Source organism: Pseudopipra pipra, chromosome 15, assembly GCF_036250125.1.
Source record: "Pseudopipra pipra isolate bDixPip1 chromosome 15, bDixPip1.hap1, whole genome shotgun sequence".
NCBI classification, from domain to species: domain Eukaryota; kingdom Metazoa; phylum Chordata; class Aves; order Passeriformes; family Pipridae; genus Pseudopipra; species Pseudopipra pipra.
In genome coordinates this window covers 2,504,401-2,620,028 of record NC_087563.1, presented here as the reverse complement: position 1 = coordinate 2,620,028, position 115,628 = coordinate 2,504,401, and the positions used below count along the sequence as shown (strand labels likewise).

The window sequence follows — 115,628 nt, the reverse complement described above, 5'->3', positions numbered from 1 at the left end:
GCACAGGCTGGGGATGGATGGACAGATGGATGGATGGATGGATGGACAGATGGATGGATGGATGGATGGATGGATGGAGAGCAGCCCTGCACAGCACTGGGGGATGCTGGTGGGTGACAAAAGGGACATGATCAGTCCCTGTGTGCTGGCAGCCTGGAACACTGAGTGCCTCCTGGGCTCATCCCCAGCTCTGGGCAGCAGGGTGGGAGAGGGGATTCTCCCTCTCTGCTCTGACCCCTCCTGGAGTGCCACATCTGGGATCCCTGGCACAAGACAGACATGGACCTGTTGGAGCAGATCCAGAGGAGGCCACAGGAATTCTCCACGGGCTGGGACAGCTCTGCTGTGGAGACAGGCTGGGAGAGCTGGGGATGTTCAGCCTGAGGAAAAGAAGGCTCCAGGGAGACCTCACTGCAGCCTTTCCATACATGAAAGTGTTTATAAAAGAGGTGGAGAGAGACTTTTTACCAGGGTCTGCTGTGAGAGAAGGGATGAGTGTTTTAAACTGGAAGAAGGTCAGTTTTAGAATGGACATAAGAAATGTTGTATGATGAGGGTGGTGGGGCTAATGCTGAGCTCAGTTAATTAAGGCTGTGATTGTAAATGAAGGGAGGTTTTAACAGGCAGAGGCAGCAACAGGAGCTAATGATGGGTGTTAAGGCAGGGGCTTGTAGGGAAGGTGGAGAGACACCTTGTACCAGGGTCTGTCCTGGCAGGACAAGGGGCCAGGGAAGGGATTCCCACTTCCATAGGGCAGGGTTAGATGGGATATTGGGATGAAATTCCTCCCTGTGAGGGTGGTGAGGCCCTGGCACAGGTTGCCCAGAGAAGCTGTGGCTGCCCCTGAATCCCTGGAAGTGTTCAAGGCCAGGTTGGATGGGGCTTGGAGCAACCTGGGCTAGTGGGAGGTGTCCCTGCCCAGGGCAGGGGGTTGTGTAGATGATTTTGAAGATCCCTCTAACCACAACCATTCCTGGTCACTCAGTATCACTACCTCCTGCCTCTCTAGATTACACCCACCAGAAAATAAAAGAAATAAATACAGTCAGAACTTTTCCACAGCCTGTTCCACATGGAGACAATGCTGTGGGGCTCCTGAGTGAGGTGTTTGCAGCAGCCACCTGAGGCTGAGGCTCCTGAGTTGCCCTGTGGGACCAACACAGCCAGGGCAGGCCCTGCCCCAGGGCACAGCTCAGCTCTTCTGGGTGCAGCATGGACAGAGCCAAATAAAACAGGAATAAAAATGTGTTTTATGTGATTCTTTACAAGCAATGAAGACAGAAACTTCCTTGCTCCCCAGGAGGGAATACCCCGAGTGTGAGGGCTGCTCTGCCATGGGAGTGAGAGTGCAGAAAGGGCAGTGCCAGCCTGGCCACGCTCCTGGTGCCAAGGGCTTTGCTGGGCCAGTGCAGAAGCTCACACAGGGGAGCCACAGATGTGCAGCAGGAGCAAACTCTGCTCCTCTGCAGCTGGTGACAGTCAGGCCACAGACATACCTCTGAGGGGCTCTGTAGAGGCTGGAGCACCCCAGCACCCCCAGAGCTCTCTGAGAGCACAGCCAGGACCCTGAGCCCCCAAAAAACCCACTCCCAGGAGTGCAGTTGGCCCTGCCAGGCTCTGCAGCAGGGCTGCACACAGGGACTGCAGCAGGGAATGGAGCCTCCATTGGATCCCAGAGATCCAGGTGCCACCTGGTGTCCAAACACAGCTCTGCACCAGGACCCCCAGCGCACAGAAACAGGGAATTTGGCCTGTTTGAAATGGAAATAATATCCCCATCAGGGACTTCCAGGCATGGGGTAACTACAGCTTCTCGCAAAACCTGTGCCAGGGCCTCACCACCCTCACAGGAAGGAATTTCTTCAGTGTATCCAACCTAACCCTGCTCTCTGTCAGTGTGAAGCCATTCCCACTTGTCTGTCACTGCAGCTCCTGCTGCAGAGTCCCTCTTCAGCTCTCCTGTGGGCCCCTTCAGACACTGGAACTTTCTCTTCTCTGGGCTGAACAGCCCCAGCTTTCTCAGCCTGAAGGACCTTCCAGCCCACAGAGCCTTCAGAGGTGGCAGAGGAGGGCAGGTGCCAGGCCTGCCCATGGATTCTGGAGAACTGCAGGTCCCTCAGTGCTCTGTCCTGTCCTCTCTGCTCACTGAGGCAAAGAGGGAATCACCCACTTCTACCAACCTTGTGTTTTCTGTAGAGTACAGAAAGCAGGGCCTTGACAGCCCTCAGCCAGGGTGACGTGAGGGGAGACACGAGGGTGAGCTTTGCTGGGCTGACAGATCAAGGTGTGAGGTGGCCCTTAAAAGGTAGGTCCTACCTTAGTCCCGTGTGTGGTCCAGCTGGCGGAGAACTTTCTTTGGAGACAATCCCCGTGGAAGCAGTCGAGGTGCACAGGCTCCCTCTGATCCAAAGCCGAGGGCAGGAGAACATTCCTCATTCCAGAACAACCAAGGAGTGGAAAAGGTGGTGGGAAGGAGCTGCTGCAGGTGGCTGGACATTCACTGAAGTGCTTGGAGTGAAGCTGCAGGCAGGGAACAGGAGCATGAAGCCTTTTCTCTCAGTGCCTTCAAGGCCTCCTCTCAACCTCTCCCCTGAAGCATTAACTGCAGTCTTTGCCAGCCCACCCCGTGTTTTAGGGGGCAGCCAAGCAGTTTGGTGCCAGTGATGTGGAGTTTCAGGTGTGCCACCTTACCTGGGGTATCAAGGAGTGTGAGGGTGTCAGGTTCACCCTGCTCTCACCCTGGAGCCCATGACAGGGTGATGTCAGGGATAAATGTGGCTCCAGCAGCCCTGAAACACCGGAGAACAAGATCTCTGCAGCCCAAACTTCTGTCCCAGCCATTTCCAAAAACAGGGAAAACAAATCCACCTTTAAAAACCCAGGTAAGATGATGCTCCAGAACACAGGAGTCAGTGGAACTCTGAAAGGACAAAGCCTGGGCAGTGCTGGGGGAAGAGGTGGCTGGGGGGTCTGCAAGGTGAAGTCGTGTCCATCTTCATGGCTAAGAGAATTACAGGGGGAAATTCCCTTTTTATTCCAGACACAAGGTGGGAGCCTGGATTCCTGCTGTGAATCAGTTTTGCCATAAGGGTGGTGACAGCAGCAGAGGGAACACACCAGCTCTGTGACATCAGGGGAGATGGCAAGCTAGGAAGAAACCAATTTATATTCTATTGTTTTCTATTATGCTCCAAGTCTGGCCAGTGAGTGGAGCAGCATTTTGTGTCTCCTGAGCTGCCAAGAACATTTTCTCAGGTGCAGAACACTGGGAACAAATACAGCTGATCAAACAGGGGTCAGAGTAAGGTCTGTGGAGCCCAGTGGCCAAATAAATGCAGGAATGGCACAAGCCCAGGGTCAGCACACAGCAAGGCTTCTCCAGAGTACTCACCCACAATCTGTGCCCAGAAGTGTCTTTGTATTTACAACCTCGAGTCTTCTTTCCCCTGAGACCCTTTTTGGAACCATATCCCCAATACCTGGTGGCAAAACCTTCTGTGGCTCAATTTGGTGTGTGCAAAACCACTTCTGAACTGGCCCTTGGTAGTTAAATCACATGGAATCATGGAATCACAGAATGGTTTGGGCTGGAAGGGAACTTAAGGATCACCTCATTCCAACCCCCTGCCATGGGCAGGGACACCTGCCACTATCCCAGATTTTAGTTACATGAACCACAAACCAGCCACCACCAAGGGATTTGGGACAGTGAGAGTGCAAAAAGAGCAGGCTCTTATGGGCACTGCAACACAAAGAAATAATATTTAAAATAACAGCAGGAAAGATTTCCTGCATCAGCTCTGCAGCTTCCTGCAAAGCTTTTACTGGATTCAGAGGCATAGCCAGGAGTGTCCACTACACTTGGCCTCTTGTAAGGGAGTTCAGGGTGCTCTCCTCATGTGCAGTGAAGCTGAAAACTCACCAGCATTTACTCTGAGGAGAATTCCCTCCATTCATTCAGACAGTGGATGACACTACCCTGCCAGGGATGTGCTTGATCCTTGGGAAAACAGGAGCCAGAAAGGTGTGAGGATTAAACAGACAAACAACAGGTCAGGTAAGAAAAATACTGCCTCTTATTTAATGTTTAAAGACATCAGTAAACAAACAGAACCGTACAGACAGAGGCTAAACCCTCCCAGCTCCCCAAACAGCACTTCCAAACCACCACAGGTACCAGGTGACAGCTCGGGAGAGGGAGCAGCAAAGTCTGGGATTTGAGGGATGGCTGAGACAAATCTCTGCTGTGTGAGGGCAAAAAGACACAGGACTTGGAGGAAGCAGCTTCCCTCACCCATGTCTGCTGGGTGCAGTCAAGAGGGAATGGTTTCCCCTTGGAGCAAGCAGCCCAAATCTCTTGCTAACACACAGAAGGGCCATGTGTGAACGTGGAAAAGACAGCAGGGAGCTGTGTTAGAGGTGTGAGACACACCATGTACTGACCTTGTTCCACAGGGATTTTAGCCTCTTGGAGAATAAACACACCAGGGAAGTTGGGTCTCCCAACTCAGCAGAGTGTTGCAGAACTCGTTTGTGAATGCAAGTCTGGGTGTGGGGGGAAGGAACAAGCCTACGCTCTGCAAACACCCTTCCATCCCTTGCTCCCTGCTCCAGGGACACTCCCCACCCTGACCTCACAACTGGCCTGGTCTCCCATAGTTTTCCTCGAGCTGTGGAGCATCAGAGGGTTGGAAGGGCCATCAGGAAGCAACTCAGTGCAGGCTGCAGAGCACAGTCGAGTGGTACCTGAGTGGAGGGCTGGGGAGGGCAGGAGGGATCCGGTGGTGCTGAACAGAGGCAGAGATGGCAGGCACAGCTGCTCCAGCTCCTGGCTGGCAGGAGCCTGCAGGGGAGTCACAGAGCACAGGTAAGTCTCTGAAGGCAGTGCCAAGGCTGCCAGCCAGCACACAGCATGGATCCCTTTTCCCAGAGCAGTGACAGCTGGAACCGTGACACGTGGTGGAAACTCAGGAACACGTTTCACTGTTCTCTGCCTCTCCGGGTGGCAGAATCCTGCAGTGGTGCTGTTCCTGCTGCCACCATGTGCAGTCTAAGATGAAGGGAGGGCTCCTACACAGCCCAGTTAAGTGCTCCAAGCATCCCTGTCCAACGTGGGATGCCCAGCAGTCCAGAGCCTCAGATCTCCACGTCACTCTCTTTGTCGTTGTCGTGGTCACCGTCGTAAAACTCGTTGGCAGCCTCGGGCCTGGGCAAAGAGAAACCCCTGTCAGGGAGGAGAGGGAGCCCTGGCACCCCTGGGGCCCAAGGTCAGAGGATGCCCTGCACCCAATCACCCTGTGGAATGTCATATAAGGACACCACATGTTCCTAGAGAAGCTCTCTAAGTGAAACTTGAGACCTGGAGGTGTCTGCCGAACTATTTGCACATGACAGATTTCTAGACACTTTTTGCTGCTAGTTTTGTGTAATATTTATTGAACATTTTTGACAAATAATTTATTGTTGTAAGCCTAAAAGTGCTTCTTTGAAAGTTTAAAGAAACTTGACCAAAAGACAGTACAAAACCACTGGCACTCGAATGTTGAATGTCACCGTGTGAAATTATATTTTCTGGGGTACTGAGAGCTTTTAATGTTTAAGTCATATTAAAGCCTTCAGTCAAACTAAGCAGACCTAGCATTGGCAGTATAGCCATAACTTTCTGATAGGAAAACAAAAGTTGGCAACTTAAAATTAAACATGCCAAGGTTTTGATACACTTAAGATGATCTCTGAGGTCCCTTCCAAACCAAACCGTTCTCAGATTCTATGACTTGTTAGCTGTTCTAGGAAACACAGTCTCCAGTCTATCACCCACCCATCCCAGCAGGGACAGAAAGGGAAGCCCATTTCTCCAGAACAAGCTCTGGTACCTGCTGTAGTTTTCCTCAGAGCCTCTCTCCTCAGGATCGGGCTCATCCGTGCGATCGTAGCTGAGCAGGTCCGAGGGCACGTCGTGGATCTGCACACTGGGAGCGTGGTTCAGCATCTTCAGGTTCTCAAATATGGTCTGCCTGATCTGATCCAAGTACTGCATGGAAAAAACAGACAGGGATCACCCCAGTGGGGCCGTCAGTCAGCACTGTTACCTGCCTGCACCACCTAAGTGGAGAAAAATCTGTGCGAAAAGCCATTTATCAGAGCAGAGGAGGTGGGAGAGTTACTTCAATCATTGATGCTCAAGCACACAGGAAACAGTGAGACAACCCAGCAAGGGTCTCAAATGCTTTGGGATTTCCTGACATTCCAGAAAGGGATGGTTCTTGGTTTATGTCCGTTTTCTGCCCTTACCTGGGCTCCACCTGGTTTCACAGGACAGAGCATCAACCCCAGGGTTCTGGAAGTTCATAGCTGAGATTACAACACAATTTTAAGCACTCACCTGCCTGGAGTTCTGGTTTTCAATCCTTGTGCTGACATCAGGGTGGAGGGTGAAGTCTGGAGCGAAGTATTCAAAGTACTCTGTGGTGGGAGGAGGCAGAGTTAGAGCCCAGAGGGACAGGAGCTCTGCAGGGAGCACAGCTCAGCCTCCCCCTGCCCACCAGAGACAGGGCCTGGACAGCACAGAGAGGTACAGCCCTGACTGCAAGGGACTGCACAGCAAAACAGAGCAAACAACAGCAACACTGGGCTCACTGAGTAGGAAATGATCCAAGTTAAATGATCCAGGATGTGTCTGCCCAGCAAAGTCTACAGAGGGTGGTAGATCCCAGAATGGTTTGGGTAGGAAGGGGCCTTAAAGCTCATCTCATTCCACACCCCTGCCATGGGCAGGGACACCTTCCACTAGCCCAGGTTGCTCCAAGCCCCATCCAGCCTGGCCTTGGACACTTCCAGGGGTGGGGCAGCCACAGCTTCTCTGGGCAACCTGTGCCAGGGCCTCACCACTCTCACAGGGAAAGATTTCTCCCCAGTATCCCATCTAACCCTGCCCTCTGTTAGTGGGAAGCCATTCCACGCTTCCAGGGATCACTAAGGCCATTTCCAAGATCAGAAGGTGCTGTCACTTTGGCCCTGGTCAATGCAGATAGAACAAATTCTTTAGCTCAGCTAACGAGGTAAAAAGGGAACTCCAACTTACCACTGTATGGCAGCTCTTCACTAATCGCTTCATCTACGAGCAATGACGTTTCATAAGTCCTGAAAACGTGGAAAAAGGTGATCTTAGTCCAGAGGAAGGGACATGGTAAATGCAGGGACACATCCCACAGCAGCTGCTCCCCCAGTGCTCTTCACCAGGCAGAGAAGAGACTCACCAGCACCGTGCCACGTTCCGGACTGTGTAACCACCTCCTCCCAGGACCAGCAGGGGGATGTTGAAGCTCTTCACGTACTCCACACACTCCCTACAACCCCCAAAAACCAGAATGTCAGAGCTGGGAACTGCAGCACAGATTCCTGGGGCAGAAATGCCCCCGTGCAATCAAACACCACCACGGCTGGTGAGACCCACCCCGAGCTCAGGGCTTCACCCAGGGGGCCTGAACCACAGAATCATCATCACAATGGTTTGGGAGGGAAGGGACCTCAAAGCCCATCTTGTTGCACCCCCCTGCCATGGGCAGGGACACCTTCCACCAGCCCAGGTTGCTCCAAGCCCCGTCCAACCTGGCCTTGGACACTCCCAGGGATCCAGGGGCAGCCACAGCTTCTCTGGGCAACCTGTGCCAGGGCCTCCCCACCCTCCCAGGGAGGAATTTCTTCCCAATATCCCATCTAACCCTGCCTTCTGGCAGTGGGAAGCCATTCCCCTTATCCTGTCTCTCCATGTCCCTCTCCATCTCTCTTGGAGCCCCTTTAGGCCTTGCAAGGGGCTCTCAGGTCTCCCTGGAGCCTTCTCTTCTCCAGGTGAACCCCCCCCAGCTCTCCCAGCCTGGCTCCAGAGCAGAGGGGCTCCGGCCCTTGGAGCATCTCCATGTGCTGCCCTGAACCATTTGTACAAAGTCTCATTCTCAGACCTACTCCTGTCACACAAACATTAAACCCTCCCAAAAAAACTGCTGGAAGGCCAAAGCCAAAGCTCAAACCTCACAGCAGAGACTCACTAGAGCCCTTCAGATGGTCTTTCTCTGCCCAGCCCCCTGCACTTACCCATGGCCTCTGATACTGAGGTTAAAACAGCCCAAACGGTCACAACCCAGAGAATCAGCACCACACTGGGGAACAGAAAAACAAGAGAATTTTGGCACTGCTTTCCAGATACACACCAAGCCTGCTACCCCAGGAACAGCAGGGAACACTGGGATAGCCCTCTCCAACCTACAGGCTCCAAGAGGGATGGCTGTGTGCAGAGCTTGGCCTCCTTACCTGCAGTACTATGCAGGTGGGCTGGTAGTAATCTACCACCTGGTTAATGACTGGCTGGAAGAGGTGTTTGTAACCTTTGGAGAGAAAGGTAGATCTGTCATGGCTTTGGAACAGAGGACCAGGAAACACCTGGGCAGGGGGAAAGGGCAGGAACACCTACTCTGGTCATCGATGCCGTCCCGCAGGGGCACGTTCAGACAGTAGTAACGGCCACTCTCTGCACCCACCTCGTACATGTCACCTGCAAAACAGGGCAGTCACAACAGCTCTGACACTTCACAGGGATGGAAAGGCCAGATCAGGCCTGGGCTGAGTCTCTTAACTTAGTTAGGACCCCTCCTTCTTACAAATAACTACAGTTCTGTTCCTCTCTAATCGCTTCCTCCCACCGTTTCTCCCTGCGGCTCTAATTCTGTGATTTACCCTCTTCTACTCCAGCAAAGCTTCCAAAGGATTCTGAAGCAAGCCCACACTAAAAAGGAAAACACATACCTGTACCAGGAAAGAAATAGTTGCCATATTTGTGAAATGACACTGTCATGACACGGTCTGTCAAGTAAAAAGCCTCCTGCACCCCATCCCCGTGATGGATATCGATGTCGATGTACAGGACACGTGGGTGATACCTGTGGAACACAGGAGGGAAAACAGCACCCACCTGAGCATATCATGCTTTGCATATGAGGCATTTGTCTACAGTCAAAACACACTAAATCATTTCCTTCTGATGTGCTTGGAAATCGATGTTTAAAACATTTCCTTCTGATGTGCTTGGCAATCGATATTTGAAACGTTTTCTTCTCATGTGCTTGGAAATAGATATTAAAAAAAAAGGGTTTTCAGATGAGGCCTTGGAAAGCACATGATGAAAATAACTTGTTTTAACCACCTGGGGGTTAAAAAGTTGCAGGTTTTTGTTTCCAACATGCCCTTGGTTAATCTTTGAGAGCTGCAATGATTTTTATCATACCAGCAAATGAAAGGCAAGGAGGAGGTGGGAACACTCATTTCCTCCACATGCCAGAGTACTGGAGCACTCTGTCCCAGCTGGTGAGCACCAAAAATTCCAGGCTGGATTAAATATGCTGTAGAAGCAGCCAGAGACACAGAAAGAGGGTGAAGAAGGGGAGTTCATCACCAGTAAATGCTCCAGAGTGATGGTCAAACTGCTGCTGTGGAGCACTGAGACACAGCCCTGAGCCAGCCCCAGCTCCAGAGCTGCCTGCTCAGCTGGAGAGAACTTCTCCAGCTTTTCCCAAGGAAATGCTGCACCTGGTCAACCCCCAAAAAACAGGGGATCCACGCCAAAACCCTCAGGGAGTGTGGAGGGCCCTGGAAAAACAAGACAACACCAAGACAGAGAGAAGGAGTGTGTGGTTCGTGCCTTGGAACCAGGGCTTTAAAGTGCCCGCAGGGATCTGAGCAATCTGGCTGATGGTCTTCCAAGAGAGACACAAACTACTTAAATTTCCAAGATTATTCATCCCACAGACAAATGGCAGCAAGGAGAGAATGGGGATGCAGGGACACAGCCCTTCCACACTGGGAAAAGGAGAAAGGGACCTTTCTGTACTCCCACGGTGGGAAGCAAACTCAAAATACAGTCCCCTGCTGCAGAAATGGTTCCTGGAAACAAGGAGTAAAAGGATAGGGACATATTATCATCTCCCATGAGGAGAAACTGGGCTGCATTTGAGGCCTCTGGTGTATGGGACTCGTGTGAGACTAGAAAATGGGTGTGCAGAGATACACAGGGAAATCCTGAGGTTCCAAACGTGGGGCAGGGATGACAGGCAGAGAGGAAGGAGGCACAAGAAATCCAGTACATCCCATAGATCTGACTTTGAGAGCAAGCAAACTTGCCACCAGCCATGTAACTGCTGTCTGGTCAACTCCAAATCCTTTACAGTTCCAAAACAATTTCTCTCAGATTCAGTGACAATTGAGAGTACAAAAAAACCCCCAAAACCACTAAACCAGATTAATTTAAGAAATTGAAGGTATTTCTGTAACTCTTCCTCCCATTCTGAATTTAATTTTCATTTTTTGAAAACCAAAATAACTTGACTCTTTTCTACTGAGAGCAAGTGTCCTTTGATCATCCATGTGTAGCTCAAGTCCTGTTCTCCACCCAATCGAGCAAGTCAAGAAAGGTTTGAGTCGTTCCTCTGTCTCCAGTGAGCCCTAACATGCATTTCCCTACAAAAGGCTCACTGTGGAAAAAGGCTGAGGCCCAGGAGACTCTGAAATGAGTCTTTTACAGCTGGATGAGAAATGGGGTGGAAGAACTCCTCTGTGTCCCTAAAGCTTCATGCAACAACACTGAGGCAGATACTCCAATTCTCCAACACTTTCTTGTGTCTAATGAAACCAGGGGAAAAAAAGAATAATAATAATCAAGTTTTGGGGCTTCCTGGATGCCAGAAAGTCAAATGAGGTGTAGAAGCAGAGAGAGAACAGTGAAGCAGCAGAGGAAAAGCACAACCAGGCAGGACAGGTCAGTCCTTGCCCGTGTCCTTACTTGAGCAGCTCCAGGATGCCGATAACGATGTCATTAACATAACAAAAACCAGAAGCCTGCGAGAGAGAGAGAAACCCAAACAGGGTTAGAACGGGATCAACACAGAGCCCGGGCCCCAAAGACAGAGGAATCCACAGATTTGCCTCATTACCTCGAACTTCTTGGCATGATGGAGGCCCCCTGCCCAGTTTATGGCGATGTCACAGATCTGAGAAAGGAAAGAGAAGTGAGTTGAAGGTGATAACAACGACCCTGTACCCTCTTCCTCTCTGCACCACTTCCACCTGTGGCCCCCAAACACCCTTCTGGCCCTTCCTCCCATCCAGAGCTCCATCTGTGTTCTGAAAGCTCAGCCCCTCAGCCCCTTACCTTGTTGTTCAGTTGTGTTGCTCCCTGCAGGGAGGCCCCAGTATAACGAGAGCAAAACTCAAAGAGGCCTGGAAACACTGGGCTGGAAAAGAAACCACGATTCAAACACCCAACATCTCATCCCTGCCCACTTCTCCAGAGCAAAGCCAGCAATAAAACTGTCCAGGGATATTACCTGAGCAAGAGCAACACCCAGTTCTCTGTGAAAGAGTTAATTTGGGATCACTGTGACCCTGCAGGTGAGAGAGCTGGCTGCAAACACAATGGGAAACTCAGGGAATGTGATAACGATTCCCTAAGCTTCAAAGCCAGTCCTGAAAAGGCTCCCCTGCTCCCAAAACGTGCCAGAGTCTGTCCTGCAGCCCTGCTGGGATGTGCCCAGAGCTGGGACATGATGAGAGACCTGCCTCAGGAGAGGGGAGGATTGCTGTGGTCCTGCACTGGCTCCTCTCTGGCTGTGTCTGGAACATCGTGGAATCACAGACTGGTTTGGGTTGGAAGGGACCTTAAAGCTCATCTCACTCCACCCCCTGCCATGGGCAGGGACACCTTCCACTATCCCAGGTTGCTCCAAGCCCTGTCCAACCTGGCCTTGGACACTTCCAGGGATGGGGCAGCCACAGCTTCTCTGGGCAACCTGTGCCAGGGCCTCAGCACCCTCACTGAGAAAAAATTCTTTCTAATATCTCATCTAAACCCACTCTCTGTCACTTTGAAGCCATCCCTCCTTGTCCTGTCACTCCAGGCCCTTGGAAATGGTCTCTCTCCATCTGTCTTACAGCTTCTTCAGGTACTAGAAGGCCACAATTAGGTCACCCCAAAGCTTCTCCTCTCCAGGCTGAACAATCCCAATTCTCCAGCCTTTCCTCCCAGCAGAGCTGCTCCATCCCTCTGATCATCATCTTGGTGCCTCCTCTGGACTCTCTCCAGCAGCTCCATGTCCTTCTTGTACTGGGATCCCAGAGCTGGAGGCAGCACTCAAATTATTAACAAAGATAATTGAACTGGAGGCTCTTCCAGAACAAGTAGAGTCAGAATCTGTAACCCAACAAGCCAAAATCTAGATTTAAAAAGCAGGACTGAGCCATCTAAAGGAAAGGAATCGAGGATGTTCCGTGATCTGACACACCCAGGAAGGACACGCTCCTCATTCTGGTTAAAAACAAGCAAGAAAAGGGACATTCTAAAAGAGCTTTTGGGACATGAGCAGAGCAGGGCCCCCCTTGGTGACTGCAGGGGGCTCAGGGCACTCACCAGTCGTCGCCCACGTTGAAGGCGTTGAGGCTCTTGGTGAAGCCCTGCATGTTGTTGGGACTCACTCTCTGCAGGAAGTCGATGTAATCCTCGGAGTGGAAGCGGCACATGTCGTGCTGGGACGCCTGGTATGGCTTGAAAACCTTCCAGAGACAAAGACAACACTTATTTCCCAGCTAAAGTCGTGTTTGTTTGGGCTGGAAGAAACCTCCAGCCCAGTGACCTGCATGAGGTACATTAAAAACATTCCAACATTGGCTTCCTGGTATTTGTGTTCTTTTAAATTCATCAGTTGTTCCATGAAACTTTTTCCTGCCCTCTTTCAGCCCCAAACCCATCTCCAGCCTCTCCTGACTGCAGCTGTTGCTACGAACTCTCCAATGCCCCCCCTCCTTGGGAAGGAGCAGAACAAATGGGCCAAGTCCAAACCACAGCTCTTCCTTCACTGGGGGGATTATTCCCTCCTCAGTCACCAGCTTTCCACTATTTTAAGACCTTGATCTAGGGGGTGGTTTCAGTCCCTCTGACAGATCTGCCTGGAATGGGTTGATAGGTCCAAAATTGTTTGGTGAAAGCTCCCAAACAGATGGAAGAATTGTGTAAGTCCTGTTTCCTTTGGAAAGGAAAATGGTGAAAAATGGTCATGGAGCCGGATGGACTCAAATTCAGGATCTTGTGACAACTCAGCCTCGCCAGTTTGGCACTGAGGGCACATACCTCAGTAGAGGGGAGGTTAAAAATTAACACCGTGAACTTGGGAGAGCAAATTAAATCGATAAGAGATCTTTTTGGTGTCTCCCAAATTCTCTTATTTAAAGTAACCACTTTACAGGAAAAATGGGACATGGAAATAAAAGCAAGATGCACAAGCTGGTCTCCAAAGGGAATTTATCACTGCACCAATGATCCTGTTTCCTGTTCGTTTTTGGAGCCACAATACACCCAGACAAGCCCATCCCCTCCTCTCCTGGTGTTTTCCACAAGGATGTGGAGTTTGGTGTTTCCATTCCCCAGGAGGGCTCCAGGAATCCAGAAAGTCCATGAAATCAAACAAGATCAAACCCAAAGCTAAAGAGTCGCCACAGAGAAGAAATGGCTCTCACTGGATATCCAGAGGTTCTCTTGGACAACAAAAAGTAGTGAGAGGTGATTCAAACAGAAAGGCAGGGAAAAAAAATAGGCCAAAATCTACCAAAAAATAGACCAAAACCTGCCTCCTTCCACCTTTCACCCAGTCCCAGCAATCCCACCCACCTTCCCAAGCTGGGAAAGGTGGGAAGAGGCAAACCCAGCCTGACAGGATAGCAGCCTTTTATTTGGGGGAGGCAGAGAGAGCAGATGGTGCATCCACAACACAAAGTTAACAGGGCTTTTTATAGTCCCAGCTGACCACAATTCCTGCTTTTATGTGTTCCCAACTTTGCCAGTCACTGACTGTTCAGGATGAAGCTGCCTCTGAGGTTTTCAGGTGGAAAATGTAAATCCCAGAAAAAGAGTTTCAAGACTAAAAATGTGGCAAAATGTAGAGCTCTGCCCACTGCCTCCCTCAGACATGGACTTGACCTTTAAAAGTGTTAGGTCTGAACATGGATTTGTTTTTTTTTTTTGCTGTTCCTGCAAGGAAAAGCCCAACTCCAGGGAAGCTCTTTGTGGAAGTTCACACATTGACAGGAAAAATCTGAAAGGGAAAATCTGCAAAGGTTCCCCAAGTGCTGCAACTCCATCCAGGGCAGTGGTCACCACAATGGATGTGATTTCACCAGGGAATTATATTAATTAGGAAAGGTTTTCTCATGTTTAAACATCCCCCATTCATTTCATACATTGCATCCCTACAGCTCCCTGACAGGAGGGTGGAACCAGGTGGGGGTAGTGACAGGGTGAAACGGCCTCAAGTTGCACCAGGGGAGGTTTAGCTTGGATATTGGGAAAATTTCTTCCCTGAAAGGGTGCTCAGGCCCTGGCACAGCTGCCCAGGGAGGTGGTAGAGTCATCCTGGAGGGATTTAAAGCCATGTGGATGTGGCACTTGGGGACATGGGTTAGTGGTGGCCTTGGCAGTGCTGGGACAATGGCTGGACTTGATCTTAGAGGGCTTTTCCAATCTTACTGATCCTCTGATCAAGAAACTGGTCCATTTTAGCACCTTCCTTTAAAACTTGACACTGGGCTTTGGCTTTGGGACAGCTGATTTTTTGTCTCCTTTCACTGAGCCCACAACTCTCAGCACAGAGCAGGTCCAGCAGTGGAAGAGCTTGAACTTGAGCCCATTCCAAACTCCAGGCACTTGTACAGAGCTGGAGACAACAACCAAGTTCTGCAGCTGCAGGTTCAGAGCAGCTCAGACCCAGCTTTTCCCTCTGCCCCTCTTGTACTGGTTTGGCTGAACAGACTTTGGCCTAAAAAATAAAAAGCAGGAAGATTATACTGCACACACACACCTACAGGATTTGGGCACCTTGTCCTGCCCAGACACTGTCCACATGGAGTCATGGAATCACAGAATGCTCTGGGTTGGAAAAGTTTAGGATCATCTCATTCCACCCCCTGCCATGGGCAGGGACACCTTCCACCATCCCAGGTTGCTCCAGGCCCTGTCCAACCTGGCCTTGGACACTTCCAGGGATGGGACACAGAGGGGAAGGAGGGGGAATGTCCTACATCCCTGACAGATCAGAGCACTGCTGGTTTGAGCCCTTCCTCTTCCTCCCCTCCCTGTGTGCCAGCTCTGCACAGTGATGGCTCTGACAGGGGCTCCTCAGCTCTTTGACAGGGCAATTCCCATGGAAACACACTGCACATGTGCATCCCATACAGGGACAGCCAGACAAGGAAAATCCAGAGGTGTCTGGAGCTGTAGCCTCCTACATTTACACCACCATTCCAGGCACAGGTCCTTCCCCAGGGCAAAGGGATCACAGGCTGTGGATCAGATAAGCTGACCTGGGACCGTGCCAGGCAGGAATTAAATCAGTTCAAAGCTCTGATCTCAGCCCACTGAAAACAGGAATCAGGAACAGAAGACAAAACAAGTTGCCCCTAACCCATCAGCAGCTGCTGGTGGCACGTTCTGCACCTCAGAATGGGAAAACCCCACCTCAGAATGGGAAAAACCCACCTCAGAATGGGAAAAACCCACCTCAGAACGGGAAAAACCCACCTCAGAATGGGCAGAATGGTAGAAGACTTTTACTATTCTCTGCCCAGAGAAGCTGTGGCTGCCCCATCCCTGGAAGTGTCCAAGGCCAGGTTGGACAGGGCTTGGAGCAACCTGGGACAGTGGAAGGTGTCCCTGCCCATGGCAGGGGGTGGGACTGGATGGGCTTTAAGGTCCCTTCCAACCCCAACCATTCCAGGAGTCTATGATGATCCCATTCCTGCCCTGATTGTGTATCCTGAGGCATTAATCACCTGCCCCACCTTTCCTGAGAGCTTTTCATTTGCTCTGTGCTGTGAGAACGGGCAGAAAAGTACACAAGGATTCCTGAGAAAGGAGCATGGCTCATCCCACTGCCAGCAAGAGAAGGAAAACACTTCACAATAAAACACTGCACCTCCACAGTGATATTCCCTTATCCCAAAACCAGCTCATTTCCCAAAAGATGGAGGATTAAGTTTTCCTTTTGACTTTCACTCTGTGCTGATCATGGTTTTTTAGCAGGATTAACACGTCAGGTTAGGAAGGGAAAATCTTTCCAAGAGCCAGGAGTGCCCTGGGCTGGGAGAGCTGGGTGGGCTCTGAAGGGCAGGTGGGACAAACACTGCTCAGGAAGGAGAGGGAGGAGGGAACCCCTGTGGGGCAACAAGGGGAATTAGGAAGTTTCTGGAGGATTTGTTTGCAGCTTTACTATTCCATGATCACAGCAGTCATGGAATGGTTTGGGCTGGAAAAAGGAACTTAAGGATCATCTCGTTCCAACACCTTCCACTAGCCCAGGTTGCTCCAAGCCCAGTCCAACCTGGCCTTGGACACTTCCAGGGATGGGGCAGCCACAGCTTCTCTGGGCAACCTGTGCCAGGGCCTCCTCACCCTCACAGGGAAGAATTCCTTCTCATTATCCCATCTAACCCTGCCCTCTGGCAGTGGGAAGCCATTCCCCCCTGTCCTGTCCCTCCAGACCCTTGTCCAAAATCCATCTCCAGCTCTCCTGGAGCCCCTTTAGGCACTGGAAGGGGCTCTCAGGTCTCCTTGGAGCCTTCTCTTCTCCAGGTGAACAATCCCAATCCCAGAGGTCCCTCCCAGCAGGTGCTGCAGACAGAGAAATGCCACACTCAGAGCCAGGGCACTGTCCCAGCCCCAGGGATGGCACTGTCACCCAGGTGTGACCAGGGCACTGTCCCAGCCCCAGGGATGGCACTGCCACCCAGGTGTGACCAGGGCACTGATAACCAACAGTGGGACCCTTCAACCCAGCCCTGGATGCTCCAGGGGGGGCTCAGGACAATGGGAATGCCTGAGGCTGCTCCAAGCCTGGTCCTGCTGGGGCAGGAGTGGAGCTGGAGATGGGGCAGGGACACTGCAGAGCTGTGACCAGCCCCTGACAGGGGGGGTGTTCATGTGGGGCCCACAAGTGCAGCGAGCAGCTCAGTGCTCAGCTCTGCACCTCTCACATGTGCTGGAGCCCCAACCAACCACCACAGACCCCAGCCCCAAAACCTCCTGTCCCAAACCCTCAAGCCCCTTGTCCCAAATACTTTGTCCCAAACATCGTCCCAAGCACTCAAACCTCCTGTCCCAACACTCCTGCCCCAAGCCCCCTGTCCCAAAAACCTTGTCCCAACACCCCTGTCCCAAAAACTCATAACTCTCTGCCCTAAAACCCCCTGTCCCAACACTCCTGCCCCAAACTGCCCTGTCCCAAACCCTGAAGCCCTGTCTTAAACCCCTGTCCCAAACGCCTTGTCCCAATCCCCCATGCACACACCCCTGTCCCAAACCCCCTGTCCCAACACCCCTGTCCCAAACCCCCTGTCCCAACACCCCTGTCCCAACACCCCTGTCCCAACACCCCTGTCCCAACACCCAGTCCCCAATCCCCTGCCCCAAATCCTCTGGCTCCAACAGCCCCGTCCCAAATTCCCATCCCAACACTCCATGCAAGCACCCGTCTCAACACCCCTTGCCCCAAACCTCATCCCAAGCACCCAAGCCCCCTGCCCTAAACACCTTGTCCCAAACTCCCTGTCCCAAATGCCTTATCCCAACACCCTGTGCAGACATCCCTGTCCAAAAACCCCTTGCCTCAAACCCCCTCCCAAGCACCCAAATATCCAGTCCCAACCCTCCCGCCTCAAACACCCTGATCGAACACTCCTGTCCCAAAGCCCCTGCCCCAAACCCCCACCTCAACACCCACTCCCCAACCCCCTGGCCTCAAGTCCCCCGCCCCAAACACCTTGTCCCAACACTCCGTGCAGACACCCCTGTCCCAAAACCCCTGTCCCAAACCTTCAAGCCCCCGTCCTAACCCCCTGTCCCAAAGGCCTTGCCCCAAAGGCCTTGCCCCAAAGGCCTTGCCCCAAACCTTCATCCCAACACCCCGTGCAAGCACCCCTGTCCCAGACCCCCTTAATTCCCTGCCCCAACCCCCCGGCTTACGATCATCTTCTTGTAGAGCCCGTAGTGCAGCACCAGGCTGTGGGTGAGCGCCAGGCGATGCGGCTTCATGGGGTGCCCCGCGCCTGCAACGGAACCGCGCGGGGATCAGCGGGGGGGCGAGACCAAACGGCCGCACCCGCCGGGCAGGGCCGGGACCCGCGGGCACCGCGGGACGGGACAGGTCGGGAACGGGGACAGAGGGACGGGGAGAGGGGCAGTGGGGAATGTGGGGAGAGGGAAGGCGGGGGGGGTCTAGAGGGGAACACCGCTGGGCTGGGGCACACCCTCGCCCCCCGAGCCGGCCCCAGCCGTTCCGCCGCGCGGCCCCGGCGCTGTCCCGGCCCCGGTGGGCCCAGCCCGCACCGTAGTGGAAGTTCCCCACGTCCGGGTCGTAGAAATAAGCCACGGTCTTCGCCATGGCGGACAGGCCGCGCTCCTGCTTACGTCATCACCGCGCGACACCCGCGCTAAGGGAGGGGCTGGCGGAGGGGGTGGGGCTAAGGTGGGTAAGGGGCGGGACTAACGGGATAGGGGCGGGGTTATGGGGAAGGGGCGGGGCTAAGGCCCCCGCGGCCCTAGTGCCCGCCTCCGGCACATCCCAGTTCCCTCCCGGCTCATCCCAGTACCCTCCCAGTCCACACATCGGCCTCGCAGCTGCCCCTTGTCCTGTCCCTCTAGGCCCTTGTCCAAAATCCCTTTCCAGCTCTATTGGAGCCCTTTTAGGCACTGGAAGGGGCTCTAAGGTCTCCCCGCAGCCTTCCCTTCTCCAGACTGAACAATCCTGATCCCCCAGCTGCTCACCTGATACCTGCCTCCCAGTCACCCCAAATGCCCACAGTGTCACCTCGCTGCCCACTACCCACCCACCCACAGCTGCCTCCAGGCAGCCACAGCTGTCCCCAGTTTCTCCCAGCTGCTCCCAGTTACCCCCACTTGTCTCCCAGTCAATCACAGCTGCCCCCCAGTCACCCCCAGCTTCCCCTAGTTACCCCCAGTTGTCTTCCAGTCACCCCCAACTGGACCCCAGTCACCCCCAGCTTCCCCCAGTTACTCCCACGTGTCTCCCAGTGCCACCCCAGCAGGGTGCAGGTCCTCCCACCCCCGAGGTTGGCAGGGAGAGGGGACAGGGAGGCACCGAGGGCAGGGGGAGGACAAAAGCCAGGTGGGAAATTGCCGACTGGGAAGAGGCTCCATGTGGAATGGGGGAAACCTGAACCTCAGCTGGATGCAGGCAGTGACTGGGAATGAGCAGGTGCCGACTGGGAACGGTGGTAAAGGTCTGTCCCCTGGGGGCTGGAAAGAACGAAGTGTGAATGGAGCACCCAAACGCTTGGGAAGGGAACGAGCTGAAATCTGGGCTTGGTCCTGCACAGCATCCTGCCCGACCCACTGGAGTCTCAGAGAGGAGCAGGACCCCCAAGGGGCACCCCAAGAGCTGGCTGGGAATGGAGGCCGTGGCAGATGGGCACTGGGATGTTCCCTGGCTTCTCAGAGGATCCCGGGTAATGAATGTGCAGGAGGAAAACACCTGGATGTGCAGCAAGGGGGGCTTCCCACATGTGTGGTGGGGCAGCAAGGTGACAGTGGGATGATGTGGAATTTTGGGTGTTGTGCTGGCTGCAGATGGATGAGAGAATGTGCCAAGGTGTGAGTAAATGGTGGGATTATTAAATGAAACTTCTGGCTGGCTCTGCCAGTTCCTGCAGGAATGCTACTCCCCCTGTGTGGGTTTCCATTCAGAATACCAGTTCCTGAGCATGGAGCAAGGATCATAGGACGGTTTGGTTGGAAGGGACCTTAAAGCTCATCTTGTTCCAACCTTCAGAGGAGACCCAGGGCCCTGCTGGGGTCACTCAGAGCAGCCACCCGGCACAGTGGGCACCGAGTCCAGCACCCACCACCGGAAAAAAATTTAAAGGACTTAAATTTAAAGGATTTAAGTTGAAAGGATATAATTTTAAGGGATTTGAACGTGCTGCACAACACGGATGTGCTGGGAACTCATGGAACACGGTGACGTCTCGGTGTGACAGTTGTCCTGTCACTGCCCCTCAAGCTGCTGCCACCAGATAACGCCCAGCCGGGGACACAGAACCACCCGGGGAAGCACGTCCCAACACCCATCTGGGGGAACTGGGTGAGGGAGGGAGAAACACATCCCTGCTTCCAGCCAGGATCCCTCTGCTGGCTGACCTCCCTTCTGGAGGCTGGTTGCTGCTCCGGGCATCTTCACGGCTCTCGGAGCAGAGCAAGGGAAGCATCAGAGCAGGATATTTTTAGATGCACTTTGTGCTCAGAGAGCAAAACCACACTGTGGTTTAACGGCCATCAGCTGCTGGGCATGTTGGGAAAGCTGAAATAAGGGCTCAGGATTCAGGGAGATGTTGGACACCATGGGATGGAGCAGCTTTGCAGACACGACGGTGATTTTTGGGCTGAGCGTCGCAGCGGAGACCCCCGGAGGAGCCTGCCTGTGGGATTCCAGGATCCGGGCAATCCAGCCTGTTTAGCTGCCACGTGGACAGTCAGCGGGGCTGGGGTGGCCCATCCCCTGAGCGGGTGCATTCCCATTGTTTGTGGGGTGACATTGGCTCCCATGGCTGTGGAGGAGGTGTGGGAAGAGAGCAGACGAGAGGTAACGTGGCACCACGGTGGGATCAAGGCTGGGTGAGGGATGAGGGGACAGGGACAGAGTTGTCCCTCCACTCTCTCCTTGGTCACTCTGTCCCTCCCTCCCCAGCCACCTTTTGACGTGGAAGCTTAAAATTTAAGGGCTTCCAGTCAATGCCATGAGAGGGACCAGAGCCTCCAAGGGCCCTCAGGATTCAGGCCCAGGAAGGCCCAAGTGGGTGACACGGGGAGGAAGGGCGGGGGATGGTGGTGCTGGATGCAGTGGGCAGGCAGGAAGCAGGCAGCTGCCTGTCCCAGACATCTGGATGGATTGTCCTGTGTGTCAGCTCACGCTGCCTTTTTGGGGTCACACAGGGTGGGGACAGGAGCTGGGATGGGGTCAGGAGGGGACAGAGGATGCAGAGCCCACACTCTGGAGATATCACGAGCATCCAGCCCGTGGCCACGTCCACACCAACCTAACTTGGTTTGGGGCTTCATCCCATGTGGAGACCATCCCCACTGGCCAGGATGGACACGGCAGCCTGCTCGGGAGGGAGAGCTCAGCTGTGTGGATTCATGGCTGCCAGGCTGGCTGCTCTTGGGGCAGAGAGGAGCCCTGGTGTCCTTTTCGGGTCACCTGTGAGGGGCTGCGTGGGACAAGGCTCATGTCTGACCACTGAAGTGCTAATGGGATTCCCAGTGGGATGAGGACTGGGAAGCTCTGGAGGGATGCTGAGACTGAGGTGGTGGAAGCAGAATGGAGACTGGGAGCACACGACCCCTGCTGGGAAATTAGGAAGAGAAACACTAAGAGAAACTGGGATAACCTGGCTGCAGAGCCAGGAGAGACCCCTCCTCATCCTGGTTCACCCTGTGGAGGCCAGGATCTGTCTACAGGTCATGGCTGCTGTGCCATTCTGTGCCCCTGAGCTTGTGGAAATGCTTCAACTCCAGAGGCTGTGGGAAAATGAGAATCTTCCCTCGAAGTGGGGAGTGCTGAGCAGCTCGGGCTCGTTATGCCCTGCACGGCTGGAGTCTGGAAAGGGGGTGGGGTGCTGGGAGGGGGGTGGGGTGCAGCAATGCATCGGGTGGGCGGGAACAACGATTTATTGTGCAGGACAGCGTGCGTGGGCACGAGGAAAAAAGCTCCCCATGACTGCACCCCCTCAGGGCTCTGCAGAAACCCAGACCTGCCAGTTCCCCCCCTCCGAAGAAACAAGGGCAAGGAGTAAACTGCCTTTGAGGTTTGCTTTTTGAGGTCTTCAGCAGCGGAGACTCCCGTGATGTGGCAGCTTGTTGGTCCAGCATTTGGAGATCTCTCCTCTTCTCTCCTGTGGCCCAGCAATCCATGGCAGGAGGAATAAGTGTTGCTGCCTGTGGTGTTTTCCTGCTGTGGATGGTCTCTCTTAGGACCTGTCTCCCTGCCAGGACAGCAGACAGATGGGTGGCACCTATGGTGTGGTGACCTCATGAAGTCCCAGTGATGGAGGAGGCCCCTGAGAGGTGACTTTGTCACCTGTGCAGAGGGACAGGAGCCCTCAGCATGGCACAGTGGCAGCCTGGAGGGGTTGTGGGTTGTCTCAGGGCAATGCAGAGTGTAGTGGGATAATTCCCACGAAGGAATGTGTGTTTGGATCGGTGCTCAGCTCAGCAGAGACGGGGTGGGAGGGATTTCAAGGGTTGCGTGTGCTCCTCAAGGTCTGGGAGGAGAACTGGCAGGTGGGTGAAGGACAGAGAGGAGCAAACCTAATGTGCAGCAGGAAAACAGGGCTGGGTGAAGCCTCCCAGACTGAGGATAATGTGGTGGAGATGAAGGTTGTGGGACCATCACAGCTGGAGTTTTCAAATGGCTTAACCACCCCTTTTTTAGGAAGGAGGGAGAGAGAGGGATCTCCCTGAGCTCTTTTCCCACCATCTACTCAGTGCTGTGATCCCAGTGTGGGTGTCTGCACCCCTCTCCCCCTGCTCATGCTGGTGTGGGGTCGGTCCTGGTCTTACTGAACCCCATTCCACCCTTCTCCCTCCCATCGCCAGGGCTCAGTGCGCTAAAAATCACGGAAAGGAAGGTGGCAGGGGAATTCGGGGCTGGCACGCGTGCGGGTGAGGTTTATTCACCCCGGGGCGGGCAGCAGCTTGGCAGCGCCGGCTTCCCTGAGCAGCGCTCCTGCTCGTCCTGCTGCAGCCGCCGGCATTTCCCTGAGCTCCTCTCCGCACCTTCATCCGCCAAAACCGCTTCGGAGAGGTTTTTTTCCTGGGATCGGGACGGGCTGGTGCTCTTGTGGCAGAGAGCGGCAGAGAGCGGCAGGCAGAAGCAGCTGGCTCCTTCCCGGGGAAGGCAGGCAGGGAGCCGGGAGCCGGGGGCCGGAGGATGCTCGCCGCGGTGCCCGTCCGCGGGGATGCGGGGTTGCTAGGAGGCAGGTGAAGGTGAAGGTGAAGAGGAGAGCGCTGCGGAGGACCGCAGGCCCAGGTACCGCCGCAGTGGGGCTGGGGGACAGCGGGGGGGACCCTCTGTGTGCCGGGAAGCGGAGCCGGCGAGCGGGAAGGCGAGCCCTGAGCCCTCGGGAAGGGAGCCGGGAGCGCCGGGGGGAGCCGGGGCGGAGGGAGCCGGCTCTGTCCTGCGGGAGGACGATGCGGGAGATGCCGGCGGCTCGGCCCTCCGCCAGCCCGGCTGCCGCGGCTCCATCCCCGCCTCTGCCAGTGCCGGCGGAGGCCCTCGGCCGTGAGTACCGAGGGCTGCGGGGGGAGCGGGGCGGCGCGGGAGGATGCTCAGCCATCCTCAGGCAAGGGCGAGCGGGGGATCGCCGCCCGCCGCAGAGCCCCGGGCAGGCCGGGGCACCGGTGCCCTTGGGAAGCCGCCTGCAAGGGCCAGGGGAGCGCCGCAGCCCGGGGCCGGCGGGCCTGCGGGGACGCTGCCGCTGCCGCTGCCCTTGGGATGCCTCTTGCCGGGTGCGTGCGGGGCAGCAGTGTCCTTGGGACACCGCGCCCAGACACCTCCGGCTTGTCCTCGCCTTCCCGGACCTTGCGGGGCAAGAGATGAGCCCCGGGCAGCCCGCCCCGAACTGGGAGCTGGCTCTTGCCCGGCAGGAGGGAGAGGAGGATGGGCACAGGGACCCTGCTGGGGGGGAGCGCCGGGAGCTCTGAGCTGCCTTCCCCCTTCTCCTAGATCCGCATGTCAGACCAGAACAGCACCGACGATGGGGAGTCAGACCCCCAGCACAGCCTGTCTATGGTCTTCCTCCTCGTCCTGGTCTTCTTCATCATGGGGCTGGTGGGTTTCCTGATCTGCCATGTCCTGAAGAAGAAGGGTTACCGGTGCCGGACCTTCCGGGACGATCTTGACCCAGATAACAAAGATGTGCTGGCAGAGCTCCAGGACAGTGAGTGCTGGGGCCACGGGGGCTCGGGGGGGCTGCCTTTTGTCCAGCATGGACTGGTGCTCCTTATACACACTTCTGGGATGTGGGATGGGACTGGGAGAGTTACCTGTGACGTGTGGCTGGGTTGGGAAAAAGTGATGGAGAGAGTGTTCCCTGGGGATGGGGAGTGTGTGGCCCGGGGATCCCTCTGATCTGCTGGCTCCACAAGCTGGTGGTGACAGGGAGGTGGAAGCCAGTGTCTGGCTCTTTCCAAAGGAACATTACCACCAAAAGGTAATTCTGATGGACCTGCTGAATTCCCAGTGCCTGATTTATAATCCATGCTCCCCAGGCAGGGATACAAGGTGTCACCTCTGCCCCTTCAGCATTAGGAGGTCTGGCATGGGGCCAGCATGGTGCTGGTTTTGTCTTCTTCCAGTCCCTGCTGTGCAGGCCAGAGGAATAGGGATATTTCCTTGATCACTGTGCTAGAACGGGACCTTTAGGGATTTTTTCCCATTGCTTCAGGCCACAGTAAGTTACTCTTGGGTGGTTGGGTTGGGAAGTCACTGCAGCATCGAGCGTGGGTGCAAAGTAGAGCCCGGCCCAAGTTGGTTTCATGAGTCTCTGCTGAAATGGGGAAGGCACATTCCTTCAGCTGCTTCCTTAGCTGGAAACAGCCACATGGTGCTGCATAACTCCTCCAGCTTCCATGTGCCTGGGAGGATCAGCACCTCCTGCTGCCGTTTCTCGTGCACGGGGGGGAATGTGACTCCTCCAGCTCACCCACGGATGCAGCAAGAGCTTCCAGGTGTCCATGGATCTGCTTCTGTGGCTCTAATGACCTGGCTGTACACGACGTGGAGACAGTGAGCCTTCCAGGATTGGCTTTGCCCTCTGGAGATACCACAGCCCAGGGAAACATCTCCATGGACTTCCAGGACCATGGTGGCAGCCCTTGACCGTGTTCTTTGAGGCAGCTGCCTGCCAGACCACAGCTCCAAAGAGCTTACAGGAACAGCTAACACAGCAGACTGTGCTGGAAGTCCATCCTTCCAGGCCTCCTGTCTCCAGCAGTGTTCAAAAGCAGGTTGTAATAAACGTTGGAGAAGAATTCCACAAGCAGAGCAAGCATCAGTCAAGTTTCCCCTCTTTTAAGCTTCTAACAGTGTGCAGCTCTGGGGCTTTCTCCATCAGAGGTGTTTTTTCTGTGTTTAACAGGCCCCAGTGGGTTTATTTTCTGTGAACATGTCCTGTTTACCCTTGGAGACTCGAACACTCTCAGCATCCTGCATCCAGGTGCTCCTGGGCTGGACTGTCCCTACAAGGAGCCTCCTCTTTCAACTTTTTGGGACCTGCTTCCCACTCATTTCTCCAGATGTCCCCCAGTTCTGAAGGAGCAACACAACCCCCCTCTCCCTGCACACACAGCAGCTGGCTCAGCCATTTCCTTTCCAGGGTGAGGGATCTGGTGTTCCCCAGCGTCTTCCCAGCATAACGAGGAATATGAGGCTTCTCCAACCTCTCTGTGGTCGTGGCTGCTCCTGGGGAGAGAACTCTGAGTAGAGTCTCCAAACCCCAGCCCTCAGTGCCCCGTTGTCTCTTTTCAGATGAAGAGGAGGAGCTGAACGAGGACACCGTGGAGAAGATCGTGAGGTGCATCATACAAAACGAAGGTGAGCACGTCCATGGGCCGGCCTGGAGCCGTGCTGACCACTTTGGCTGACACATCCCTGTTTTCCTCTCTCTTCAGCAAATGCAGAGGCTCTCAAGGAGATGCTGGGGGAAAATGAAGGGGACCTCCCAGTGCCAGTGAGGTGAGGGAAGCCAATAGCAGCTTGTGGCTGATGCAGAGTGGGGGAGAAGCAGCCTTTGGGTATCCCTTTGGTCTGGAGACTGCAGCCAGTCCCCTTCCAGCTGTTACAAAGCATCTTCCCCATGAGAAGTCTTGCTCTCCTGAGGGTTTTCAGGAGTGCTTCACCCCACTGGCAAGGGGAATAGCTCTTTCTCATTCCGATCCTCAGTGGAGGTCCCTTCCAGAGCTGCTGCTCCCAGTGCTTGCTGCAGTGGGGCTGCACCAAGGTTGGGATGACTCCTATGGATAACACGACCTGTCATGTCCTTTCCCTGTTGCAGCCTTTGTCCCCACAGCCAGGATGGGGGCCCACCACACCACCACACGGTGCACCTGGGCTCCACACAGGCCCCCTGCATCCACTGCAGCCGCAGGAAGAGGCCCCCGCTGCAGCGCCAGGGACGGTCCAAGGAGGGCAAAGGCCGGATGCATCCCGGAGAGACCACTGTCTTCTCAGTGGGCAGGTACTGAAACCAGCTTTGCCAGCCATGGCCCTGATGGAACAAGCACCATGGGCTCTCCTCAGTCCCCTGATTCCTTTCCCCTTCCTCCCCTGCCCCAGGCTGGGCTCCCTCTTGCTCTTCCCTGCTGAGATGCTTCAGCAGCAGCTCTGGAGCTGGAAGTCCCAAGGACCCAGGTGGCTCTTGCACCTGGAAATGCCTGTGGTGTGTGGAGGGCTGGGATGCACCCGTGGCTTCCCTCCTTCTCTGGGAAGGTGACTCAAGCCTGGCTTTTCCTGCTGAGTCAGTGCTGGGCACAGCCCCAGGTCCGTGTCCTTTCAGTCTGCTGTCCCAGCTCCATTCAAGCAGGGCTCCTGCTGCCCAACTGGGGGCTTTAGGAACCTCCTCAGGAGGAGAAGGAGGGGGCAGCGTGCCCCAGGTGCAAGTTACCTCCTACCACCACCAGAATGAAAGAGTGGCTGTGCTGCCCCAGGTCGTTGCCTCCAATGGTGTCTGTAATTAGATGACACAGCAGGAATATAAGAATAGGGGAGTGCTCCTGATACTTCCCACAAATACTTCTCCAGTCCCCACCTGGTCTCACCTCAAGGGACTTCCTGAGCTTCCTGTGGTCTCTGTGTAATCAATAATCTGCAGGACAGTCTCTAGGCTCGCCCAGGTTGCCCCATTCCCGAGCAGAAAGGCTTAGGAAAGTCTCCCAGGGCTCGGCTCCCCACAGCAATGGTGACTCGGACAGGGTGACAGGCAACTGCCAGTCCCTGGAGGGCCATGCTGGTGAGGCACAAAGCTCTGTCATGCTCAAATCCTGCAGCAGGACTTCATTCAGAGACTGAGCCTTGATAAAGCTGCATGTTGGGATCCAGAGAGACAGTCCTTCCATGGGAATGCTGAGCTGGAGTGGACATGGAATCATGGAGTTGTTTGGGTTTGACGGGACCTCAAAACTCATCTTATTCCAAACCCCTGCCATGGGCAGGGACACCTTCCACTAGCCCAGGTTGCTCAAGCCCAGTCCAACCTGGCCTTGGACACATCCAGGGATGGGGCAGCCACAGCTTCTCTGGGCAACCTGTGCCAGGGCCTCCCCACCCTCCCAGGGAAGAATTCCTTCCCAATATCCCATCTAACCCTGCCCTCTGGCAGTTTGAAGCCATTCCCCCTTGTCCTGTCATGGGGGTTTTTCCACTGTCAGAGCCAGGAGCTTCAGTAGGGAGGTCCTGGGGCTTTATGGGGAGCTAGAGAAGGGGGAGACATGGTGGATCTCCCCATGCTGAATTCCAGCTCAGATCACATCTGGGGACTGACAGCTCCTGGTGTTCTGTAAGCCAGGTCTCTGCACAGTTGCGTATTCATGGCTAATTCATTCCCTGGCTGGTGTCCAGCTCCATCCACTCCTCCATGCCCTTTGTCCAGGCCCTTCCCAGTCTCCTGTCACTCACCTCTGAGTGCCAGAGAAGATGGTCTCCTTTCCTAAAGGCACCTTCCCTCAAATCTTGGTTTCTCCCCTTATCCCTGTTCATATCCCATGTCCCACCAACCTTCTCCTCAGGACAGTCATCCCATTTCTCCAAGGCTGTATTTTTAAATCCCCAGTCTCCTCGGTACAAGGACCTATGTGCCCACGAGGTACAAAACCACCTCCAGATTCTGCTTCTTGTTTCCAAACTGACCCCGTCTCTTCCAGATCTTTGGTGACTTTTCCAGGACTGTCTTTGCTGTGTCTTATTTATGACAAATATCTTGATTGCACGAAGTACCTTGACTCAAGACTGACCCTACATAAACCAGCTTCTTTAACCCACCTCTTGGATTAAAGGCCCAGCCTGAGGTCTTTTTCTCTTTTATTTTTTTTTTTTTCCCTTGGACACTGGTTGAGAGTCCAGCCCCCTCCTACATGGACTGAGTCCTGGTCCTGGTAGACACAGGTCGTGGCTGAAGGACTGGAAAGGATGAGAACTGTGGAGGTCCACCAAGATCACCTGGGGCTGGAGAATGTGGCATGTGAGGAGGCTTTTTTAGCCTGAAGAATTATAAAGGGAGTATCTAATTGTTCTCTAACACTACCCAAAGGGTGGGCAGAGTTTAAATGAAGATGGAACAAGACTCTTCTCAGACATGCACAGGGAAGGGCAAGAGGCAAAGGCCATAAATTTCAAGAAAAGAAAACCAGAAAAGACAAAGTGAAAAGCTATTTCACCATGAAGTGCAGACCTGGGACAGGGTCCTCAGGGGTGGAGAGATCTCCATTCTTGGAGGTTTCCAAATCCTGACTGGATGGGGCTCTGGGCAAATTGATTGAGGGTGGAAGGTAGCCCAGCTTTGAGCAGGGGATGTGACTGGAGACTTCCTGAGGGCTTTTTGCCCCTAAATTATTCTGCACTTCTGCAGCAATCTGGAGTGCTGCTGATCTGCACTTTCATATCACAGGATGATTTACCATTTCTCTCAGGGCTTTCCCTAAACCAGCTGTTGTCAGTGGCAGAGCTCATCCACCAAAGCATCTGAATCTGACTGCCTGTCCTCAGCCTGATCAGCCACAGTGTGTCACATCCTACTGAATCCAAAGCCTCAGTGATGCTGATGAGGCAGCCAGCCAGCGCTCTCTGCCTTCCCCTCACCAGCTGGAGGTTGGTTACGTTACCTCTCGTGTCCTCTCCGCTCCAAACCTTTCCTGCACTTTGAATCCATTCAGCTCTTCCAGGCTGACATTGCTCAATGGCATCACCAAGATGTGATCCTGCCACTTGTGCCTCCTCCCAGTCCCTCTTTGGGACCAGAACATTCTTTGGTCTTCCCAAATCGCAGCGCTGGTGTCTTGTCTCCCAATACCTGGACAGACCTGAAAGGCCACATTTGCTGCTGCTTGGCCTGACCTGAGCAGACCTGTGGGTACCTTGTCTGGAGCTGGAGCATTTCTCCTCTTGACCCTCCCAATCCTGAGCAGCATTTCTGGCCATGCTGAGGGGTCGGTGCTGTCCATAGGCTGGTCCTCAGCCTGCTGGTGGTCTCCATCCCACCTGGCATCTGTCCTTATCTCTCAGACCTCTCTGCTCCTCCCTTCAAAAGCTGCCACTCTTGACCTTTGGGTCTTGCTCTTCTTTCAACCCCAGCAGTGCTTGAACTTTGCTGTGGAGTTGTGTTTTGCCCTGATGCTGTCTCACAGCTGAACCTCAGCACATCCAGGGCTGTCAGCAGCTTCTCCATGTGTGAGCCAAGCGCAGGGAGAGCGGGAGTGGGTGAGTCATGGGCTGCAGGAGGTCCCTGTGGTGGGATTGGCGTGCTCTGGCTGGTGGACACAGCTCACCATGGAAGAGATTTCCTGTCTGCTGGTCCAGCAGTGGCTGGCAGTGCTTGTGAGGAGGAGTCACGGAGTGAGTCACAACCAGCTGGCTCCCAGATCAGTTTACACTACACTTGCCTACACTTGACCCCTTACAAGCTCAGGGAGTTGGGGTTGTTCAGCCTGGAGAAGAGAAGGCTCCAAAGAGACCTTACGGCCCCTTCCAGTGCCCAAAGGGGTTCTGAGAGACGTTGGATAAGGGCCTGGAGTGCCAGGACAAGGGGGAATGGCTTCCCACTGCCAGAGAGCAGGGTTAGATGGGATATTGGGAAGGAATCATTCCCTGTGAGGGTGGGGAGGCCCTGGCACAGGTTGCTCAGAGAAGCTGTGGCTGTCCCATCCCTGGAAGTGTCCAAGGCCAGATTGGACAGGGCTTGGAGCAGCCTGGGCTAGTGGAAAGTGTCCCTGCCCATGGTAGGGGTTTGGAATGAGATATCTTGAAGGACCCTTCAAACCCAAACCATTCTGTGATTCTATGATCCCTAACTTCACTCTACTCCCCATGTGAAATATTGCATCACCTCTGATTTTAAACACACCCCTTGAGCTTCTGCAGCTGTTCTCCTGCCCACCTGGGAGCTCTGAGCTGTTACCTGGTCATGGTGGAACCTTGGTGAACCACCCAGGTACCATCCGTCACTCCAGGGGATGGTGCAAAGTATGCTCTGGCAGATTTTAGCTAAACAACTCCTTTGCTCCCTGTACCCAAATCACTGCCAAAACCTGTCCCTACCCTCGCTTAGGGCACACTGTCACCCAGGCTGTGTTTCAGAGCATTTCCAGCAGCTGTGATCCATCTTGTGCTGAGAGGACAAGCTGGGAGGGTCTGCACCAGCTGACATCTGGATTGGACTCTGCATCCTTCTCTTTCTCTTTATTTTGCTAAAAATGCAGGGGAAAATGGGATTAAGTCAGTGTGGCCACTGCTAGAGCAGGGGTGGTGCTGAGCGGGTCTGAAATGTTGGAGATCCGAGGCTGGAGGTACAGGCAAGCTGGGAACACGGCTGTGAGAGAGGAGGGGAAGGATTTTGATCTGCCCTGCCCCCCATTCCAGGTTTCGCGTCACACACATCGGGAAGAAACCCGCTGTCCCAGAGCAGCAGGACGGCCCCCTGCCCGACGGCAGCCGGGAGCTGAGCACGGAGGAGCTGGAGCACAGCAGCGAGCGGCTCCAGCGGGAGCGGGCCCTCAATGGGACTGTCCCCACGGGGGGCCTGCAGAACGGAGACATCCAGAGCGGCAAAGGTGTGGAGCAGAGCCTCTCCACCACCCCGGCCCCCAACACACCAGCCAGCTCTGGCACTCGCGACAGCCGTCGAGCGGGCACGGGGTCCGGCAAGGCGGGCTCGCCGCAGGATGCTGGCACTGCTCCCGGGAGCGTGAGCCGCCAGAGGAGGCTCCTGAGCCATCCGGCGCTGGGAGGGTCGAGTCCCAGCATCCCGGGAGAGCTGGCGCGGGAAGGAGCCGGCATGTGCCTGGAGGAGGTCGGACTGGGGTCGGCAGATGAAGTGTCGGATATTCACGGGAGCCTGAGTCTGCACGAGCAGGCTGAGGAGTTGGGGAGAGACGACAGCAGCAGGAGACAGCCTGGAGCGGAGGACGAGGAGCAGCAGGTACGTTCCTCCTCTTCCTTGTCCCTGCGTGGTCCCCTGGGCTGGAGGGGATTGCTTTTTCCCACCCATTTTCCATGTCTGTGGCACGTGGAGTCACCATGACAGGTCCCACCCTGGTGGTACCCGTGCTTCAAGGGGAGTAGGGGATGCTGCAGACCCAGCTGCCCCTCGAGCAAGGGATGTTTTCCTCTGTGGTTGAGCTCTTTGGGGATATCCATTTCAATCTTGACTTGGTGGAGCTCTACCACACATGGTGTCCCCAAAACTGCAGCCTCAGCATGGCCAGCAGTGAACAGGCAGGGAGAGGTATCTCTAGGAGCCTTTCTTGCCCTGAAATCTAGGGAGTTGTGAAGCCAAATGGTTGGCTTTCTCCGCTCAGAGAGGAGAGCTCACTGCCTGAAGCTCCAGCACCCTGGTATCTCCTAATCTTCCCACCCAACCACCTTGCTGGAGGAGCCAGGGAGCTCCAGGGTGATGACATGGTTTGCTTGGCCACTGGTGGCCCCCAGTTTGGGGGATTTGCTCCCTGAAACTGCCTCTGGGATCTTAGCACTGAGCAAACGAGGCAGGTGGTGGTGGGAGCAGACACCCAGCATTTCACTCACACTCACGACATGGTTCTGCAGTTGGGGTAAGAGGATTTTTGTGGAAGGGGGCTGGGGAAACACCCCTGGTGTGATGTCAGCAGCCCCAAGAAGTGGCCTTGACTCGCCCCACAAAACCAGCATGAGGGCACTCCTGTAAAGTCCGAAGTCCTCGGAAGAAAAAGGGAGTCAAACACCTGGGTAAAATTCCTGGCATGCTTCAAGGCCAGGGAGATCCCCTGGGGCTGGCTCTGCTGGAGTTCCACGGGCATGGCACATACCAAGAGCTCTTGGCACAGGCTGAGATGGGGCAGGACTGGGTCAGCGTGGGAGAGCCCTGGGAAAAGCTGCCTGGCTGGATGCCAGCCTAAGGAAAAAGCAGGATCCCACTGTTTTGCTGTTTCCCTCTTTGCCTTCTGGTGTCCAGGCTGGAAGGTTTGAGCTGTTTCATGGAGAAGGGCAGCCCAGGGCAGCCAGGCAGGATAGAGCTGATGGCTGCAACCATTCTCCAGACACCTGGAAAGGTGGTGACAGGTCCTTCCATGGCTCAGTACACCTTGGGTGATGGCTGTGGTACCTCTGATCCCTGGGGAAGCAGTTACCTGCAGGGCAAGCCCAGGGACAGGGTGATGTGTGTCCCCTCTGTGGCTCCAGACTCTTGCCTTGGACCCTGCATGTGGTGTTGAGGTGCTCCAGGACATGGGGTCCCAGGAGAACGGTGATGGGACCTCCTTGGGATGTTTGTCACTTGAACCCTCCCCTACCCCCTCAGTCCCTGTCAGGCCACCACAAGGCTTGTTGGCTGCTGCTCATCACGTCCTGCAGGCAATGGGGAAGGGCAGAGGTGATGTGTGGGCTGTACTTGCTCCTGGAGACTCAGTGGGGTTCTGCCCACTGGCCCAAAGGTTGCTGCTGTGGCCAAGGGAAAACTGGCCCCCACCCCAGCACCCTGCCTCTGCTGACATCCCTCCCCATGCACATCCCTCCTCCATCCCACAGGAGCCCAGCGCCGCGGAGAAGGACTGGAGATCAGCGGTGTGACGTGAGTGCTTTGTCCCTTGTCCCCTGGGGCAACGTCCGAGGTGGGGTGGGGTGAGGTGGGAGGGCGCTGGCAACGTCCCTGCCCTGCTGGATCACAGCTTGGTGATGGAGACGGAGAGAAGGTGAACCCCTTCTCCAGGGGGGTCGGTTCCCAGTGCTCCAGGTCCCGCACGGGCAGGACCACATGCCCAACCACGGGCAGCGATGCCAGCGGGCAGACACGGGCCTGGGGGCGGATGGGGGGATGCTACGGTTGGTGGGGACAAGTTCTATCCTGCCCCTCTCCCCCACAGCTCCTCTCCGCTCCCGGCTGGAGCGTGGACAGGAGGCGCGCAGCCCCCGGCCCCACGCCGGGCGGGGGGCTCTGCCGTGGGGCAGCCGCGGGGCAGCCGGCCCCGGCCCCGGGTGGGCAGCTACGCGCTTGGCATGGCCGGAGCGACGCGCCGGCGTTACCGACAACCGCGCTCGGCGCCAGACCTCATCCCATTGGCAATAGGTACCCGATCCCACCCACCGCACCCGCCCCGGAGACCCCCCCGGGGGGCAGGCGGGCAAGGCAGGGGCAGGACAGCGCCCTGTCCCCGCCGCCCACCCGGCCCCTGCAGCCCCCCCAGCTCCGGGGCAAGGATCAGAGCGGGGGCTGCAGCGAGGGGCGGGGATGGAGGCAGCGGCTCGGGCCCCCCCGGGCGGGGGGTAGCACCCCCCCACCCACCCGGCACGTTCACTGCAGAGCACAGCCCCCCCGGGCACTCCTGCCACGCAGAGCGGGCACAGGCACAAATCCTGCACCGGCGAGGGACCCTGCCGGTCCCCGGGGGATGCTGGCGGGGACAGGAGCTTCCAGCCCCATCCCAGCACAGGAGGGGCCGGAGCCCGGCCCAGGGGCGGGATCACCCCCCGGCCAGGCCAGCGGGCAGCCCCGGTGCCTGCCCGAGCTTCGGTGTAACCGCCCTGTACATAGACGAGCTACAATCATTAAAGCTGCTGAACCCCTCGCCAGACAACTGGATTTATTGGGAACAGGCCCCCCTCCCCTCACTCCTGCCTGTGGGGGGCTGGCAAGGCCCAGGGATGAGACCCCCAGGAACCAGGGCTGTGCAGGAGGTGCACGGGTGACGCCAGGCAGAAAGGGCAGAGGCAAGAGGTGGGTGAGATGGGGCCTGGCTGTGGCACTGAGCACCCGGAGAAAGGGCTAGCCAGGGTTCCTGGTGCTGCACTGGGATGCAGGAACACTCTGCAAGTGGCACTGGGTGGGTTGTAGCCCCTGGAGAGTCCAGCTCGGGGCGTGGGGCAGTGCCAGGGACAGCAGCCTGTGGTGGTTTGCTTGGGCAAAGCTTTTTGGGGGGCAGAGAGGGATGAGGGGGACTCGCAGGGTCAGCTGAAGTGCAGCTCGGGGTCGGGCTCAGGGACTCTGCCGGGTGGTGGGGGCGGCGCACGGAGCTGCAGAGAGAGGAGAGGAGAAGCAGTGCCAACATGCTGAGGCCACTCATGCCCCCTGACACCCCCCAGAGCACAAAGGTGACACCATCCCTTGTCATGGGAGAGCTGGGGGAGGACTGGGGGGTCTTACCGGCCGGAGTCGGGTGGCTGCCAGGTCCGGAGAGCTCTGCCCGCTGCCCGTGCCATCCTGCCGGCAACCTGGAAGGGCCCAGCAGCTCAGCCTGGCTTTCCAGGCCCTCCCAGCCCCTTCCCAGCCCTCCCCCCCAGCACTCACCTCCCAGTGATGTCTCAGGAGCAGGGCTGGGGGTCAGCATGGCCCCGGGGGCGAGGCCAGGAGGGGAGAAGGGTGGAGGGGATGGCGACGGCAGCTCCTGGGAAGACACGACCGAGAGGGATGGGAACAACGGGAAGGGGGTCTTTTCCCCCAGGAGACAGTGGGAACAACGCCCAGGGGACACAACGACCCTCCCGCCACTGACCTGCCCTGCCACCTCCCGGGCCCCGGTGAGCTCCTCCACCACCAGGGAGGGGAAGACGCCGACGCGGCCGTCGAAGTCGCCCGTCCAGAATCCGTCGTCCACCTCTCCAGCGGCACGGGGCAGCACCCGGATGATGGCTCCCTCGGGGAAACTCAGCTCCTCGGGGCTCTGCCCCTCGTAGTCGTACAGGGCCCGCACCAGCCAGGCTGTGGGGACGATGGGGAGGGCACTCAGCACCTTCTACAGTCCAGTCTCCCTCCCCGAGGTGGGGGTGATTGTCCAGCACCCACCTCCAGGCTCCAGCACCAGTTCTGCTGCCATGATGCTGGAGAGCTGGCGGTGCAATGCCGAGGGTCCTGGGGGGCCGAGCCCGGCCCCTGACTCGCACCCGAGGGACAGCAGGTACTTTTCGGGGACGTAGCCGACCTGGCCTGCCTTGTTCCGAGCCTGAGGGGGCAGAAACCATGTGAACATCCCAGCCTATGGACAGGGAACAACCTGGGGACCTCGAAATGGTGGGACTCAGCCTGCTCCCACCTTCACCCATTCCTCTGCGTCCCCATCCTCGATGACCTCCAGCTCCTCGCCCTGGGTGATGGACAGCTCGTCCGCCTGGCAGCCCTGCAGGGCAGAGGGACAAAGTGGCAGGGAGGCTGAGATGCCATCCCTGGGCAGGCAGGGTGAGAGACAGGCAGCTGGGGCCGTACCTGGTACCCAAAGATGACCCGGCAGGTGTAGGGGTAGGTGCGAGCAGCAGGACCAGGCTCATCGTCCCCGTCTGGCTCGTCACTGTCCTCGTAGTCATCGAACTCGGCCGGATCCAGCCCCGTGGGTGTCTCCTCGCCTGTCCCCACCATGGCCCCCGCCAGCCAGGCATCCACGTCCAGCCCTGCTGCCCGCAGCAGTGCCAGCCGAGCCTCGGCCTTCACTCGACTGACCTGGGGACACCCACAGTGCCAGAGTCTAAGGGGACACCCACGGTGGGGGGACAGCCAGTCCCAACCTCATTGTCCCCATCCCCAGCGTGGTGGCCACGGTGGTGGAGCATCCCCAGGGACACATCCCCGGCACCACATCCCAGCCACCACACCTCCCCATCCCTGTGTCCCCCACCCTGGGGGTGACAGACCCGCCTGGGGGACCCACCTCCGCCTTCCGGATGTTTTCCCTCGCTTCTTCCATCTGCCGCTCCAGGGTCGCCGCTTCCCCCTCGGGGACCTGCTGCCGCCGGGCCTCCAGCCGCTGCAGCACCTGGGAGGGCACCCGCGGGTCAGAGGGTGGTGGGAGCTGCTGAGGGAATGGAGCTGCTCCTTGAGCCCCCCATCCTGTCCCATGGGGCAGGACAACACCCACCTCCTCGCTGTGTGCCTTGTTTTTGCGGTCCCGGGTCACGCGCGTGGCCCAGCGCCGGGCCTCCTTCTCCAGGCTGGCTCCATCATCCCCTGGCGGCAGCAGACACACCTGGGCAAGGACACGGGCGTGAGAAAGGCTTGGCTGCACAGACCCCCACACTGCTGTAATGTGTCCCCCTCACCTACCTCCTCCACCCCGGTGAGCTGGAAGCGCTGCTCGGGGGCCAGGGAGAAGGCGGGGTGGTCCTGCAGGAAGAGGAGGAGGTCCTGCTCCCGGCACACCTGCGGCAGGGGAGTGCTGTGGGGCCGGGGGGCTCACCTGTGCCCTCCTGTCCCACCCAGCTCCTGGGATGGTGCCGTTACCCGCGCGGATGCCTCTGCAACGCCCTGGAACCAGTCCCGCGTGGCCCGGCAGGTCTCCACCTCCGTCCGGCTGGCGGCCGACAAGTGCTCCCGGAGCCGCTCGTAGAGGTCCCCGTCCAGCGCCTGGGGGAAAGGGGGTGGAAACCCCCCCAGCACTGCCTGCATCCCTCCTGGAGCATCCCTGACATCCCTGTGCTGGCAGGACCCTCCCTGCTGCCCCCCTTGCAGCAGCACTGGGGAGATGCTCCTGGTGGGACCCTGGGGAGGGGGCACAGGGGGGTCTGGGCAGCTCTTACCTGCATGGCTGCGGGCAGCTCCACGCGCTGGTAATGCTCCAGGTGGGCAGTGGCAGAGACCAGGGCAAAGCTGTACTCGTTCTGCACCCCCGCCAGCTGCCTCGAGTGCTCGGCCAGCCGTGCTGAGAACTATAGGGATGGGGAGAGCAGGGCTTGGTTGATAGTGTGGGGGCCACCGCTCTGTGTCCCCCTGCATCCACCCGCCTGGGTACCCCGCCAGCCCCCTGCGCTGCTGACCTTGGCACTGAGCTTTTGCAGACTGGCCTTGGTGTGAAATATCCGCCGGTCGCTCTTCCGGAGGCTAGGGAGGATGGGAGAGGGCTGTGAGACCCCTCCACAGCCACAGCAGCCCCCGTATTGTCCCCCACACTCACCGAGCCTCCACGTCGGCCGCCTTGTCCCTGGCCACTTCGCTGCTCCGCTGGAGGTGTGTGAACTGCTTCTTGGCCTTGTCCAGCTCCTTCACCGACTCCAGCAGCTCCGCCTGCGCCTTCTGCAGCCGCTCCATGCCCTGCGGGGAGCGTCAGCCGGCGGGGGGACAGCTGTCCCCACCGCCCGGGCACAGGGGACACATCCTCGCCCCGGTACCTTCTTGAGCATCCTCTCCTTGGAGAGGCGGGCGGTGCGGGCAGCCTCGGCGGCCAGGGCACGGTAGCTCTCTGAGGCGGTGACACGGACCTGCCCGGCGTGCGCCGTCCCCTCGATGACGCCCTTCCAGACAGCGGCCACGCTCCTGCAGGCACGGGGTGAACGCAGGGCAGGCGCTCCCTGCCCCACTGCCAGCTTTTGGGGACAGCCAGCAGGACAGACAGCACCCCCAGCCCTGGTGGAGCCCTCCCAGTCGGGCAGCGCACCCATGGGGACATCCCACCCAGGACTGCATCCCTGGACCTGAGTCCCGGTTGGCATTAGGCATCTCCCAGCTGGGAAGCCATAGTCAGCCCCGGCCCCTTGTCCCCACCCCTGTCCCTGTCCCCAGCCCACCTGGAGTCGCCGGCCTCACCGCGGCCCCGCTGCCAGTCTCTCTTCACGAACTGGCTTGCCAGCCTCTGCAGTGCCTGCGGACAGACCCGGCATTGCTGGCACTCCCCAACCCTGCCGAGCACCCCAGCACCCACTGTCCTGCTCTAGGCCTGAAACTGGGGTCCCCCGCACTGGCTGCCCACCCCATGAGCCCAAGGACACACATGTCCCACCAGAACAGAGACACCCCCCCCCTCCAGTGGCTCGGTGTTAGCAGAGATCCCCTCATGCTCCCCATGAGAAAACCTTTTTGGGGAGCAGCCACCAGAAGACCACCCTGCTGTGGCTTTTGGGACCAGAGGTTCTACAAGGGGACACCACCAAGGGACACTGGCTACAGACACAGAGCAGAGGAGCCCCCAGGAAAGCCAAGCACAGAGAGACCCCAACCCTGGGGGAACAGTTTCCCCCCACCTCAGGAGGGTGAGGAGTGGGGTGGTACCGTGCCTGGCTGCAGGAAGGGGGGACACAGTTCTTCTGCAGTATGTCCCCAAGGGATGCTGCGGGGACATCTCCCGGCAAAACCAAGCTCTGACATTTCAGAGCACTGCCCTGCAATGACCCAGCAGACAGCAGAGCCCAGCAGTTTCCCCCCCACACAGGGTTTTCCCTCCAGGCTCCCAAAACACCCAAGGTTCAGACCATGCTGTGCTCAGCAAAGCTCCCGGTGAGTGTCAGAACATGGTTGGGGTCCCCTCAGCGAGGGACATCCAACTGTCCATCTGCTGCCACCCCCTCGGGCAAACAGAGAGCTGCCAAGTCTGGATAATTCCTGAGGCTGCCTATCACCTGCATGAGGCTGTGCCCAGCTCTGGACACCCCAAACAGGCAGGATGGGGCCCATGGCTCCCCAGGACATTGGTCCTGGATCTGGCAGCACCTCGTCCTTACCTGTCCATACTCCCTGTCGATGGTGGCCCTCTGCTTGCTGTAGGACCTGGGGGGAGAGGGGACATGGGGCAGGAAAGGACACAGAGAGGGGCAGGGACAGGCCACCCCTGCCATCCCCCCTGCTATCCCCCCTGCCACCACTCCTCTGCCATCACCCATTGTCATCACCCCCTGCTCTTGTGCCCCTGCCCTCATCCCTGATACCACCCCACACCTGGATGTCCCCATCAGGCCACCCCAGAGGCTGGTGGAGCCTGTGACCTCGAGGTGCCAAGCTCAAGGTGAACTGTGCCCGGTCCCTGGGCCACACATGGGATGAGCTGCCTGGTCTCCGATCAGGGACACACACACACCAGTGGGATGAGCTGCCTGGTCTCAGCTCTATCGGGGGGTGTCACACACAAGCGTGGGGCCGTACCTGATGTCCTCCAGCAGCTCGGCGTCCCGCTGCTGCTTGCTCTGCAGGCCCGAGAGCTGCTCCAGGACGTGGACCCGCAGCTCCTGCGTGAGCTTGACCTGCGAGACCGCCCTGCTCAGCCCCGGCCCCGCCGCGGCGCCGGCCGCGATCGGCTGCGGGGCTGGGGTGCGCAGACGGGGTGCGGGGATCGGCTGCGGGGCTGGGGTGCGCAGACGGGGTGCGGGGATGGGATGCGGGAATGGGGTGCGGGGATGGGGTGCGTGGAAGGGCTGCGGGGATGCGCTGCCCCCCCGGCCCGTGTACCGGTCTCCACCGCCCCTCCTCCTGGGTGCCCCCCAGCCACAGCTCCGCTTCCCCAGCCCCGGGGAGGGTCCGCCGGCGGCGAGTCCCGGTCGCGGCTGCAGGACGCGGCAGCACGGGAGGACACGGTCCCGGTCGCCTGCCCCTTGCCCCGGCCCGGCCCCGCGCTCACCTTGCGCGGCGGCGGCTGCATCGCTGCGTTCCCCCGGTGCCGTCCTGGTCCAGGTCCCTGTCCCGATCCCGACCCCGATCCCTGCCCCCGATCGCGTGCGCGGAGCCCGGAACTGCCGGGACGGGCCCTCCCCCGCCCCCAATAGGCCACGCCCCGAATAGACCACGCCCCATCAGACCACGCCCCATCAGACCACGCCTCACAGGCCCCGCCCCCTCCCGAGGACACGCCCCCATCCATTACCCGGGTAGGCGCTCGGAAAGCCCCGCCCACCGCGCCGGCCAAGCCCCGCCCACCGAGGTGGCTTTCGCGCCCCCTGGCGGCCAGTGCGGCACCAACGCGGGGAGCGGCGGACACGGGACAGGGGGACACGGGACAGGGGACACGGGACAGGGGACAAGGGACAAGGGACAGGGGACAAGGGGACACGGGACAGGGGGACACGGGACAGGGGACACGGGACAGGGGACAAGGGACAAGGGGACACGGAGACACGGAGACACGGACACGAGGATAGAGGGACACAGGATAGAGGGACACGGGACAGGGGGACACGGGACAGGGGGACACGGGGACACGGGACAGGGGGACACGGGACAGGGGGACACGGGGATATGGGGACAGGGATGGGGAACATGGGACAGGGGGACACGGAGACACGGACACGAGGATAGAGGGACACAGGATAGGGGGACACGGGACAGGGGGACACGGGGACACGGACACCGGGATATGGGGACATGGGGATGTGGGGACACGGGGAGACAGGGATATGGAGACACAGGACAAGGGGACACAGACACGGGATATGGGGACATGAGGAGGCAGGGACATGGGGAGACAAGGATATGGAGGCACGGGGATGTGGGGACATGGGGCATAGGAACATGGGGATATGGGGACACGGGGAGACAGGGACACGGGGACACAGGGATATGGGGACACGGTGATATGAGGACACAGGGAGACAAGGATAAGGGGACACAGGGAGACAAGGATAAGGGGACACAGGGAGACAGAAGGACAGGGACACAGGACATGGGGACTTGGGGACATGGGGAGTCAGGAGGACAGGGACACAGGGATGTGGAGACATGGGCACATGGGAAGACAGGGACATGGGACACAGGGATAAGGGAAGCAAGGAGACTGGGGCCCAGGGAGACAGGAGGGCAGGGATGCGGGACATGGGGACATGGGGACACAGGGACATGGGGACACAGGAGGGCAGGAGGACAGGGACATGAGTGACACGGGAACACAGGGAGATACGGAGGAAGGGACATGGGAGGGAAAATGTGGGCATGGAGACACAGGGATATGGGAGACAGAGACATGGGGATGTGTGAAGGCAGGGACATGGGAACATGGAGACATGGGGACAGGGGGTCACAGGAAGATGGAGAGACAGGGGAGCACAGGGATATAGGGACATGGTGGGTTCTGGAGCACAGGGCACTGGGAATGCTGGGGACCAAGTCCTTGTGCATGAGGACACACAGGGCACTGGTCCCAGGACATGGTGACACGTGGGGTGCTGGGGCACTGGTTCTGGGGCACGGGGACATGTGGGGCAGTGGGGCCTCAGCCCTCAGGCACAGGGACACACGGAGTGCCACGTCACATGGGAGATGCAGAGCCCCTGGCATGGCAGGACCCTGCCATGGGGACACGGGCACGGTGCTGAGCAGTGGTATTTGGTGGGGGACACCTGGAATCATGAGCTGTCTCCAGCCAGCCCTTGTCCTGTCTGTCCCCCTGTCCCCCTCCTTTCCCTCCCATCCCTTTCAGCTCTCACTTCCCTGTTCTGGTTTTCCTCTGTGGTTCCTACAGAGCTTGTGGCTCACTCCACTGTCCCATTTGTCCCCTTCTTGCTCTTTCCATGACATTTTTGGAATCAGCTGCACGTCCTGGATCCCCTGGTGCGTGACAGTGCACGAGGCTGGTCTGGGCTGGAGAAGCGTCACTGGGTCTGTTATGCCCCTCCTTGTCCCCTCTGCTGCAGGAGGGAGCTGGGAAAATGGATAAGGGCCACCCAACACCCACTTTGGTGACGGGGAGGGGACAGCAGAGCGGGACAATACAGGGTGGCCCCATCTACAGGGTGACATCAACTGGTCATCCCGACCACAGTGATGGATCCCTGGGGGTGTCTGGTCCTGGCAGGGCTGAGCAGGCAGGTGCCCTGTGTCCTGGGGGTGCTGCAGTGGGGCAGGGACACACATCACCATCTGCCTCCTTCCTGTCCCACATGTGGGGCACAAACAGCTCCATCTTCCCACTGCTGTTCTCTACTGTCTGCCGGTGGCTGGAAATCCCCCCAGCCTCGATGATGTCCCCTGGATGCTCGGGGGTGGTGACAACTGTCTGACACCTTGTGCTCCTGTCTGGCCGTGCACACCACAGGGACGTGGGCAGGACGCTGGTGGTGACGTGGTGGAGAAAGAGGAAGGGGAGCAGGGGGAGGGGGCTGGGGCTGGTCCCACCGCAGTGACGTGCAGGGGGACCAGCCCTGCCTGTGGCATTTGTGCAGACCCGGCTGGCGCAGCGGCCACTCGGCAGAGATGTCCCGGCCGGTGCCATCGCCCGACTGCGCTGCCGCCTGTGTCACCCTCCTGCTCAGCTGCGCCTGGCTCGGCTCTGCCACACAACCCTCCCCGAGTAAGTGCCTTGCTGGGTCTGGGGGTGATGGGACAGGGCAGGGAGGCCTTGCTGGGACACCCCAATATCATGTGCCATCATACTTGGAGGGGATATCTGGGTGTCATGGAGAAAGCTTGGGGCACCGCTCTGCTGCCTTGCCTTGGTGTTCACACTGAAAATCTGAGTGAAGGCCTGAAACCCAGGCAGCATTTCCCCTTTTGGCAGCAAAAATTCAGATTACTGCTCTTGTAACCTGAATTTTCCCATTCCCTGGATGTGGAGAGGTGGCAGAGATTGTGGGAAACCTGTTGGATGTAACCTAAGCCCCCCAGGATGAAGCGTTCTGGGGACCCACCTGGATGGAATTTTTGGAGCCAGGGGTGATGTGTAGGGAAGCGGAGCCTGGCTGCATTTTGTCAGCAAGCCAGAAAAGGGATCTGATCTGGAGACTTTTGTCCCTTGTCCCGGGACCTTCCTCTTCTTTGCGTTTGTTCTTCGCACGCAGCGAAAAACCCCCAACCGCAGGAAGACAGGGACCCATGGAGGGCAGCTGAGCTGGGGAGGAGGAGGCAGGAGCTCCCATCTCCCATCCCGGCACGGATGTATCCCAACCCTCTGCTGGTGTGGGTTTCCCATCTGCCTTTTTGATCCCGTTGTGCTGGGCTTGGTAGGACGAGGGACGTCAGCAGAGCTGCGTGCCCCTGCAGTGGTGCGTGGGAGCAGAGCCCAGCTGGGATGTGGGCAGGGTGCCCAGCTGGGCTGGCACTGCGGCTGTGGTGGATGGCACAGGATGTGGCACAGCTCAGATTTGCCAGGGCAGCAGGATGTTGGGGGCTCCCGTGTTGGAGCTGCCCCTGCTGTGGGACAAGGAGACACCAGCTCCTGTGTTTGCTGGCGGCTCTGCAGGGAAGGGGGACAGCTCCTGCGTGGTCCCCAGTGGGAGGGGGCTGCAGGGAGGGGTGACAGCTCCTGTGTGGTCCCCAGTGGGAGGGGGCAGTGGGAGGGGGCTCTTGGCAGAACATGATGCCTCGTGTCCTCCTCAGTGCCTGCCAAAGGGCGATCCTTCATCCCCCTCACGCCCCGAGAGAAAAACCTGTGCCCCGGCGCCTCCGAGGAAGCTTTTCTCAACAGCACCCTCAGCACCCTCCTCCTCCCCGCCCTCTACTCCGTGGTCATGCTCGTGGGGCTGCCAGCCAACGCTCTGGCCTGCTGGGTCCTGGCCACCAACTTCAGGAGGTGTTCCAGCACCCTCTTCCTGCTCAACCTGGCTGGTGCTGACCTGCTCTTTGTCCTCCTGCTGCCCTTCAAGATCTCCTACCACCTCTTGGGCAACCACTGGCTCTTTGGGGACTACCTGTGCCGCACCATGGTGGCCTTCTTCTATGGGAACATGTACAGCTCCATCCTCTTCCTCACCTGCATCGGCCTGGAGCGCTACATCTCCGTGGCACACCCGTTCCTGTGGAAGGGCTCCAGCTGGACCAGGGGCAAGGTGGGCATCTGTGTGGGCATCTGGCTGATGGTGGGGGCTGGCATGAGCCCTCTGCTTTTGCACTCCCAGACACAAGATATCTCGAGCCTGAACATCACAACATGCCACGATGTCCTAGAAAAGGGAACACACATGTTCTTCCGCTACTATTTCCTCTCCCTGGTGGGGCTGGGCTTTGGTTTGCCCTTCACGCTCATGACCATCTCCTACAGCTGCATCCTGGCACGGCTGCTGGCCAAGGGAAGGTGCTATGGGCAGGTAGTGCGTGTCCTGGCCCTGGTCCTCCTGGTCTTCATCCTCTGCTTCACCCCCAGCAACGTGCTGCTCTTCATCCACTACGTGCTGGAGCCCACGGGGTGCCACAACATCACCTACTTCTGGTATGCCCTGGCCCTGGTGCTCAGTGCCTTCAACAACTGCTTTGACCCCTTCATCTACTTCTACATCTCCCAGGATTTTCGGGGCTGGGTCCAGGATGCCAGAGGTCGCTGCCTGCGGGGGCTGGAGTCCTCCATGGGGAGGTCCACGGAGAAGACAGCCTTGCCCCTGAGGTCCAGTGAGCAGAGCCAGGGGCTGCCAGGCTGTGTCCTCCTGCCCAGCGAGGAGGGATCCTGCAGTGTGGTGCCCAACACGAAGGGCTGGCAATAGACTTGGGCAGAAAATCCCACCTGGATCTGAGGTTCACTATGACTTTGCCCCAGTTTTGCAGTTCCTCCGACGGTGCTGGCACTGCCCCATTTCATGGGTCCCCCAGCTGGGTGCCTGGCCCTGGCACCTTGATCTCCCCACCTGCCACACCCTGGCATCCCTCACCACTCCTCCTGCAGTGAGCAAACCCTCCAGAGTACAAATAAACCTTTATTTCTCCCTGCTGGTGGCAGGAACAGGTATAAACCCCCTCCCTGAGCAGGGGCTGTCCTCCATTGCCGGACTACACGCTGGGCACACACGGCCAGCCCTGCTCCTGTTGCCCCCCCACCAAAATATGCCACAGTAAATACAAGAAGGGAAGGGGGAGTGACTTGGGTGTCCTGACCCTGCCCCATGGGCCCAGTGCTGGAGAGGGGACATGCTGTGTCCCCCCGTGCTGGCAGACACCGTGTGCCTCCCTGCCTGACACGGTGCAGTGCTGCCAAAACATGCAGGCACCACGTTTCCACTTTCATTTTCCCTTTTACTTGCTTCCCTCGGTGCTGGGCTCCATGACAGATGTGCCACTCGTGAGTGAGAGCACGTGTGGCAGCATCCCCAGTCCACCCAGGAGGGGGTACCAGGGCTCAGCATGCCGGTCTCCACTAGTCCCTTGGTGGCCACCAGTCCCCAATCCTTGCCCGGCTCCAGTGTGAGGAGGAGGAGAGTGTGGATTCCGTGATGTGGGAGCGTGGGGGACCCATCATCGCTGCCACCCAGGTCCGTGGCTGCCCCTCTGGCCCGGCGGGTCACGGCTCACGTCACCGGCTGGCCCGGCCCCGGGGTTTGGCCATCGCTCTTCCTGAGGATGACGCTGCTGAGCTCCTGGATGAGTTTGTCATTGATGGGCGAGGGAGGCTGCAGGCTCCTCTTCCTGGGCAGCTCCAGGGAGCTCTCTGCACCAGGACTGCTCCCCGGTGTGGCTGCCTGCTCCCAGTCCCTGTCCAGCGCCAGGGAAGGCTCCACATTCCTCTCCAGAGAGGCTGTTTTGGTGGGTCTGAGCCCCTGGGTCGGAGCTTTGCCGCTCTCCAGGTTCAAGCCCCTTTCGAGGGACACGGCTTTGGTGACAGAGGGACCTGTCACCCTCTGGGCCGGGCTGGCAGGCAGCGAGGAGCGCAGTGGGGTGGCTGGGGGCTGCTCAGGGAATGGGGCTGGTTTCTTGGACCTGTCCACGGGGGGCACGGCCGACAGGTCTGCCAGCAGCCCCTGCCCCAGGTCCAGCACGGCCAGCTCGGGGAAGTTCCCCACCTCCTCGTACACAGGATCAGCGTCCACCTCCTTCTCCTGCTGCTCCTCCAGGGAGTCCTGGTGAATCTTCATGGGCTGGGGAGGGCAGGGGGTCAGGGTGAGGGGCACTGTCCACACTGCTCAGCTAGACCCCTCAGTCCCCCCTCACCTTGCCCTCCCTGCACTCGGGCACTGCCTGGGAAGCTTTGCCCCTCACTATGGGGCTGATGCCTACAGAGGACCCACCCTCCACCAGGTCTCTTGGCTCAGGCACTGCTGCCCCTTTCCTCCCCATTGCTGATGGAGGGGGAGCATTTTGGTCCTTGCCAGGCACAGTCCATGCTACCAGCCCAGCAGCCCTTGGCAGAGGGGCTCTGGGGTGGGGAGGGCAGGTGGATGCCCACGTAGAGCTCAAAGCCAGGTGAGGTGAAGTCCAGCAATAACTTGATGAGGAGCAGGACCCAAACCTGTTTCCTTGCATTTCTTATACTGATCCCCTCTGGGCAATGTGTGCCCAGTGAGAGAGGCTCTGGGAACTGGGCTGGACTGTTGTGGTCTTGCTTGCCCACAGCGGGACCATGCAGGGACCCCCATCCCCAGGTGCAGGACATGCAGAGCAATGGGCACCCCCTCTGCCACACAGCACGTGCAGCATGGCCTGGGCATAGGTGGGATGCTGTAGGTGAGCCCTGGCTGCTGTAGCCAGCAGGAGCAGTGCAAAGCCAGCCAGGGACATGCTCCACGTGTGCAGGTACTTACAAAGAACATGGACAAAGTCCTTCGTGTGTGCAGGCGGCGCTGGAAACAGAGGAGACGGGCACAGGTAAGCACAGAGGGCACGGGGCAGGGTCAGGGGGCCTCGGCAGGCAGAGGAGGGGCAGTGGGGTGCAGCACCCCCCATGTGGGGTCTGCAGGCACAGAGAGCTGCCATGGACACGAGCACAGCACCCAGCACACAGCACCCAGCACCCAGCACACACACCGCCGAGCACAGGGACACACACCCACAGCACCCAGCAGTGCCAGGCAGCACACACCCACCCCACGGGCTCTGGGGTGGGCACACGGTCTTGGGATGGGTGCAAGGACCAGGGTGGGTGCAGGAGCACCCGTGGGCAGGGGGAGCTGCGGGGGCTTTACCAGGGTCTGGTTGGCAGAGAGCATGGTGGCGTCGGTGCTGTCCCCATGCAGGGGCACCAGTGGCATCGTGCCAAACTTCTGCTTGGCGAGGTCGGAGGAGGAGCGTCGGCGCAGGATCACGGGGTGCCGGTCGTCGTGCTGTGCACAGGGACAGGGTGGGCACAGGGGTCAGGCCAGGCTGCCCTAGCAGCTCCATCCCAGCCCTACCACCCCCATCCCAGCCCTGCCCAGCCCCATCCCAGCCCTGCCCAGCCCCATCCCAGTCCTGCCCATCTGGGTGGCACAGCCAGCCCTACACCCACCTGAGCCTTGAGGATGCTGGTGGTCCAGTCCCACAGCTCAGCTTGCCCCGAGCACACCAGGCACCTGCAGAGGAGACAGCGGAGAAGTTGCCAGAGATCAGGGCCAGTGGGACCCCTGTGCCCTTGTCACCTTGTCTGTGAGCCTGGGGTTGTCAGGCACAGCTGCAACCCGTGGAGCTGCACCTCTGAAACTCATTGCATGCCCAAATCACTGCTTCAGGGCAAGGTGAGAGCTCGTTGGGCACCCAGCATGTCCCAGGGGTGCTGGTTGGGATGGGGAGGTGGGAAGGGTGTGTAGTAGCGAGATGGATTACTCCTGGAGCCTGGCTCCCCCCTTGTGCCAGGGAGCTTGTGGCCCCATCACTCTGGCTCTGGCATACCCCAAGCTCTGCCAGATCCCAGGGCCCTGTAGCACTGCCCCTGGCTGCCCCAGTCCCACTAACACTGGGGATAGATCTTGACATCCCTCCAGCCCCAGGATGGCAGGGGCAGATACTCACAGCTGCTGCTTGTCCAGGGTCAGTGTGAAACCCCACCTGGGAAAGGAAGAGGCAGGCTGTGGGGCAGCAGTGCCAAGCTCAGACACAGCCCAAGGGCTGTGGGCAGTGGTCCCACAGACCCAGCTTTGGTTCCAGGTGGAGCCTGGCATGCTCCCAGCAGGTGGGTTCATGTGCCAGGTGCAGGGATTGAGGGATTCATGTCCCGGTGCCATGGCCAGGGAAGGACCCACTTACTGGGCTGGTGGCTTCAGCTTCTTCTTAATGCCCATGTAAACCTTGGCTGCATCCAGGGGCCACTCCCGTTCTGGCTTGGAACTCTGGGGAGGGAAATCCAGTGGGTCAGCCCAGCTTGGTGCCAGCCTCCCTGCCAGGAGGACAGCCACCACCATGCCACTGCTGTCCCCAGGCTCCCTCTCCCTGCCTCTCCCCCGCCCTCGGGGTGCAGGTCCATGCCCTGGGTACCCTCTTCTCCTTGAGCAGCAGCAGCCTCCGGTCCCGGATCACGAAGTAGCGCTCCTGGAACTTGTTCCCCAGCAGCTTGGGGGGCTCCTCACGGCATTTCAGCAGCCCACACTTGGGGCTCTCACGCTTGACACCTGCCCAGAGCGAGGAGATGGGGGTGAGGGGGGCTGGGAGGGGCAGGAGGATCCCACTGTGGGTCTCGGGGATGTGACCCTGATGGCTGCAGGGCAGTGGCCAGGGCAAGGGGAAGTTCAGGCAGAGCTGTCCCTCTCTGGGGACACCCCCAGGGGCTGGGACTTTTTGTGACTGCCTTACCTGTGAACAGACAGCTGCCCTCGCCAATGGGGACCTTCCTCACCAGCAGGTACGCGGCGCTGGGCTCCGGGAGCTTGCACCACTGCAAAGCTTGCTCCAGCACCTTCTCCTTGGGGTGCAGGGGCCTCTCTGGGGATGCAGAGACACTCTCATCTCTCTGTCGCTGTTCCCCATGCCAGTCCACATTCCTCCTGCCACCAGCACAAAGCCTCCTCCCCCTGTCCCACACCTCCTTCCCACCAGCCCAGCCATGCCAGGGGTATCCCCCCGTGCCATCCCACCAGGCTCACCCAGCTCCCCGTTCTCCAGTGCCTCGAAGGTCAGCCAGATGTCCAGGCTGGCTGCCACGTTGCGCATCTCCAGCACCTGGTTGGTGAGTTCCTCGGCCGTCATCGTGGGGGACACCTGGGGCCAGACACACGGGGAGCTGCGTGGGCGGTGGCAGGATGGGTCCCAGGGACAGGCTGCACCCAGAGCCTGAGTCCCTCCTCGCTCCCCCCGGCACAGCCCTCCTTTGGGACTCACCTTCAGGGTGACACAGCAGTCGGGCAGCTTCTGCTCCAGGTAAACCTCGATGATGAGGTCACCTGCCTGTGAGAGCTGGGGAAGAGCCGGTGGTGTTGGTGCCATGCTGGCATGGGTGCTGAGCACATCCCATCATCCCAGGGGCTGGTGATGGTGTCTTAAGAAGCTGGGGCTGCTTCTCCCCTGGGCAGGAGCCTCAAGGTGATGGGCAAAGGGAAGACAAGTGGGGAAAGTCCTTTCCCAAATATCTGGTGTGGGACAGTGGGGACCCAGGGTGGGCAGCTGGGAGTGTCCCCACCCTCCAGTCAGTCCCACCAGCCCGGGGGTCCCTGGTGTGGTGGGGGCCAGCAAGCACATCCATAGTACCTGAGTGTCCTTCCAGGTGGTGATCAGGCTGTTCTCCAGATCCATCTGGGATACCTGGTCCTCGTCAATCTGCCGGAGGAAGGATGAGCAGGGTCAATGTGGAGCGGGATACGGAGGACTCAAGGCTGGGATGGAAGGATGCAGAGGAGGCAGAGATGGGCAGTATGGGGGGATGCAAGGGGAGCTGGAGGGGGCTGGCAGGCCCCTGCTCACATTGAAGATGCTAACGTAGTTGTCGATGAGATCTTCCATCACCTTGACCTCGTGCTCCCCTTTGCCGTCGGTCTGGAAGAGGCTGGGAGCGAAAAGCAGCGACAGGTTCTTGGTGCTCATCTGGTTGAGGTCTGCACATTTCTGCACCCTGGGACAAGGAGCCGAGAGGTGAGGGGCTGGTCCCACTCTGGGTTTCAGCCCCATCTACCCTCCCCTGCCTCATACAAATTCTCCTGAAAAACAGCTCGAATTTACCCAGCCCACCAGCAATGGGAACTTCAAGCCAGGCAGTTCCTGTTATGAGAACTTCCTGCTGCCATCAAACCAGACAAGAGCCCCACCTCAGCCGCTGAGTCAGGAATGGGAGTGTAGTGTTCTGTTTGGGGCATTTAGTGAAGTCTACATCCCACAGGGGGGTGTCCCCTAGTCCCAAACCTCCTGTCACTCCCCCTTGCTGCAGGATGACTTTGGGAACATTCAAGGTGTCCCAGAGTAGCGTGTTCCAGCACCATCCAGAGGACTGGTGTGGCAGGACACGGGCATGGGGCTCCTCCTGTCTCTCAGGGTTGGAAGGCAGCATTCCCTGGGGAGCAGGGAGACCCCACATACTGGCTGGACCAGGGGACCCTGCAGGAAGGTGGCCCACTGACCGGTAGAGGTGCCCGATGAGCGCAGCCAGGGTCTTGTGGTTGAGGCGGGGCAGGCGATGGATGAGCTCCTTGTACCGCTCCAGGCGCTGGGGCTTCGAGGGGATTTCTGGAGGGAGGAACCCATGCCATGGATCATTGCTGAGACCAGCAGATCCAGAGATGACCCAGAGATGACCAGGGTTGGCACCAGGATCCTGTGGGATACCGGCCCCAGGGAACCCTGGCAGGTGGCCCAGCATGGGAGCAGCGTCGGGTGAAGGAGGTACCTGCAGCCTCCTTCCACTGCGGGTGCAGCTCCAGGGTGAAGATGGGATCTTCCAGCTCGCGGAAGAACCTCTTCAGGACATCAGTGACGTCCTCGATGAAGTTGTCGTTGATGCGCAGCTTGACGTTGCGGGCGTCCCGCCGGAACTCCTCCATCAGCACCTTGATCCGCGACTTGGCTCCGTTCTTGCGGTAAATCCCCTCGTGCCGCAGCCCTGGGACAGGGACACGGGGTCACAGGGGCTCGGTCCTGCTCAGACAATCCCCAGTGGGGCTGGTGGCCCCCGCGGTGCGCTGGGGGCTGTTCCAGCCGTGCCGTGCTCACCGTACTGGGTGATGAAGGCGATGCAGCTGTCCACGATGATGGGGATGTCCCCCCGGCTCAGCTGCTGGTCCCGCAGCGCGTTGCCCCGGCCCCCTGCCGAGGCCTGGATGTCCGTGTACCACGCTGCCGAGTCCACCCGTGACAAGCCCTGCAGGTAAAATGTCCTGAGAACAACAAGGCAGAAAAGAGGGAATGAACGTTGCCGGAGGGGCAGGTTATCCCCTCCTGCCTGGGACAGGGAGCAAGGCACAGCCAGGCTGAGCTGAGGGATATGCTACCCCATCAAGAGACCCAGGCTGGAGTGACCTCTGCAAACCCCTTGGTCACAGCTCTGCTGTCCCAGTAGCATCCCCACCATGGGGTTTGGATCAGCATCGACCCACGCATAATTGGCTCTGCCCTGGGCAGCCTGCTGGGCTTGCCTGGCTCATTCCCCATCATTCCCACAGCCAGGACTCACCTCCCCATCTCCACCAGGATCAGCATCTCCTTCTTGTCTGGAGTCTCCGTGGGGGGAACCAGACCTGCGTTGGGGTGAGAGGTGGAGGGGTCAGAGCCGTGCACGGCCACCACCACACGGTGCCTGTGCCGGGCTGTGACAGCACTCACTGAGCTCCTGCAGCCGCCGCAGGTTGATGCTGTCCTCAGCCCCGTCCTCCTCGGCGGGGCAGATGAAGAGGTGAGCTTTCTGGAGGATGAAGAAGGCCTGCTGCCACCTCTCAGGGTTGAGCATGCACTTGTAGCGCAGCTGGCCCACGCGCTGGAACTCGTAGCCCAGCAGGCAGTGACAGCTCATGGGTGTGAACCACTGTGGGACGGAGCGAGAGACGAACTGGGTGAATTCAGGGCTCAACCCCCGAGTGATGACTCCCATGAGGATGGGGCAGGTCACCAGGGAGGATGAGACCCCCTGGAAAGGGAGGAGGGTGCTTCCCACAGCAGATCAAGAGGTTGGGAGGAATCAGTGAGGACAGATCCTGGGGACACAGCAGGGTGCTGGGGCTGGGGCTGGCTCACCTTGCCGATGGCACTGGCCCAGGCCTGCAGGGTCTCAGGCCCATCAGTTCCCAGCTGCTGCACTTTTTCCCCAGCAAGGAACAGCTCGAGAGTGAAGCGAAACCTGCAGAGGATGAACCAGCCCATCAGGGCAGCCCCTACCCCGACCCTGCACCCAGAGCCAGGGCAGACCATCGCACCCAGCAGGAGCAAAGCCCTCTGTGTGCCCCCAGGCTCTCTGGGCACGTGGTGGGGGCACGGCTGGGGTACCTTTCGGTGGGGCAGGGGCTGGTGAGTGCTTGAGCTCTGCTGACACCCAGGGAGAGGAGGTCCCCACTCTCAATGTGGCCCAGGGGCTCAGTGCATTTCTCTGTCTCAAAGAAGAGCAGGGATCTCTCCAGGGAGCACCACGTGCGCTGGAAGTCTGTGGGAACATGGGGTCAGTGGCACCGGGATGGACACCCCCTGGATGCCCTCCTGCACTCCCCACACTCACCCTCTTTGCTCTTCTTGGCACCTGGGAGCTTTGGGGGGGCCGTGGCCCGGTGCAGGTACCCGCTGTGTGTCACTGGCTGTGTGATCTCGTTGTAGACGCCCTCCGGACCCGGTTCCCGTGTGCGGGGGCTCCCTGTGGGGCACGGCACTGAGAGTGGGGTGGGAGCAGGCACCCACCAAATTGTGAGTAACAGAGGGGTCGGGAGACCCCACTCATGGAGGTGTGGGCAAGGGGGTGTGCCAGGCATGGGGTTCCCTGAAAAGGGGCTCCAGAGGAACTGCTGCCTTGCCCCATCCTAAAAGAGAGTCCCAGGCGGGGTCCCCAGGGAGCCTCAGCACCTGATGATGTCCTCAGCCTTGGGGTGTGCCGAGGGGGACAGGAGCAATGGCAAGGAGGAAGTGTCCCCATCACAGATGGGGCTTGAGGGTCCTCATTACCTGAAAGGTTCCTGGGCCTTTTGCTCTCCAATCCCCACCAAAGGTCAGCCCCTGGGGCCCCCTCGCTGGCAGCAGGGTCAGATGCCAGACCAGCCTCTGAGGACGAGAAGAACTGCAGGATGGTCTTGAGGAGGGTTGGTCCTGCCACTGCAGTGCACAGTGCCTGGGGTGAGATAGTGCCTTTAGGGACCACGTCCCGGCTCATGGAGACCCCAGACCACTCCTAGGGACGTTTGAAGGCAGGCAAACCGGGGCACAACCTCCCAAGATACGCCTGGCACAAGGGTGTGTGCACGCACAGCCAGGCAGGAGGTGTTGGCATCTCAAACCAGGAGCTCTGGGATGGTTCCCAGCACCCCAATACCCCGAGGTGGCCCCTACCTGGAGCACGTCCTCCTGGGTGGGGCAGTGGGGATGGGGCAGGCGGTACCGGCCCTCCCGGTACTTGCGGGAGATGAATTCCCGCCTCTGCTCGGCGCTGCTGTCCGGGTGGATGGCCTCGCTCGCCGGGAGCCGAGCGGCCCAGAACCGGTTGGCTCGGTCGTTTCCCAGCACGATGAAGAGCTGCAGGAGAGCCCCGTGGTCATGGTGAGCACCAGGGCCAGCGGGAGGAGCAGGATTCCCAGTGTTCCTGCACCCCTACAGAGACCATGGGGCTGCTGCCCTGCTAGAGGAGCAGCCTGGCCCCTGAGCACACTGTGCCAGCCCCGGTGCCCTGCCCTGAGTGCCTCTACCTGTACGATCTCGTTGGACCAGACACTGGTGTCCAGCTTCAGGCTTTGCACCTTGGAAATGTTGGAGCCCAGGCTGCGGTGCTGCCCTGCGGGGAGCAGGAGAGTGAGCACCCCTTGACCCTGCCAGGGAACTGGGACCCAAGCTGTGCCCATACTCCAGCCAGCACCTGCCTGCCCAAGCAGGCCCCCATGTGCCCCCCGGGGAGATGTCCCCACCTGCACACTGCTTGCAGATGACCACGCAGAGGTTGATGGATGCCCAGTCGGGACTCTGAGCCCAGCAGTCTGCACAGTATTTGTTGGCTTTGTTGGACCAGATCTTCTCTGCCACCTCGTAGTCATAGAGCATCTCAGCCATGGCCTCCTGCAGCGCCTCCATCCACTCCCGCTTCTCCCGCTCCGACTCCGCCACGAAACTGTGGGCGCCAGCACAGCCAAAACTCAGGGCACTGCAGCAACCAGCACCCAGCTCTGGCACCTGGCTGCTCCTCCCACCTCATCCCACCTGGGTGCCGGGGATACCTGAACGTTTTGGAGGGGGTGATGAGCTCGAAGCTGCGGTTCTTGGCTTCGCGGATGGTGGAGCCACGCATCTCAATGAAGAACATGCCAATGCCCATTTTGAAGAACTGCAATTCAGAGTGACAGTGCTGTTGGTCCTGCAGTGCCACAGCTGTGGTGGACACACCACTCCGGACACGCCCGTGATGTTGGGGCCTCCAGCACCCCCATCATCCCATCCCTGCTTTGCCTGGACGAGACCCTGCCACGTCTCTCAGCCACCTCACGTGGCCTGACATAAAGCACCCTGCAAATATGTTATGCCTTCAAATGAAATGCAAGTTCTGCCCACAGCCCCCGAAACCCGGCTATCCAAGTCCTTCTGTTTTCAGGATTTGAGTCAGGGACACCCATAAGACAAACATCATCCTGAGCCAAACCCTCAGTTGATGCTGATTGCTGGGCAACCTGGAAATGAGGTGATGGAAAAAAACCCCAGAAAGGTGAGAAAACTGAGCAGGAAGGAAGTGGGGGTTCTGTGGGCAGCAGCAGGGTGTGAGGTGACAGTGCCCTGCTGCTTCCCATGGGGCAGATGCCCCTTGCAGCAGATGTGTTTGCTGCTGATTCCGTGCTCAGTGACCCACCCACCCTGTGATGGATTGGGATGCCTTGGTGTGACTGAGACCAAAGCACCCAGCAGAGATGATGATAATTTGGTGACAGCGAGGAGATGAGGAGGGTGGTCCACTCCTGGTATCCAATACTGCTGCCCTGTGCAGGATCTCCATCTTCCTGCCCTGCCATTCCCTTTCTTCTGCCCATCCTTTTCCTCTCTGCTCCCTCTTTGGCACCAACTCTGGCTAAGCTCCCTCCATCCCTGCCATCCCATCTGCCATTGGCACAGCCCTCTGTGCCAGCTGGGGGGCTGCTCTGGCCACGAACCTGCTCACTCTTGTACAGCCACATCTCAGGCAGGCTCAGGGCTGCGAACACCTTGGACTTCTGGCCCTTCAGCTCCAGGGTCCCCGACTTCTGGCAGTGAGCGGTGTTGGCGGGCCGGGGTCGGGACCCCACCAGGCGCTGGTCCATCACCTTCTTCTGCAGCGTGGAGCACCACTCATTCCTCTGGGCTGGGGACCAGGCATGAGGGAGCAGGGCTGAGCCCTTCCCAACAGCCCTGGCATGGAGCAGAGCACCCGGCAGGCATGGCAGGGATGCGGTGAGAGCTGCCCTTGGGATGCTCCGGATGGAGGAGGGAGGCAGGGATGGTTCTTTGGGGACTGGGGGCCTGGGTTTTCACTCACCCTCGTTCTCAGCACGGAAGACAAAGATCCGATGGCTGGTGACAACCTGGAACTTGTTGTCCTTGTTGGAACGAGCCATCTCAATCACGGACAGCGGGATCACCCCCTTGGGGTAGGGCTCCTGGAACGGGCCCCAGGCAGGGTTAACCCCCTTTGCCCTCTCCACAGGGCATCCCCATAACCTGGCATATCCTCCACATCCCCTGGGTGCTGCCTCATAGCACAGCCCGGGGGGCACCAGCAGCCAGGCGGGAAAGGATGGATCCATGGCTGGCATCCTATTTTCAGTCTGCCCCAGGGTTTGTGAGCCAGCAGGACCCCCCCTTTCCTGCTCCCTGTTGGCAGAGGGCCCCTTGCTATCCCGAGCTTCCCATGGCTGAGGCTGTTTTAGGAGCCCACCAGGCATCAGGGCCATGGCTGCTCCACCTTGGGGATGGCAAAGCATTGCTGGCTCCTCACAGAAGGACAAGGGGAGGTAAAGGGGGTATAGCAGCCCCTGTGGTGTCAAGGCACGGTGCAACCTCCCCACCCTGCCCCATCCTGTCCCTTTGTACCTTCTCACTGCTGAAGTACATCAGGTTCTTCCCGTCGAAACGGACGTAGCGCCTCTGGAAGACATAGTTCCTGTTGGGACGGCAGAAAAACTGTTGGGAAGGGGATGATCCCCCCGAGGACCCCACATCTGCTCACAGATCCCCCCTTCCCCCAAGGATGGCTGCACAGACACCTTTGCAGCACAGCTGGGGTACCCAAGAGGGTTCTCCTCCCACAGGGAGGTCTGGCTGCCCCAGCAGCACAGTGACCAGTGTGGCCACCTCACCCAAGGGGACTTTACCTATGGAGGCTGCCCCATCCCACCCCTGGAAGTGTTCCAGGGCAGGTTGGACACAGCTTGGAGCAACCTGGTCTAGTGGAAGGTGTCCGTGCCCATGGCAGGGGGTGGGAACAAGATGATCTTTGAGAAAGTCATGGCAGCTGGGACACCCCAGCACCCGCAGGACAGCTTTGAGATCCCTCCCAACCCAACCCAACCCATTCTGTGACCCCATGGCTGTCCCACGTACCCCTGTGGGGAGAGCTTGTCCAGCCAGCCACTGAGCATGGTGGGCCGGGGCTCGGAGAGCGACGTGAAGCTGGCGTAGGGGGAGATGGTGAGGTCGTCCAGGACCTCGTCTGGGTAGAGATGGGCTGGGAGGCTGAAGGGGGCCCCCTCGGCCCGCGGTGCCTCCACGGTGGAATAGCCCTCGGTGTCGTTCTGGACGATGCGGTCGATGAGCCGGCTCCGGGTCTCCTCGTCCTCGCTCCGTCCCTCGCTGCTGCACTCGCTGCTTGTCCTGTGGCACATGGGGCTGTGAGGGAGCCAGGCTGCTCACCATGCAGGCTCCTGGCTAATCCCATCCCATCTGGGGACACCTCACACTGCCCCTGTCCCCGTCCTGAGCGCTCGGGGCACCGAGGGATGTGGGTGTTTGCGTCTCCAAGAGCAGGGTGGGACAAGGGTTCAGTGCTCATGAGGCCATCAGCAGCCTGAGGCTCAGCCAGTCCTACATCAAAGCAAGGTTGGGGCCACTACACACTCCAAATCCCTGGCATTACCTCCTTCCCCTCTTCACAGGCAGCAAACCAAAGCCAGGCAGCTCCCCAGACCCATGTCCTGTTCCCTGCTCTACACCCATCCCAGCTCCCTCCTCACCAGGGCTCTCAGCCCCTCTCCCTCTGCCCCTCCAAACTTTCTGGAACCATGAAGATCTTTCTGCCACGACACCTTGTGCCTGCTCTTGTGCCCAGCCAAAATGCCCTGTAGAAGGATTGAGATGGACAGATGGGCCAGTGGAGCTCCTGCACCTTGGGAATCCAAGATCTCTATCTCCTTGGGAAGCCATGCTAAAGCCCCCAGCCAGGCCTGCTGAGCCTCTCCAACCACAACAATAAAAGGAAATTATAAAAATAAACCAGGGCTAAGGCTGCCCCTTCCCATCAGCCCTCTCATTTTTCTTTCCAGCCATTTTTCTTTCCCTGAAAAGGAAATGTGCTGGAAAATGTCTGACAGTCCCAGGAGCTCACAGGGGAGCTGCCCAGGTGAAATGGTGATGGGCAGGAAGAGAGCCATGGAAGGCAGAACACGCCAGCACCCACGGGAGAGCACCCAGGATTCCACTGTGGAATCCAGTGCCAGCATGAAAGAAAGGCTCCAAGAAAGGCAACAAGGAGGGTCCAAGCCCTGTCCCAGCTTCTGCCTGAGGAGCACCTGAGTAGGCTGGGCATCTCCAGGGGCACAGGGTGAGTGATGGGGGCGGGTTCACGAGGAGAGCACACAGGAGCTGGGGGACATCAGATAAAGCCAGTAGGAGCAAGGCTCAGGAGCACTTGGGAAAGGAGCACCTGACCTGTGGGACTCCTCCTTGCAGAAGGAGAAATCTGTGAAGGAGAAACCCCCTGAATATGAGAAACTGCCTCCAGTGTGAATGCATGACTAGAAATGCTTTTGGAGCAGAAAGACCTCAAATTCTCCCAGCACCTGGTTTTGGGCACTGACTCATCCTAGGAGCCAAGGCTGTGCATGGATCTGTGCTTTGGCCCTGGACAGGCACCTTGTGAGGCCATGAGGCATCAGATGTCCCTGATCCACACGGGACAGGAGTGAGTCTGTCTGGGAGGATGCTGGGCTGGACCCACCCTGGCTGCAGGTGGGTTCTTGGAGAAGTGGGGTGGGGTATGGGATGAGGAGGTGATAGAGAGGGAAAACAGCCTGTTTGGCTCTAGTGTCTGGAGCCAAAGGAAGGGCAAGAAATGGCCAGGGGTGGCTGGAAGGCTCAAAGCACAAGGAAAATTACTGTTTAATTAGCATAACAGAGCCTTGGCAGGGTGAGTCATCTGGCTGCAGTCCCAGCCTGGTCTGCAGCTTCTTCAGGAGGGACTGGCTGGGCAACAGGGCAGCTGGAGGACTCAGTGAGTCAGAGGCAGACATCAGCCTTGAGTGACAGGGCTGAGGGGGAGACAGACCCAGGGAATGGGTCAGAGCAAGAGAAAAAGCAGATAAAATCCATAACAGCCCCTTCCTGAGCCATGACTTACAGCCAATGAAGCTGTAAAGAGCTGGAGGACAGGGAGCATCTGCCAGGGACAAGCAGATGGGGTCTGGCTGGAGTGGGGTCTCTCAGCATCCCGGGAACACACTAAGACCCAGCTCTGGCCTCGAGGACAGGGCTGGTGGATGAAGCCTCCAAACAACAAGCCAGGTCATGTCCCCTTCCAGCTGGTGTCAGGCAGCGAAGACAAGTAACCCTGGGGACAAATGAGTCCCCAGGGCCAGGAGAAGGTATTTCCAGGCCAGCTGAGCCTGGAGGGTGATCCCTGAGGTGCACTGAGTTGGGGCAATGTCATCCTGTCTGTGCTCATGTGGGAGATCTGGTGGAGGACGGAGGTTGGGCGATGGAGGGAAGGGACCTGCTGGTGGTGAGGGGACCAAGGAGCTGATCCTGGATCAGCTGGTGGTCACAGTCAATGAACCTGCGAGTGGGCACCGGGGAGGGAGGGAGGGAGGGAGGGAAGGAATAAGCTGTCAGGGACACAGCATTCCCAGCGTTTCTTTTCTTGAAGAGAAGATGCCTTGAGGTGTGAGGAGCAGCAGTCCAGGGTCTCGGAGCAAACCAGGGCAGAGTCCATCCTCACAATGCTGCCTGGTGAGTCTGACCCAGTCCCTCGAGCTCCACAGGGTGACACAGACACTGCTGTGCCACCACCTCTCTCCTGTGAGACTGATGTCTGGAGCAGGGCAGGGGATGCTTTTGGCATCAGCATTTCAGGGGGCTGAGCATCACCAGCTTGCATGTAAGTGGTCAGTGTGAGAGCAGGTAAATCCCACCCTAAACTCCAGGCGCTGCTGGACCCTCAGAGACTTGGCTCTCAGTTTCCCAGGGAATTTTGCATTCCTTTTCCTTTTCCTCTTTGCTGAGGATATTTTGTTGCTGGTGAGGTGGTTGTGCCCACCCCTAACACTGGCACTGCCTAGAAAGCAAGAGGGCTCCAGGCAAAGCTCCCCCACAACAGGGTGAGAAGAGCTACTACAGGTAGAAGAAAGGGGAAGAAGGGACTCTCTGAAGTTTGGGAGTGGGAAATATTTCCCATAACAAGCAGATCTGTGGGCTGCAGGAGACCCTCCTGTTATTCCCAGTGACCAGCTGCCAGTCAGCAGGATGAGGACTGGCTGAACTGGAGAAACATGAGTGCTGAGGAGGAGGATCAGGAGGTCCCACAGGACCAGGGCTGGCCAGCAGCCCCTCAGCAGCTGAGCAGGAGCCCATAGCTCTGCTCCAAGGGATCGTGGTCAGACCAGTGGGGCGGGTTGAGGGAGGAAAGCGTTGGAGCAGCTGGATGTGGAATGGAGCACAATGCAAAAGGTCTTCAAAGGCTTTTCTGTCGCTACTTCCACTCCTCACACCCCAACCACACTTGTGCTCAGTCTGGGAGGAAAAAAACCTGTGAGACACTGCCCCTGACACTGCTGACAGTCACATCCTGCCTCTTCTCAGCAAGACCAGGCTGCAGACTCCCTGGTAGGTCCACAGCTGCAAGTGCCTGACTAATGATCTTGGGATATTCTGGATCCCAACTCCTTGGAAGCCACTGGATGGAGACTGTGACCCACAGGGCAGTGCCCAGCTCTGCTCTGAACTGTTGGTTCAGAGGCTCCACGGGAGATTTCAGGATTTCTCTTTGCAAAACTCCTGTTCCCAGGTGTTTGCAGTTCCCCGCCCGTGGCTGTGTCAGCTCCGTGCCACTGGATCAGTGACAAACACCCACAGCAGGAGATGGGCTGGACCAGCACTGGGCCAGAAAGGGCCATGGGCATGCACTGGTCAGCAAGGCCATGGCCAGAGCTGAAGGACACAGAGCTGCAGCACACCTCCTCCTCTGAGCAACACAGGAAAAGGAACCCTCCCCATCCGAAATGGGAAGAGCAGCTTTCCTTCCTCTTTCTGAGATGCTATCAGGAGGTATGGAAAGTACGTTTCAAAAGCATTTTAAAGGTGCCCCTCACAATTTCAGTGTCTAACACAGTGTGACTGAGCAGCAAATGCTGATCTGATGATGCTGGACCCTTCGGATATTGCACATCCCTCCATCAGGAGCTCGGAACTATCTCATTTATGAGTAATCCCTGTCGCCTGTGGTGTTTTCCCACTCCCAGAGGCCAAATCCAGGCTCCTCTGGGTGTGCAGGTGTCCATTGCCACTGGTGCTGCCTCGACTGTGCACCCACAATGTTTGTTGCCAAGCCCTGTCCCCCCAGGGGCCACCCACCAGCACAGCTCCTTCTCCTTTCCAAACCCACCAGCTCTCCTGGAGGCTGCTGACCTGATCCCAGACACTTCTGATCAGCTCCATGGTGGGGGAAAACCCCCCATTACCTCTCAGGCTGTCCCCAGAGGTGTCCCCTGTCCCTGGCATGCAAACCCCTGACCCTGAGCCCAGCCCAGCCCCTGTAGCCCAGGGAGGTGATCCCACCTGCGGACTTCTCGCTCGAGGTCCAGCTCGGACACTGCCTCATAGCTCTGGCCAGCGGAGATGCCAACACCCTGTGGGGAGAGAACAGTCACATCTCCTCTCCCTATGCCCTCTCCCATCCCAGATCTCCACATCCTGCCCAGCCCACAGTGCAGGGGGCTCAGTCTGTGACCCCCAACCCAGCACAGAATCATAGAATATCCTGAGCTGGAAGGGACTCACAAGGATCATCCAGTCCAATTCCTGGCCCTGCACAGACACCCCAACAATCCCACCCTGTCCCTGAGAGCATTGTCCAAACCCTCCTGGAGCTCTGGCAGCCTTGGGGCCGTGTCCACTGCCCTGGGGAGCCTGGGCAGTGCCCAACCAGCCCCTGGGGAAGAACCTTCACTGCTGGGCATCCTGGTCTCACCAGTTGCAGCTCCCAGCTTTGCAGCAGCTGGTAGGATACAGAGTGACAGCAGGGGACAGCCACCATCCCCACAGTCTGCCCTCACCTTCAGGTCCCGGGATGGGGCTATGTGCCCGAAGATGGTCTCGCTGTAGGGGCTGACGGGCTGCTCGTTCACCTCTGCGGGAAGATGTGGGAGGGAAAGGCAGTCAGTGGTGCCTGCTGTGAGGGAGAGACCAGCCAGGACCCCCAACATTGGAGGGGGACCCCCCCGAGCCCACAGTGCACCCCAACATCCAGGGCACACGACATGACAGAGATGCCAGCCCAAACACTTGTGGGGTTGGGCACTGCCTTGGAATGGGGCACCCCAGTCCCTGAGCGAGGCAGGAGCACTGGGCAGGACCCAGGGGAAAGGCAAGGTGTGTGTGTGCCCCCCTCTCCCCCCTTCCCTGGGACACCAGGAAGTCCCCAGTGCTCACCAGTGCCCTGGGGCTCTCACCTGGCTTGCCGGTGGGTCTCTGTGGGATGGGGGGCAGGGCCCCGCTGGGCCAGGCAGGACTGCTGGAAAACAGGAGAGGGGTTACTGGGCTGGGCTGGGAGCCTGCAGGGTCCCATCTGGCTGGAGGCTGCTCCTGACCCAGGCTGAGCCCAGCTTTGCCCCCTGGAACGTGCAGCAGCCCCTCCCTGCTCCCAGTGCCCTCCTTGCTCCCTTCTCCTCTCCACCCTGGGACCTGCCAGGCTCTGTCTCCTGGGCATTTCCCAGCAGGAACCAGCCCCAGAACCCTCGCTCAGTCACCCCCTCACCATGCTGGGGACCTCCAGCCCTGCTGCTGGGGAGGCAAGGAAGGGGCAGCAACTTCTCCCCACAACCAGAAGGAGCCATCCAGGGGCCCAGGGCCACCCTGTCATATCAGAGGGATCCCAGCTGCTGTATCCAGAGCTTGGGAAAGACACTGGGAAAGTGGGGAAAGGGCTTTGTCTGGCACCTGGAGGCAGGCAGGCACAGGCTCTGGGGTGGGATGGGGTTCCGAGGGTGGGGGGCTCTTTGGATTGTTGCCTCTGGCTGCTCTGCACCCCCTCCACTGCCAGGGGCGAGGGGAAGCATCTGCTTACTCAGGCTTGTCATCCGGCTGGGTCAGCTCCTGCGGGGACAGAGCCGGGGGCTGAGGGAGAACCTCACCCTGGGGACCATCCTCCCCTCCCGAGTCCTCAGCGGGTGCTGCCGGGCGCTCCAGTCCTTCGTAGATGACATTGGACACCATCTCCAGCCGGCCCTGCCCTGCTCCTGCCCTGGGGCACGGCGAGGGATCTCTCCTGGCTGGGGCGGCTGCGGCGAGCAGGGGAGGGTGGCAGCGGGGGTGACCCTCCGGCACGTTCCCAGGGCTGGGCTCAGCTGCCAGGACCCTGTGGCTGTGCCGTGGTGGGACAGACGGCACGGACGGGGGGGATTTCTCCGACGGCTCCAAGGTTTGTCCATGATTCGGAGCTGGGGACGGCCGTGTCTCCTCCCGAGGGCTCTCCCGAGCTCGCAGTCGGGATGTTATCACACCCATGGCCGCGGCTGCCCCTGGATCAGCCGGCGGGGCTGGCCTGGGCTCCGGGCGCTCCAAATCCGTGGAGCTCTCCCCCGGCACAAACCCCTCTAGTACCACAAAGGCTGCAGGTGCCCTGCCGCTGCCCGGGCCGCGTGCTGGCACTGTGGAGCGTGCTGGTGGCACGGGCACCAACCCCTGCTCGGGCTTTGAGCGAGGGAAAACCGTCCTCGGCTTGGGGACCGGCTTGGCGACGGGAGGAGCAGGGTCCTTCTCTACAGGCGATGCCTGGCTGGGCGCAGCAACACGTTGCTGTGTCCTAAAGGTGTCGGTAGTCCCTCCTGGCTGTGCTTTCATGGCATCCTTGCCCGCCTGGGGGGCATCCAGGGCCTCCGTGGCTCGGGAAGGGGTGTCTCCTGCTGCGCGTCCTGTGTGGGGTTGACTCAGCACCCGCGTCTGCTGCGCCAGGCTGAGGATCCTCTTGCGGTGCCCGGTGGCGGTGATGCCGAGCTGCTGCAGGTCGTGCCCGTCCAGCGAGGCGGCATCTCTGGCCACGTGGTAGCCGTGCTGCTTGAAGACATCCCGGTACCTCTGCAAGTGGATGGTGGCCAGCCAGTCTGCGATATCCGAGTCAGGGCCGCACGGGGAGCTCATGGCCCTGGGGTGCCTCTGCAAGGGGTGCTCAGTCCATCATCTGTGCAAGGAGGAGAGAAAGGGGGTGAGGGGGCAGCAGCCAGGGAAGGGGGTGGGTTCAGCTGCCGTGAAGGGCACAGATCCTGTGAGTGGGAGCGCAGGATGCTTCTTCCATAGGTCTCCCCACCTCGCTGCTCTCCCCGGAGTCGCTCACCTCCCAGCTCGAGGAGCCGGCATCCTGTTGTTCCTCAGCCCAAGCCTCTCCACCCCTCCCCAGAGCTGCCGGATCTGGCCCCGCGTTGTCGGCGAGGCCGTGACCTGAGCCCGGGCAGGAACCGAGCGCCCGGGGGCTCACGGGGGAGCGGGTGGTCGAGCAGACGCCGAGCGCTGGGACATCCCGGGCTGTGCCGAGCGCGGGGCTGGGCGGGAGGACAAGAGCCGGCGCAGCCGCGGGGGTGTCCCGGGCAGATAACGGGGGGAGCAGCACGGCCCCTCCCAGGGGATGAGCTCCTGTGCCGGCCGGCTCGGGGAGGGCTCTGCAGCCGGAAGGGCCAGACCATAATCTCTCTCTCTCACTGCTGGCGAGGGCATGGGAGAGGTCAGCATGACTCACGGGCAGGCAGAGGGGGGACAGCCTCCCACCCATCCCCGGCCGGGACGGACCCCCCACCGCCAGCACATCGACACGGACGGACGTGTTCCACCAGGCTCGTCTCCCATCAGGGACCCCCGTCCCCAAACGATTTGGCAGCACAGCCCCGGGACAGAGCCGCGGGCTGCCCGCGGGGCGCTGAGGGCCTTTTTCCCATGAATCATGCGGCTCCGCACTAAACCATCTGTGCTGACTGTGCTGCCACTGGGTCTTTTTCCAGTTCCTCCATTTCCCTCTATTGTTCGGCGCAGGCTTCCTTCCTGCTGCCTGCACGCTCCCACGCATCCCCTGCCCCCTCCCGCAGGAGCTGCGTCCCAAACCCGCCGAGGGACAGCCGGGCTGAGCCCCCGCGCCCCGGCACGGGCAGCTCCGGCTCCCCAGCGCTGCCCGCCCGGGTGCCGCGGGTGCCACGGGGAAGTGCCTGGCAGGGGCAGCGCTGTCACTGCGAGCACGTGGGAGGGATGCTGTCAGAGAGGAAGGAGGGACAGTCACGGCAGGAGCTGGGGGAGCAGGATTTGCAGAGCAGAGCACGGGCACATGGCAGCTGGAAGGCTGCTTGTTGATGCAGGACCTACATAAAGGGCAGGGGGAGCCCAGCACCGATGTGGGCTGGCTGTTTGTGCCACAGGGTTAAAGGGCTGTACCCACTTCTGCCCAGCAGCCCAGCGATGAAATGGGGCAATTTCCTCCTTTCTCATGCCTGTATCTCCCTGAGGGATCTGTGGCCAGCTTTGCTCTCTGCCTGTCCTGCCTGGGGCTTCAGCTGGCTCATGAGACCCCCCCCTGCCCAGGCAGGCAGTACCTGGGCTGTGCCGGGCACCAAGTCGTGGGGTGGCACTTTGGGGCAGTCCAGCCGTGCCCATGGGCAGTGGCACCTCACAGGCAGGTGGACACCATCCCATCCCTACAAACCCACGTGGACCAGCCAGTGCAGTGGGCATGGACTGGCCCAGTCCCTTCCCCACCGTCCCCAAGTCTGTCCCATCCATCCCCTGCCACCCTCGGGGTTCGCCCTCACCTCTTGTGGTCTGCAGCCCCCCAGGGCCGGCTCTGGTGGAGCAGCATGGTGGTAGTGCTGCTGAGGGCTCCAGGGCTGCCCTGCTCTGGGCTCCAGGGTGATGCCAAGGCAGTTCCCTGCAGGAACTGCTGCGGGTGCAGACGGGCTTCACAGCACCCAGCCTGCGCCTCCCACTGCCGGTCCCTCCTCCAGGCCAACCCTCTGGTCCCCATCCCTGTCCCACCCTCCTGTCCTGTCCCTTCCCAGGCATGATGCTGCCCTGTGTCCTGTCCCTCAGCCCTGGGCTGAGGCTCTGCCCTCCTTTTGGGGGCTGTCCCCCACCCTCCTCGCTCACTCCTCATTCTTCCCTTGCCTTCCCAGCAAGGGTCCTGCTTCCCACTGCCAGCCCTCAGACATTCATTGCCATGGGGGACCAGGATTCCCTGAGACCCACACTCCAAGGATGTGCTGCCGAGGGATATCTCTGAAGTTCTTGGATGTATTCAGCTCCATCTGCTGTTTCTGCCCCTGGCTGGAGGCAAGAGGAGATATTCACTGTCCCTGCCATGGCACAGGACTGGGAAGGGTGCAGCTGCTGGGAAGGTGCTGCCAAGTGGGAGGAAAGAGGGAAAACTGTTCATGCTTATGAGGGCACTTGGGAGGACTGGCACTGGGGCTGGCTGGGAACATCAAAACCTCCCTTGAGCTGCAGGGAGGCTGGGGATGCAGCACCCCATCCTACTCCTGGTGCCCCATGGCAAGGGGGATGCAGAGTGAGCCACAGCCAGGATAACAGCAGGGGCTGGGGTGGAAGGGGGATGTCCAGAGGGATTCTCTCCTGCAAGGAACCTGAGCTTTCACCATGGACCAGCCCAGCTGCCTTTAAGAAAGCACTTTTCACAAGAGTCCCAGCAGGGCTGGCAGTTTGTCTGGCTCTGCCCTTACTCAACCTTGCACACAAAGGATGTCCGAGCCTGGTATCTCACAACACCCTTCTCTGCTCCTGATGCCACAGCTGATAACCTCTCCCTGCCCTGGAGGGTCCAGATCTGAGGACACCCTTACTCCAGCTCAAGCTGGTCCTTTCCTGCCCCAGTGATGCCCCCAAAAGCCACTGCAGGGGTTTGGGAACATTGGGAGCCCCTGGTGTGGGAGGGCCACCCTGTACAAGCCTCTCTGCATGCAGGAAAGGCAGGTTCTCCTTATCACAGGCTGCTCCTACAAAGCAGAAGCAGAATTCAGCACGAGTTTGGCACAGCTTTTGCCTTCCTCCCCCTGCCCTGCCAGCTGCTCCGGCAGGGAGTGGCACATCCCCAGGGCTGGGGATGGCATGGGTGGTCCCTTGGACCACCTTGCAGGTGGGGTGTGGAGACAGGGTGCACAGGGACCCTGAGGGTGTGCAGGGACCCTCTGGCCCTGCACTGCAGACCGTGCCCTCCCCTTGCCTCTCAGAGGAAGCTGTTTGGCACCGCTGCTTGTGGGAAGGTTGCTGAGGTCTGTGGTGTGAGCAGGAGGGATGGAGCAAAGGGTACTGGCAGTGCTGGTGACAGATGATGTGTCACCATTTCCATCCTGCCCTGCTGGAGGCATTGGCACCAGTGAAGTCCTGAGTGGGGCCGGATCCTGGCTCACCGCTGTTGAGCCCCCAGCAGCACCTCCAGAGACAGAATTCCAGGATGGGTCAGGTTGGAAGGGACCACAACACCTCCCTGCTCCAGCAGGGCCATCCCAGAGCACAAGGCACAGGACTGTGTCCAGACAGCTCTGGAATATCTCCAGTCAGGAGACTCCACACCCTCTCTGCTCTCTCTCCAGGGCTGGGTCACTGCCCAGCAAAGAAGTTCTTCCTCCTGTCCAGCTGCAACTTCCCGGGCATCAGTTCCTGCCCGTTCCTCCTGGGCCATTGCTGGGCCCCCCGAGCAGAGCCTGCTCCAGCCTCTGCCCCCTCCCTGCAGCCCCTGACACAGCCTGGGGAGGGCCCCTCTCAGGCTCTGCTCTGGAGGCTGAACAGCCCCAGCTCCCTCAGCCTTTGCTGCTCCCAGAGCTGCTCCAGCCCTTGGGCATCTCCGCAGCCTGCGCTGGCCCCGCTGCAGGAGCTCCCTGGCCCTGCTGTGCTGAGGAGCCCGAGCTGGGCCCAGCCCTGCAGATGTGCCTGCCCAGGGCTGGCCAGAGGGGCAGGATCCCCTCCCTGACCTACCGGCCCCACTTTCTGCAGCACAGGTTTCAAAGCCTCTGCCAGGGTTTGCCATCCTGCTGATGGGATCTATATTTAGACAGCAGCATCCTTGGGCAGAGGTAGAGAGCCCTGTCCTGGCTGTGGTGTTCACAGAGCAGGAAGGTCTTGCCTGCTCCCTGGAAGAAGCAGATGGGCAGGATCAGAAAACACCCCTAGGGCTGAGGGATTGGGCTTTGGGAAGATGCTGGAAAGGGCTGGAGGAAGCTAACATCAAAGTGAAGGTTAGATCCTTCCAGGGTAAAGGCCTGTGTGGTCCTTCCCCTTTCCAGGCAGTACCCAGGATGACATTGTCCCTCAAGGTCCACGTGTCCAGATGCTCATCCATCCATCTCTTTATCCATTCTTCCCTCCCTCTCTCCCTCCCTTGCTCCTTCCCTTCCTCTCTCTCCCTCCCCCCTTCCTCCTTGTCTTTTTCTAGCCATCCATCCATCGATCCATCCATTGATCCATCCATCCATCCACCCCTAGCCATCTGCTTTCACTGCACCCTGGAGCAGCTTTTGCTTTTCCTTCAGCCCTGCCCATGCTGGATCATGCTGGGGGATGTGTGGGGTGATGGTGGGAGCATCTCTTGGGAGCAGGCTGGGGTGAGGGACACTCAAAGCTCATACCTAGAGGGTAAATGTCACATTTAACAGCTGGAAATGTGGGGTGGGGCCTGAGCCTGGGGGCTTTGCCAGGGCACAGCTGAGAGCTGAGCCTCGGGGAGGGCTTGGTGGAGGAGTGGGGAGGGGGAAGCTTGAAGTCGTTGGGCTTGGAAACCTGCTGGATCTCTCCAGCAAGAGCCCAGCTGAAGGTCAGTCCATGAGGTAAGAGGGGCTGCAGGGGGGCTCCTTGCTGAGCTCAGGGTCCCGGTGTGGGTGGTGCGGCCAAGGGCTGCCCAAGACCTATCCATGAGCTCAGGAGGTGCAAATCAGGAGATCCAGGGATGGAGTCGCATCCTCCCCCAGCCGGGGCACGTTGGACACTGCGTGTGGCCAGGACGGGGGGGCCCATGCCACGCTGCCCCTGCCCCCCATCGATCATCAGGGCTGACATCACTGCCTCCGGGCTAATCTCTCGTCCAGCAGCAGCTTCCCGTTTCCTTTCCAATCTCTGCGCGCGGGCGGCTCCTCTCCGCTCGGGGCCAGGCAGGAAAAGCCGTCCAGCTGGGCTGTCCTGCTGGGCTGCAGCCCCCACATGCCTGGCCCTCGCCCCACTGGGCCGTGGGCCACCCGCTCCCCCAGAATCCCCAGGAGGCACCCGGGGGGGCTCGGAGCCCCCCACCCCCTGCCTGCCCCTTCCCTCGCTCGGGACACCAGTGCCCGGCCCCCTTCCTGTTTGTGCCACAGGAAACCCGGCGGTGGCACATCAATCGGAAAGAAATCCCCGCACTGGGGGTGCTGGGGAGGCAGCCCCCCGCCTCCCCAGGCCCCCAAATTTCACCCTGCTCCCTTGCCGGGGTGATGCTGGGGGCCAGGAGCTCTGCTACAGCTCAGTGCTGGATGTGGACCCGTGTCCCTGCCACCCCAGCAGCCCTTCTTCTCCCCGTGCCACCACCATTCCGGTCATTTTGGGCCACATCCTGGGCTGAGGTGTCACCCGTGCCGGCACAGCGTTCCCTGGGGCTGGCTGAGGAGCAGGGACTCCCCGCCGGGCTCTCGGTGCTCAGGCAGCAGCTCCTCACACCCACTCAGGGCTGGCTAAAAATAACCCCACGGCAGAGCTGCAGCCTGATCCTGCAGAGAAACATCCGGGGAATGAGGTGGGATGAGGCTGCTTCCTGCAGGACTGGGGCTGTCAGGGGTGGTCTTCACCCCATTACCCCAGGGGCTCGGGATGCCAGCGGGCTCTGCCCCATGAGGGTGTTTAATGCCCTTGCTCCGGCCGCAGAGCACAGCTTTTCAAAGTGTTCTGGGGGCGATTTGGGTTTGAGATATGTGTTTTCACAGGTAAAATCGTCCCTGCTGAGGGTGCCCTCCGTCTGCCACCATGGCGGGAGCAGCACGAGGAATGGGGGCTGCTCCCCTCGCCAGGAACCCGGAGCACCGGGAGGAGGGAGCTGCACATCTGCTGTCCTTGGGTTTTCCTCGTTTTCCTTGCGGAGGCGGCCGTGCAGCCAGCCCAGCTGCAAGCCGTGGGAGCCGGCTGTCCCGACAGCCAGGGCCTCCTGTCCCCTCCCCAGCACTCTGTATGTGAGTGCTGTCCCCCTGAGGCAGCACAGGGGACACAACGTGACCTAAGGGGGTGGCTAAAGGGGGAACAGCGAACATCCACACCCGGGATGCTGGAGTGGGTGTCTGGATGAATCAGAAAGGCTCCAGGTGTGGGGAAAGCATGGACAGGGCAGTGGCACTCACAACTCACAGCAGGTCAGGGGGACCAGTGAGCACGAGCCAGGTCAGAGAGGCCCCAAAAGCCACAGAGGCAGGGTCTCAGCAGGGACATCCTTGCAGGAGGCAGGTGGCTCTGGGCAGGCTGCAAGCCCTGGGTGCTGCCAGGGTGTTGTCCCACACCACTGCCTCGATTGTCCCCCATGTGCTGGCTGTGTGACATCCTGGCCATGTCCCCTAGTTTTTACCTTGCTGGGACAGGTCTGGAGCTGAGCAACCCAGCACCATCAGCAGTGACAGCCCCATTTGCACAGGTCAGGCTTAAACCCAGCTGGGGCAGGAGCCCAGCAGCCACGGGCAGCCTCGGAGTGTGGGGGCGAATAGTGGGTGGAAAATCCCTCATCTGTCAGCGTATTCCCACAGCAGTGTCTGTCTAGACCAACTTCCCGTTGGTGGGAGCTGCCCCGAGCCCACACAGCCTCACCCACGCACACGCAGGGGTGCAGAGCCCGGCATCCGTCTGTCCTGCCCTGCCGTGGCCACCCCGCTCCCTGCTGAGGGTCACCCCGGGCTGCTGGATGGACCAACCCTCCTGTCCCACCCACACCAAGCACCTGCACAGCCTCTGGGTGGGCTCGGTGCCAACCTCATCCCATGCCAGCCCGAGGCTCTCTCGCACACACACCAACCCCTTTATTGTTGTGCCAGAAACCACAGCAGCGGCAAACACCGGGAGAGTGGGGACACAGCCTGCCCAAGCCCCCACTGCCAGGACAAGCCCCCCCAAACACCACCTGAGGGAGGGGTCCCCAGAGCCAGCAGGGCTAGAGCCAGCCTGCAGAGGCAAGCCTGGCACTCAGGAGAGGACCTGGGAGGGCTCCCTGAGGTGAAGGGCTCACACAAAGGGTGGTGGGGCTGCAGTGGGTCCAGCCTGGCCTTGGTTGTGGCAGACCTTGGGCCAGAGCGGGTCAATCTGAGCCCTGTGCTGCTGCAAAGCCTTGAGCAGAGCCCCCACAGCCCCCCACTTCTGGACCTTTGAGGGACACCCTTGGAAGATCTTAACACGGGAGAGGCATATCCTGATGCCAGGAAAGCTCCTATTCACTCCATGAAGGGTTCCCCCTCTCTTGCTCTGCCCAGCCTCTCCTTGGGGCACCCACTCCCACTGCCAGCACTACCTCCTGTGGGGACATCTCCATGGGCACAGGGGGCACCAGGGTGCCCATCCTCCCTCTTTCCAGCATTTTGTGACTCAGATTCCCATGGGACAGCACCCTGCTGCCCGGGTAGGGGGGTCTACGATGGAGTTGGAGAGCAGATCTGCCTATTGGGGGGCACGGGGCCAAATTCCCACCCGTGCCCCCTGGCTGCCAAGCCTCGGTCATGAGGGTGTCCCCCCACAAGAGCCCGTGGAGAGGGCTCAGGCCTCGTGGTCACTGGTGCTCAGGTGGTCCTCGGACAGCCCCGTCTCGTCGATGTTCTCCAGGGAGTCGGCGTGCTGCACCGACAGCTCGGCCAGGCTCACGCTGGGCAGGGTGTTCTGCTCCGGGTACACCCAGGGCTTGTACTCGGGGTCGTGCTTGCGTTTCCACTCCGGGTACTTCAGCCCAGCCTTGTAGATCTTCTTCATGGCCTGTGGGCAGAGCAGATCTGGGGATGGAGCCCCAGCTCCCAGCTCCCCCACTGCTGGTTTTTGGGGGTGTTGGGAGGGGATGTGGGCCTGGCTTGGAGCACACAGCCCCAGCAGCACACCCAGTGCATGCCCAGTGTCATCCAGCAACCATCCTGTGTGTCACCCAGGACACATCCTGGGAGCTGTGAGCCACCCAGTACCCATTCTGGGAGCCCTGGGTCACCCAGCACCCATCCTGTGTGTCACACAGAACACATCCTGTGAGCCCTGGTCACTCAGCACCCGTCCCGGGAGCCCTGGGTCACCCAGCACCCCTTCTGTGAGCCTTGGTCACCCAGCATCCATCCTGTGTGTCACCCAGGATACATCCTGTGTGTCACCTAGGGTACATCCTGTGAGCTCTGGGTCACCCAGTACCCGTTCTGTGAGCCCTGGGATACCCAGGACCTGTCTCATGAGCTCTGGGTCACCTAAAACCTGTCCTGTGAACCGTGTGTCACCCAGCACCCATTCTGTGGGCTCTGGGTCATCCACCACCCATCCTGCCCCTACCCAGGGGCTCTTAGGGGCAGCTCATCCCTGCTGCCTGTGCATCCCCCCACCAGCCACGCACGCTGCTTACCTTTGGTGCCACAAACTGGGAGACACGGTTCACCACCCACTTTGGCAGCGACCCTGCAAGAGCCCAAAGCCCCGTCACTCGGGCAAGCAGGGCCAGCCCCAGGGGAGGCACTGTGAGCCTGCAGTGCTCCCTGCCAGCCTGAGCAACCCCAGGGCTGATGGGGGAGGGACCCCCCTCTTCCTTGGGTTGTCCCCACTCCCCAGAGTGATGGAGAGCCAGCGGGTGAGCTCTGGGGGCACACTGGGCACGGTGCCCCCTCCCCTCCCGCTGGCACTCACCGCGAGGGTCCACCTGGGTGAGGTAATAGAGGACACAGGCACCGGCGCCGTTGGCCTTGATCAGGTAACCTGTCTGCAGGGACACGGCCCTCACGAAATCCTTCCGGGGTGGGTAATTCTGCAGAGAGATCCCGTGCCCCTCAGAGCCTGCCCAGCCCTGCCCGTGCCTGCTGGCACCCCTGCCAGGACTGAAGGGCAGTGGGGGGCTCACCGGGTGCTTGACGCTGTAGTTGATGATCATGTAGTCGTTGCCCAGGGGCAGCCAGGAGCGCAGGGTGACGAAATCCCGGTTCTTCAGGGGGCTGGGGCACTTCCCTGCGGGCAGGGAACAGTTACACCGCCAGCCCCACGGCCCCACACGTGCTCACAGGGCTGTGGGGCTGGGCAGGGGGAGTCTCCAGGGGCTGGGGGCTGCTCACAGGAGTAGTATCCGACGTCAGCGTTCACGGTGAGGCGCCCGATGTCGTAGGTCTCGATCATGTTGGAGTCCCATTTCTTGCGGTAGCTGGTGTCGTGCAGCACATCGTAGAGGGTCTCGGCAGGGACATCCTTGCAGGAGATGCGGGTCTGTGGGGAGACAGGCAGGGGGTCAGCACTCAAACCCAGACCATGGAGCTTTAGGCTGTCCCTGTGGACAGTGGTGTGTCCCTATGGGCAGTGGTGTGTCCGTGTGGGCAGTGGTGTGTCCCTGAGGGCAGTGGTGTGTCCATGTGGGCAGTGGTGTGTCCCTATGGGCAGTGGTGTGTCCCCGTGGGCAGTGGTGTGTCCCTATGGGCAGTGGTGTGTCCGTGTGGGCAGTGGTGTGTCCCTATGGGCAGTGGTGTGTCCCTGTGGGCAGTGGTGTGTCCATGTGGGCAGTGGTGTGTCCCTGAGGGCAGTGGTGTGTCCATGTGGGCAGTGGTGTGTCCCTGTGGGCAGTGGTGTGTCCCCGTGGGCAGTGGTGTGTCCGTGTGGGCAGTGGTGTGTCCGTGTGGGCAGTGGTGTGTCCCTATGGGCAGTGGTGTGTCCGTGTGGGCAGTGGTGTGTCCCTGTGGGCAGTGGTGTGTCCCTATAGGCAGTGGTGTGTCCCTGTGGGCAGTGGTGTGTCCGTGTGGGCAGTGGTGTGTCCCTGTGTGCAGTGGTGTGTCCCTATAGGCAGTGGTGTGTCCCTGTGGGCAGTGGTGTGTCCCTGTGGGCAGTGGTGTGTCCCTATAGGCAGTGGTGTGTCCCTATGGGCAGTGGTGTGTCCCCGTGGGCAGTGGTGCATCCCTGTGCTGCTGTAAAGCACGTGTGCACGGAGGATGCTCTGCACACATGGTGCAGGACACGTCTTTGCTTCAGGACAGCCCAGGCAGAGCCCCTGGTCCTGCATCCAGAGCAGGACTGGAAAGACCCTCTGCCCTCAAAACAGAGATGACTGGTGGTCCAGGCTCTGGGGACGCTCAGGGACAGCAAAGGGATGCTCCTGCCCTGGCAGGATGGTCTCGGGTGTGGGGTCCAGCCTGGGGAGGCTGGAGGGGCCGTGGCTGTAACCTGAGCCCTGGAGCTGCCCACCCTGCCCAGCCGGTGCATTATTGATGAAGGCAGCGGCCCTGCTCCTCTCAATGCCGGGAGGAAGGAGATGTCATCTGCTCCTCGTTAGAGGCCTTGCATCTTTGATGAGGTGCTGTGTAACTGGAGATGGCCCCCTGAACGTGGCAGGCCCCATCAATCTCGGGCAAGCTTTCCCCGGTGGCCTGGGTGGTGGTTTGTGCCCGGCGTGCTGGACTCGTGCCCAGGACAGGCCTGGAGACGTGCTGCAGTCCCCCGGGCACCGTGGAGGAGTGTGGGAGCACCCAGCCCCCTCCTCCGGCTCCCCCGCCCCAGCCACCGCCTCCCAGCTGGGTCGGAGCTGCTGCTGCAGGGAGAGGGATGTTTCCAGCTGTAGGTGGAGCTCATGGGGCTCCTGGAAGCTTCACTTATCACAGCAGGAGCATCTCATCCTTGCACCCCCCAAATTCCCCACTAAAGCCTGTGCACCACCCCCTTCAGCCCCGGATGAAACAACAGACTCACCAGGCATAGCGGGTGATCAGCTGGAATGGGGGAAACACAGAGCCCAAAACCATCCCAAGGGATTTCAGGTGGAAAAAATCCAAAGCTCCAACTGCTTGGTGATCTCTGGGTTAATTAACTCCCTCAGTTAATGGAAAGACTGCGGCTCCTCTGACCCCAAGTTCCAGAGAGCTGTGCAGCTCAGCTCTCCCATAGGACTGGGTGGAATCCTCCATCCCATATTTCGGGAAGAGTCCCTGGGCAGTGCTAACCCCTGTACTATGCCCAGACCCTCTCCAGGGTAGGGAAAAACCACATCAAGGAGGTACCTCTTGCAATGAACCAGGCTGGGTGATGGTACCTGACCCCCTGGACCTGCCTGGGGTCCCCTCTCTCATGGTGGCAAGGGGGACGTAACTGCACCCCCTCTGTCAGGCAGTGTGTTTGACCTTGGCAGGACTCCAGGGCTTCCTGCCAGCCTGTCCTTCCAAGCCTGCCCTGGCCACACAGAGCAGCATCCACTTCTCCACTCCGGATCTCAGGGATGTGGCGACATGGAGACTGCGGGACACCCTGTCCAAGGCTGGGCTGAAGTCCCAGCACAGGGCTCTCCCAGACCTCCCAGCACCCACAAAGCCAGACCTCTCTCCCTGCAGGAGGCAATCAGGCTGCTCAGGCATGATTGGGCCTTGGTAGGTCCCTGCTACTGTCACCACTGCCCTTCTCCTTCAGGACATGGCTTCAGGACGATGTTCTCCACCTCCTTCCCAGAGATGGGGGTGACACAGCAGCCCATAGTAGCCTGGACCTCCCTTCTGGGAGATGGGTGTGATGGATGGCCTCTTCCCAGATATCAGGGAGCTCCTGCAGGCACCAGGACCTTGGCCAGACCCCTCAGCACCCCTGGGAGTGTCCCTGTGACCTGTGTGTGCCCGACTGGCTTAAGTGCTCCCTGATTCTAGTCCAAAAGCTCTTCCCTGGCTCGTGGCAGCAGGGAAATACAGCTGCTGCTCCTCCTCCTCCTCGCCTTGGCCCCGAGGGGCCTCCATCCACGGCAGCACTGTGTGCCCAGCTCCTCCTGGTGCCTCCTCAGCTGCATGTGCTGGGGTGCAGGCACCTGAGATGTGCTGCTGATTGTTCTGTGCTCAGGAGACTGGTGCAAGAGCCTCCTCCAGCGTGTTGTATCCCTCCCCACCACCTCCCCGTGCCTTCCCTGCTCCTCAGGTCACGGTAACCCTCCCCTAACACTCCTAGCTGAACACTCTCTCAGTCAGGTGGGCTGTCCTGTGGGTAAGATGCTCTGCCCCTCCCTGTTTTGGTGGATCCCGTCCCTGCCTGGCAGTTTGGATTCTTGGTGGCCAGAAAAACCAAAGCCCGTGACATCCACCATGGAGCCAAGCATGGACCCGCGGGATGCTCCCACACAGGGAGCCCACCTAAGATGGGCTTCCTGTGCCCCTGTAACCTCTCCTGATATGCCCAAGGTCACCTGGCAGTGCCACTGGGGCAGCTTGGATGAGCAAGAAGGTGTAACAACAACCTGAGGGGCACGGGGCCTTTTAAACTGTCCGAGATGCTCATCCAGTGAGGATAGGAGGTGATGTGCCCCGGGATGGGGGAGCCAGGGAAAGGACACCAGGGAGGGATCCCATCAGCCTGTCTCACGTCCGGGGGCTCCAGCAAGGCCATCTCCGTAACGTAACTGATCCCAGGGCCTTCCCACCTGTGCCCAGACCGAGGGCAGCGCAATGTGAGCCCACATGGCAGGAGGCCTTGGGCATCCCGGCAGGTCGAGAGGATAAAGCAGCTGGAGAAGCACCTTTGGGGGTCTAACCCTGCCAGCCCTGGGATTTGGGGCAGAAATACCCTAGACAGGCTGGACTGTGCACCCCAAGCGTGGTCAGCACCCCAGGGACCCTCAGGAGTCCCACAGCTGGGGCAGGGAAGGTCGAGGGTCTGCTTACCTTGATTTTCTGCACGGTGCAGCTTTCCTCCTGGCCCTGACTCCACACCGTCACTCCAGCCTTGTTATACCGACAGTGCCAGCCCTCCAGGCTCTCACACTGATCCCTGAAGGAGCTGAAGTCGGAGTCATCTGGGATATAAACCATCTCCCCTCCTCTGGACATGAGGCTGAGCTGCTGGACCCCGGGCGCGGGCACTGGCTGCAGGCAGGCTCCTTCTGCCTCACCTCTCGGGAAACCCGGCTGTGCCCTTGAGCTCTGCCTCGCTGGGTGCCTGCTGCAGCTCACATCATCCTCCCAGCCCCGAGCCCGTGCCCCTGGAGCGGGCACCGGTCGCCCAGGCACCCCGGGATGGGCAGAGACCCGCAGCCACCCCGGCCACGCTGCGCCGCACGGAGCAGCGGGGGGGAAGGCTCCCTCCCTGCAGTTGCTATCGCAGCTGCCGGGAGCTCAGATGTCTTCCCCGGCCGGCTCTCCGGCATCACATTTCTCTCCGCTGGCTGTCAGCTCCTCTATTATTCAGCAGGTAGCAGCACGCAGGTGGCTCGGCTTTCAGGGCAGAGCTGCCCTCGGCTCCCCGAGCCCCTCGTCCCTCTGCCCCTGCTCTCCCCTGGCAATCTCTGTGCCTGACTTTGCAGCACCAGCTCGCTGGCAGGATCAGCTGATGCCGGGAGCAGGGGCCAGGCCTCCCGGCAACGCCAGCACGGGCCCTGGGATGGGGCCACGCTCCAGTGCACAGGAGCTTGGCTGCCGAGGGGCTCTGGGTGTGTGGGGTGGGCTCCTGGCCCACCTGGGGATGGGAAAGAATTTGCAGATGGGAGGTTGCCCCCGCTGGGCTCACAGGATGATGCTGGTGGGGAAAGGCCCCTGGGGGTCTCCAACCCTCCTGCTTGGAGCAGAAACACCACCAGCACAGGAAAAGTCACCCACGGCTTTACCCCATCTTGAAGGATGGACTTGGCCACCTCACAGGTGCCACAGCTGCTCCGCCTCTCAGGGGAAAACTTGCAGTTCTACTGCCCACCCTGAAACTGCAATTCATGCCCCTTGTCCTTTGGTACATCTCATGCCCTACCAAGAGACACCAGCTCTGTCACCAAGGCACCTGCCCTCCAGGTATGATGCTGGTAAATCCCAACCCATCCCTCTTGTAGCCCCAGGTCCCAGCCCTGCCAGCAGCATCTGCTCCCTCTGCAGCTCCTCTGCCTCTCCCTGAACTGGAGGGGCCACTCTGGACACTCTGCACCCAGCTGGGGGTCCCCTGGTGCTGCATGGAGGGGACAGGCTGGTGGCCACACTGTTCCTCGTGCCACCCAGGTTGCAGCTTGTCCCATTTGTCCAGCCTCTTGTCCAGAACCCAATCCAGGGCCTTGTCCCAGACAAGAGACCCTGTCCAGTCCCTCGGTGCCCAGCCTGGATGAAACCTGAGGTTATCTTGCCCATCTTGTTGATGTTCACAAGGTTTCTCTTGACCTAAATTTTGGATTTCTCGGGGTCCACCTGCACTGAGACTCTGCACACCCTTTCCCCAGGTTTAGCCTCACCTGCAAGCAAGGCTGCACTTGCCTCCTCATCCAACCCTGGGACAGGGATGGGGAACAGCCCCAGTACTGCCCCTGGGGTACCCCACTCGAGACCAGCATTGACTGGGGAAAAACTCGTGGAAGGGCCAGCAGGGAGAAAGCTGGAGAGCTGCAGCTGCTCCCAAGGCCTTGCCTGGGCAGGAGGGCTGCCTGCACTGCCTGTGCTCCTCCTCCAGGCACAGGATCATCGTGGGGCCATGTGTTTCCGAGCTTGGGATGCTCCAGGTGCCAGAGGCAGAGCTGCCAAGTGCCACACTTGGTTAAAGAGCTGCCGCAGTGGGCAGGGAGTGGCAGATCCGGAGCTGGAAAGACCTTGGGGTGGCCTTGGGGCTGCAGAGCAGGGGACGAGTGTGGCCGGACAGATTTATGGCCTCAGGCTGTCTGACACCACTGCTGTGGTGTGCCTTGGGGTGCACAGGAGCGTGTGTGAGCTTGTGCACCCCTGTGTGTCCATGTGCAAGAGGGGACAGCCACCCCCAGCCCCTGCAGGAGCCAGACACAGCCTGGAGTGGAAGGACCTGAGCCTGGGGGCTTTGTAGCCTCAAAGTGTGTCCATGGGGCAAAAGAAGGCAGGACACTGAGGTCCCCGGGATGGAGGAGCTCCGACAGGCTCTGTGGGAAGGAGCAGGCTGCTGGCACAGCAGCACTGAAGTGGAACCAGCCCTGCCTGGCCGCGTTTCTCTCTGCGCCTGAGAGACAGGAGCATTTCTCTCCCTGGCTGGACAGGCTGGAAACTGGAATGGAAAGTTCTTTCTCCTCTTCTGCAGCAGCCCCTGGGGCCACTGATCAAGCTGGAAAACAGTGTAGCTGTCCAAGAGCTTGCTGGTCACCATCACATGCCCCCTGCAAGCCACCAGCTGAGCTGAGCTGGATTCCCATGACCCACTTGAAGCACCCAGGGCTCGAAACAACCCCGTTTACTACTGCCCTTGGCTATTTTGGAACCAAGGTCTGGATCTTCGTGATGCTGCTGGGAGCCTGCTCACCCCAAAGGAGAAGAGAGGAAGGTGAATGTAGCAAATGTGAGCCACACATTAATGTGGCCTTGGCTCTGTCACAGCTTGATTAACTTCTCTTCATTGACCACGAACCTCTTGGAGTGAGTCCAGAGGAGGCCACAGAGAGGCTCTGAGGGCTGGAGCCCCTCTGCCATGGAGCCAGGCTGGGAGAGCTGGGGGGGTTCACTGGGAGAAGAAAAGGCTCCACAGAGACCTGAGAGCCCCTTCCAGGCCTAAAGGGACTCCAGGAGAGCTGGAGAAGGACTTTGGACAAGGGTACAGAGTGACAGGACAAGGAGGAATGGCTTCTCACTTCCATTATGGGATATTAGGAAGAATTTCTTCCCTATGAGGGTGCTGAGGCCCTGGCACAGGTTGCCCAGAGAAGCTGTGGCTGCCCCATCCCTGGAAGTGTCCAAGGCCAGGTTGGACAGGGCTTGGAGCAACCTGGGCTAGTGGAAGGTGTCCCTGCCCATGGCAGGGTATGGAATGAGATGACCTGTAAGGTCCCTTCCAACCCAGACCATTCTGGGATTATGATTCTTTGACCTCAGGAGCAACTTTGTCATGTACCCCTAAAGTACAACAGTCCCACCCTTCCCTGTGGAAGAAGTGTCAGGAGCTCAGCAGAGGGGAGGGAGGAAATGAGGGATCCTTCCCTGGAGGCATCAGGGCTGCCACCTTAGCAAGGCCTGAGCCTGAGGGACATGGACTTTACAGGCTCATTTTGCAGGATTATCTGTTAGCAGGGAGCTGGATGGTGAGTCCCCATTGTGTGGTGCCTTCCAGACCCTGCTTTTGGGGCTGGCTGAACCTGCACCCCGGGGTTAGGGGGAGTGGCTCATCACACCTGGTTCAGTGGGACACTGGCTTTCCTTGGCTATGGGATGCTGGCAGCTCGTGGTGGCCCCATGACTGGCATTCCCTGGGCTGCCAGGGGCCCACTGTGAGCACGCAGGGTCCTGCTCTGGCCACACCATCAGTGTGTGAGGGTGGTAGGGGTGACACGGGGGCCTGTCACACCAGCAGCCCCAGGGGTCCCTGTGTGCCCCACGGCCACCAGCTTGATGAGTGGAGCCTCTGCAGAGCCTGGTGGGGCTGGTTAGGGTACAGCAAGGAGCACTCAGCTCCTGTCCTGGCTGTGTCTGACTTACTGGTCCCTTCCTCCTTCTCCTCCTCTTTTCATTCTCAGGTCAAATTCTGAAACCCTACAAGTGTCTTTACACACTCCAGAGCTGAGATATGGCATTTACATGCTGGGAGTGGGGTTGCAGGGCATTGCATGTGGGTGTTCACAGTTCCATTAATGAGCTTGGATGCCTCAGCAGGTCGGGCTTCCAGCCTCTCCAGAGCTGCAGAACATCCAATCCCCTCCACAGCCACCACTCCTGCTCCTCCCAGAATCGACTTTGAAAGCCTTTGCAAATTGAAAGGAAAAATGTTTTTCTTCCAGAAAATGGTTCTGCTTTGGCTTTGTGTGAGCCACAACACTGGCTGCCCTCAGATCCTGGTTCCATCAGGGTTTATCTCCTGGGGAATTAACAACAGAGTTAGGAGGAAAAGCTGAGAGGGGCTGAGAGTTTCTTGTCCCAGAGGAAGCCAGATGGAACAATCAGAAAGGGTTACAGCTGCCATACAGCATCAGGAGATGGTGGCTGGGGGGTGAGGATGGTCCCAGGATGGGAGCAGGAAGGTGGTAAGTACCTGAGAGACATCAGGACATGCTTTGGCTGGGCTGCCTCACCTTTGATGCCTTGTACCACTCCTGGGTCAGGATCTCACTTTCCCCTGTTTTTCCTGCCTTTCACTGTCCCTCAAACACCCTAGGGCTGCAGGGACCACTGGGGATACTCCAGAACCCCAGGCCTGCAGGGACCTCTGGGTGCCAAGTGTGGTCCCAGAGTCCCGGGACTTCAGGAACTGCCTTGGAGTCCCAGGGCTGCAGGGGCCCACAGGGGCTCCAGTGAGATCCCAAAGCCTCGGGGCTGCAGAGACCCCTGGGGCCCCTGAGAGACTCCAGAGCCCCAGTGACACCAGAGCCATGGGGCTGCAGTGAGCCCTGGGCCACAGTGGGACCCCAAAGTTACAGGGACCTCCAGGATCCTGAGGAGATCCCAGAGCCCTGGAGCTGCAGGGACTCACATGGTGGGGGTGGTAGTGGTGGGGCAGTGATGAGACTCCAGAACCCTGGTGAGCCCCAGAGCTGCAGGGACCCCTGAGTGCCTGAGGGACACCAGAGTCCCGGGGTTACAAGGATCTGTGGGTGCCTGGAGAGACTCCAGAGCCCTGGTCCTGCAGAGACTCCCAGATGCCTGGAGACAATGCAGAGCCATGGGGCTGTAGGGACCCCCGGGTGCCTCTAAAGAGCCCATAGTCTCAGGGCTGGAGGACCCCCTTGTGTCTGTGACACCCCAGAGCCCGGGGAATGCAGGGACTCCCGGGTGCCTGGAGAGACCCCGAGCCCCGGTGAGACCCCCCAGCCCTGCAGGGACCCCCCAGCCATGACCCCGTCCAAGCCACCCAAGTTCAAACCCACCCACGAGCCCTTCGGGCAGTGCCACCCCATTTCACACAGGAGGACCGTGTCCCCCACATGGGGGACATCCCCGGGCCAGCGCCACCGTGCGCAGGGACCCTGCTGCCGCGGGTGCAGTCTGCTGTTCACCCACCGGGTGTCACGCGTGCTCCACGGACGACAGCGAGAGACACAGACAGGGCCAGCACTGGGGAGCGCCAGGGAACGGGACAGCCGAGGGACGGAGGGGAGCCTGAAGTCGTGTCCCCCTGCTCCCCGCTGATGCCACCACGGAGGTGGAGGTTGGGGCTGTGCCTGACCTGGGTCCCCAGGCGAGTGCTGGCTGTACCCCACCGTGTCCTCCTGGGACAGCTCGTTGTCCCCTGCTGCTCTGAGCTGTTCAGTGGCACCCCAGGGACAGCTCAGCCTTGGCAGCTCGAGGGGGTTCGGGGTGATTGGCACCTCCGTTTCAGGCTCGGTGTTACTGGTCCCAGTTAAGGGTCCCCGGGGCAGTGCTGGGGGCACGCTGCTCTCAGTGCCTGTCAGCCCAAAGAGGGGACCCCCTGTGAATTTTACCATTAAGATGAAGCCCCAGAAAATGTCCTTTTCCCCCTTGCTCCCACCTGGCATTCCCGTTGCATCCCTCCTGCTCCTGGCAGTAGCCTCAGGCACCCTGAGCCCCCCCAGTGAGAGGGACAGCAGGACATCCTGCACCCGGGACCACCAGCTTTAACGTGGAACTTTTTTTGCCACTTTGGGGTTTTCTGGTGTCAGGGAAAAGTGTGTGTGTGTGGGGTGCTCCCCACAGTCCTTCTTGGAGCTGGGATGTGGCACAGCCGAGGTATCCAGCACTGCTGGGTCTCTTCCCTGCCCCCAGGTCTCATCCCTGGCACCACTTCAGAAGGGGATGGGCAGGGGCAGCACCAACCCCCCAGACAAAGGCAAGGAGGGAACTTGGAGCAACCAGGTGGCAAAGCTGGGTGGTACCAGTGGCAAAGCACAGGAGGGTGTTGGGGGAGGCTGCCAGGCACATTTCCAGGGGCTGGCAGAGTTGACAGGGGCCTGGAGAGGTGGGATGAGGGTCCCCTGCTCACCCCTTCATGAGGTTTGGCCTCAGCTCTGCCCTCCAGAAACCCAGTGGAGGGCAGTGTATGGGGTGGGCTCCCTGGGGTACAGCCAGTAGGGCCCTACAGCAGCTCTGCCCCATTGCAGGTGGGTCAGAAGGTCCTGTGGGTGATGTGACTCCATGTATTGGAGTCTTGGAATAAGATGGTCTGTCAGGTCCCTTCCAATCCAAACCATGCTGTGATGTATCTCCTGAGTACCCACGTGCCCCTCTGCCACCTCTCTGTGTCCTCCAACAACTGGGGTCATGCCAGGGCAGGGTCCTGCCCCAGGATGCTCCTCCAGCTGCATGTATCCCACCTATCCATGGAACATGTCTACACGGGACACAGCCCAGCGACACACGTGTGTGACACACGGCATGGGAAAGGCAGCACCCTGGGGCAGGCACATGTGTGGGCACAGCCATGGAGCAGCGACATGTTCACGGGGTCCTGCCACACACAGGGACATCCAGCAGGCACCTGTGCCTCCTCCACACACTGTGGCATGGAAGCCACATGTCTGGACATGTGTGTTTACCCACCTACACGTGCCCAGCTGGCAGCACACGTGTGTCAGCACATGTAGCTGGCACACTGCCCATGGCTCCAGCCGGGTTCTGGGGCAGCTCACAGTTACTGGGCACCCCCACAGCCCTGCACACACCCCTTGAGGGGTGCAGATGTGCCCTAGGAGTGTGCAGATACACCTGTGCACACTGCAGCTGCTTTGGGGTGTATTTGATGCTCCTCATGGGCCTCTCCTTAATCCCCTCCCACTCCATCTCCTGAGCCTCCTTGTTGCATCCTGCTCCCCTTCTCCCTACTGTCACCATCCCTGTACTGTGAGCCCGTGTCTGCCCTTTCCTGTCTCTCCTACCCCTCTACACTGCTTGTTTTAGCTGAATCCTTCTCCCCATGTCGTGCTGTGTCACCCCTTGGTTGCCCTGGAGCATCCCTCCCTGCCCGCTGCCATCCTGGAACCCTGCACCCCCCCTGGCTCCCCAAACTCCTGCTCTACTCCCCCACGCTATTCCCAGCCTGGCAGACAGGGATGTGGCACCAGCAGCCCCACGGCTGCCAGGCCAGGGCTTGCCTGCACAGTGCCCCAGCCGGGCATCAGGATGATTTAAAAGGACTGTGAAAAATGTAGTTATTTTTTCCCCTTTCAGCTGCAAGTCAATACTTGGGGAAGGATGTTTAATTATCTTTGTCACCCTCCTAAATCTCTTTATGAGAAGGTTTGGCTGCAAATCTCCACATCATTTCAGAGTTATTGGCTAGTGCAGTGCACAGCGACACAGTAAATTAGCCGCTCGGAGCAGGCGTGGGTGCTCCCACCACTGCCAGTCCTGCACGTGGCTGGTCCCCCTCATCCTGGGGCTGTGACAGGCTGGTGGCAGCAAGGAAGCCCTCTGATAGCTCAGGAATTAGGGCTGGTGTCCCCTCAGGTGTGGGCACCACCTGGTTGTCATGGCACAGCACATGCCCCATCCCTGGGGACATGGCATCTCCTGTGAGTTGCCAGGACCAGGCAGGATCCAGAGGACAAGGGACACCCCAGGGTGACCTCCTGCACCAGGAGGTCCATTGTTCTCACTGTGTGAGACCCCCAGCACCTCCTTCAAGATACTCTCCCCAGCCCTGGAGCCAGTCTGCCCAGACCCGGGGCTGTGGTTACCTGGTGCCCACTACCCCCACAGCTGGCAGGATTCCACCGGGGTGACTCAAAATCACCCTTGGCTGAGGGATGGATGAGGCTGAGGCATCTAGAGGTGCTGGGTCCACCCATCTGCTCTGAACCCCCCCAAAAATGCCCATGTTTGAAGGCAGATTGGAGAGGGGTGGGTGGGTTGAGATCCAGCACTGGGTCCTGCTGCCATTCCCAGGGCAGGACCCACCCTGGGTGCGGGTGCAGGGCTGGGTGGGCCAGCGAAGGCGACAGATGGAGAGCAGGCACAAAAAGTGGGATGCAGCCCCCCACCCATCAGCATCCCTGGAGGCAGCACCCAGCACCCAGCACGCCCTAAACTCCCCCATTCTCATGCAAAACCGGTAGAGCTGGGGCTGGGCTGGAGGACCGAGATACGCCAGAACGGAATACCACCTTCCCGATAATGCCTTTTATTGGACTAGGTGACACGCAGGCTTTAGGGGGATAGCAGGAGAATCCTCTCGGCTCATCCGCAGAAAGGATTTCCACAGCCCTCCCGGCGGCTTGTCAGCGCTCGGCGCCGAGTCCCTGAAGAGTTATTACCTCCCGACGCAGGGCTCTGTCTGCCGGGAGCTCAGCGGCGTCCCTGCCCCTCTTTGCTGCTTAGAAAGATTACGCCGCCTTGGAATAAGCTCCGTGGAGCGCTGCTGCCGTCGCATCAGACACAGGCTAATCAGAAAATTAGCAGGGAAAGAAAACTTTGTGGCAGGAAACTTATCTCCGGCGCGGGCGCGTTGTCGCTCCGGCTGCTGCTGCTCCCGCTGCTCCCGCTCCTCCCGCGCCCAGCCCCGGCCCTCGGGGCAAAATTTCCTTGGTTTGCAGTGATTAAAGTGGGGTGTGGGGTGTGAGGGGGTGTGGGTACACACACGTCTGTGTTTCAGCGTGTTGGTGCATCTTGGCGATGGTCCTGTGCAGGGCTAAGGGTTGGGCTCGGTGATCCCTGTGGGTCCCTTCCAACTGAGCATATTCTGGGATTCTGTGCTTGGCACAGGCTTCTGTGTGTGTGAGTGCACACACACACACTGATCTCACATGACTGGACTTGCACGTGCATCGTACAATCACAGAATCCCACAATGGTTTGAGTTGGAAGGGACCTTAAAGACCACCTAGTTCCACCCGTCTGCCATGGGCAGGGACACCTTCCACTAGCCCAGGTTGCTCAGAGCTCCATCCAACCTGGCCTTGACATTTCCAGGGATCCAGGGGCAGCCACAGCTTCTCTGGGCAACCTGTGCCAGGGCCTCCCCACCCTCACAGGGAAGGATTTCTTCCCAATATCCCATCTAGCCCTGCCCTCTGGCAGTGGGAATCCATTCCCCCTTGTCCTGTCACTCCAGGTCCTTGTAAACAGACTCTCTCCATCTTTCTTGTAGCTCCTGGCTACAAGTGCCTTGTAGGCACTGGAAGGCCACAATCAGGTCACCCCAAAGCTTCCCTTCTCCAGGCTGAACAATCCCAACTCTCCCAGCCTTTCCTCCCAGCAGAGCTGCTCCATCCCTCTGACCATCTTGGGGCCTCCTCTGGACTCTCTCCAGCAGCTCCATGTCCTCCCTGTGCTGTTCCCCAGGGCTGGAGCAGCTCTGCAGGGGGGTCTCAGCTGAGGGGCAGAGGGGCAGAATCCCCCCTGCCCTGCTGCCCACGCTGGGGGATCAGCCCAGGGTACGGGGGTCTCTGGGCTGGGTCATGTCCAGCCTCTCCCCCACCAGCCCCCCCAAGTCCTTCTCCCCAGGGCTGCTCCATCTGCTCATCCCCAGCCTGGATTGATCCCAGGGTTGCCCCGAGCCAGGTGCAGCACCAGCCCTTGGCCTTGTTAAACCCCGTGTGATTGCCATGGGACCACTGCTGGAGCGTGTCCGGGTCTCTCTGGACGACCCCGTCCTTCAGGCGTGTCACCTGCACACCTGAGGGACACAGGGGGACACACTGGGACATGTGTGTGCACACACGGCCACTTCTGGGCACCTTGGGGACTCTCCCAGCCCGGCTGTGTGTGTGTCCCACCCTGTGCCACCGATGCCGTGCCCACCCAGTGCCTGTGCTGGCATGACACGAGTCCCCACACCACGGTGGCATCCTGGGAAGCAGTGCTGGACACCCTTGGGTGTTCCCAGTGCCATCCCATCCTGTGCCACGGGGGCAGGAGCTGTGGGGGGGGGTGCAGGGATCGGTGCAGGGTGATTAAAATGTGCTGTTCATGTTATTTCAGCCCAAGCATCAGGGACAGTTACAGGGCACTGAGCTAGAAAATGGCATTTACAGAACCCACCTCCTGCCATCCCCAGCCCCGACCTTTGCAGCCTTCATTAGTGCCATGTGGGCATGGGCACATCCAGAGAGGGGCACACGGGGGGAAACTGGGACCCCTCCCCACTGTTCCCAGCCCCACAGCCTCTGTGAGGGACCCCAAAAACAGACAGAGGGGTAGGCATGGGACCCCTCTTCACTGTCTTCAGTCCTGCAGACCCTCTGTGGGACTCCAAAAACAGCCAGAGGGGAGGGGAGGGACCACCACCACCACCATCTCCAGACCTGCAGCTGCTCTCTGGGACCCCAAACATAGCCAGAGAAGGAAGGCAGGGACTCCTCCTCACCCTCCCAAGCCCTGGAGCCCCTCTGTGGGACCCCAAACAGTCAGAAGGGAAGGACAGGGATTCTTCTCTGTCCCCTCAGCCCTGCAGACCCACCGTGGGACCCCAAACACAAGGAAAAGGGGAGGGCAGGAACCTCTCCTCACTGCCCCCAGCCCTGCAGCCCCTCCCTGAGACCCCAGACACAGCTAGAGGGGGAGGGCAGAGACCTCTCCCCACCACGTGCAGCCCTGCAGCCCCTCTGTGGGGCCCCAAATGCAGCCAGGTCCCAGTCTGGGCGCTCTCAGTGGGATGTCTGAGCCCCCTGTGGCTCAGCTCTGGGGCACACAGGTGTTGCTGGCACCGAGGGCAGAGGGGCAGGGACCGTGCTGGGACCCCCGTGCCCCCTGCCCCGTGCTGGGCAATACCAGCGGCCCCACACGGGCTCATTTTGGGGATAATGGGTCCATCCGTAGCAACAGTTACTACGATTCCCTTTTCCCATTCCCTTTCCCCGACTCCAGCGTCTTCCCATGGCAGCTATGGCGCTGCCGGGGATGTGTTTACAGGCAATTAAAGCTCATTAATTGTGCGCAGAAGCAACAGAAACCCCGCGGCAATGTTGGAGGGGGAGGTGAGTCCCGCAGGGGACAGAGCCAAACCCGGCCATCCCTGGCTCATCCAGGGGAATGTGGGGGGCGAGTGGGGGTCAGCACCCCCCTGGGGTGATGCTGGGCTGAGTTTGGCCCGGAGGGGGTGGGGGATGTGCGGGAGCGACTCATCTGCTCCGAGTCCCCATGGGAACATTAACCCAGGCACCGAGTGCTGCCGGCAGCAAACTGAGGGGCCGAGGGGGTCAAGCCTCCTCCTTCGAGGAATACGAGCCCCGTATTCCTCCCTGGAGCCCAGTGCTGTGCCCTGGGGATGAATTTGGCTCTGCTCTCGGCAGGAGCAGAGCAGGGTCTTGCTCGAGGCTCTCTCAGCACGTGTCTGAGCAGAGCTGGCAGGGGAAGGGACTGAGCCGCTGCTCCCCAGCTCGGAAAAACAATAGCATTTGGTGGCAGGAGGAGAAAAACCTTCTCTGGGATTGAAAGGATGCTTTGATTGGGAACAGATGCAGGAGATGAGGGAGGAGGCAGGTACCAGCACGGATCCGGCACAGGGCCAGCCGCCAGCCTGCTCCTGGCTCCTCGCTGCAGGGAAGGGCAGACTCTCAGGAGGCAGCTGGTGTTAAGATTCCCACTGTCCTGCCTGCTCCAGGGCTGCTGGGATACACAGGGGCTGGGCACGGGAGCAGGAGGAGGACACAGCGGTGCCAGAGCAGGGAACAGGAGCAGGGGGAGGATGGAATGGTGCCCGGGATGCACCTGACTGCAGGATGCAGCTTGTTGGGTCCAGTCCTGGGTGTCAGGGTGTGATCAGGAGATCCCACAGAATTCCTGGGTGGAGGAGCTATCCCTGGCTGGGTGGGGGTCACTGGCAGGGGGGATTCATGAGGAGGGTGCTGCAGGCTTGGGATTTATCCTGCTGGGAGGGATGTGGGACTGTGTGTGAGCTGAGCCTGGTGCCCCATCCCCTGCTGCAGGACCAGCACGAGAGGTGCAGTGAGGATCCTGCTGTGGCTTCCAACTCCTCTTCCTCTGCTTCCTCCTCCTCCTCCAGTGCTGGTAGCAGGACCCAACAAGACAAGCCACAGCTCTGCCAGGCTGAGGCCAAGGGCACAGCTCAATGTAAAGACTAATCATGTTGCTGCTGCAGCTCCATGCCCCCCGCCCTCCTGCCTGCAGAGAGGCTGGTCTGGGTGGCGCTGGGTCCCGAGGTGTGGGCAGAGGTGTGGGCAGAGATGCTCGGGGGCACACTGCGGGCAGCAGGAGGTAGAGAGTGGCTTGGCAGGGCCTGACCCTGTGCCGGCTCTCCCTCCCTCCCTCTGGCCCTCCCTCTTTCCTGCAGGGCCGTGGCAGAGGCTGGTGTGGGGAACAGGAGGGTGCAGGAGGGCTGTGGAGTCACCCACAGCAGGGTCTGGACTAGGGTGTGCAAGAATGTCCTGCCACGTGAGTGGGGGAGAAGAAAGAACCCACCTGCCTTTGGAAAGCTCCAAATTCCCCTGGCAAAACCTGCAGAGGGTCATCATCCACCTCCAAGCGAGTAAAAGGCTTTTCCCCCCTAAAAGCAGCTCCTGAGGCTGGGAGGCGGCCGTGCCCTCATTCCTGGGAGGGCATGCAGAGCTCACACACCTTCCCTGCCAGGCTGCAGGCACCCACCCAACCCCACGTGCCCCCGCTGCCCCACCATGCTGGGCACAACAGGGCTGACATGGGGCTGCTCGCTGCCCCCCGGGAGCCAGGCTGGGGCCTGCAGGATCATACTTACGTGAGCCAGAGAACCGGAGCACCCGGCACCCCGCGGAGATGGGAAGGGGGTCCGTCCCGCCTCTCGCCCTGGCTCGGTGCCAGGCAGCACCGGCGCCGGTGGGAGATGCTTGGCCCACCTTGACCCTTTCCCTGGCACTCCCGCTCGCCGGCGGGCCGGGTCCCCGCGCCCCCCGCCCTGCGCGGCGGCTCCGGCGGGAGGCAATCGGCAGGCGCGCGCTGCGGAGCGGCGCCTTTCTTCTCTAATCTTCTTATTTCATTTTAGCATTTACAATACACCCAGCCGGTAATCCTGACATCAAACACGCCACGCGCACTTCCAAGCTGCGCCGACGTCAGGCTGCGCGAGCGCTGGCAGGAGCTGCCAGCTCCGACGTCTCCAGATAACAGGCGGGAGAAAGACAAGGAGAGCTGTTCTGCCGGCGGGGTGAGCGGGCACCGGGCTCCAGATCCTCCAGAGCCCTTTGGCCACCTACAAGGTGCCTGTCGGGGCTGTGAGGGCGTGTCCCGCGCTGGGATGAGGTGGGTGCTGGTTGCTCAGGGCAGGTTTTGTCTCTAGGGAGAGGTTGGGGTCAAGGTCACTCACGGTGGCAGCCCAGGGGCAGGGGCTGAGCTGGGTGGCCCCGCTGGTGCCCACTCATCCACCTCCCTCCCCCCTGGAGCTGGGTAGGCCTCTGGGCAATCCCAACACTGGAATGTGCTGAAGGCTTTTCCCAGCCACCATCCTTTGGTGACCGGGCATGGCAGCTGGACCTTGGCTGGGGCACATGGGGCACCCCTCTGGAATGCTGGGATGTGCCCCCTCCCCAGGGGGAGGGCAGGCAGGGGCACCTGCATGCTTGGGGTGGATGGAGACAGTGTCTAATACCCAATATCCATTGGCATCATCCATGTGGAGCTGGTGACAGAGACCCAAAGGCTGGACAGCCAGTGATGCTCCAGAGTCCCCTTCCCTACTCCCCTGTCCCCGGCTCTTCTCCGATGGATACCAGCTGCTGGGACAGAAATTCCTGAGGCTGGTGAGGCCCTGGCACAGGTTCCCAGAAAAGCTGTGGCTGCCCCATCCCTGGAAGTGTTCGAGGAGCTGAAATGCTCAGCAGGGCTGGACTGGGGAGAGGGAAATGAAGGTCAGAGAGAGGCAGAAAAGCCTGAGAAATCATTTAGTCCACCCTCAGACCCTGGTGAGGATGGGAACCCTGCCTGGCTCCCCCTCATGGATGGTTCTTGGGGGCACCACAAGGCTCAGGAAGGCTTTGCCATGGCAGAGCACCCTGATGCCCTGTGCCAGGGTGATGTCCTGTGCCCACACAGCTTTACCATCCTCTTCCTCAGCCCAGGCAGGAGGAACGAGCCCAGCAAACACGTGCTCTGCCCGGTGCTGGCAGTGCCAGGGAATGTGAGGAACGAGGAGGAAGAGAAGGAGAAGGGCAATGACTCCTGTCCCTGTGCAGACCTCAGTCCCTGCCAGCCCCTTCCTCAGTGCCAGGTGGGCACTCCCTGGGAGCCCCTGGTGAGGGGTCACACCCCACGGAACAGTCTTAGATCAAATCCATGCCTCAATATTTGGGATTTAATCAGCACTAAATAAGTAGCTTTTTTTTTCCTTTTCTTTTTAAGGCGGGGAAGGGATGCGACTCAATAGGAATTAATTTGCCTAATTAGCGTCTTTGGGAAGCTCTCCCTCCTGCGCATGCCCTGGCAGGGGGAATTCCAGGACCCGGCAGTGAAGGCTGTGCCTGGTGGGGTGATGTCCAGTATCCTGCCTGCCCCTCTTCCTGCTGGTCCACACAGCTCTGCCCTGAGCCCACAGGATCCAACTGGGATGCAGCTGTAGAGCTCCGGGGGATGCCCATCACCGTGGTGGCACCCACCAGCCCCACGGGGGTTGGCCACAGTGGGCACGGGGCGGGGGCCAGCCGGGGGGTGTGGGAGCGGGCGCCTGACAGGGAAGATGAATGGTTTTAATCACTCCGCTTACAGGGCACCATCTGAAGTTTCGTGTAAGTTATGATAGCGACAGTTTGCACGAAAATTGTATTTCCAGGCTTCATTGACTGGCTTAATGAGAATCTTTACGTGTCAGATATTAAATTAAGAAATTAAAGAGCTGTTTCGGTGTGTATAGACTCCTTCCCTCGCACTGAGCTGCTTCTTCCAGATCAATCAGGAACGCGCCTCTAGAAAAGATGGGAGAAGCCTTTGATTTTCTGTCACCGGGGAAGTGAATCTAATACGCGTTGGCACCTAATTCATGTTTTATTAAAAGGCATGAGGTGGATGCTGCCGGCCCCCGCCTCTGCCCGCTGCCCTCTCTCCGCCTGGGCTGCTCCAGGAGGAGGGAGCCCCCCCAGCTCCGCCATCCTTGGCTCCCAGTGCTGCCTGGCTGTCACACCGTGTCCCAAATGCCAGCGTCCCCAGGGATGCCGAGCACTGAGAGGGCACAAGGCCCTGGCTCTGCTAGCCAGAGATGAAGGGCAGTTTGGAAAGAGCCGCGTGGGAATCACCACACTGGAAAATATTGCTGCTCTCCTGTGTTGCCATCCCTGCTTTCATTTTCATTTCTGCGTTGGCTGAGCTTGACCTGAATTCCCTGATCCCTTTGGTCTTCCCTCAAATTTTGCTGGGAGCGGGTAGTTGGCCAACAGCTCGCCAGCTGGTGGGGAATGGGGAAGATGTCACAACCGTGGGAGGGACTCAGATGGCTGGAGGACGTGGAGAATGCCATGATCATGGACAGGCTCCCGGGCATGGTGGGCTGGATGGGGGCAGAAAATCAGTGCCATGGACACTGGAGATAAACACCTGGGACAGGGACGCTGAAGAGTAACTCCTGGGTCAGGGACCACAGGGAAAAATGTCCCAGGGCACGGGTATCCAGGGACAACAGGGATCAATGCCCCTGGGTGGGGACATCTAGGGACACTGGGGATAAATGCCCCTGGATGCGCTTATCCAGGGACACCAGCCATAAATCCCTCCTTTCAGAGGCACGCAGGGACACCAGAGATAGCCCCTGGAGCAGGGCCATGCTGGGACAGTGCAGATAAGTTGGGGACACCAGTCAGCCCAGTGTGTTCGGGGAGAGAGTCCAGATGGGATGTGTCTGTGTTTCCTGATCCACCTGGTCCCTGTCATGGAGGAGCTTGGGGACACAGTCACCATCTCAGGACTCCCCAGGAGGGGGACAGGGGTGTTGGGCTCTCTCTGGATGCTTGGATGAGCCCCAATCACTTGTGGTCAGCACATCTGGATGAAGTCCCACTGCCTGGGCGCTCTCCCAGTCCCCTCACCACAGCTCCACCTTCCAAAGTCAAAGGTGAGGAGAGGAAGGCATCGCTGTTTCAAACTGTCTGTCAGGGCAAGGAAAGTCCCACCTCCAGGTCCCTGACCATGCCATCCATCTTCAGCTCCCCACGCCGGCCCTGGCTTCTCCTTGTGAGGGCACCCTTGGAGTAAACAGCTTAATTTGGCACTAATATGAGCAGTGACATGGTCTGCCGTGTCAGCTATTGATTCCTGTCCGCACGGCCCCATCAGTCACTCAGGCTCTTTTTATTTTTTGATATTACAGTCGGGAAGGATCAACCCCCCAGCAGTCCTGGATTGGGCTCATTGTGTCCCTGCAGGAGCCTGGTCCTGGTGTCACCAGTCCTCTCCCCACTGCTGGGACTCTGGGTCCCTGGCAGTAGGGAGAGGGGTGTGACATCAGGACCAGCCTCATGTGGGGACCCAGTGTCCCTGCAGGAGCCTGGTCCTGATGTTGTTAGCCCTCTCTGCACTGTTGGGACCCCACATTCCCACAGGAGGCTGGTCCTGGTGCCATCTGCCTTCTCCCCACTCCTGGGGGCCTTGTGTCCCCACGGGAAGCTGGTCCTGTGCCACTCACAGCATTTCTCCCACGGGACATATGTAGGTACAGAAGGGGATGTGGGGGGAGCTGGAGCCACAGTGCCCCTGATTAAGGCTGCCAGGATGCCTGCAGGAATGGTGCCCCCAGGATCCTTGCCCAGGAGGACAGGGGTGGGTCAGGACTGGGACCATCAGTGCCACTGTCCCCGGGCCCCGGCCAGGCTGGCCGAGGTGCTGCCACCGCCCGTGCCAGCCCACCCCGGCAGCCGGGCGCCCCGCTGGCCCTGCCTAAATGTCTCATTAAAGGGATTTGCGGGGCTGCTGAGCCGGCCTGTAATCTGGCGCTTACCGTTCATTTGTTCCAGCGTCTCAGGCAGTCGGCAAAGGTCGTTGGATCTTTAATTACCGGGAGGCAAGCGGCGGGCACAGCGGGGAGGAGGAACAGCTGCGGGCGCCGGGCAGGCAGCCCGAGAGCGGCAAGCGCGGCCGGCTAACGAGGGAGATGCTTTCTGCCCTCGAGACCCGGCAGACGACACGAGCAGCGCTGTCACAGCGGCGTTGTCACAGCCAGCCAACCCACGGCCCGGCTGCGCAGTGACCGCAGCCTCGCCTGGCATTACCCCCTTCCCCCTCCTCCTCCTCCTCCTCCTGGGCGGTGTGTCACCCGCCCCGCAGCCCCAGCCCAGCACGGTTTGTCTCTTTGTCGCTCCTGTGAGCTGTGAGACACGAAGGGTGCCCAACCCTGGGCACACGGGGGTGGCTGGGCACACCCTTGTGTGCACGTCTGGGGGTGCCCACCCCTCCCTGGGCAGATTGTCCCTGGGCTGTGCCTGGGTCAGGCTGAGCGGGATGGCTGGAGCTCAGCTAGGACAAGCCAGAATTCCCAACTGGCTGAATATCACTGGGATGTGTTGATACCTGGTGTGCCCAGGCAAGAGCAGGAGTGTGCTCCCTGCCCACAAATCCGTGTGGGATGGAGGGACGGGGGTGGGAGCCCTGCTGGGGTGTTGTGTGCTCGGTGCTGAACGTGGGCTGTGTGTGCAGGTACATCCATCTCCCAGGGCTCAATATTCACATGTGTGTGGGGGGAGATGAGTTTGAGCACATGGGGGTGTCTCTGAGTGCTGAATGCCCCCAGCACAATGGATGTGCGTGTGTGTTGGGGGTGTGTGTGCAGGGACACGGGTTAGATGGAGCTCTGAGCAACCTGGTCTAGTGGAAGGTGTCCCTGCCCATGGAAAAAGATGAGCTTTAAGGTCCTTTCCAACCAGAACCATTCTGTGATTTTGTGATATGGGCTGAATTCCACGTGTGCATGCACGTACCTCCCTGCACACCCTGTGCACATAGATGTGCATGAGCTCCCACGGTGTGTGTGTATGCTGAGCCATGTGGTGTTTGTGCTGCAGAGGGGCCTGGGGGTGCTGTGTGGGTGACAGGGCTGCAGAGAGCGAGTGACAGCAGGACGGGCAGTAAAGGAAGTCACACAATTATCCCTGTGCTGCGTGCGGAGCCATCCCGCTCCGTGAGGGTCATTAATGGACTGTCATATCCTGTGCTGACAGGTGGGATCAGTGCCTGACACGGGGAATGAGATGCTCCAGGGCTGCGGTGGTCTTGGGTGACAGGCAGGAACCGTGGCTTGTGCTGCCACCTCCCCCTGCCCATGTGCTTTGCCTGGCCCCGACCCCCCTCCATCCTGCCCGGGTGCCCAGGTGATGCCGTGCAGGCCCCCCACTGTCCCCACGGGCTGCCCAGCGTGCAGGGGGGATGCAAAGGCTCTGCCCTCCGCTGCCGGGGGTCCCCGCAGCGCTCGGAGTGCCCCCGGGGCTGGCTGCAGCCTGAGTGACAGCCTGGCGCGTTAATGAGCCCCGTGCCGGGCGGGATGGCTGACACCCGCGGCCACCTCCTCGGGCCACCCCTGGGGGCTCCCAACCGTCAGGCACGGCCGGGGGAGGCCTGGGGGTTGACACTGATGCCGTCCTTTCTCCTTAACGCCACTGGGATCTGCCTGGCTTTGCCTGACCCCTGCAGTCTGGGGGCTCCAGGATGTGCAGGGGGCTGGCTGTGCTCCCCGGCGTGCAGGGTCAGCTGCCTGCAAGGACTGGAGGCACCTGGAGCGTCCCCTGCCTGGCCCCAGCCAGCCTGGGCAGGGCAGAAGGGGATGGAGAAAGGATAAGCCAGGCCAATGTGGACACTGGGTGCTCTGCAGTGGGTCTGGAACGCAGCATCATCCTCCTGCCTCAGTCCCAACGTTCCTGGGGCATCTTCCTGCCTTAACCCATTGCTTTTGGAGCATCTGCTGCCTCAGCATCACCATTTTGGAACATCTTCCTGTCTTAGTCCCACCATTCCTGGAGCACCCTCCTGCCTCAGCACCAGCATGTCTGGAGCATGGCCCTGCCTTGGCACGGCAGTTCTGGAGCATCCTCTGCCTCAGTCCCACTATTTCTGGAGCACCCTCCTGCCTTGGCCCAGCATTTCCAGAGCATCCTCCTGCCTCAGTATCACCATTTTTAGAGCATCCTCTTGCCTCAAAACCATCATTTGTGGAACATCCTCCTGCTTCAGTCCTACCCTTTCTAGAGCATCGTCCTGCTTCAGCACCAGCATTTCTGGGGCATCCTCTGCCTCAGCAACACCATTTCTGGAGCATCCTTTGCTCAGTTCCTGCATGACTGCAGCTCTGCCCCCTAATTCCAGCTCCTGGCCCCATCCTTTTCAACAATGACAGTCTTCATCCCTTGTTCCCCTGTCTCCTATCTCTCTTCCTTCCTCCCACCTCTCGCTCGCTCCCTTGAAGACACACATGCCTAATCCTCTTGTTAGCCTATCCCTTCATCTAAAACCAATATGCAGCTGAATGCTGGAGATAATTAATTGATCAATTAGATAGAGAACTGCCTGTGCTCATGGCATTGAACACATGGGGGGGGGGGACACTGGGCTAGCACACCTGGCAGTGCCCGTGCCCATGGGAGGGGGTGCTGTGTCCACACCCGGGTGCTCTCAGTGTGTGCACACCCAGCCGTGCCCGTCGGTGCTGAGCTCGGGGTGACACACACCCTGCGCCCCCCACATCCCTCTTCCTGCCCCAGTTTGCTCCACAGCTGCAAGGACACACCTGCAGTGGTCCCACCGGAGGGGACAGGCCACCCAACAAGGTGACCACGGGGCACTGGCAGCTGGCAGGGCCATGGTCACCTGCCTGCCCCACAGGGTCACAGCGGGTGCTTGTGCAGTGGGGACCCCAAACCCTGTCCCCGCTGCCCCCCCAGCCCAGCCTGGGTGTGGGTAAGGGATGGGGCAGTGCCAGCTGCAGGTCTGGGTGCTGCTGGCACCTCACCACTGTGCCATGCACACCGTGTGACATGATGACATGGTCTGCAAAGCCGGGGAGGTGCGAGTGCTCCAAACCCTACCCGGGGGGTTCCTGCAGCCTGGCATCCCCTGGTCCCCAACACTTCACTCCTCCTGGGTGCCCCCAACCATCCCAGAGCACGTGGTGGGATGCTGAGCGCCCAGGGGTGTCCCAGCTGTCAGGGTGGGGGTCCCAGCTGTCAGGGTGGGTGCCCTAGCATGCCAAGGAGGGGCTGCCAGGCAGGCAGGCAGGCAGGGCGCCGCGGAGAAGTAAATAATGCAGCAAACCCATGTCTGCCAACCCCCTCCTCCCCGGGCTTTGAAAAGCAACACATTACCCTGATCTCCAGACATGAGTTTTTGTCACCAAACAGGGTGATGAGGAGACTTTGAAGCAAATACAAACACCGGGAAAGGGAATACATAAGAAGAGAGTCGTGTGTTCTCTTCAGAAAACAATTGTGGTGTCAACTACACGGAGCAGCTCCGCGGAGGGGGAGCTGCTAACCAGGAACCTGACAGCCCCAAACGCCGGGAATTATCATTAAAATAATGAAATCATCCCTCTGCTGACAGGGCTCTGGTGCCTTCCCTGTTCCACATCACACAGATGCCCCTGCCCCTCCTCTCCTTGCACCCCCACCTTGCCCCAAGTGCTGTGCGTGCCCCTGTGGTGGTATCACTGTCCCAGCTGGCGACAGATCCCCTCTGCACCCACCTGTGCTTTGTCACCTGCATGCCCTGAGTGCACGGTCCTGTCTTGCACATGCACACTTGCACCACCTCCTGCTTTATGGATATCCTCACACCTTGCTCGGGGCACTCACACCTTGCACACTCGCACCCCACGCACTCCCACACGCTCTCCTGCCCCACAAATGCCCTCACACCTTGCACACTTGGCCTCTGTGGTCCTGTGTGCCCCCTTCTCCCTGACACCCTCCCTGAAGCTCCATAAATAACATAAACCTGTGTGGGGATGTAAAGGCAGTGCTATGTATAGCCTGGGAGATGGTGGCAGGTACCCCTCTCCATCTGGATTTCACTTGGGCATTTAAGGTGAACTTGGGAGTTCAGCCAGGATTTGGGGGGTCTGTCTTTGAGCCAGGCCCTGCATTGGAAGGGCTCAGGACAGCCCCTGGGAGCTCGGCATGGGGTGCTGCCCCTTCACATGCAGGGCTGTTCCCGAGGGTGTGGGTGTGCCTTGGGGTGGGGGTGCTGCCACGAGGACCCCTGGGAGCTTGGGGGAAAGAGGGGGCACCTTTGTGTGGCACACAGGCACCTCCTTGCCTTCAGATGCACATGCACCAATGCTCTGCATGAGCACTCGCACCCCGTGCACACTTGGAACAATCACCCCCTGCACCAGCACATCCATCCTGCTCACAGTCACCCCTGCACCAGCATTCCCAGCCTGCTCACATCCACCCCTGCCCCAGCACTTCTCTGCTCACATGCAATCCCTGCACCAGCACTCCTATCCTGTTCACACTCATTCCCTGCAGAAGACATCCCTCCTGCTCACACTCACTCCCTGCACAACTTCCACGCTGCTCACTCTCATCCCAGCAGGAACAAATCCACCTGCTCACACTTATTCCCTGCACAAGCAAATCCAACTGCTCACACTCATCCCTGCACCAGCACTCCCACCCTGCTCACACTGATTCCCTCCACAAGCACTCCCACCTGCTCCAAGTCATCCCTGCACCAGCACTCCCACCCTGCTCACCCCTCCAGCCCTGCACTCAGGCCTTGCACCCCCCCTCACCTCTCAGACACACTCGTGCCCTGCACGTCCTCTCACACTTTCCTTGCCCTTCCACACCTTCCACGTGTGCCCAGACACGGCACACGGGATCTCCCCTGTGCCTCACACACGTGTGTCCCGGTGCACGCTCTGGGGGTGCCCCTGGCATGACTCCAAACGTGCCTCTTCCCAAACGCAGCTCCAGGCACTCCCTTCCTGCACCCCACGACCCCAAACCTTGCTCAGCCCCTCACCCATGGGGCCACCCTGGGCACACCGGCTCGCTGCCCCCACATCCCTGCAGACACCTCTCCCTGCTCCCTCCATCCCTCATCCATCCATCCATCCATCCATCCATCCATCCATCCATGCATCCCTCCGTCTCCTGACACCTTCCCGCGCCCGGTGCTGTCGCCCTTCTCCTCCCTCTTTATCTCTGGCTCCCAGATGCCTCTCGCCCCTCCCCGCTGCTCCCTCCATCCCTCCTCTCCCCATCCCTCGCTCCCGCCGCGGTTATCGCTCCCTCGCACACATCCCTCCTCCCTCCCTCCTTCTCCTCATCCTTTCTCGCTCCTCGCACGCTCCCCTTCTCCCGTCTATCCCCACCACTTATCCCTCCATCCCCGCGTTTCATCCCTCTCCATCCGCCAGCTTTCTAGGGCACCTCGTTGTCCAGCCCCGGGGCTGCCACCCCATCGCGCCGCCCGTGTCCCCGCGTCCCCCGGCTCACGTGTCCCCTCGGTGTCCCCGCCGTGCCCCGTTTTTGCCGCGCTGCCGCAGCCTTTAAAGTTTCAATCAGGCTCGGCTGGGGGAGGCGGGGAAGGCTGCGCCTCCCGCTCCCAGCCCCGCGACGCCGCGCTGCCACTCTGAGTGCTCCCGCCTTATAAATTTTACATTATTACCCTCTTTAAAGTATATAAAATAACTATTCATAAATTATTGAGGGGAAATTTAAAATACTACAAATGTTTATAAATGTTTATCAAGAGGTCTTCAGAAGTGAGCGAGCGGAGCCTGAGTGACTTCCCACGGCTGGCAGGAGCACGGCAGCCCCCCCTGCCCCTGCCCGCAGGGGGATTTCGGGGGGACCCTCAGCTGGAGCCCGGCACGGGCTCCCACAGCCTCGTTAATTCATGTTCCCATGGATGGTGAGGAACAAATTCACATCCGTGTGCTGTCTCCCGCTGCCAGCGGTGCTTGGGGTCGGGGCGGCCCCATCACCTGCTGAAGTGTGATCCCACTCTGGGGCTGTCTCTGGGCAAGGACAGATGGCCTGTCCTGTTTGGGACATGTCCTGTCCAGCTGGGAATGTCTTCTGCCCTGCTGGGGACACAACCTGACCCACTGGGGATACGTTCTGACACACCAGGGACACGTTCTGTCCTGCTGGGAACCTGTCCTGACCCACTGGAGACAAATCCTGACCTACTGGTGGCATGTTCTACCCCACTGGGACACATCCTGTTCTGCTGGGGACATGTCCTGCTCTGCTGGGGACATATCCTGACACAGGGGGACATGCCCTGCCCCTCTAGGGTAACATCCTGCCAAACTGGAGACTTGTCCTGCCCTGCTGGGGATGAGTCCTGACCCTCAGGAGACGTCCTGCCCTGCTGGGAACACATCCTGCTCCTCTGGGGACATGTCTTGACCCACTGGGGACATATTTTGCTCTGCTGTTGACATGTAACGACCCACTGGTGACAGGTTCTATCCCCCTGGGGACACATCCTGTACTGCTGGGAACATGACCCACCAGAGACACATCCTGACTCACTGGGGACATGTCCTGTCCCTGGCAAGCACAGCACCTCCAAGGCTGGGCAGCTGGCATGGTATGGCATGGCATGGCACAGACCTGTAGGAATGGCATCACTGAGCCTGGCTCAGCATGGCACAGCATTGCAGGGCATGGCACAGCACATTCCTGCAGGGATGGCACTGCCAAGCAGGGGCAGCTGGCATCGCACAGTCCCTGGAATAACCATGGCAGAGTCCCTGGAATAACCATGGCACAGCCCTGATGTAGCCATGGCACAGCCCGGGGAGGGCACAGGGATCCTGCACATCCTTTGCTCCTCTTCCCAAGGTGATCCAGGATCCAGGTTTCACCTGTAGGCAGGGTGTTACTGCCAGGGAGGTGCCAGGGTAGGAACCACCTACCAAAGACCAGTGCTGGGGACATCCTTGTCCCTGTGCAAATCACAATCATAGACAACACCCAGGCTGCAGGACACGGGCACCACGGCTGCTGGGAAGGAACAAAGCACTGGAAATGTCCCCAGGAAGCCCAGCACAGCCTGGAGACTGTGCCCACCACGGGGTGGCAAAGGAGCTCTGCTTAACCCCGGCGAGTGGGTCTGCCAAGTGTGCACAAGTGGTGCGTGGATGCTCAGTGATCCCATAGCCCCCAACGAGAGCTGCCTGCAGGGATTGTGTTTAAAGCGCCGGCTGATTGGGGTAATCATGGGAGCAGAGAGTGCATTAGCTGTGAAGGTTTATAAAGGGAAATTAAAATAAAATTGGATGTGACAGAAAAGTACATGGAAAATTAGTATAAGAATATGAATATTTATGGCTGTGGGAGCACGCAGGGGGAAAGCTCTCCTCTGCTCCAGGCCACCCTCCCTGATGTGGGGCTCGGGCAGGCCCTGGGGCAGCACCGGAGTGCGGGGTGGGAACATCGTACTCCACCTTCGGTCATCGTTGTCACCACTGACGCACCTTCATGGGGTGATGGAGGTTGTGGCATCCCAGCTGTGTGCCCACGTGCCCCTCACCTCTGGGGGTGTCTGCAGGGCTGGCGTGTCCCGGTGTTGGAGGTGGCCACAGGGACAGGGAGAGGCACAGAGCGGGAGCATCGCTGGTGGCAGAGGGGAGGGGGTTGGCACCGTGAGGTGCTGGCATGCCCGAGGCTGCTCGAGCAAGAATTAGGGCACTAGGACAGAGCTCAGCCCGCCAGGATGGCCGGGCACAGCCCTCCTCCTGCCCGCTGGGGCTCTGCCCACCCAGCCGGGCTCCGCAGGGTCTGCACCACACCCAGCGGCCCCCCGGCAGCGTGTGAAGATGCCACCACCCTGCTGGGGACAGCACGAGTCCCCCCACCCCACCTTCCCCCAGCATCCCCGCCTGCCCTGCCGCGGGCGCGCTGCCGGACCCGGGGGCAGCCACCCCCCCTGTCCCCTCCCTCTGCCACACTTAGAAGCCATTAAAATAATTGAATGCTTTAAATATTCAGCGCTCGGCTTAAATATTCATCAGCAAAGTTATTCTGATTGCTAAACAGCATCAGCGCAGGCTGGGAGATGGTTCCTCTCCACGGAGCTCCCCCCGCCCCCCGTGCACAGCCCTGAGCACCCCGACCCTCACGTGGGCACACACGGGGGCAGACACACCTGCACACGCGTGTGCACACATGTGCACGTGCATGCAGACATCGTGCGTGGAGGAGGATGTGTGCAAACACTCCCAGAGCGGTGGGTGCAGGCACTGGGAGCAGTGGAGGGCACTGGGAGCACGTTTAGGCAGCTGGTTTTACCCCCCTGACCTGAGCTGGGCTCCCCTGGTGAGGCAGGGGGAGGTTCTCCGTGTCCCCATCACTGCCCACCCTGGCACCAACAGCTTAAATCCCACTCCAGGGCCACTCTGGTCATTCCCAGCATCCCCATACTGGTGTCACCAAGGGCCCAGGGCAGCAGCACTCACCTCCACCAAAACCCACATGAAATCCGTGTGATGTGCAGCCCCAGAACTATTCCTGGGCAGTCTCTGCTGCAGGGGTGCCCCACAGGGTGCAGGGGGGGTATCCCTGAGCCAGTGCTTGCATTATTTAGGTGTTTGTACCACAGGCAAGGACACGTTAAGGACTGATTCCTGACTCAATAGTAGTGAGAGATGGTCCAAGTGGACCCCACTTGGCATCCCAACATGCCTGGGAAGGCATCACTTTGAACCCCCTCCCTGGCTCCCCAGGTACCCCAGCCCTTGTGCTGCTGCCAAGCCACCATTTGCTGGAGACCGGTGATGGAGAGGTGCCTTTGAACATGAAAGGAAGGTTTGGTGATCCACCCAGCTGGGCCTTTCATAGCCCCACCTTTATTATCCCTAAGTGTCTTCTGCATAATCCCTTCCCTCAGGCTGGCTGATGGGGGGATGTTCTCTGCCAGTTCTGCAGATGTGGCACCACGTGCCACTTGCCAGGGTGATCACAGAGTCACAGAATGCTTTGGGGTGGAAGGGACCTGAAAGATCATTGAGTTCCACCCCCTGCCATGGGCAGGGACACCTTCCACTAGCCCAGGTTGCTCCAAGCCCTGTCCAACCTGGCCTTGGACACTTCCAGGGATGGGGCAGCCACAGCTTCTCTGGGCAACCCGTGCCAGGGTCTCACCACCCTTAAAGGGAAGAATTTCTTCCCAATATCCCATCTATCCCTGCCCTCTGGCAGTGGGAAGCCATTCCCCCTTGTCCTGTCCCTCCAGACCCTTGTCCAAAGTCTCTCTCCAGCTCTCTTGAAGCCCCTTTAGGCACTGGAAGGGGCTCTCAGGTCTCTCCAGAGTCTTCTTCTCCTGAGGTGAACACCCCCAGCTCTCCCAGCCTGGCTCCAGAGCAGAGGGGCTCCAGCCCTCAGAGCATCTTCATGGCCTCCTCTGGGCTTGCTTCAACAGGTTCACATCTTTCTTGTGCTGAGGACCCCAGACAGAGCTGGATGCAGCACTCCAGGTGGGGTCTCACAAGGGCAGAGTAGAGGGGGAGAATCCCCTCCCTTGACCTGCTGCCCACTCCTCTTTGGATGCAGCCTAGGATGCACCCAGTCTTGGCTATACCCCTGTGCCCTTGGTTGTGACTCCACTTTACCCACTGCTGAGTATTTCCTGGGTCCCCAAATGCCACCCATGATGGCCAGAACTGGGCTGTGGGGAGAAGAGCACCAGTGGAACATCCCCTGCAAAACCAGGGGTCAAAGCGGGACTTCAAGAGCACAAAGAGCTCTGCACTGTGCTGAGGCTCTCCTCATCCTCTGCTGAGCTTGACAGCACTCTGGTATAATCTTCCATTAGGAGACAAAAGATCGTTGCTCGACACCTCTATTCCTGGAACTGAGTGACTCGGCTGAGAGAAGCAAGAGGAAGAGAATCAAGAGCTGATATAACCCATGGCTGGGAACAAACGATGCTCTGAAAAGAGCAGTGGCAGTGCCAGTGGCAGCAAAACCTCTGCCACCCTCTGGAGGTGGGTGAAACCAGAGCCAACAGCTACTTTTAGAAGGATTTTCCTTCTTCACTGTGATGCACTGCAGTGGGAGTGTGGGGAGAGCCTGCACATCCCCAGCCAGGAACCACCTTCCTACCTGGAGTCTTGTGAGAGGCAAGACCTGAAGCTCAGCCCCTTCAGGGATCCCATCATGAGCCCCCAGTCCCTCCAGGGATGGTCTGCAGGGCCCAGAACCTTCCGGGGTGAATCCTGCCGGCAGTCCCGCACCCACAGCCCTTGTAGTGAGTGGTGTTGGTGGATAAAGAGCTTTTGCCTTTCACCCAGGGCACATTTTCTCTCCAGCAGCAGCTGGCAGCGAGATTCCACTGGTGTGCCAGTGCATCCCCACCCTCACATGGGCGCTGGCATGTGCAGGCACACGGAGAGGTGGGAACGGCCCCGGCAAAGCTCTGCAAACAGCCCCGATAAAATTGTTCCTCAAATACCTAAAGCAGGCTTAGGTTTAAGCAATCCCGCTCCAAAGACGGCTCCCGCAGACGTGTCGCAGGCTGGAGCTGCATCTTTAATCCCGAGGAATCACAGACTTTGCATCCGCATTTGCCATTCAGATTTGCACAGCAGCAGGCAGAGGTGGGGAGGGGGGGGTCAGGGGGCCTTTGGGGGCTCCCAGCCCCGGGGGGTTGGACCCTGCCCACGCCACAGCTCAGCCAGACCCCGAGCAGAGCAGAGCCCGTCGCTCCACGCGGCTGCCGAGCACCGGGAAGGAGTCGCTGGTTTATCTGATATGATTTAATCAGCCCTATAATTAGATTAATTTGTTGATTTGATAGCAACCCATTTCTCGCTGTTTGATTTGTTTATGTGTGTTTTATGCTCCAGTTTGGCAATAAAATAGGAGCTGAGGAGGTGGGAAAGTCCCTCCGTGTGCCTGCGCTCTGCCCCTGTGGCTGGAGAGGCACGTCCAGGGCTCCTGCTGGTTCCTTGTGTGGGCAGGGAACGGGCACAATGGGCAGCTGCAGGGATGCCAACTTGATGGAACAGTCTGCCATGGGGTGGGTGCATCCCTGTGGTGACAGTACAGGGGACAGAGGGACCCAGGATGGGCCCAGTCCCACTCCAGCCACCTCCCCCTGCATCCTAAAGCAGCAATGCCTGAAAGGAAAAATAAACCCAAACCTGCTCGTTCGAGGGGGGAAGAGATGGGCTGTGGGGTGTGTTGTAAACCACAGGATGCTTTTGCTGACTTGGCAATGCAGGGGGAGAGGGGGTTTTGCAAAGGCTCTGCTCCCTCCTCCAGGCTGTGCTGTTGGCAGCACTGCCCAGCCTGGCCCGGCCCGGCCCGGCAGCTGCTGGTGATGGATGCAGAGGGACACGGACCTCACGATGCCTTCAGCTCCAGCCTGTGCACGGCCCCCTGCCCTGCCTGCCCCCACCAGCTCTTTTCCGTGAAGCTCGAGCAGCACAAGGGCACGCACAGGGGCAGGGGTAGTCCTGACCCTCCTCCTCCTCCTCCTCGCCGCTCTGCCCAGGGCAGGAAGGGAGGTGTTCCATCACCCAAGGTGGCTGCTGGCACCTCTACCAGACAGGTGCTGCCTGCTCCCAGGGTGGGGGACAGCCGTGGCACCCCCTGCCACCGACTCAGGGCCACCTCCCCCCGGGTGACTCCTCCACCGACGCGGCGTCACCCTGTGCCAGCCCCGCAGCCGCCCCGGCCGCCCAGCAAAGGCTGAATAATTAAAATTAACAAGGCTGGCTCGGGGAGGGGTGCGGGGAGCAGGCGGGAGGAGGGAAGGCGGGAGCGACACGGAGCGAGCGCGGGGGTTTGCCGGCGAAGCCCGTGCGAGGAGCTCTTTGATGGGCAGCTCCTTTGATCAGAGATCTGAATACAGCCCTCACGTTCCCCCCGTGTGAGCCCGCTGCCTAATTACCACACGGCAGGGCCGCTCCGAGTCCTCGGCACGTTGCTGTAATAGATTTCCCCGCGTCCAGCCTGGAGAAGGACATCGATTCCTGCCCACAGCCGCAGGCTCATGCTAAACATTGCGTCCTATCGATTTTTTTTCTTTCTCCCCCTTTTCCCTTTTTTGCCTTTTTCTTTTTTTTTTTCTTTTTTTCTTCTTTTTTTTTTTAAAAAAAAAGAATTTTCTTTATTTTCATTAAATCATTAATCAGGGAGAAATCTACATTTTTATCATTTCTATGGCTGGAGAGGAAGAGAGGAAAGTTATATTGCCATAGAAACCGTTCCCTACCATTCTCAGCCTCCGAGCAGTCCCTCTTGTGCTGTCTCTTGTCAAAAGGCGTAATTGTTGCTCCTGATCTTCACTGCTCAATTAGCAGTGATGTCTCCCTTCAAGTTAATTGCTGGAGATGGGAGGAAGTAGGACAAATGTAACCTTTTAGATGAAAAGATCTCTCCCCCCCTCCTTCCCCGCCTTTCCTCGCTTGCAGGCACTCGAGGGCCCCTCTGCAGTGAGCTGTGGTGGGGGGAGCACCACTGGCCCGGGAATGTTCCATCTCCCCCCAGCTCCCCACTGGGGACCCCTCCCCATCTCCCTCACCCCGTTATCCACGGCAGGACCCCTTTTTATCCCCCCTTGGTTCCCTCTGCCTCTTCCAGCAGCATCACCACCAGCTCAGCCTCTCCCCAGTCACCTCCACACCAGCAGTGTCACTCACCCCAGCATCTCCTGGGCTGGGACAACCCTCCTGGACACTCTGGGATTGCTGGCCCAGCTCCCGTGGCACGTGCCCATGGTGCAGCACCAGTGCTGGGTGGGCTCACAGTGATGGGGTGGCCCAGGAGCAGGGGGACCCCTGCACATGGCCAGGGCTAAAGCCTGGTGACAAAACAGGGCAGAGTGAATGTGGAGATGGAAAAACAAGCAGGAGGGTTTCATCCTGCAGAAATAACACCAGGAGCACCAGTGCAGCTCACAAACCTGTTGGGTGGGAGCAGTGACCCCGGGCAGGAGGAGGGGTCAGAAATGCTGCCTGGGCAGAGGGTTTCTCACCCTGGAGGGATGACAGACAAGCCACACAATACATTAAGGAGCAGAGAAGTGTGGCAGCTGCCTGTACCTTTGTAGTCAGAAGAACAGCCCTTAAACACTGACTGGAGTGTCTGTAAGACACAAATCACCCCAAGCAGGCGTGATGTGCAGGGCACAAACCCACACGGTGCTGCCAAGTGGCATGCCAGGGAAATGGGGACAAGGCAGCCTGGTCAGACCTGTGGCACAGGGCCCCCTCCTCATGTGCCACATGATGAAACAAATGAGCTCTCGAAGCTCAGGACGGTGGTGAAGGCAACGTGGACAGCTGGAGGATGGAGGGTGTGAGGGCATCCAAAGGGTTGTCTGGCAGGCAGGAGCTGGACATGAGGAAAGGGAGTGTCACCACCTGTGGGGGACACTGGGCCACCCTGTCAACAGTGGAAGACCACCAGGAAGGTCCAGGGCAGATCCATCTGGCAGAGACTGACACAAGGAGAGTTGATATTGCCTTCTGACAGCCATAGAATTGCAGGGGCAGAATGGTTTGGAACGGAAAGGACCTTAAAGCTCATCTTGTTCCACCCCCTGCCATGGGCAGGGACACCTCCCACTAGCCCAGGTTGCTCCAAGCCCCGTCCAGCCTGGCCTTGGACACTTCCAGGGATCCAGGGGCAGCCACAGCTTCTCTGGGCAACCTGTGCCAGGGCCTCCCCACCCTCTGAGTAAAGAAGGTGTCACGAATGTCCTTGGACATTTCTCCTCAATATCTCCCTGTAAGGATCCTGCTGCTCCAAATAGAGCTGGAGCAGGAAGAGCCCTGACAGCTCACGATGCCTCCACCTGAGCTGCATCCCAGGAGGTCTCAGCTCACCGAGGACCAAGGCTGCACAGCCAGGGCTGAGGGCACTTTGTGGAAGGGGCCCCTCCAAGGAGGGGGGGGGTAAGCTCTTTTTTAGGGCAGCTCTGTTCCAAGTGCTAGATTGAGGCAGAACCACTGCATAAATGCCCCAAGGATGCTCTAAGCATAGCCCACGTCACTCCCAGAAGGTCTGGAGCTCAGCTGAGAGAGTTCTACCTCCACCAGCAGGCCCAGGGCAGCAGGAGGCCAAGCCAAACCTGTTCAGCATATGAGCCCTCGTTAAAAGCAAAACTTTGCTGTCACTCAGCAAATCACTGGCAAGAGGCCCCTGCTGAGAGGCAGATGAGTGCAATGTTCATCCCTGCTCCTGCTCGTGGGCTGACACCAGCTCCACGCTGGTTACTGCTTGGGTAGAGCTATCAGGGAATCAGAGGTTATCCTGAGCTGGAAGGGACCTCGAGGGTCATTGAGTCCAACTCCTGGCCCTGCACAGACACCCCAACAGTCCCACCCTGTCCCGCAGAGCGTTGTCCACACACTCCTGGAGCTCTGGCAGCCTTGGGGCTGTGCCCACTGCCCTGGGGAGCCTGGGCAGTGCCCAGCCACCCTCTGGGGGAAGAACCTTTTCCTGATACCCAGCCTAACCCTTTCCTGATGCAGCTCCAGCCAGTCCCCCAGGTCCTGTCACTGGTCACAGAGAGCAGAGATGGTGCTGCCCCTGCACAGCCCCTCGTGAGGAAGTTGCAGTGGTTGGGTGGGAGCGAGGTGTGATGGTGGTGATGCAGCAGAAATCGTGAAGCAAGGGGAGCCCTCACCTTGAGGTGATGGTGAGGGATGTGGATACCACCACTCACACCCTGAGCAGGGGCAGGAGCTGCTCTCCAGCCCACAGAACAACAGGCCCACCCCTGGTGGCCTTGGCCCCTCTGGCTCATCGTCTCCTTTGCCTTTCTGCCAAGTCAGGCAGTAATGACTCACTTTCCTCTCACAGAGTGGAGACTGGCTTCTCCAATCTCACAAAGCCAGAACTAGGTTACTCCCCTGGCTCCCATCACTTGCTGTATTGCTGAGCAGACCCACCCTCAGCCCCTGCTCCGTGGCAATCTCCACGTTCCCAACCCAAGGCCACCATCTCTCTGCCTGGATGCTGCTGGCCTGAGCTCCTCCTGCTCCAGTGCCATGTGTCCTGGCTCCTCCTGGGCTTGATTTGTATGTCCAAGACATGGACCCACCCCACCTCTGTGCATCAGCCCTGGGGCCACCTCGCAAACATTGCCCTGGCCACGGATACAGCTTCTCTAATGCCCAGGATGCTCCTTCTCTAATGCCTGGGATGCTCTGAAGAGTCTTTCAACTGGGAAAAAACCCACCATGAGAGGCTGAAAAGAGACATTCTGGGGACTGAGGAGTCACTCGAGGATGCTTCCCTGTGTGGATGAGCACTTCCCTGTCTCCGGAAGGTACGGAGGAGCTATTGGCAAGCCGGGGCTCAGCTCCCGCTTCCCTTCCGCTGGATGCAAACAAGCCCTTAACATTTAAGCAAGCGCCTCCGCCGGTGGAGACACGCGGGGTGCCGAGTGCTCACTTCAGAGCTCCTCGTGACTCCCGCCCTCCGCGGGAAGGTCGGGGAGGGGGTTGGCAGGGGGAGAGCACCCAAAGGCACCGGGAACGTCCCCTCGAGGATGCCCTCACCCCGCCGCCGTCCCCCGGCTCCGCCGCTCCGGCTGCAATTAAAGCTCACCCTGAACGCCGCATTAATGTCAGGTTTGCATCTCATTTCCCCAGCGCCAGGTAAGGAGGGGCCGGCAGGCTTGGAGAAGGATCACACGTGGCAGCTTTTAATAGAAACCCGCCCGCCTGTCACCGCCGTCTCATCATCCCTCTTGAAACGTTTGCTAATTACCAACAAGCCGTGTTTGTGTTTCGGGTGTGACATTCCCCTCTGCAGCCCCACTCCCCCTGCTCCTGGCCCACACCCGAGCCGGCAGCAGCACCTGGGGGGCTTTGGGGAAGGTGGGAGTTGCAGGATGGGCTCCAGAAGGGCCATAAAGACCCAGTTCCTTCTGGAGATGGACCCAGGGGTGGGTGAAAAATGGCTCTTCCAGTTACTCTCTTCTCCCTTCCCATTTTCCGTGAAGGACAATTCCTCTGGAAGATGTCCACAGAGTTAAACATGATGAGTTAAAGCTTTTGGGATCACCCCTGCACCTCCTCCCATCCTGGTGGTGCTCTGCTGGACCAGGACACCCCTGCTGCCAGCTCTGCCCCAGGATCAGCCTGTCCCACACATCTCCCCTCTGGAGCCTTACCATGGGCCATGCCCAGGCTCCCAGGGCACTGTGACCTGAGTGGTGCCACATGTCAGCTGCTCTCATCTCCAGCTGCTTCCTGGGGACATCCCACCTTTTTCTCCCGTGCTCGAGAGGGCTGGTGGGGCAGGGTTGAGATGGGGACCTGCTGCAGTGATGCCCTGTGGGGACCAAGAGAGCCAGTCCTCGGGGCTCTGACCCCATGGGACATCTCCTTTACCTCTCCCCCTTGTCTGGGCCCCCTCCTGGGGCAGCATGAGCCAAGGGGCTGAGGGGAGGCAGCGGGGAGGGGAAGGCAGGGTTGGGAAGGGGCTGGAGCCTTGTTTCAGAGGGTGTCCCAGGAAGGTGGAATGCTGAGCAGCCCCTGCCCTGCTGTGACCCCACACACTGGGTCTCACACGCTGTCCCACACCCCGGGGCTAACCCAGGCCCCTCTTTGTGCCCAGTCTGATGTGGCAGCAAGTGCTCGAGCATCACCACATCGCATTCAGAGCCTGGAGAGGAGCTGGAGAGGGGGGATATCTGCCTGGCCCAGTGCCAGCCATTCCCAGGGCAGGGATGACACTTGGGACTCCCCGAATTTGGGAGACCCCTGTGAGGGCTCCTCCTGGTCTATGCCAGACCTGACAGCTCCCTGTTCCCCTTCACGTCCAGTGGTTCTCCAGTGCTCTGAGGGCTCGGGAATGCCCCTTTATCCTGGTGCAATCCACTTCCCCGCTCCCGCTGGCACCAGGGACGGTGTTGGGGCAGGAGAAGGGCGGGAGTTACATGGGAGACCCCTGGCTTTACCCACCCACCTCCTGAATGTCAAGGCAGCTGCAGTTTCCGTGGTTGGAAGGGGGCCAAGGCAGGTGCCTTGCTGGCTGGGAAGCCCACCCAGCACAAGGAGAGGCACCCAAGGCACGCACTTCCCGGGGTCTGGCCAGCTCCTGCTGCCACCCGGGTGAGTGACAGCTCCCAGCCCCCCAGCCACCTCCCCCCTTGTCAATCCACTGGGGAATTATTTATCCTGACAATAGCAATTGTCTGCACGGGCCCTTCCCCCTCCCCAGCACCTACCCCAACAAAGGAAATCATCCTGATATGAAAGGGAAAATTAAATTACCCCAATAAAGACTTAGCGCTGCTTTAATGACATCACCAGACTCAGGCGCTAATTAGCTGAGTACAAAGGAAGCTAAATGTGAAAACGTGAATTTCTGTTCCCTTTTCTCCTGTCGTACAGTCTTGGGAGTGGGAGTCTTGGCAGGCATGGCAGGAGGAGATGCTCCCGCCCGGCTGGGCGGCTGCGGGCGCGTGCCAGGCTCTGGCAGCTGGGTGATGCCACTGCCGAGGGGGAAGAGCTCACGGAGGTTTTGGGAGCCCGTTTGGATCCAGCCAGGGATCCCTGGGCTGCCCATGCTTGAATCTTGCTCTGTGCCATCCCTTTCCACTGCAGTCTGTGCTTCTCTCGCCGAGTCCGGGCAACCACACACCTGGTGTGGTGTAAAGCACTGCACGGCTCACACCTCCCTGCACTGCACACACCCCCCTCACACCGTGTGCAACCCACAGCTCAAGGTTTGTGTCCCCTTGCTCTGGGCCAGCATCCATGGCAGCGTGTCCCCAATCCCTGTCTGCACAGCCCTGGCACTGTGACAGTGCCAGCACCTCCCTCTGCGCTGTGCCAGCCACCCGCCCTCCCCGCAGCCCACCACGGCATCGGTCCTGTTTGCAGGTCCCAGGCTTGGCCACGTCCTGTGCTGTGTCCCCACCGTGGCTGAAGCCCCCTGGCCCCCAGGGTGACCCTTGGACCCGGAATCCTCCCAGGCATCCACTTCCCGGTGCAGCTCTGCCGGTTTCCTTCCAGCCCCATGGGGACTGTGACAGCCCCGGGGAGAGCTGGAGCATCACGGAGCTGCTCAGCCTCGGGCTGGGGGGACCCCCGAAGGACCAGGGGACAGCTGGCCACGGGGAGGGACAGCAAACACCCCAGGAGCAGCGAGCCCTGGCCCTGGGGCTGCCCGCGGGGACCAGAGCACACCCAAACCCCCTCCTGGGCGAGGGGAGTGTGTGTGGGGGGTCATCTTGCAGCCCCTCTTTGCCTTTATGTTTGAGGCTGGTTTATCCAGTTGGAAGTGCTGCTACATCCAACCCCACCCTGGATAATTCCTCCCTCCGGTGGGGCCATGGGAATGTAGAGGGGATTCCAGCAGCTACTCACAGGCACCGAGAGGCTGAACAGCAGCTCTTCTGCAGGTCACAGGAAAAGGGGGGGGCTGCTAATACAGAAAGCTTCATTTAAATTACAATTGAAATTATCAAAAAATCCAAGATATTACTGCCTTCACCTTGAACCTCACCCCAGCTCCTCGGTCAGCACCTCTCCCCAGCACAAGGGGCAACCCCAGAAAAATTTTGGGGGCACCTCTGCTCCTTGCAGGCTGTTCCCCATCCCCTGCCCAGGCCAGGCTGGCAGCAGCATCACTCTGCCCCCGTGCCACCAGTTGCTCCCAGCTGTCCCCGAGGGAGGCCCGCCCCGGGGCACGCCCTGGGCAGGCAGCCCTGCCTGCAGCCTTGCTGCCGGGTCCCATGTGAGGTGACACCACCGGGGACCAGCCGACCCACCTGGGACTTGAGGGGGTGCTGGTCACCCCCCTGCCCCCCGCTGCCCTCACCTCCCGCCGCAGGGCTTCATCTGGGAGGGATGGGTGTGAATGCCTCCGTGCCTCCTTAAAATGACATAGTTGGTCTCCATGGCAACTCTTCTTTGCCTTTCGCCTCAGACCAGGAGCATCATCTGCTCCATCATCCCTGCAGGCCAGGGCCCAGCTTCCCTGGAAGAGGGCTGATGGGGTGCTGAGGCTGCCTACCCCACACCTCTGCCCAGCTCTCCTGGCTCCCTGGCATCTGGTTGGTGTCCAGCTGGTGGGGACCCACCTGGCTGCAGCATCCCAGTCCCCAACTGCCTCCACCCGTTCCCAGTGCAGCCAGTGCCACGGGATGCCCGGCACAGCCATGGCACAGCCATGGCACAGCCTGCCAGTGCTGTGGGAGCAGCAGGGCTGTGTCTGATGGATGGAGCTGGGACCGCTGGTGGCCTATGCCCGCCCAAAAGGCTTGGAAATCCACAGCAAAGCCCTTGCTCCATGTCCACCTCCACCTGTGGGCGAGCTGGGAGGCCGGAGAGCGTGGGTGGAGGAGCAGAGGGGGTTGAGCCAGCGATACCAACCTGCCCATCAACCACTCATCCCCCCGCCATGAAAATGAGAGGCCGGAGCAGAACCGCAGGGAAAGTGCCCCGGCACTCCGGCAAATCCCACCCCCTGCCTGGCTCGGGGGCCGGCCCTGGCCTCGGGCACGGCCCCGCCCTTCCCTTAAACCTTCCCGAGCCTGCAGGGATGGGCCAGGCTGGCAGAGCTGCGGTGGCATCAGCCGTGCCCAGCCGTCAGGAGGCAGGACCCCAGGGACCCCAGGGACCCCAGGGACCCGGGCTGCCAGGCTAGGGCGCTGTGGGGGTGATTTTCCTTGGGGGTCATTTTCCGTGGGCGTGATTTTCCACGTGGATGTGCACGTGGGGAGGAGGGAGAGGGGCTCACACAGAGGTGCACAAGGGCTAAGAGGTGGCACGAGGGATGGAGGCACGGTGGAATAGAGGTGTGACTGCCCAGGGGGACACAAAGGGGTGTGGGGTGAACACAGGGGTGCAGGGGGGTTGGCAGGCAGGGATGGAGATGTGTGTGTGCACTCACATGGGGGGTGGAGAGCACGTGTGTGTGTGTGCTCAGTGGGGCTGTGCATGTCTCCTCGGGCCATATTGTCCCCTCCAGACAGGGGTGTTGCCTCAGACACCCTCCTGCCGGGGGGAGTTCCAGGGCCACCACAACTCTGCCTGTGCCCCACAGAGCCAACAGCACTCCTGGCTCCCCAGGGAGCTGCCTTCCTCCTCCTCATTGCTCCTTGGGCAGGTGACTTTTCCTAATCCCTGCACAGCATCTCCCTGTGCTTGGTCTCATCCCATGTCTCCCCCCTGCCCACCAGAGAGGCACGAACCACTCCCCCCCAGCGTGTGCATCCCGGTGTGTGGGTGTGGTTATTTATAGGGCTGCTGCAGAGCCCACGTGCTCTGTGGGGCTCCCACCCCTCCTGGGCTCCCTTCCCACTTCCCAGCCTGGGCACACACGGGCCGCGATGCCCTGGTGCCCACTGGGGTGTAAGTCACAGAACCCTGGAATCAGAGGTGGGAAGGGACCTCAAAGCTCATCTCCTTCCACCTCCTGCCTTGGGCAGGGGCACCTTCCACTAGACCAGGTTGCCCCAAGTCCCATCCAGCCTGGCCTTGGACACTTCCAGGAATTGACTTGCAGAGGGAGTCCATAACCAGGGCTGGGATGGCTCCAGTGCTTTCTCCCAGCAGTCCCATCCTCATCCATCATTCTGCCTCTGCACTGTGTTTCCAGCTTGCTCAGCCCTGTTGCAGCCTCCAGGCTTGACTGGGGGGGTTAAACATCCCTCTCTGGAGGGATGTGTCCTGTGGTCTTCTCCTGCAGCCCCTCCTCAGGCCTCACTGAGATTTTTGGAGCACACCTGGTGCTCCCCAACTTGTCCTAACGACCATGTCCATCTGGCTTCCTGCTCCAGCAAGGAGCCTGCCTGTGCCCAGGGGCTCAGGGATGTGCTCAGCCGAGGACCCTGCTCTGTTTGCCTTCAGATTACAGGGAGACATGGAAAAGCCACAGCAGGAATCCTGAGGAGAACAAGTGCTTTTGGGTCCCGTGGTGGAGCTGGAGGGGTGCTGCCAGGGTGAGGGCACGGAGGTGGCAATCCACATGCCACAGGATGCCCCAGGGGACACTGGCAGCTGTCGAGCCGGTGAGACGACAGCTGGAAAATCAAGAGATCCACTTGGAATCATGGTCCTGCCTGCAAGGGGATGGGCCACAGGGGGGATGGCAGGGCAGGGCAGGACCTTGCTTTAGATGGAGCATCAAGACCCAGCTCTCAAAAGGACTAAGAGAAGGAGCAAGGGGATGGGAATGGGGCTGCTGCAGGGGGGCACAGTGGGACTGGGGCTGGGACAGGGCTCCCTGGCACTGGGGGTCGAGCTGCTGCAGCCACCCCCACGTGTCCCAGTGACAGCAGCCACCAGATCTCCGAGGGCACCGGGCCAGAGCCGGCACGTGGGACAGGATCCGGGGGGCGCGGCCCAGCCCCGCACTGGCTGGCCTCTCATTTGTTCTCATTAAGGGCTGGCAGGGTGTCTAATTAGGCGGCGTGAGTGCCAGCGCCCTGCTGACAGACACCTGTGCAGACAGACCTCCTCCTCGGCCTGCCTCGTAATTAGCTTGCAGGATGCTGCCGAGCCGCCCGGCAGGACCTGCTCATCCTCGCCGGGCCGGGGCGCGGTGCCAGGCCCCGGGGCTGCCGGCACGGCTGGCACCGCGTCACACAGACCCGCGGCATCCTCGGGGGGCATCGCCTTGCGTCCCGCTCCCACGGGTACCACCATCCCCCCGCCGCCCGCCGGCACCTCCGGCTGTCCCGCGAACAGGGCACAGTCACCCCACCCACCTTTTGTGCCCCCTTGTTCCCCGCAGGGCTGTGCCCTGGGCACCCCGGACCCGCGGATGGAGCGAGTCCTGCCCGTCCTGTCAGTGCCCACCCGAGCAGCTCCTGGGCAGGGGCACGGCAAGGACGGGGTGCCTGTGTAGCCCCGTGAACTGTGCAGGGATAACGAGCCAGCGGCCTCTTTAATTAGATTAATTGGCTCCCATTCGACTCCAGAAGAGCTGTCAGGCTGCAAGTGTGTTCCTGCTGTACCTGGCTAATTACGGCGCCGCGGCCGCCACTCTGCAGCGCTCCCGGCCACCGAGAGCCGGCCCCGGGAACAGCCCTGCGGGGCAGGGAAGGGGCACGTGGGCAGGTCTGGCTGCTAAAATACGGGGGAGAAGAGGGTGAGGGAGATCAGGGGGTCCTAAGGATGCTGCAGGTGAGCTAGGGCTGCAACCCTGTGAGGAGCTGGAGCACACGGGTATAGTGTTTGGGGGGGATGGGGATCAGGGCTGGGGAAGGTGTTGGGGCAGGAGCCAGAGGATGGGGTGCTCCAGGTGGAGGGATGGGGAGCACCCAGGTGAGCAGAGGCTCGGGGGGAGCTGTGCCCAAGTCCCGGGGGCTGGCAGGGAGGGGTGGCACTGGGATCAGTCTCTGTCCCTGCTGCCCATGCCCTGAGGAAGAGGAGGCTGATGGCAATGGAGCAGGTGGGGTGAGCAGGGTCTTTCCCAGATATGCCAGGCACAGCTCCTGCCTGGCACTGGAGCCGCTCTGAGGCCCTGGCTATTTATGAAAGCCACCCACGAGAGAAGCAAGGAGGTGACAGCCTAAAAATAACCACCTGGGCTGGGGGGGTGAGGCGCCGCTTCCCCACAGACCGGAGAGTGGGAGGCAGCACTGGGGGCT

At 59.7% G+C, this 115,628-nt stretch overlaps 6 protein-coding genes and 2 long non-coding RNA genes across 16 annotated transcripts; 2 read left to right on the top strand and 6 right to left on the bottom strand.

Moving 5' to 3' along the window:
* Positions 1 to 4,053: 4,053 nt before the first annotated feature.
* HDAC3 (histone deacetylase 3) lies at positions 4,054 to 18,545 on the bottom strand. The gene is made up of 15 exons (XM_064671459.1): positions 18,413 to 18,545; positions 18,050 to 18,132; positions 12,452 to 12,594; positions 11,198 to 11,279; positions 10,980 to 11,036; positions 10,829 to 10,884; positions 8,800 to 8,933; positions 8,468 to 8,548; positions 8,308 to 8,381; positions 8,092 to 8,156; positions 7,257 to 7,346; positions 7,082 to 7,140; positions 6,383 to 6,462; positions 5,874 to 6,031; positions 4,054 to 5,206 (listed from the first exon to the last, which is right to left on the bottom strand). Exons 1-15 carry the CDS (start codon positions 18,465 to 18,467, stop codon positions 5,137 to 5,139), a joined length of 1,287 nt encoding a protein of 428 aa, XP_064527529.1. The 5' UTR covers positions 18,468 to 18,545; the 3' UTR covers positions 4,054 to 5,136.
* On the top strand, positions 18,102 to 33,907 carry RELL2 (RELT like 2). Of its 5 annotated transcripts, XM_064671454.1 has the most exons (9): positions 18,102 to 18,230; positions 19,423 to 19,551; positions 23,826 to 24,039; positions 25,629 to 25,694; positions 25,772 to 25,835; positions 26,155 to 26,337; positions 30,729 to 31,287; positions 32,871 to 32,913; positions 33,206 to 33,907. In XM_064671454.1, the coding sequence occupies exons 1-8, from the start codon at positions 18,117 to 18,119 to the stop codon at positions 32,910 to 32,912; spliced, it is 1,371 nt and encodes a 456-aa protein (XP_064527524.1). In that variant the 5' UTR covers positions 18,102 to 18,116; the 3' UTR covers position 32,913; positions 33,206 to 33,907. The 5 variants fall into 5 exon arrangements, with proteins under 5 accessions (XP_064527524.1, XP_064527526.1, XP_064527525.1 ...); XM_064671456.1 differs by lacking the exon at positions 19,423 to 19,551; XM_064671455.1 differs by lacking the exons at positions 18,102 to 18,230; positions 19,423 to 19,551 and adding an exon at positions 20,115 to 20,684.
* On the bottom strand, positions 33,888 to 39,775 carry FCHSD1 (FCH and double SH3 domains 1). Its single transcript, XM_064671453.1, has 19 exons — positions 39,647 to 39,775; positions 39,175 to 39,272; positions 38,757 to 38,802; positions 37,827 to 37,900; positions 37,431 to 37,575; positions 37,217 to 37,353; positions 37,080 to 37,143; positions 36,843 to 36,971; positions 36,547 to 36,669; positions 36,370 to 36,465; positions 36,185 to 36,292; positions 35,978 to 36,082; positions 35,539 to 35,769; positions 35,369 to 35,452; positions 35,122 to 35,278; positions 34,832 to 35,037; positions 34,627 to 34,723; positions 34,483 to 34,550; positions 33,888 to 34,352 (listed from the first exon to the last, which is right to left on the bottom strand). The coding sequence occupies exons 1-19, from the start codon at positions 39,665 to 39,667 to the stop codon at positions 34,287 to 34,289; spliced, it is 2,055 nt and encodes a 684-aa protein (XP_064527523.1). The 5' UTR covers positions 39,668 to 39,775; the 3' UTR covers positions 33,888 to 34,286.
* Positions 39,776 to 42,158: 2,383 nt separating this feature from the next.
* LOC135422366 (proteinase-activated receptor 3-like) lies at positions 42,159 to 44,583 on the top strand. The gene is made up of 2 exons (XM_064671451.1): positions 42,159 to 42,307; positions 43,333 to 44,583. Exons 1-2 carry the CDS (start codon positions 42,211 to 42,213, stop codon positions 44,427 to 44,429), a joined length of 1,194 nt encoding a protein of 397 aa, XP_064527521.1. The 5' UTR covers positions 42,159 to 42,210; the 3' UTR covers positions 44,430 to 44,583.
* A 38-nt stretch (positions 44,584 to 44,621) lies between these two features.
* ARAP3 (ArfGAP with RhoGAP domain, ankyrin repeat and PH domain 3) lies at positions 44,622 to 65,124 on the bottom strand. 5 transcript variants are annotated; one of them, XM_064671446.1, is made up of 34 exons: positions 64,965 to 65,124; positions 62,243 to 63,355; positions 61,629 to 61,690; positions 61,233 to 61,306; positions 60,736 to 60,806; positions 56,293 to 56,577; positions 55,783 to 55,852; positions 55,229 to 55,349; positions 54,867 to 55,054; positions 53,946 to 54,052; positions 53,640 to 53,839; positions 53,424 to 53,509; positions 53,071 to 53,253; positions 52,690 to 52,852; positions 52,253 to 52,384; positions 52,027 to 52,180; positions 51,778 to 51,880; positions 51,370 to 51,568; positions 51,221 to 51,284; positions 50,761 to 50,924; positions 50,438 to 50,650; positions 50,172 to 50,277; positions 49,522 to 49,669; positions 49,309 to 49,377; positions 48,943 to 49,017; positions 48,708 to 48,822; positions 48,418 to 48,546; positions 48,103 to 48,236; positions 47,875 to 47,957; positions 47,641 to 47,676; positions 47,141 to 47,204; positions 46,839 to 46,976; positions 46,458 to 46,496; positions 44,622 to 45,794 (listed from the first exon to the last, which is right to left on the bottom strand). In XM_064671446.1, exons 2-34 carry the CDS (start codon positions 63,313 to 63,315, stop codon positions 45,228 to 45,230), a joined length of 5,415 nt encoding a protein of 1,804 aa, XP_064527516.1. In that variant the 5' UTR covers positions 63,316 to 63,355; positions 64,965 to 65,124; the 3' UTR covers positions 44,622 to 45,227. The 5 variants fall into 5 exon arrangements, with proteins under 5 accessions (XP_064527516.1, XP_064527519.1, XP_064527518.1 ...); XM_064671449.1 differs by having other exon boundaries at positions 56,293 to 56,562; XM_064671448.1 differs by having other exon boundaries at positions 61,629 to 61,687.
* Positions 65,125 to 70,164: 5,040 nt separating this feature from the next.
* LOC135422367 (START domain-containing protein 10-like) lies at positions 70,165 to 76,610 on the bottom strand. The gene is made up of 6 exons (XM_064671452.1): positions 76,002 to 76,610; positions 72,444 to 72,591; positions 72,236 to 72,339; positions 72,025 to 72,142; positions 71,747 to 71,799; positions 70,165 to 71,124 (listed from the first exon to the last, which is right to left on the bottom strand). Exons 1-6 carry the CDS (start codon positions 76,164 to 76,166, stop codon positions 70,912 to 70,914), a joined length of 801 nt encoding a protein of 266 aa, XP_064527522.1. The 5' UTR covers positions 76,167 to 76,610; the 3' UTR covers positions 70,165 to 70,911.
* A 7,701-nt stretch (positions 76,611 to 84,311) lies between these two features.
* Positions 84,312 to 89,127, bottom strand: LOC135422363 (uncharacterized). Its single transcript, XR_010434453.1, has 2 exons — positions 88,858 to 89,127; positions 84,312 to 84,586 (listed from the first exon to the last, which is right to left on the bottom strand). It is a non-coding gene; the product is annotated as an uncharacterized LOC135422363 (long non-coding RNA).
* Positions 89,128 to 110,303: 21,176 nt separating this feature from the next.
* LOC135422362 (uncharacterized) lies at positions 110,304 to 111,450 on the bottom strand. The gene is made up of 2 exons (XR_010434452.1): positions 111,397 to 111,450; positions 110,304 to 110,668 (listed from the first exon to the last, which is right to left on the bottom strand). It is a non-coding gene; the product is annotated as an uncharacterized LOC135422362 (long non-coding RNA).
* Between the last annotated feature and the right edge of the window lie 4,178 nt (positions 111,451 to 115,628).

What these genes read in the sequence shown, in the direction of transcription:
- RELL2 (XM_064671454.1), top strand. Translation starts at nt 18,117, where the DNA reads ATGGGGTGCCCCGCGCCTGCAACGGAACCGCGCGGGGATCAGCGGGGG. An exon ending in GGCTTCTCAGAGGATCCCGG is followed by an intron (nt 19,552 to 23,825) that starts GTAATGAATGTG and finishes CCCTTCTCCTAG; the next exon opens with ATCCGCATGTCAGACCAGAA. An exon ending in GCTGGCAGAGCTCCAGGACA is followed by an intron (nt 24,040 to 25,628) that starts GTGAGTGCTGGG and finishes GTCTCTTTTCAG; the next exon opens with ATGAAGAGGAGGAGCTGAAC.
- HDAC3 (XM_064671459.1), bottom strand. Translation starts at nt 18,467, where the DNA reads ATGGCGAAGACCGTGGCTTATTTCTACGACCCGGACGTGGGGAACTTC. An exon ending in CAACACAACTGAACAACAAG is followed by an intron (nt 11,037 to 11,197) that starts GTAAGGGGCTGA and finishes TTCCTTTCTCAG; the next exon opens with ATCTGTGACATCGCCATAAA. An exon ending in CGGAACGTGGCACGGTGCTG is followed by an intron (nt 7,141 to 7,256) that starts GTGAGTCTCTTC and finishes CCACGTTTTCAG; the next exon opens with GACTTATGAAACGTCATTGC.
- FCHSD1 (XM_064671453.1), bottom strand. Translation starts at nt 39,667, where the DNA reads ATGCAGCCGCCGCCGCGCAAG. An exon ending in ACAAGGCACACAGCGAGGAG is followed by an intron (nt 36,083 to 36,184) that starts GTGGGTGTTGTC and finishes GTGCCCTCCCAG; the next exon opens with GTGCTGCAGCGGCTGGAGGC. An exon ending in ACGCAGAGGAATGGGTGAAG is followed by an intron (nt 35,279 to 35,368) that starts GTGGGAGCAGGC and finishes CTGCCCCCTCAG; the next exon opens with GCTCGGAACAAGGCAGGCCA.
- LOC135422366 (XM_064671451.1), top strand. Translation starts at nt 42,211, where the DNA reads ATGTCCCGGCCGGTGCCATCGCCCGACTGCGCTGCCGCCTGTGTCACC. An exon ending in TGCCACACAACCCTCCCCGA is followed by an intron (nt 42,308 to 43,332) that starts GTAAGTGCCTTG and finishes TGTCCTCCTCAG; the next exon opens with TGCCTGCCAAAGGGCGATCC.
- ARAP3 (XM_064671446.1), bottom strand. Translation starts at nt 63,315, where the DNA reads ATGAGCTCCCCGTGCGGCCCTGACTCGGATATCGCAGACTGGCTGGCC. An exon ending in CCCAGGAGGACGTGCTCCAG is followed by an intron (nt 52,853 to 53,070) that starts GTAGGGGCCACC and finishes ATCTCACCCCAG; the next exon opens with GCACTGTGCACTGCAGTGGC. An exon ending in GGGCCAGTGCCATCGGCAAG is followed by an intron (nt 51,569 to 51,777) that starts GTGAGCCAGCCC and finishes TCCGTCCCACAG; the next exon opens with TGGTTCACACCCATGAGCTG.
- LOC135422367 (XM_064671452.1), bottom strand. Translation starts at nt 76,166, where the DNA reads ATGTCCAGAGGAGGGGAGATGGTTTATATCCCAGATGACTCCGACTTC. An exon ending in GCACCGTGCAGAAAATCAAG is followed by an intron (nt 72,592 to 76,001) that starts GTAAGCAGACCC and finishes GTCTCCCCACAG; the next exon opens with ACCCGCATCTCCTGCAAGGA. An exon ending in ACTACAGCGTCAAGCACCCG is followed by an intron (nt 72,143 to 72,235) that starts GTGAGCCCCCCA and finishes ATCTCTCTGCAG; the next exon opens with AATTACCCACCCCGGAAGGA.